Here is a 133,767-nt window from a genome sequence, read left to right as displayed (position 1 = left end):
ATTTGTGTTTCTTTGATCTAATTTTAGCCCAGGGTTTGGCAAATTTCCTATAAAGGGCAAACTTTTTCTGTAAAGGGCAAAATTTTAGGCTTTGCATGTCAACAGGCAAAATTAAGGATATCATATAGATACTTACTATATAAGAGACAAAACAAGTTTCCACAGAATTTTTATTAGTGAAATTCAATATAATAGGGAGGGAGTGAGAATGGGGTAGAGGAGGTCAATGGGGAGAAAATAATACATACTTTCAACAATAAAGATAAATTTAAAAAATTCAATATAATAATTGAGTACAATTTTTTTGTAATATATATCTACTAATGAGAAAAATTGAATTGTTTTTTATGAGACAACATATTTGTTATGTGGGGTTCAAAGTGTTCCCTATCATCAAAATTGATATTGTAAATATTGTAAATAGTCAACTCGTAATGCTGATCTGTAATGAAATTTTGTGTATTTGAAGATATGATATTGATTGAATACATTTATGGCTTGAAAAGCATTGATAGAATTCTGTTATATTCTTCTCCTTTATATTTGCCTTTTAATAAGTCATTACATTACAAATTAATCACATCCAATTGAAGGTTATGTGGAGGCTCCTCAATTGAACAATTAAATAGATTTTGAAATATGAAAATTTTCTTTGCACTTAAATCAAGGTCTGAAGACCATTACAAACTTTTGAACAATAATAGATACAGAGGCAGAGCTGCCTCAAACGGATTGTCAAACTGCAGCGGGAAGGCCAGGGAGGGTTGGGGGGCAGGAGGGAGGTGGGTAAGAGATCAACCGAAGGACTTGTATGCATGCATATAAGCATAACCAATGGACATAAGACACTGGGGGGTAGGGGAGGCCAGGGGATTGTCAAGGGCGGGGAGAAAAAAAGGACACACATGTAATACCCTTTGTAATACTTTAAGCAATAAAAAAAAATCAAGGTCTGAAAAAATGATGCTGGAACAATAGTTTGAGCTTGGAATATACATTTGCTCAAATTTGTGTGGGAATGAAGATTTCACTCCTTGTTTTATCTTTTGACAGCATGGGAGGTGCTTAATGCAGCTTGCTATTGCTTGTGAATTTAAACAACATTGGTTGTCATCAAAATGACTGTATCACAGTATGTTTCACAGATAAGCACTGTAAAAGCTAACTTCAAAAGCTATTCAATGTCCAGTAATAGTGGTTATGGGGAGTTCTTTCAACCATTAAAAGTTGTCAAAATCATTCTTAGTTTATAGGCTATAAAAAATTGGGTAGTGGATTTGGCGCATGGGTCAGTTTGCCTGCTTATGCTTCAGCAAGACCATATTGTCTTGATTAGTGTGGTTTTAGGAACTCTTGAAATGAGGGAATAGGAGTCCTCCAGTTTTGTTCCTTTTTCAAAATGATTTTGACTATTCCAGTTCCTTTGCCATTTCATATGGATTTTAGAGTCAGCTTGTTGATACCTACAAAAGATATTGCAGAGCTTCCAGCCAAGATGGCAGAGTAGGTAAGTGCTGTGCTCACCTCCTCCCACGACCACATCGAAGTTACAACGACATTATAGAGCAGCCATCAATGAGAAGCACCTGAGGAGTGGCTGAACAGAAGTCTTATGACTAAGAATATAAAGAAGAAGCCAAGACGAGACTAGAAGGAGCGGAGAAGACATGGATTGGTCAGGTTCTACACACAGGTGTGGTGAATAAGGATCAGGAGGGTATCTTGGCTGTGGTGGTACCCCTTGAAGAGTGAGGGTTCCTAGCCCCCCCGCCCCGCCCACCCAACTTCCCAGACTGGGAAGAGGAGTTCTCATAATATCTGGCTGTGAAAACCAGCAATCTAGGTGAGACAAAGAGCTGATGGAGTCCCACGCATTCCTCTCGAGAGGCCCACATAGGAACTCACTTGCTCACAAACTTACTCTCTGTAAGTTTCAGGGAAGGGGCAGCAGCTTGGAAGCACCACAAATATACAGGGAGGAACTGGATTGATTAGCTCCAGGGCAAGGGCTGGAGGTGCAGGGATCAGGACAGTCATCTCAAGGGATGGAAGCCCTGGCAGGTGCCACTGTTCCTTTGTTGACCCCTCTCTTCACCCAGCTTACATTTGCAGGCAGACATCAAGTAGGAGTTCTCCATTAACCTGAATAGTACTGTTGGACCCACCCTGGTGATTCCCTGAAACCCTGCCCGACCCAACTCATGTGCCCTGTCTGAGCTACTTCCAGTGGCTTTTCCATATGAGCAGCCTGCCTCGGCTCAAGCTGCAGTTTTTAAAAAATATATTTTTATTGATTTCAGAGAGGAAGGGAGGGAGGGAGAGATAGAAACATCAATGACGAGAGAGAATCATTGATTGGCTGCCTCCTGCATGCCCCTCACCCCCTGGGGATTGAGCCCGCAACTCAGGCATGTGCTCTTGACTGGAATCGAACCTGGGACCCTTCAGTCAGCAGGCTGACACTCTATCCACTGAGCAAAACCAGCTAGGGCATCAAGCTGCAGACTTTCTTAAAATCTCTCAAAAGTCCATAAACCCCAAACGAACAGCACCGGCCTCGGGTGTGCCCTCTACCTCTTGCTAAGCAGCCCCAAGCTCAGTACAAGTGGCAACTGGTCTCAACTTGCATTGTAAGTTTCACCAGGTGGCACCAAGCCTGGCATAACCTGTGGTCAGTGTTGGCTTGGAGCACAGCTATAGCTAAGTGACCACAAGCTTGGCACAAGGGCATCTGGCTTAGCTCACATTGTGGTGACCACCCAAGGATTCCAAGCCAAGTACTAGTGGTAGCTGCCCTCAGTTCATAGCATAGCCTCTCCTAAGCACCTCCAAGCCCAGCACAAGTGGCAACCAATCACAAATCACTTTGTAGCTCCTACCAAGAAACTAATGGTACAAATGGTGACTGACCTTGGCCTCCACCAGGATCCCTCCCAGAGGCTCCAGAACCAACGCATCTGGAGGCAAGATGCAGACCACACGAGAGCACCACCCAACCAGCTCCACAAACAATGCACCTGGAGGGTAGACTTGTCTGGATCAGCCCCTGCTCAACAGCTTGTCTGCTGTAGTCACTGCCAGCCCTCACAGCCTGACGGTCAATCCCACCAAACTGATGTGCCAACAGCTATTAAGGCTCAACTACAACAGAAGGGCACGCACAACCCACACAAAGGACACCCCTGGAACACCTGGGTCAGGTGATCAAGGAGACTGCACCAATGGGCCTCTCTACTGTATAAGACCACTCGGCCAAGACTGAGAGACAAAAGCAGGTCTACCCAGTACATAGAAACAAGCACACAGAGTCAGATAAAATGAGGAGACAAAGAACCATGTCCCAAATGAAAGAACAGAACAAAACTTAAGAAAAAGAACTACACAAAATGGAAACAAGCAATCTACCACATACAGAGTTTAAAATACTGGTTATAAAAATGCTCAAGTAGATGAAACAGTGAGAATTTTACTAGAAAGATAGAAACGATTTAAAAAAAGAACCAGTCAGAAGTGAAGAATATAATAACTGAAATAAAGAGTACATTAGAAGGCATCAATAGCAGAATTGATGAAGCAGAGGATTAAATCAACAATATGGAAGACAAGGTATGAGAGAACACCCAATTGGAACAGCAAAAAGAAAAAACGTTAAAAAAATGAGGCTAGTTTAAGAGACGTCTGGGACAAAACTAGTGTACCAACATTCTTTTTAAAAATATATGTATATTTTTATTGATTTCAGATAGGAAGGGAGAGGGAGAGAGATAGAAATGTCAATGATGAGAGAGAATCATTGATCGGCTGCACACCTCACACTGCGGATCGAGCCCGCAAACCCGGGCAAATGCCCTGACCAGGAATCGAACCGTGACCTCCTGGTTCATAGGACGACACTCAACCACTGAGTCACACTGGCTGGACATAGAATAGCACAGAAATTTGAATTCATTTTAAAAATATATATATATTTTTTTATTTCAGAGAGAGAGATAGGGAGAGAGAGGGAAAATAAAACCAATGATGAGAAAAAAAAATCAATCATTGGCTGCCTCCTGCCCACCCCACACACTGGGGATTGAGCCTGAAACCCAGGCATGTGCCTTGACCGGAATCAAACCCTGATCTCCTGATTCAACCACTGAGCCACCGGCTGGGCATAACACGGAAAATTGAGGAAATATTCTTCCAGTATTAAACAAGTATTACTCAATTCAACAAAAATGTTGCTCACCTCATGGACAAATGAAGTTCTGACATCCATCTCTGTTGTTTCACTTTTATCTCAATTATTGTTCATTAAACATCAACCAACATCCTTGTTAGAACTACACTCAGAGAGCTAGCTGTTAAACCAGCTAACACACCCCTGCCTCCAGCCCACAGCCATGTGAGGGCGCCACCTTGGTAGTACTTGCAGCCTTCTGCCCTAGTCAAGCCTTCAGAGGACTACAGCCCTGGCCAATAGCTAGCCGGCAGCCTGGCGAGAGACCTTGAGAAAGAACCAGTCAACCAAACCGCTCCCAAATTCCTGACCCACAGAAACTATGCAAGACAATAAATGTTTAGTATTGTTTTAAGCTGCTAAATTTTGGAATAGTAGCAGCAATAGATAACAAACACATCATCTTTGACAGAACTGTACTGAAGGAAAAAATGAGTCAAAATGGACTGGATTATTTTGTTGTGACAAATTCCCAGAAGTAGAATAACAGACCCAATGACTATGAATAAATATTTGTTTCTTGAGTTATTAACAGTTTGCTGCCAACAACAAATATATCTTTTTCTTAAAATAGATATTAAGTAATATTTCATTTCTGTTTTAATTTGCACATGGTGTTTTTTTAAGGAAAATAATGAATCTAATTCATGTTAATATTGCCTCAGTTCTTTGGAAAAGCCATTGGTCAGTTAATTCAATATTTAGTGCCCATATAAGAACTAGCTATACTTGCTAGCAGTATGTAATCTAGGTACAGCTCCTTTTTCCTTTATTATTGTTGTCCTAACTTATTTATTTTAAATATATTTTTATTGATTTCAAAGAGAAAGGGAGAAAGAGGGAAACATCAATGAAGAGAGAGAATCATTGATTAGCTGCTTCCTGCATGCCTCCTATTGGGGATCTAGCCCGCAACCCAGCCATGTGCCCTTGACCAGAATCGAACCAGGGATCCTTCGGTCTGCAGGCTGACACTCTATCCACTGAGCCAAACCAGCTAGGGCCTAACTTCTTATTTTTTTCAAACTTTACATGACTTTTATTTTTTAAATTAAAACAAAATGAAATGTGTTGCAATTTTGAGAATTTGATTTCTTTTTGTTTTGTGTTTGGTTTAGGGTAAGTTGGCAGATTCCAGTACAGAGTTCCAAGCCATCAAGCTTCCCTCTGTCTATTCTCACCTCCTGATTAGCAGAGTTTCTGTTAACAGAATTAAAAGTCTTTATTCAAGGATCTTCTCAATACAGTCTGTCCTGCCAATCCACCCAAACACTGGGGTGAGCAAATATTTCTGATGCATGCAATAAAGCAGTTTTGGTTTAATTCTTGGAATCATGCTATTATTCTGTCAAGAAGTATATATCAACCTTTAACAAAGGCTTAAGAAAAAATGTGCAGATTTAGGCATAAAGACCGGCTGTATTCCATTTCAGCAATACCATGCTCTCTGTTTTGGTTCAAAGGCAAAATTTGGTGTGTTTCTTTTTTACCAGGATTAACCCAGTGGAAGAAAGCATTGGAAAAGATCACAGTAAATGTCTTGGCCATTCCTCTTACCAGGAAGAAGAAACAATAAAAACACTAAAACTACTGGCCAAAAAGCATATTTAATCTTTCTTTTTCATCTTTCATTGTGAAACAGATCATGTACCGTACCACCTGGAATTTAAAATTTTTAAAAATATATGCTTATGAAATGTAGGGTCAACCTGTAATATTCTTTCAATGTCAACAAAAGAGTATGGTGAATTTTATAAGGTGGTCTTAATTTAGCTTTCTACAAGGTATTACTGTAAAATAATGAGACTGATTTCTATGGGTTAGTGAAGAGGTTAATTTCATTGTTTCATTATCTTGAGTCACACATTAAAGGGGAAGCTGTCATCTATGGAGCCTCTGAGTTGGAGAGGGCATTAGGGATCATCTCCAGTCTCAACCTTCCTAATGCCGCGACCCTTTAATACAGTTCCTCATGTTGTGGTGACCCCCGACCATAAAATTATTTTTGTTGCTACTTCATAACTGTAATTTTGCTACTGTTATGAATCATAATGTAAATATCTGATATGCAGGATGTGTTTTCATTGTTCGAGATCCACAGATTCTCAGCCCCCAGCAAGGCTCTATCCAGTCTCCACTTGGCCAAGCTTTGCTTTTAAAGGCAGTTCTGCAATCTTCCCAGGAAGTATTTCTGAGGGTGCAACTTCAGACAAGTCAATAGCAGTGCCCCCCCCTTTTTAAATATATTTTATTGATTTTTTACAGAGAGGAAGGGAGAGGGATAGAGAGTTAGAAACATCGATTAGAGAGAAACATTGATCAGCTACCTCCTGCACACCCCCTACTGGGGATGTGCCCGAAACCAAAGTACATGCCCTTGACCGGAATCGAACCTGGGACCCTTTAGTCCGCAGGCCGATGCTCTAGTCACTGAGCCAAACTAGCCATAAAAAAATAAAATAAATTTTTTTTTTTGGTAATTTCAAAGAGGAAGGGAGAGGGAGTGAAAGATAGAAACATCAATGATGAGAGAGAATCATTGATTGGCTGCCTCCTGCATGCCCCTGACTGGGGATCAAGCCCGAAACCCAGGCATGTGCTCTGACTGGGAACCGAACCCGTGACCTCCTGGTTCACTGAGCCACATCGGCCGGGCAATAGCAGTGCCTTTTGATGAACACTTAAGGCATTTGTAGCCTCCATCGTGTCAAATGTGGGAAACTTGGGGGCTGTTTGGTAGAAACTTTCAGGGATTCGTTGGTATTTGGGGCCAGAAACTTAGGAATGCCTCACTCAAACCCAACCACCACAAAGGCTTGCGGGTGGACAAGTCACGCACAAGGAACACTGGCACCTGAGGCTTAAAGGGCCCCCTTCCTGTCCCAGCTCAGACAGTGCCACAGAGAAGCTGAGTGGGAACATGTGGTGCTAACCTCTAGGGGTCTCCCACCCCCAGGCACGACTCTTGATCTTGGGATCTCGGTGCACACGACTACACACTTGACATTTACTGTTGGTGCAGTAGGGGCAGCCTGTGCATGGGTCTTGCACACTTATACAAGTGTACCTGTAGGATACGTTACTGGAAGTGGAATTTCTAGGTTGAAGACTGTGTGAATATTAAATTAAATTCTATTCATCCAGCTAATTTGTTTCCTTGGACCAAGTTATAACAGTGGTATTTTCTCCACATCCTAGTCAACTTAACATTTTTGCCAATCTGGTAGGTAAAAAAAAAAAAAAAAATTGTACCATGTTTACATTTGGTATCTGCTTAGACTACTCTTCTTCCAGACTCTTTCCAATTTTTCCCTTCTTTTTCTTTGTCATCAAATGTCAATCAAATCATTGGGTCAAAAAATTTTAACTTGAAGCCAATTATGAACAAAATAAAAATGTTAGACAATTATGAGAGGATACAGTTGGACATGAACCAGGGGCCACTTAACTTCCCGTCAGCTTCTATCTGTGACCCTGTTAATGGTATATCTCCCTCTTTTAAAAATTGTAGTCTTCTCTTGCCAACAGTTCTATGCCATGCTCCTGAAAAAGGTTACATATTCTTGGTGCAACTGGATAATGATGCTATTGATACAGATCCTGGTGCTTCTGGCGATCATTATAATTAGTCTCACGTCACTCAACTTCAGAACAAACATGGAAAGTGTCCCATTCAAACTAGCTCTAAAAACATACAGTCAAACTATTGTTCCATCTTTATTTCTCCAAATTCCAAGCTGGGTCCTCAGCTTTTAGAACATTTTACAGATATGCATGTGGCTGAGGAACAGATTCCTCTGGGTAAGTACCAGGCCCAGGAGAATGGGGCATGAAGCAGGCCCATGACTCCTTGTAGTCTAGCCATGTGGTTTCAGGGCATGCGCTACTCCCTGAAATCAAATTGAATAGCAAGAAGTCTCAGAAAAAAAACAAACATCTTTCAAACTCCAAATGACAGAAAAGGAAGGGTTCCTAGAAATGGGACCAGGTTGTGTCTTTGTAGGGACTAAAGCACGTCCAAAAATAAAACTGATAAATTTTCTGATATATTTGAGGGTATTGAGAGGAGATTTGTACTTCTATCAAGGGAGTGTATGAATGACTTGGTGATAAATGTAGAGAAAACTAAACAAATGAGAAAAAGAGGATATTAACCCTGGACAGAGAAGTGGGTATGACATTGCATATCATGTACATCATGATATACTACTTGGCTCAGCTGTGAATAATTTTGACTTAGTCATAATAATGTCAAAACTGACCATTGATTTAACCAAATTTGTGATATAACTCTAGAGGGGAGAGAGGAGAGAGAGGGGAGGGGAAGACCATAGGGGTAAGAATAGTCATGGAGAACAAAATCCTTGCTTCCATGAAAGGCTGTCACTAGATAAATATGCTAGCTAACTAGCAATCTGGAGAAACACCAGCTGAAAGATTGGAAAGTGGTTGCCTCTGGTGAGCAGGCACTGGGATGCTGAAGAGTAAGCCAGGGCACTACCATTTCTCATTATAAATCTTTTTTAAAAAATATATTTTATTGATTTTTTTACAGAGAGGAAGAGAGAGGGATAGAGAGTTAGAAACATCGATGAGAGAGAAACATCGATCAGCTGCCTCCTGCACACCCCCCACTGGGGATGTGCCCGCAACCAAGGTACATGCCCCTGACTGGAATCGAACCCGGGACCCTTCAGTCCGCAGGCCGACGGTCTATCCACTGAGCCAAACCGGTCAGGGCTCATTATAAATCTCGCATAATTATTTGATTTTTAACATGATGTAATTATGTTTTGTAATAAAGAAATCAAGTGCAGAACATGATGTAGTAAAATGGTACCAAAAAAGGGAACATCATAATATACTACTTGTTACATAGTGCTCTACCTCTCCAAGCTTTGGTTTCTTTATATGCAAATGAAGAGAATAATCGATAAACCACAAGGATTCCATGAGGGAGGGCCTGTCAGGGGCTTTGCTCAGGTGGCACTCAGTGAGGCTTCAGTCAGTGGTATGACTAGCATTACTGCCATTGCTATGATTGAAGGTCCCTCCCAGCACTACAGGTTCCAGAACGTCAGATGAGTCATGTATCTGACATGGCCCTGTGTGCTGGAAGTACAGTGATGAACAATATTATTACCAGCCGTGAATGAGCTTCTTGCCCAGAAGTCATATGGATAAGTGACCATAGCTACACTGTGACTTGACAATAACGCTGACGATTGAAGTGCTCTGATATCACATAGCACATCTCAGCCATGGAGAGTCAGAGGAGGCTTCAGAGTAAGAGCCCGAGACAGGAATGGAAATTGACCCATAGGAGGGGAAGAACATTCCAAGCCTCCAGAAGAGCATGTGTAGGCATGGGGAACATGAGTCCTTCAGCATGGCTAGAACTAAAAGACAGGAAGCTCAGTCTGGATAGCAATTGGGCGCTGTAGGATATGTGCAGGAGTCTGGCTTTATCTCAAGAACAGCGGGACTCATTTGAATGTATTCAGTGGGGTGCAATATGATCAGATGTATCTTCTCACAGAGACTAGGGCCTAGACAGAAGGCAAGGAGCTCCATTAGGGCCGCATAGTCCGTGGAGGAGAGTAGGCAAAGCTGAACAAAACTTAAAAGAGGTCTAGATGAGACCTTTTTGTTTTTGTTTTTATTGCTCCAGTCGAACTTTATTGTGGTCCCAGGGTCATGAGATTCAGGCAGGAGGCTGCCCTGCGGGTAAATGGGATCGCTGGAACTGAGGGCGAGGCCATGTCAGGAGGAGCCCACTTTGGGATGTGGGTGAGGATTGATGATGAGACACCCAAGGAGGAGCAGGGGTTGGGGGGTGGCAATGGCAAGTCCTCCCTGCCCCCCTGGGCCTGGGGGGAAGCTAGATAGATGTTCTGCTCTCTTTTAGGTTCAGTGGAGGTATTCCTACTGAAAAAGGCAGCAGAGGAGCCTGAGAGCTTTGATCAGAACTACCGAGCATCAGCTTCCTTTGAAGACGTGAGGAACCAAACCATAGTGACAGCGCTGCTCAACCACCAGGCGCACCATTCCCCTGCCCTGGCACTAGCACTGGTGGAGAATGTTCTCTTCAAGCTGCTTTCTGGTGCCAGGGCTTCAGTGATGGTGTTCAACCACCCCCAACCTCCGTCAACCATGGAGCCCTCCGAGAATATCCTGTCTGAGCCTGTGCAACTTCTCTCTCCAGTTATAGCTCTCCCACTGCAGTGTGGGAAAACTCCTCCCTTCCCTCCCCTCCCTTCACCACCTGTTCCTTCCTTTGTTGTAATTACAAATCGTTATTTTGGAAGGTGGTTGCTGAGAGCAGTTCTACTTAAACTGCTACCTCTCACCTCACGTGCTGTCCTTCCAGGGGCCCTAAAGGACTTACCAACTTGCTTTTCGGTGTAGCTTTCCTATCTGGCTCTTTTTCCATCTTGGCAATCAAAGAGAGATCCATGCAGGCCAGGCACATCCACTTCGTCGGTGGAGTTTATGTGGCCACTGTCTAGCTCTCGGCTGTACTGTGGGACCTCATCTCCTTCCGCGCCCCCACCTGCTGCTGCCGGTGAGGGGTGCGTGGTGCTGGGCCTCTTCCCCTGCACGGCACAGGGGACTTGCTTCGGGGAACTTGCAAGGAACCAGAACGAGACCAGAATTCTAGGCTGGCAGCTCAGCCCCTGATGGGTGACTCAGGATGTGAAAGCATCTTCACTGCTGACCTCCATAAAAGATAATTCCAGAAACAGCTCCCTAGGGCAGGGGTGGGCAACCCCTGGCACGCGTGCCAAACAGGGCACGCCAGTAACTTTGGCTGGCACACGAAACCCTCTCTTATAATCTTCCATTTACAATTTTTTTTCTTAATATCGACTTTTTTATTTTTCAGATAAATTCAGTGTAGGTGCATCTTAGATAAAGAAATAATTTTACATGACAAGTTATCTTAAAGACCATAGGCATGGATTGACGAGAGAGGGGAAGAGCAGTTTCTATGCCTCTGCCTTAACTCTCCCTGCCTTCCTAGATCCGGCCAGTGTTTTGGTTTCATCCACATACGCTTGTGAATCTTTGTTCTCAGTGATGAATTTTGTTAAGTCTCATAATAGGAGTAGCCTGACGGATGAAAGTAGTAGCTTGTGCATATCTCTGAAGGTCACTAAATATAAACCTGATGTAAATCTCTGTCATCAGTGATGCAGCAGCAAAAGTCCCACTGATAATATCAAACGGAGTCATAAAGTTTTCTGTCGGACTATCAGTGTACATGTATACATTAAAAAATAAATATATTTTTCATCATCATATACTGTTTTTATTTCTTAAAGGTTCTTCACATACCTTAAGAGATATCAAGTAGGCGTAACATGTTCTCAAAAAATTAGGGTTGGCACGCAGAACAATTTTGAGTCAGAGATTTTGCTGGTTTTGGCACGCACTCACAAAAAGGTTGCCCACCCCTGCCCTAGGGCATTGAGGGGTGCAAGTATTTGTGACAGAATTATGCAGCCTGCTGGCTCCCTGGTCATTTGTGTAGAATAGACCAATCCTCCTTTGCTCTGCCTATGTTCTTTGTAAACATCTACGAACTCGCGATTTCCAGAAGTGGAGCCTCCTGTCTCTGCACTGTTGGGTGAAGGGAGTTGCCTGAGCTGTGTTACTAACAACTCGTTTTTTAAAATTGAGATTATCATGTTCTTTCTCATGTGTTTAGGATTGACTCTTGGTGAACTTTTCAAATTCTTCCCCCCACCCTTCCCTAAGGTGGTGTTTTTATACTACAACGAAGAAGCTTTTACACACCGGGAAAACATCCTGGCTGTTATCTTGCTGCTCATGCTCTATGGCTGGGCTATCATCCCCTTTATCTACCTGACCAGCTTCTACTTTGACAATGGGGGTAGCGCTTGTGGTAAGCTCATCACAACGCTCAGGGAGTGAGCATTGGACCGGTTATTCTTGTCTCGGTCACAAGTGAAAAAGGTGAGGACCATCCTATCTACACATGACACAGAGCTTTGATACTTCCTCCAGCAGCCACAGATGCTGTGTCTGCCAGAGCCTAGGCCAGGCTCTTCTCAGCAGCTGTAGTCTGAAGAGCCCCAAACTGGCCATGTCCCAAACACACATCTGCAGGAGAATAGATGAACACAGTGGTTGTACTCCTCCAAGGGACTGTGCTCAGCAATAAAAAGGGAACAGCTGCTTACCACATGGGGCAGTGTGGATGACTACTACAACATGGTGTTGAGCAGAGGACAACATGGGTGATAATCAGAAAGTCGGTTGCCTTGGAGTTGACCGAATAGAGACCTTAGGGAGCTTTCTGGCGTTATCCCAAAAATAAAAGGCCAAAGTGAGAGGCAACAGGCATTTATTTGAGATAAAAGAATAGCTATTAGGAAGCATTGATTCAGGCAGAAGCCCAAATAGTGTTTCAGTTAGGAGACAAAGGCAAAGGGTATTTACGGGAAAGGGAAGGGAACAATGACATTAATAGAAGCAAGGCATTTCTTTCATTTTTTTAAAAAAAATTATTTATTAATTTTGGGGAGAAAGAGAGAGAAACAGCAAATTGCTGTTCCACTCGTTTATGCATTCACTGGTTGCTTCTTACATGTGCCCGGACCAGGGATCGAACCTGACATATCAGGACAACGCTCCAACCGACTGGGCTACTCAGCCAGGGCTAAGAAGGCATTTCTATTGGTGCAGATAAGCTAGCTTAGTGATGTTAATTCTAATAATATTTTTGGTTTTTAGTCTGATAGTCATCAGCCCAGGAGTCATAACATCTGCTTTCTTGTTATCCTTGCAAATAGTTATTTGGGACACAGTGTTGCTTGAGGCTCAGTCCAAAGATTATTTTGTCCTGTTTTAACATTCCAAAGGTTTGAGGCATAAGACATGCAAGGCAGTTTCTCTGAGATAGCAGTTCTAATTCCATTTAAAGGGGCTCCATGTTTTTTTTTTGTTGGTTTTTTTCTACGCTAGAGCAGTGATGGCGAACCTATGACATGCGTGTCAGAGGTGACACACGAACTCATTTTTTTGGTTGATTTTTCTTTGTTAAATGGCATTTAAATATATAAAATAAATATCAAAAATATAAGTCTTTGTTTTACTATGGTTGCAAATATCAAAAAATTTCTATATGTGACACGGTACCAGAGTTAAGTTAGGGTTTTTCAAAATGCTGACACGCCGAGCTCAAAAGGTTCGCCATCGCTGCACTAGAGTGATGGTAATGTTCTGTCTTTGTTACTGGTTGGGTCTGGGCCTGGAGCAGGTCTGCCTTGGGCCTGCCTGTAGTGAGTGGGTTCTTGACTTTGTGTAGGAAAGATGTCTCTGGTGATTTTGAAAGTATGATAATTAAAGCTGGGAACAATGAAACAAAGGAAGGGTTTACGGTAGAAGAAGCAACAAGAGAGAGAAAGTCATAGAAAAAGGGGGCCTTGGAGACAAGTTCAGGGGGTGAGCCTGGGATGAGCTGCTGCTGCCCATTGCTCCCCTGGATGCAAGTCTCATGAGGACCCTTAGACAAGAACAGAGATACAGGGTGTGGGTGTGCTCTATCGAGTACCAAGTGGCTCCTTTGTCTTGAGGCTTTTTATCTTTCTTTGGCTGGTGGGAATCCTAGGGCAGGTCTCAGGGGAGGATTTTAATAGTATATTCCTCAGTTTTTCAGGTGTGTCCTTCAATATGTTGCTTCATCAAAATGTGCATATAGCCCTGATCGGTGTGGCTCAGTGGTTGGAGCATTGGCCCACGCACCGAAGGGTCACAGGTTGCATTCCCAGTTAAGGGCACATACCTGGGTTTCGGGTTTACTCCTCACCCACAGTTCGGGGCACATGTGGGAGGCAACCATTGGATGTGTTTCTCTCAAGACACACGGATGTTTCTCTCTCTCAATCTCTCTCTCCCCCTCTCCTCAGCCCCCTCCCTTCCTTCTTTCCACTCTCTCTGAAAAGCAATGGAAAAGGGATCCTCAGGTGAGGATTAACAACAAAAAAACCCCCCCACACATGTGTGGATAGAGGGATCAGGGGTTATTTTCTGGTTAGTTTCATTTTTAAAGACTGTCATAAAGAACCTCACTGAAGAGGGACCCGGCCTGAGACCATTCTGTTCCTGGACGGTCTGGAATGTGTAAATAATTTCTTCCTATGTGTCCCTGGTTAAGGAAGATAAAACCCTTTGATTCATTAGCTGGCTGTAAATTGCTAAAATTGTTTGGCCTTGTTTAATTATTTTGTCTCAGTTTCCCTTATTCCAGTTGTCAAGGAATTCCTCTATCTTCTTACTATCTTGCCACATCTTTTTTTTTTTTCACCCGAAGATATTTTTTCATTGATTTTTAGAGAGAGTGGAAGAGAGAGGGAAAGACAGAGGGAAATATCGTTGTGAAAGAAAGACATCGATTGGTTGACCAGGGCCCAGGCCGGGGAGGAGCCTAAAACCAAGGTATGTGCCGGGGACTGGAATCAAACCCAGGACCCTTCGGTCCACAGGCCTATGCTCTATGCACAGAGCCAAACCGGCTAGGGCTATCCTGCCACATCTTGATTGAGGTGTTGGTTTCACGAGTGTAAATATTGGTCAAAATTCATCAAATTGTCCACTCATGGTCATGCATTTCACTGAAATAAATTATTCTTCAGTTTCAAAAAAGGTAATGAGTAAATAAATAAGCCAAGTTTGGGAGAATGCTGCTTGGTGAGTGTTTAAAAAGAAACTGAAGCCTGGCAGGTGTGGCTCAGTGGTTAAGCTTCAACCTGTGAACCAGGAGGTCACGGTTCAATGCCCAGTCAGGGTACATGCCCCAGTTGCCTGCTCAATCCCCAGTAGGAGGGTGTGCAGGAGGCAGCTGATCAATCATTCTCTCTCATCATTGATGTTCCTCTCTCCGTCTCCCTTCCTCTCTGAAATCAATAATCAATTTTAAAAAGAAACTGAAGAGGCAGCCATCATTCATACCACATACCTTAAAGTGAGCATTTTCTTGTTTTTGTTGCCAAATCTCTCTGGTTTAGAGTTGGATAAACATATTTTACCTCTGTAATGCTCTTTTTTGTTTACTTTCTTGCTGGTCACCTCCTTTAAATTGATGTTTGGGTTTTGTTGTTGTTGTTTTTTACTTAAAAATATGTGAACAGCTTCCTCTGCTTTCCTCTTGTGAATGATTATATCTCAAGGGCTTTACATGAATCTATTCTTATCTATTTTGAAATCATTTTAGTAGTCTAACTCCCAGAGTTTTGTGGTGCCCTTTCTAGTTCTCATACAAACCACCTGTGGAGTTTTAGAGGCGGAATGATTTTCATCTGAGAGGATCAGAGAAGCCATAGTGTTTTGAATTTGTAATTGAAATAGAACAGAAAGCAGTCTGCGGGCAGATGAAAGGGGATTAATAAAGTCACATTCTAGGGCAGTGGTTCTCAACCTTCCTAATGCCGAGACCCTTTAATACAGTTCCTCATTTTGTGGTGACCCCCAATTTCATTGTTACAAATTGAACATAAATAAAGCATAATGATTAATCACAAAAACAATATGTAATTATATATGTGTTTTCCAATGGTCTTAGGCTACCAAAGGGGTCGCAACCCACAGGTTGAGAACCGCTGTTCTAGGGGAACCCAGCGGTTCTCAACTGCAGTGAGCATTTGCAATTCACTGATCAGAACTAAAACACATATCCCAGGTGATTCTGACACAGGTGGTCCAGGGAATCACAGAGAAATGCTGCCCTGATCTCTGGGAAGAATCTAAGGATTTCTCCCTTTCTCCTCTCCTCTGTCACCGAACCTCACACCTGAGGGACAGGCACAGCACATCCAAGGAAACTTAGGGGCCCTGATGGGGACAGAGCTTTATAAGAAAACTAGAGGCCCAGTGCATGAAATTCGTGCACTGGTAGGGTCCCTAGCAGCTGCCAGCTGTCAGTCAGGACCTCCCTCCCTTCCCCCGGCTGGCCCCGCCCCCTGGCCCAGCTCCCAGACGAACTCCCAGTTGAGGGGACAATTTGCGTACTATGCTTTTATTATGTAGGATTACCAAGGTAGTGGGCGCCTGACTCTGGACATTCTCTCTGGATCCCTCGGCCTTTCTGGGATCCATTTCTTTTTAGATTGCTTCATGCTATTTCTCCGCTTCCCTCCTATGCAGCAGTAACAAGGACCAAGGCCCTTCTGCTGAGCAGGAGGCACCTTCCAACTTAAAAACTAGGTGGAAAGTGGGTGAGTCTTACAGGAGGGATGTTGAGATCGGCAGGAAGCTGCACCTCTGGTCTGGGGAAAAGCATGGCAATGCCTTCGTGGGCTCATCCCTACTTCCTGAGAAAGGAAACTAGTAGAGGCTGAACCTTGGCCTCTGTACACGTGCCTGGCCCCCTCATTAGCATGCTGCACTCTATGGCAGTAGACATAGAATCAAGAAAAGAAAGCTAGCCCTCTCCGGTTTTGCTCAGTGGGTAGAGCACCGGCCTGCAGACCAAAGGGTTGGGGGTTAGATTCCTGTCAAGGGCACGTATCTTGATTGCAGGCTCCTCCCCGGCCCGGCCCGGCCCTAGTTGGGGCGCGTGCAGGAGGCAACCAATCAATGTGTTTCTCTCACATTGATATTTCTGTCTTTCCCTCTCTCTTCCACTCTCTCTAAAAATCAAAGGGAAATTGTCCTTGGGTAAGGATTAAAAAAAAAAAAAAGAAGATATGAAAGCTAAATCTGAGCTCTCTTCTTCCTGAGACCCTACTAAAATAATAGCAAAGAAAATAAAAATTTATGACTTGGCAATAAAGAAGCATCTAAGAGAGCCACAGACACCGTGACCAGGACCGCTGCCGTCACTGCCACCGCCACCATGAGTGATCAGCAGCTAGATTGTGCCTTGGATGTAATAGGTACCTGCCCCCACAGCAAATCAGGGAAAACCTCAGCAACCTGATCGACCTGGTCCCCAGTCTATGTGAAGATCTCCTGTCTTCTGTTGACCACCCACTGAAAATCACCAGAGACAAGGTGGTGGGAAAGGATTACCGTTCGTATGACTATAACAGAGACAGGGACTCCTATAAGTCACCATGGAGTATGGCCCTCCCTTGGAAGATGGGGCCATGCCTTCTGCTCCACTGAGGAAGCTGGAGGTGGAAGCCAACAGTGCCTTTGACCAGTATGGAGACCTCGTATTTTGAAGGCGGCGTCTCATCTGTCTACCTCCCGGATCTGGACCCTGGCTTTGCTGGAGTGATCCTCACAAAGAAGGCTGGAGACTGATCAAAGCAGACCAAAGGCTCCTGGGATTCCGTCCACGTGGTGGAAGTGCAGGAGACATCCCGGGGCCGCACCACCCATCACAAGCTGACCTCCTCAGCGATGCTGTGGCTGCAAACCAACAAGTCAGGCTCTGGCACCATGAAGCTCAGAGGCGGCCGCACCAGACAGATGGAGAAGGCGACACTGTGAGCGACGCTTCGCCACACGTAGCCAATACCAGGCGCCTGGCAGAGGACATGGAAAACAAAGTCGCTGAATGAGATCTAATTTGAAAAAACAAAGACATTGTCAATGGGCTGAGGTCTTTGCAGACTTTTGCAGACAAATCAAAACAAGAAGCTCTTAAGAATGACCTGCTGGAGGCTTTTCTTTTTTTAATACACTTTTATTGATTTTAGAGAGGAAGGGGGAGAGAGAGAGAGAGAGAGAGAGAGAGAGAAGAGGGAGAGAAACATCAATGATGAGAGAGAATCATTGATCAGCTGCCTCCTGTATGCCCCCACACTGGGAATCAAGCCCACAACCCAGGCATGTGCCCTGACTGAATTAGAACTGTGACCTCCTGGTTCAACCACTGAGCCACACCGGCCAATCCCTAGTGTTGATGTTGTTTGTGAACAGAGACACTGAGGCAAGCTTGGCGTGTAGGATGAAGTAGAGCAGAGGGCTACCGCTCGCTCAGGCGTGTAGCAAAGCCCCCAAAGCTCTCATGGCTTTTATTTGGGGAGTACAGCAAATAACAATGGAGTACAGCAAGTGACAATGATTAACAGGCATGCCTATGAGATCATCTAAGCTAAGTTATACATTACACTATTAATTTCCTATGTTATACAAAGACCCTTTCCACCTGCAGCAGTGTACCCTCCCTTAAACTTTCCATGCCCTCATGGACTATTTATCACCTCAAGGAAAGTTTTGCCTCTGAACAGTAAGTCTTTCGTGCAAGAATTTGTTCTGACGTGGCCTGCTTGCAGGCCCCCGCCTTTTCCTGGCAGAGCGTCCTCTTCTGGTTAACTTTTCGTTCCAATTGTTCATCTACACCCTAGTGGAGGCTTTGAAGAGAAAGCAACAGTGTTAAAACCTCTGCTTCACGCTAACCAGACATGCCATACACTCATTAGGTTCTTTTTTTTTTTTTTTAGTGTCAGTCTTTTTTTTTTTCTCATTCTTTTTTTTTCTTTTTCTCTTTTTTTTATTGCTTAAAGTATTACAAAGAGTATTACATATGTCTCCTTTTTTTTCTTTTCCCCGCCCTTGACAATCCCCTGGCCTCCCCTACCCCCCAGTGTCTTATGTCCATTGGTTATGCTTATATGCATGCATACAAGTCCTTCAGTTGATCTCTTACCCCCCTCCCTCCTGCCCCCCAACCCTCCCTGGCCTTCCTGCTGTAGTTTGACAGTCTGTTCGAGGCAGCTCTGCCTCTGTATCTATTTTTGTTCAAAAGTTTATTATGGTCTTTATTATCCATAAATGGGTGAGATCATGTGGTATTTTTCCTTCATTGACTGGCTTATTTCACTTAGCATCATGCTCTCCAGTTCCATCCATGCTGTTGCAAATGGTAAGAGTTCCTTCTTTATTACAGCAGCATAGTATTCCATCGTGTAGATGTACCACAGTTTTCTAATCCATTCATCTACTGATGGGCGCTTAGGCTGTTTCCGGATCTTAGCTATGGTGAATTGTGCTGCTATGAACATATGGGTGCATATATCCTTTCTGATTGGTGTTTCTGGTTTCTTGGGATATATTCCTAGAAGTGGAATCACAGGGTCAAATGGGAGTTCCATTTCCAGCTTTTTGAGGAAACTCCATACTGTCTTCCAGAGTGGCTGCACCAGTCTGCATTCCCACCAGCAGTGCAGGAGTGTTCCTTTTTCTCCACATCCTCTCCAGCACTTTCTTTGTTGATTTGTTGATGATAGCCATTCTGACAGGTGTGAGATGGTACCTCATTGTTGTTTTGATTTGCATCTCTCAGATGATTAGTGACTTTGAGCATGTTTCATATGTCTCTTGGCTTTCTGCATGTCCTGTTTTGAAAGGTGTCTATTTAGATCCTTTGCCCATTTTTTGATTGGATTGTTTATCTTCCTTTTGTTGAGTTGTATGAGTTCCCTATAAATGTTGGAGATTAGATTCTTCTTAGAAAACTCGTTTTCTGCTCCCTTCCCTCCCTGACAGGTCACACAACTTGGGTCATCCACCTGCGCAGCATCATCACACCCTAAGAATAAAGCCGCTAAGCACCCTTCTCTGTCTCCTAGGCCTGCTTCCCACCATGTTTGAGAGACTGTGTGTGTTTTGTTTGCCCAGCAATTAGTCCCCTGGTGCCTCATTTGTTTCTGTGAATAGACAGCCAGCCAAGCGTCTCCAAACATTTGAGGACAGCAGCCACAGGACAAACCAACCAAATAAAACACAGGAGTAGGGAAATGCAGGAAACAAAACAAAAATCGTAGAAAAGACTAAACCTATTAAACCACAGAATTCTATGAAAAAAACGTTGACAACCAGAAAGAGGTGATTGCTAAAATAAAACTTAGCTGAAGGGATGGAATATAAAGTCAATTCCCAGGAAGTAGAGCACAAAGATAGGAGAAATAGAGGTGAGAGAAAAGGCAGGTGACAAGAGAGTGAGTCCAGGAAATACCACTTTATTCAATTGATAAGCATTCCAGAAAGAGAAAATAGAGGAAACGGAGTTGAGAAAATTACCAAAAAAATAAAACAAAATTTCCCAGAGTTGAGAAAAACCTCAAGATTGAAGGTATCCATCAAATGTCCAACACTAAATGCAAAGAGACCCACAGGGTTAAACCCAGACGCTTCCTGGAAGACGAGCCCCATACTTAATGTAATTGTTAATCAAGTGCAAAGGTAGGATAAAGATAATTTCAGGTGGGCAAACAGAAATTTTACCCACCACCTCTTTTTTCTTTTCTTTTTCTTTTTTTTTTAAAAATTAACCAGCAAAGTGAAGGAGTAAAGCAAGAAAGAAGACACAAAATCCAGAAAAGGGTGAATCCAACACAGCAGTGCGGCAAAGAAAAGTCACTTTTAGTTGGAAGGCTAGATACTGATGGTTTGTGACCTCTCTTCAGTCTTTTTTTTTTTTTAATATATATTTTTATTGATTTCAGAGAGGAAGGAAGAGGGAGAGAGGGAGAAACATCAATGATGAGAGAGAATCATTGATCGGCTGCCTCCTGCATGCCCCCTACTGGGGATCGAGCCCGCTATCCAGGCATGCGCCCTTGACTAGGGACCCTTCAGTCCACAGGCTGACCCTCTATCCACTGAGCCAAACCAGCCAGGGCATTTTTTTTTGTGGTCATAAATACATTTATTTCATTAAAAATGCTTAATTACAGTGCTGAGAGCATTTCCCCCTAGAAAAGTAGGTAAGCAATATTTCCATCAAAATGTTAGTTGTCTCTGCAAATACCTATTTTCATTTCACTGAACAGAGCACACAGCAAAAGGCTTCTGCTACTCCTTTTTTTTTTCATTTTCTTTTGTGTTATAAACACCATAGCAAATTTAAAAAGCTGTTTAAACAGAGAAAAAATTGTAGTTCTTGATTTTCTGCGTGAAGTTAACGCAATCCACCCTGTGCTTCCCACTCTTTCTCTAGGTTCCAACAGTGGGACTCAAACGAAGGGGTCTTCTGGAGGGTTGGCAGCTGTTGTCATCTGTTACTTACTGGGACACTTTCCTCTGTGGATGAGGCTCCAGATGCATTTTAACAGAACACGTGCAGTCACCTCCATTCAAAGCCATGTGGCCAGACGCCTGTAGAACTGGGTGGTTGGCTGGAGCCGGCGCTGAGAGCCTCGACGGCTCCACCTTGGGTCGTGTCATGGTCGGGCAGCCAGTCAGTCCTGCATCTATGGATCTGGATGGCTCCGTGCTCTAGCTGCATTTCGGGCTGCAGTGTGGGCTGCAGAGTCTCAGCCGTCTGAGCTGCCGTAGTGTGGTCAGTCACTGGCGCCAGCTGGACGTACTGGACCTGGATGTCACTGCCCTGGAGAGGTGACCCATCCATGCCTATGGCAGTGGGGTCTGAGGAGGTCACGGCTATCAGCTGGGCCCCGTGAACCACCTGCCCATCCTGTCCCACCTGGTGTATCTGTAGATTGCCCTCGCTGTCCTGTGTGATCTGCACCTGCTCCCCTTGAGGCACCTGAGCGATGTGGAGGTGACCCTGTGGGATTACTTGGACCTATCCATCCTCTCCAATCTGGTGGAAATGGACCTGTTGGGTGTTGGCCAGGGCATAGTGCAGGGCCTGCGGCTGGGGCTGTGGTATCTCACTGGCGGGCGGTGGCGTGCTCCTCAGGCTCTCGGATGCGCTGTAAGAGGAGGAGGAGGGCGTTCTCCCAGAGAAGCTCTTGACGGCCAGGCTCTGGCCTCGCTGTTTCCGCCGCCAGGCTGTCCGGCATTTGGAGTCGATGCTCTGTTTGATTCGGTACCAATCAGATTCCGTGATTCCAAATTTATAAAAGAGGTGACACCGGATCCCATAGATGGTGAGGGGGTCGAGCTGCTTCTTGCCATGCTTCCCCTGGCCCGAGAGGTTGGAGACGGCCTGCACCTCCCGGGGGAAGAGGTAGTCCAGCAGCGTCAGCGCCGTCTTCTCTGCCGTGTAGCAGGTGGTGCTGATACGCAGCATGTCGGAGGGGACGATGGCGCAGCGCACCCGCATCTCGGGGTTGCTCTCGTCCCCCAGCCAGGTGCCGTTGGGGTGGTCCTCTTCTGAGTTCAGGGTGATGAGGGTGACGTTGCTTCCGATGTTCTGACTTCCCGACTGTCCCCAGGTGGGAACGGAGTCACTGGCCTCAGACCCGCTCTCCCCGTCCTCACTGTGGCTGTCTTCTTGCCCGGGTACCTTCACCACAATGGTGTTCTGCCGGCGCCCGGGAACCGCGTTGCTAATGATATTTTCCAGGGAATCCGGTGCCCTGTTGCTCAAGGGGTCGTCCATCTTGGCTACAAGGGCGTTCTGCCCGTCACTGTTGAGTATCACCGTAGTCTGGGGGACGGCGCGCATCGCACTTTGTTGCACGTCTGTGTTGCGCCGAGAGGGGAGCCCGCCACCATGGGGACTTGGATGGAACTGTGCTGCTTGTTAATGACCAGATACAGCTTTTCTTCTAATGATTTACAAGCAGCCTCGAGAGCTCGCAGCTTGGCTTCAATTCTATCCATTCGCAAGCATATTGTCTGGTTAATGGAATACAGGAAGGACTTTATAGAGGGGTCCTGGCAATTGATCTCCAATCGTTGGCGTTTCGAAGCTGGTTCATCTTTGTCTGTCACTACATGATTCTCCAGTACAACTGGGTGATGGTGACTCGGGTCTTCTAGTGCAATCTGCACCACCTCCGCCAGATCCTGTTCTGACATCATCCAGACGGAGAGAAGAGGGGCCAGTCAACAAGCAAGAATCAAACTCACACAGGGCTAGGATTCTGTCACCTCAGTTGTATCCAGTAATATTCTCTGAACCTGGTGCCTGTGCTGAACACTGGGAGTTTCTTCCACCTTCATCCGCAGCAACTGCTCCAGAGCACCGTGTGGGCTGTGGAATTCTCGTGCTGTTTGTGGGGAGATGTGATAATGGTGCCCATCCTAGCGAGAGAAGCCGCCGATCTGCCGCATTTTCTTAAAAATATATTTTCTTGTTGATTTCAGAGAGAGGAAGGGAGAGGGAGAGAGAGACAGAAACATCAATGATGAGAGAGAATAATTGATTGGCTGCCACCTGCACACCCCACACTGGGATTGTTGGGATCCAGCCCCAGCAGGTCCAGGGGTTCCCAAAGGTGTGGACGGAGTCAGCGAAGAAGGAATGACACAGAGGCAGCGTTCAGTTGATCAGCGTAGAGAGGTTCTCTAGTCAGGTTCTGTCTTTATTGTCCTGTTACATCTGTATTTATACCAGTTGATTTTAATCCTATCCATTCTAGTCCAAAGGTTAGGGCGTTTCTTATCTCCATTCCAAGGTTACTCCATTGTTCTATTAAGCTTGTAGCTGAAGGAAGTAACTGAAGGAGATTATCCTAAGTAAAGATTATGTAGCTTAAGTGTGATTGTTCATAGTTAAAGTGATTAATTACCTGCCTGGCACTTAGTTAAGGGGTTTTATTCTCTCCCTAACTCCAGGGAAAAATACCCATCTGGGGAAACAACCTTTATCGAGAGGTGACCTTGGTTAAAACACATAGCGCTAAGAAGAGGAGCAAACATATTAAGAACAGTATGCCATATACGCCAGGTCCCTTGAAACATCTGCTGTGCAGATGTTTCTTCCCTGCAGCAACTGTGTCAAGCAGCAAGGATGGACCGGCTTCCAGCAGGGGATCAAGCCCACAACCCAGGCATATGCCCTGATGGGGAATTGAACCCTGACCTCCTGGTTCATAGGTCGACACTCAACCACTGAGCCACACTGGCTGAGCAAGTTATGTTTTCTATTCCCCTCAGAGATCTAGGCTACACAACAGACTCAGAGTCCTTGGATCACACATTCTTACTGCTTCCAGGCCACTGCCTAGGGATGGCTTTCTCTAACTTATATTGCAACTTTAAACTACAAAAATGTTGCAATGCCAAGAAGCTGAACCAGACTGGGTGCAATCAATGTTGTTAGTATTGCAAATATAATTTGTTAATTACATTTTTATTGACATATAATGCACATGAAATTCACACTTTTAAAATATACAATTCAGTGGTATATTTTTTTAAAAAAATATATATTTTATTGGTTTTTTACAGAGAGGAAGGGAGAGGGATAGAGAGTTAGAAACATCGGTGAGAGAGAAACATCATCCAGCTGCCTCCTGCACATCTCCTACTGCGGATGTGCCCGCAACCAACGTACGTGCCCTTGACTGGAATCGAACCCGGGACCTTTCAGTCCGCAGGCCGACGCTCTATCCACTGAGCCAAACCGGTTTCGGCTCAGTGGTATATTTACAAGGTTGTGCAACCACTACCACTAGCTAATTCCAGCACATTTTTATGGTCCCAAAAAGAAGCACTCTATCCTAACAGCCACTCTCAATTCCCTTCTCTCCCTATCCCTGGCAACCAATAATCTACTTTTGGTCTATAGATTTGCCTGTTCTGGACATTTCATAAAAGTGGAATCTCACAAGATATGGTCCTTTATGTCTGGCTTCTTTCACTTAGGATAATATTTTCAAGGTTCAACCATGTGGTAGCATGTGCTAGTACTTCATTCCTTTTTGTGGCTGAATAATATTCCATTGAATAGATATATCACAACTTGTTTATCTGCTCATCAGCTGATGGACATTTAGCTTGTTTTACATTTTGCCTATTGTGAATAATGCTGCTATGAGCACTCATGTGCAAGTTTTTGTGTGAACATGTTTTCAAATCTCTCAGGTGTACGCCAAAGAGAGGATTTGCTGGGTAATGCGGTAATTCTGGGTTTAGCTTTTTGAGGAACCACTAAACTGTTTTCCATAGTACCTACATCGTTTTACCAGTGATGTTTGAGGATTCCCATTTGTCCACATCCTCTCCAACACCTTTAAAAAATTTTAAGTTATGGTAAAATATACATACACTATAAAGTTTCCCATTTTTACCATTTTTTTAATTTTTTTTTTAATATTTTAATAATTTTTATTTCTTAAAGTATTACAAAGAGTATTACATATGTCTCCTTTTTTCCCCCCATTGACATTCCCCCGGCCCCTACCCCCCGCCCCCCCCGCCCCGTGTCTTGTGTCCATTGGTTAATCTTATACGCATGCATATAAGTCCTTCAGTTGGTCTCTTAATCCCGCCCCCCAACCCTCCCCAGGCTTCCCACTGTAGTTTAACATTCTGTTCAATGTTGCTCTGCTTCTGTATCTACCCCTGTTCATCAGTCCATACTGGTCCCCTTTATTTGTCCCAACCTCACTGGAGTAGTCTCAACCTCACCAGGGCCGTCTGAGCCTCACCAGGGCCGTTTCAACCTCACCGGGGCCGTCCCTACCTCACGGGGGCCGTTTCAACCTCACCGGGGTCGTCCCTACCACACCGGGGCCGTTTCAACCTGACCGGGGTTGTCCCTACCAGACCGGGGTCGTTCCTACCTCACGGGGGCTGTTTCAACCTCACCGGGGTCGTTCCTACCTCACCGGGGCCGTCCCGACTTCACCAGGGCCGTTTCAACCGCACCGGGGTTGTCCCTACCACACCGGGGCCGTTTCAACCTGACCGGGGTTGTCCCTACCACACCGGGGCCGTTTCGACCTGACCGGGGTCGTCCCTACCTCACGGGGGCCGTTTCAACCTCACCGGGGTTGTCCCTACCACACCAGGGCTGTTTCAACCTGACCGGGGTTGTCCCTACCACACCGGGGCCGTTTCGACCTGACTGGGGTCGTCCCTACCTCACGGGGGCCGTTTCAAACTCACCGGGGTCGTCCCTACCTCACGGGGGCCGTTTCAACCTGACTGGGGTTGTCCCTACCACACCGGGGCCGTTTCGACCTGACTGGGGTCGTCCCTACCTCACGGGGGCTGTTTCAACCTCACCGGGGTCGTCCCTACCACACCGGGGCTGTTTCGACCTGACTGGGGTCGTCCCTACCTCACGGGGGCCATTTCAAACTCACCGGAGCTGTTTCAACCTGACCGGGGTTGTCCCTACCACACCGGGGCCGTTTCGACCTGACTGGGGTCGTCCCTACCTCACGGGGGCTGTTTCAACCTCACCGGGGTCGTCCCTACCACACCGGGGCCGTTTCGACCTGACCAGGGTCGTCCCTACCTCACGGGGGCCGTTTCAACCTCACCGGGGTCGTCCCTACCTCACGGGGGCCGTTTCAACCTGACCGGGGTTGTCCCTACCACACCGGGGCCGTTTCGACCTGACCAGGGTCGTCCCTACCTCACGGGGGCCGTTTCAACCTCACCGGGGTCGTCCCTACCTCACGGGGGCCGTTTCAACCTCACCGGGGTTGTCCCTACCACACCGGGGCCGTTTCGACCTGACCAGGGTCGTCCCTACCTCACGGGGGCCGTTTCAACCTCACCGGGGTCGTCCCTACCACACCGGGGCTGTTTCGACCTGACTGGGGTCGTCCCTACCTCACGGGGGCTGTTTCAACCTCACCGGGGTCGTCCCTACCACACCGGGGCTGTTTCGACCTGACTGGGGTCGTCCCTACCTCACGGGGGCCGTTTCAACCTCACCGGGGCTGTTTCAACCTCACCGGGGTCGTCCCTACCACACCGGGGCTGTTTCGACCTGACTGGGGTCGTCCCTACCTCACGGGGGCCGTTTCAACCTCACCGGGGCTGTTTCAACCTCACCGGGGTCGTCCCTACCACACCGGGGCTGTTTCGACCTGACTGGGGTCGTCCCTACCTCACGGGGGCCGTTTCAACCTCACCGGGGTCGTCCCTACCTCACGGGGGCCGTTTCAACCTCACTGGGGTTGTCCCTACCACACCGGGGCTGTTTCAACCTGACTGGGGTTGTCCCTACCACACCGGGGCTGTTTCGACCTGACTGGGGTCGTCCCTACCTCACGGGGGCCGTTTCAACCTCACCGGGGTCGTCCCTACCTCACGGGGGCTGTTTCAACCTCACCGGGGTCGTCCCTACCACACCGGGGCCGTTTCGACCTGACCAGGGTCGTCCCTACCTCACGGGGGCCGTTTCAACCTCACCGGGGTCGTCCCTACCTCACGGGGGCCGTTTCAACCTGACCGGGGTTGTCCCTACCACACCGGGGCCATTTCGACCTGACCAGGGTCGTCCCTACCTCACGGGGGCCGTTTCAACCTCACCAGGGTCGTCCCTACCTCACGGGGGCCGTTTCAACCTCACCGAGGTTGTCCCTACCACACCGGGGCTGTTTCAACCTGACTGGGGTTGTCCCTACCACACCGGGGCCGTTTCGACCTGACCAGGGTCGTCCCTACCTCACGGGGGCTGTTTCAACCTCACCGGGGTTGTCCCTACCACACTGGGGTCGTTACAACCTCACCGGGGCCATCCCGACCTCACCGGGGCCATCCCAGCCTTACCGGGGAAACAGGAAGTTTGGCCCTCTGTCCCCTGCCGGCGGCTCCCCTCCTGACAAAATCTCCAGGCGTTCCTGGTGGTTGAACATCCAGCACTCCTGCCCTCCACCAAGTGCACAGACTGCCTGTCTGCTGTCCCCCAGCGCTCCACAAGAGACTGGGACCAGTGGGCATGTTTGTGCGCTTGCTGGTACAGCAGTTCCACAGTGCCGGCCGAGTCAGGCCCAGCCTTGGCCGGCCCCGGACCCGACTCTGCCCCCCGATTGCGTCCCTCCCAGATGCAAGGAGCTGAAATCTGCAGCCTGCTGGGATGGGCTCTGTACTTGGTGCCTCTGCACATCCTACTCAGTCTCAATGCGCTTCTTTCTATGCGAGGAGTTGAAATCTGCAGTTTGTTGGGTTGGGCTCTGTACTTGGTGTCACATCCTACTCAGTCTCAATGTTCTTTCTCTCCTTCCAGTTGTAGAGCTTCCACTGGGCCAACTTTCCCATGGTTCTGTATGATAGGTGTTTGTCTGATATTTGGTAGTTTCGATGTTGTTGTGTGAGGTAGCACGCACAGGTCTCTTCCTTATGCCGCCATCCTGGTTCTCCTGGGTCTGCTTCTTGAGTGTGTCTCCCATGGCTGCGAGCAGCTGAAGTCTGCAATTTGTTGGGATAGGCTGCAATAGCGCAGGTGGGTCTTTTTGTGCACCTGGCACAGCTTGGATGGGGATGTAAATTGATTAGGGCTGAGACTCAGGGAGCCGCCATGGCGGAGCAAATAGCACTGGCTGAGTCTCTGCGGCCCCTTGAATCTCTGCCAGGGCTTTGTGTCCCCCAGTGCCGGCGAGCAGCTGTGCAACAGAGTCTCCCTCGCTTTCTGATGGCTGCAAGGCCGTGCTGCCTCTCCCCGTAGGGTCTGGTGCCTCATGATCCCGCCTGAACCAGCTCAGTGGATTTGAAAGTTTGCAGAAGCGAAGGCGTTTCTACTTGTGAGTCTGGCACAGCCCAGATGGGATTGTAAATTGCATAGGGCAGGGTCACAGGGAGTCGCCGGGGCGGAGACTCAGCGGCCCCTTGCCTATCCAGGACACCAGGACTTCGTGTCCCCCAGTGCCGGCGAGCAGCCGAGCGCCAGAGCCTCTCTCGCTTTCTGACCGCTGGAAGGCCGCGCCGTCTCTCGCCTTGGGGCCTGGGGCCTCAGAGACCCGCCCGAACCAGCTCAGTGGATTTGAGAGTTTGTAAAAGCACAGTCATTCCCTCTTGTGCCTCTGGCACAGCCCTGAGGGTAGGGCGGGGTCACAGGGAGTCGCCAGCATGGAGGAAATAGCGATGGCGGCGTCTCCGCGCCCCTCGCCTCCCTGGGACACCAGGACTTCTTGTCCCTCAGTTCCGGCGAGCAGCCGCGTGTCAGAGCTTCCCTCGCTCTCCGACCACTGCAAGGCCGTGGCCGCCTCTCCCTGTGGGATCTGGGGCCTCAGAGACCCGTCCCGAGCAAGCCCAGAGGATTCGAGGGTTCGTAAAAAACCGAGAATCCATTTGCAGCCCGCGTGGCGTGTGACTGCGTACCTCTGGTTTTGGTGCCTCCGTAGCTCCCACTCAGTCTCACTGCACTTCTTTCTTTTCCTCCAGTTGTAGATCTCCCACTGGGCCAACTTCCCCATGGTTCTGAGTGGCGGTTGTTTACTTCATAGTTGATAGTTTCAATGATGCTGTGAGAGAGCAGCACACACAGGTCCGCTCCCTACGCCGCCATCTTGGTTCCTATATCCATTTTTTTAATTTTAAAAAAATATATTTTTATTGATTTCAGAGAGGAGGAAAGAGGGAGAGAGAGGTAGAAACATCAATGATGAGAGAGAATCATTGATGGGCTGCCTCCTGCATGCCCCACACTGGGGATGGAGTCTGAAACCCAGGCATGAGCCCTGACTGGGAATTGAACCATGACTTCCTGGTTCATGGACTGATGCTCTGAGCCATGCTGGCCGGCCCATTTTCACCATTCTTCAGTGCACAACTCAGTAGTATTAAGTACATTCACACTGTTGTGCGACCATCACCACCACCCATCTCCAGAACCTTTTTTTCCTTTTCAATCAATATTTCTTTTTTTTTTTTATTGTTTTTGTCAGTATTACAAATGTCTCCCATTTCCCTTTTAGACTTCTCCACCCAACCCCAGCCCCACCCCAGGCCTTCTACACACTATTATCTGTGTCCATGTACGGAACTTTTTTCATCTTGTAAAACTGAAACCTTGTATCCATGAATCAGAACTCCCTATTTCTCCAGCTCCTGGCAGCTGCCATTCCACTTCCTGTCTATATGAATTCGACTACTTTAGCTACATCATATGAAATGTTAAAATTCCTTTCTCATTTCCTTTTGTGTATATCCTATCACTATGTTCGTGGTGGTTTCCGTGGGGATTGTATATAATTAACATCCTAAAGTTATAACATTCTAATTTGAATTTATACCAGCTTAATTTCAATAACATACAAAAACTGCTTCTAGCCCTGGCCGGTTTGGCTCAGTGGATAGAGCGTCGGCCTGTGGACTCAAGGGTCCCAGGTTCGATTCCGGTCAAGGGCATGTACCTTGGTTGCGGGCACATCCCCAGTGGGGAGTGTGCAGGAGGCAGCTGGTCGATGTTTCTCTCTCATCGATGTTTCTAACTCTCTATACTCTCCCTTCCTCTCTGTAAAAAATCAATAAATTATATTTTTAAAAAAACTGGTTCTATACAGCCCCATCCCTTTCAATTATTGATGTCACAATATATCTTTATGTATTGGGTGTCCAGAAACATAGACTAATAATTTTTTACACATTAGTTTCTTAAATCGTGTAGAAAACAAACAGTGGAGTTACAAACCAAAGTTATAATGATACAACTTTTATAATTGTCCATGTATTTACCTTTATCAGAAATCTTTACTATTTTGATCTATATGTCCTGATATGGTTAATGTTCATTATATATATTTTTTCTTTACTTGTTATATCAGCTCTAATTTTTTAAATATATTTTTATTGATTTCAGAGAGGAAAGGAGAGGAAGAGAGATAGAAACATCAATGATGAGAGAGAATCATTGATCAGCTGCCTCCTATATGTTCCCTACTGAGGATCAAGCCCACAACCTGAGCATGTGCCCTTGACCAGAATTGAACCTGGGACCCTTCAGTTCGTAGGCTGACGCTCTATCCACTGAGCCACACCGGCTAGGGCCATTTTATATATGTGTATGTGTGTGTGTGTGTGTGTGTGTGTGTTTAATATTTTTGTTGATTTTAGAGAGAGAGGCAGGGAGAGGGAGAGAGCAACATTGATCAGCTGCCTCCTGCATGCTCCCTACCGGAATCAAACCAGCAACTTTCGGTGTACAGGTCGATGTCCAGCCAACTGAGCCACAGTGGCCAGGGCTATATATTATTAAATGAAACAAGCAAGTTGGTGAAGACAATGCATAGTATTGTCCCACTTGTATTTTTTAAAAATTTATCTAAAAAGTATGGAAGGTTTATACACAAAACTGTACCAATAATTTTGGGGAATGAGCAAGTTCCTTTACTTTCTACCTCATACATGTCTCTTTTTTTCCAGTGAGTATGTATTTATTGTATAATTTTTAAGTACATATATTTAAACCCTAGCCCAGCCGTGGGCAAACTATGGCCCGTGGGCTGGATCCGGCCCGTTTGAAATGAATAAAACTAAAAAAAAAAAAAAGACCGTACCCTTTTATGTAATGATGTTTACTTTGAATTTATATTAGTTCACACAAACACTCCATCCATGCTTTTCTTCTGGCCCTCCGGTCCAGTTTAAGAACTCATTGTGGCCCTCGAGTCAAAAAGTTTGCCCACCCATGCCCTAGCCGGTTTGGCTCAATGGATAGAGCATTGGCCTGCAGACTGAAGGGTCCCAGGTTCGATTCCAATCAAGGGCACATGCCCTGGTTGTGGGCTTGGTCCCCAGTGGGGGGCTTGCAGGAGGCAGCCGATCGATTATTCTCTCACATCATTGATGAATCCATCTCTCTCTCCCTCTCCCTTCCTCTCTGAAATCAATTAATATATATATATATATATATATATATATATATATATATATATATATATATACCAGAGACCTGGTGCATGAAAATTCATGCCCTGGAGGGGGGATCCCTCAGTCCGGCCTGCCCCCTCTCACAGTCCGGGAGCCCTCAGGGGCAGGAGGCCACCCAGCGATCAGGGGAAGGTGATGCCCATCACACCGCTGCTGCTGCCACTGCTGGCAGCGCAAGCCTTGGCCGGCCCTGGTTACCTGAGCCTCAGGCAGCCTAGGGTGGCTGAGAGGCTGAGGGGCTGAGGGGACTCCGGAGGCAGGCGCATGATGCAGTGTGACTAATGCCCTGGCGGGGCCAAGGGCACTGGGTGCTGCCATCTTTGAGGGCATGGCAATAAATTAGCATATTTCCTCCTTATTGGCTGTGGGCGCCTCCATCTTTGAGGGCATGGTAGTCAATTAGCATATTCCCTACTTATTGGCTGTGGGCACTGCCATCTTTGAGGGCATGGCAGTCAATTAGCATATTCCCTCCTTATTGGCTGTGGGCACCACCATCTTTGAGGGCATGGCAGTCAATTAGCATATTCCCTCTTTATTAGGTAGGAGATATATATATATATTTAAAAGAAAAAATTAAAGCAGGTCAGATTTTAAAAAGGAAAATAGAGTCTCCTGAGTGTTTTCACATGTGTGGCCAGTTAAAGTTGCAGGGTGATTAATGACTGATAGAAGAACCAACATATAATTTTTTTCATTTCAATGAACTGTCATAGACAGGGAGAAGTCTTTTACTTTACTGCATTATTTTTATAGGACATTAGTTACAGCCAGGAAAACAAAATATTATTCATGTTTACCATCTGCTAGGATGATGTAATAGCATTGATAACAAGTATGCTTCTTTTAAATGATAGGTACCTACTCTGTAAAAATGTACCTACTGGGAGAACCTTGCCATGATGATCACCTGAACACTGCCCCCATGTCCTTCCTTCATCGCTGACTCCGTCCACACCTATGGGAACCCTTGGACCAGCTGGGGCTGGACCCCAACAGATGGTGCCCGAACAGGATGGATAGGACTCCACCATAGGAAGAGGGTGTATAGTCTTCGCCAACTCCGTCCACACCTTTGGGAACCCCTGAAACAGGATTCCCCTAGATAAGCCCCCCCCCCGCACTCGGGACGGAAAGGACTTCACCGTAGGGTGCTGCAGACCCCCTATAGAGGATAAGTAGGGTAAGACAGTGGATAGTACAGAACTTAGATTGAGAAGATGTGCCATACTGAGTCTAGAAGATAGAAGACTCTGTATTGATCTTTAGAATGAGAAGATGTGCCATACTGAGTCTAGAAGAAAAAAGACTCCATATTGATCTTTTAACACATATGCTTGCTAGCAGAGGAGTTAAGGTTACTCCCAGTCAGATGGAATGTTGTTGTTTTTTTAAATATATTTTATTGATTTTTTACAGAGAGGAAGGGAGAGGGATAGAGAGTTAGAAACATCAATGAGAGAGAAACATCGATCAGCTGCTTCCTGCATACCCCCTACTGGGGATGTGCCCTAAACTGGAATCGAACCCGGGACCCTTGAGTCTGCAGGCTAACGCTCTATTCACTGAGCCAAACCGGTTAGGGCCAGACGGAATGTTTTATACAAGAAGTATGTTCATGCTTTTCTGAGGAAGGAAAGGTAAATGTAGAGGCATGAGAGAAGGTAGGCCCAAGGAGCCTTATCCTTAACCCCACTGCAGCCTTTCCACCCCGGGAAAGTGCAGGACTGGCAAGCTCTCCCTGGGGTGATAGATCAGGACTCAGGTAATAGCGGAAAGCGCCAATCTTACTCTTAAAATGGATACAAGAGAGCATTTGGGGTTTTTTCTTTTTTAATGCCTGCTTTGGATTGAGTAAATGCATTTTACTTAGTTTTAACACATCAAAGTTAGCTCTTGACACAAAAAGAAAAACTGACAATTCCATCAATATAAACCTTTTCTATAAAAAACAAAAAAAGGGGAGAATAATGTGCCTGTCTGCAGCAGATGTGCAGCCCTGAGCTGGAACCACCTGTCCATTGGGAGGATCACATGTGCCTCCTTTTTGTTTGTCCATATGTCCCAGCTTTGCCCCACATCTCCTTTCCTTTTTCTTTTCTTTTCTTTTCCTTTAATCTGACTACTTGTTTACTGGTTCTTTGGCCTTTCTCCTTCTCTCCTGAACACAGCCTTTTCTAGAATCTTCCTACCCTACTGTTCCAGGAAGGGCACCTCCCTTTTCTGCCGTGACTGGGGGTGTCTGGTATATGCCCCATATGTGGAGTTGTCTTGTGCCAAGAGCCTGACATCCTGGGCTGAGAAAGCCCTGTTCGGGGACTCTCCTGTGTCCTGTATTGGCCCCTCTTGCCCTTGTGTCAAGAGGGACCCTCTTCTCACAGTCCATTTGCCCACAGCTGTTGCCTAGGCTTTCTGTTCACACTGAGGTTGAGGCCTCATGGTGGCCAGTGCCATGGATCTGTCTCTCACCCAATGGTGTGAGCTGGGCCCTCCCTGGAGAAGAAACCTGGGTTCCCCAAGAGATGTGACCAGAGCCAGGGCCCCGCCAGCAGGCGAGGGGAGCCCAAGGCAGGTGCTGGGCGTGGAGGCCACGGGGGCATAGGCTACCAAGGAGAAAGAACTGAACCTCTTGCAGGGGGCCGCTACCCCTCCCTCATTCGCACACCTCACATCACCCTGCTTGGCCCCAGAGGATGGCTGGTTAGCTAGAGACGGGTAAGATTCCTCAGGGAAGGAACAATCTTAGATAGGCAGGTTATGGAGTGACATTCATGAGAATAAGACCACCGACTCCAAGTAGGTCTTAAACAGCAAGTGAGGATTTATTGAGCTGGCCAGCGACTACAGTTACAGCACCCTGCCGAAGCAGAGGCTGAACTGCAGTGACGACTGCAAGAGTTACATTTTATTATTAAATTCTGTGGAGGCCCAGAGAAAAATGTGTCTTTCAAATTCTGGGCCCCCCCTATATGGAGGAAACTCTCTTTATTTATACTTTTTCCAGTCCTTTGTCTCCCAAATTTGGAATGAGACTTCCGGGCCTTCGGAGAAAGAAGGCCTGCGTGCTGGGAAGGGGCCATGAGACCATATCTCAAGGCCTGGCCTGATGTCAGTACCTTCCTATCTATGTGTTTTAGGAACAGACAGCACAGCATGACCCGTCTGGCCAAAGCGCCAGATATGTAGCCCAGCACAAGGCACAGTCGCAGAGGGGGCCATCAGGAGACAACTTGGGGGTCAACAGAGGTGGGGCACAGATCCCCACCCCCCCCCAACTATGTAGGGGCTTGAACACTTGCCCCTTCTGAGGGAGGTCTCCTGCCCCCATGGCTGCTTTGCTTCCCACGCCCAGCTCAGATGGGGACCCAGGTAAAGACAGAGACTGGCTGACAGCAGCTGCCCTCTCACTGCAACAGGACTTGTTTCCCATTCTACCTTGGACCACAGGGAAAGGGGCAGCTGAAGGAAAGGGCTGTGTCAGGATGCTGCCTTCTTCCCTTTCTTCTCCCTCTTTTTTCTAAACACTTCCATGCCTTGTAGTTCTTTTGCTTTCTCTTCTTTTTCTTTCTACAACCCTCCATCTCCGCCTCATCCTCCTCCTCCTCGGTGTCATCCATATCGGCTGACACAGAGGGCACAGCTGACTCCTCCCCAGACACCAACACCACCATCAATCTAGGCCATGATGGACAATTTGATCCAGCCCTTCAATGTGCTGATGCTTTGGCAAGTCCAGCACTAATGACACCGCCTGCTAGCCAGATCAACAAGGACAACCGAACCATCGACTTGAGGACAGCTGAAATCACTTGACTGAAGAAGCCAGCATCATTCTTCAGGAACAAGGCTCCATGTGCACTCCATTCACTATGTTTATAGCTGTGCTCGCTATCATGGCTTGTCAGTCTTCTTCCAAGTCTTAAACAACCCAATCCCAGAGGTGGCCACTGATTTACACGCGCTATCATTTAAAAAATAAAAAAGGGAGAATTTGCCCGAAGCAGGTCCACCATTGCTGCTTGACACAGTCGCTGCAGGGAAGAAACATCTGCACAGCTTATGTTTCAAGGGACCTGGCGTATATGGCATATGTTTTCTCCCCCTCTTAACGCTATGTGTTTTAAACAGGACCACCTCCCCGAGAAAGGTTGTTTCCCCAGGTGAGGATTTCTTCCCTGGAGTTAGGGAGAGAATAAAACCCCTTAACTAAGTGCCAGGCGGGTAATTAATCACTTTAACTATGAATAATTATGATTAAGCTACATAGTCTTTACTTAGGATAATCTCCTTCAGTTACTTCCTTGTAGCTTAATAGAACAATAGAGTAACCTTGGAATGGAGATAAGAAACACCCTAACTTTTGGACTAGAATGGGTAGGATTAAAATCAACTGGTATAAATACAGATGTAATAGAACAATAAACACAGAACTTGGCTGGAGATCCTGGCAATAGAACCTGGCTGGAGAACCTCGCTATGCTGATCAACTGAATGCTGTCGCCGTGTCGTTCCTTCTTCGCCGACTCCGTCCACATCTTTGGGAACCCCTGGACCTGCTGGGGCTGGACCCCAACAATTGATAAATAAGCTGACAATCAAACGCGAGTTCCCTTGTAGATTTCAACACTGAACTTGCACAATGTCTTTGAAACCAAGAGTAGCAGATTTTGATGAAACATGGAACAAACTTTTAACGATAATCAAAGCTGTTGTCACGTTGGAATACGTCAAAAGAGCAACATGGAATGATCGCTTCTCAGATATCTATGCTTTATGTGTGGCCTATCCTGAACCCCTTGGCAAAAGACTTTATACAGAAACTAAGATTTTTTTGGAAAATCACGTAAGGCATTTGCACAAGAGAGTTCTGGAGTCTGAAGAGCAAGTACTTGTTATGTATCATAGGTATTGGGAGGAATACAGCAAGGGTGCAGACTACATGGACTGCTTGTATAGAAATCTCAACACCCAGTTTGTTAAAAGAAACAAATTGACAGAAGCTGACCTTCAGTATGGCTATGGTGGTGTCGATATGAATGAACCTCTTATGGAAATAGGAGAGCTAGCATTGGCTATGTGGAGGAAATTAATGGTTGAACCGCTTCAGACCATCCTTATCCGAATGCTGCTGCGAGAAATCAAAAATGATCGTGGTGGAGGAGACCCAAACCAGAAAGTAATCCATGGGGCTATTAACTCCTTTGTTCATGTTGAACAGTATAGGAAAAAATTCCCCTTAAAGTTTTATCAGGAAATCTTTGAGTCCCCCTTTCTGAGTGAAAAGGAGAGTATTACAAACAAGAAGCTTCAAATTTATTACAAGAATCAGACTGCTCACAATATATGGAAAAGGTTCTAGGTAGAATAAAAGATGAAGAAATTCGATGTCGAAAATACTTGCACCCAAGTTCATATACTAAAGTGGTTCATGAATGTCAGCAACGAATGGTAGCAGACCACTTACAGTTCTTGCATGACGAATGTCATAAGATCATTCGACAAGAGAAAAAAGATGGCATGGCAAATATGTATGTCTTTCTCCGGGCTGTGTCCTCTGGTTTACCTCCTATGATACAGGAGCTGCAAAATCATGTCCATGATGAGGGCCTTAGAGCAACCAGTAATCTTACTCAGGAAAATATGCCAACACTATTTGTGGAGTCAGTTTTGGAAGTACATGGTAAATTTGTTCAACTTATCAACACTGTTTTGAATGGTGACCAGCACTTCATGAGTGCATTGGATAAGGCTCTGACATCAGTTGTAAATTACAGAGAACCCAAGTCTGTTTGCAAAGCTCCTGAATTGCTTGCTAAGTACTGTGACAACTTACTAAAGAAATCAGCAAAGGGCATAACTGAGAATGAAGTGGAAGGCAAACTTACCAGCTTCATTACTGTTTTCAGATATATCAATGATAAAGATGTTTTTCACAAGTTCTATGCAAGAATGCTGGCGAAACGTTTACTTCACGGGTTATCTACGTCTATGGATTCTGAAGAAGCCATGATCAGTAAATTAAAGCAAGCATGTGGTTATGAGTTTACCAGCAAGCTACATCGGATGTACACAGATATGAGTGTCAGTGCTGATCTCAACAATAAGTTCAACGATTTTATCAAAAACCAAGACACAGTAATAGATTTGGGAATTAGTTTTCAAACATGTTCTACAGGCTGGCGCATGGCCTCTTACTCAGGCTCCTTCATCTAATTTGCGATTCCCCAGGAATTGGGCAAAAGTGTACAGATGTTTGAATTATTTCACAGCCAGCATTTCAGTGGAAGGAAACTTACATGGTTCCATTACCTCTGCACAGGTGAAGTGAAAATGAACTATTTGGGCAAACCATATGTAGCCATGGCTACCACATACCAAATGGCGGTTCTGCTAGCCTTCAACAACAGTGAAACTCTCAGTTATAAAGAGCTTCAAGACAGCACACAGATGAATGAAAAGGAACTGACAAAAACAGTCAAATCATTACTTGATGTGAAGATGATTAACCATGATTCGGAAAAGGAAGATGTTGACGCAGAATTTTCATTAAATATGAACTTCAGCAGTAAAAGAAAAAAATTTAGAATTACTACATCAATGCAGAGAGGGACCCTCTTCTCACAGTCCATTTGCAGGCGAGGGGAGCCCAAGGCAGGTGCTGGGCGTGGAGGCCATGGGGGCATAGGCTACCAAGGAGACAGAACTGAACCCCTTGCAGGGGGCCGCTACCCCTCCCTCATTCGCACACCTCACATCACCCTGTTTGGCCCTGGAGGATGGCTGGTGAGCCAGAGACGGGTAAGATTCCTCAGGGAAGGAACAACCTAAGACAGGCACAGTCGCAGAGGGGCCATCAGGAGACAACTTGGGGGTCAACAGAGGTGGGGCACAGACCCTCACCCCCTCAACTTTGCGGAGGCCTGAACCCTAACCCCTTCTGAGGGAGGTCTCCTGCCCCCATGGCTGCTTCCCGCTTCCCCCCAGCTCAGATCGGGATCCAGATAACAGAAAGAGACTAGGCCCAGCTCAGATTGGGACCCCAGTAAACACAGAGACTGGCTGACAGCAGCTGCCCTCTCACTGCAACAGGACTTGTTTCCCATTTCTACCTTCGACCACCAGGAAAGGGGCAGCTGAAGGAAAGGGCTGTGTCAAGATGCTGCCTTCTTCCCTTTCTTCTCCCTCTTTTTTCTAAACACTTTCATGCCTTGTAGTTCTTTTGCTTTCTCTTCTTTTTCTCTCTACTACCTTCCATCTCTGCCTCCTCCTCCTCCTCCTCCTCCCCGGTATCATCCATATCAGCCGACCCAGAGGACACAGCTGACTCCTCCCCTTATGCCAGACACCGACACCAGCATCAAGCGCGGCCCTGATGGACCCTTTGATCCAGCCGTTCAACACGATGACACTTCGGGGAGCCCATCGCCAGCAATGCCGCCCGCTAGCCAGATCAACGAGGACAACCGAACCACCGACTTGGGGTCAGCTGAGGAAGTTAACAACTGAGGCCCAGTAGATGGTAGAGAAGCAAGAAGTGGAAGCTACTCTCAGCCAAGTCCGAGGACTCTGAGTAAATGAGCAAAAGAAATGAAATTTCCATTTAGCAGAAACTCACTTACTGCTGTTTTGCATTGCCATTGTCTTATTATTCTTACTAGTTTTAAAAATATTATGTTTTGCCGAAACCGGTTTGGCTCAGTGGATGGAGCGTCGGCCTGCGGACTGAAAGGTCCCAGGTTCGATTCCGGTCAAGGGCATGTACCTGGGTTGCGGGCACATCCCCAGTGGGAGATGTGCAGGAGGCAGCTAATCAATGTTTCTCTCTCATCAATGTTTCTAACTCTCTATCTCTCTCCCTTCCTCTCTGTAAAAAAATCAATAAAATATATTTTTTAAAAAATATTATGTTTAAGTTTTAAAATGTTTTGGGTTTTGCATTGGCATTGTCTTGTTATTGTTTTAATAGCCAGAGTTTTGTTCTTGATGCTTAAGTTTTACTTTCATTATGGTAGCTTTTTGTTCTTGATGCTTAAAAACTTTCATTATAGTAGCTTAAAATATAGGGTGAGATGTGGGGAGCCGATATAGGGTTAAGCCTCGGACTGACCTGTCAGCAAAATCACAAACAAGTCTTCTGAGTCTTAAACAACCCAATCTGAGAGGTGGCCGCTGATTTACACACGCTGTCATTTAAAAAATAAAAATGGGGGAATTTGCTGGAAGCCGATCCACCCTTGCTGCTTGACGCAATCGCTGCAGGGAAGAAACATCTACACAGCTTATGTTTCAAGGGACCTGGCGTATATGACATATGTTTGCTCCCTCTCTTAAACGCTATGTATTTTAACCAGGACCACCTCCCGAGAAAGGTTGTTTCCCCAGGTTAGGCGTTAACAGGACTAAGGAAGAGAATAAATCAGTAAATCCCCCTAGTGTTACAGAAATACCATGTACTACTTATGAAGAACTTGGACTAAGACTGTTGGCAATAACTTTGGGACTTGTTGGGCCCGTATCCCTAGGGGTCTGCCCACCAGGGAAAGCACCAAAGCCTATACCCCTGGAGACCCACTGACACAGGGCAGACCCAGGAAAGGCAAGCAGCAGGGCTGGGAGGACATAACCTTTACTGGGTAGGATAAACTCCTTCAGTCACTTCCTTGTAGCTTATCAGTAGAGCAGTGACCTTGGAATAGCCCTTATAATGGAACACAGAGATCAACCTAAGCAGGATTAAAATCAACCGAACTAGATAGAGACAGGATTTTTGGCTAAGGTCAGATAAGGAACAAGGAACTGTAGAACGTTACCCAAAACATACCATGATGTGATTATAGAGGCATGCTTATAGAATCAAATAGTATAAATATAGATGTAACAGGACAATAAAGAGAGAACCTAGCCATGATGATCACCTGGGGAAAAAAATGTACCTATTATATGTAAAAGGTGAGGAAAAGCTTGGAAAAATCACCCCAAGTTTGACAAGATCTGTTTATGCGATTTTAGCGAGGGGCATACAATTCAAAAGGAAGGGAGCCTCTAGGGATGGGGAGCATCTGGCAGCACTTGCCATCTGGGGACCAGTGCACATCATCCTGCTTTTCCTCACTGACACCAGTGTCTGGTGGCAACTGAAAGCCAGATGTTCTGGCTTCTCCTGGAAGCGAAACTGGTGAGTGGGTCAGAGTGTAATTCATTAAAGACATGGCTTCGTAGCATCCTTCCTGTGGTCTGTAATGGCCTTGACTCTCCGCCTCCGAGGGAGCCTACGGACCATTTAATCCACCCTCAGGGCATCGAGATGATAGCCTGTATCTGTGACCGCTGAGGACCTGGCAGAAGAAGGAGGAAGAGGGCTGGCTTGGCCCCTGTGACCCTGGTCAGCTGAGTAGAAACAAGACCCTGTGCTTCCTGACCCAGTCACCTTTCGGGAACACCTGTTCCCCAGGAGCCAGGTAGGAAGAAGGTCTGTTCTGTCAGCTCTTGGTCTGCATCTCTTCCAGAGGCAAAGCCTCCCTTCCCCCAAGGAAACTGTAGAAAATGGGATTTGTGATACCTGACATCCCCGGACCTCAAGTCTTACAATTTTCCTCAAAAGCCAGCGCCACGTTACGTGTCCATGTCCACCACGTCGTGGTCATGTCAGTATGTGTTCAGTCTTGAATATTTGTGGTTGCCCTTGAGAAAGGTGTGTGTATGAGAACCAAGATCAGCCGGGGCACCTTCAGGGCCTTCCCGGGGAAAACCCAGTGCCTCTGGTTCCCTCGATCCTACCTCCTAACCTCACAAAAGCAGTTATACCCTCCATCCTTGTCTCAGGAAAGCAGGTCGTGTCACAAAGCGTAGCGTCCGTGCCTGGAGCTCAAGTTGTGGAAGAGGAGGCGAAAAGGATCGAGACGAATTTGGAAAAGGTGTGTGAGGAAAACCCACTGGTTCTTAAAGAGGTTTGGAAGGTAAAGTCAGATGCAGCTTAAAAAGCAAAGAGCAGTACTCATGTGGGCCTTCTGCTTACCGAAGCAGCCCCTGAGGGCTGCAGGCTCGGCCTGCTGGCTGGGAAATTTGGCAAAAGACTCAAGTGGGTTTCGGTGGAGACAGACTCAGAGGGAGATTCATCTGTGCACCCAAAGACAGAGGTTAGTGCCTCAGCCCTCTTATCTCTTTTGGGGTCCCCCTATAAGGCAGGAGAGCCTGGGATGAGAGGGGCACCAGAGCCATGAACCCTAAGGAGCAAGGGAGCCTTGAAAGTTGGCCACGACTGTGTCAATCGCTCCTGGATCTTGAAGACAGCTTGTGGAGGCGTGAAGGTGGGGGAAAGGCTCAGAAAGCTCAAAGCAGCCTGGTTCGTCTCCTGAAGGCCCCAGCCAGAATCTTGTTGAGAGACCTTCAAACATCCAGGAACTGTGTGACCTTTTCCTTAAGTCTGTTAGCCTTCGTTTCTCTATAATTACCAGTGGCTAAAACATCAAAGGAGTTTTGTTTGTTTCAAGGACAGAAGGAAAGAGGCCTGGCCCAGAACCAAGTGTGACGAGCACAGGGGGCTTTGGACTGCTGGCCTCAGGCCTCCTCGCTGGGATCTTCTGTCTTGGGTGTCTCAGGTCTATGCCAAGAAGGTGGCCCCGCTGGCTGTGAACAAGACAAGACCTCCTTCACTCAGGATGAGGAATGTGTTGCCCTTCTTGGCCTCAGTGGAGCTGGAAATGTTCCATTTTTTAATTAGTGACTGAGGAAGACCCTGTCACCTCTGGTGATGACTTTGTCGAGGGCCTCAGCCTCAGCTCTCACTTAGGGAAGCTAGGTTGTGAGCTGGGAGGAGGGAGGCACCCCTCTGGGGATGGGGTGGCTGTGTTGAGAAGAGGGGAGCACTGAAATACACAGGGCTGGGGGACAGTCCATATATCAGGTTTGTCTGTGACTCCCATCCTAGACCTCATCTCAGAGTCCAGATCATGTATTTGACCTGCTTACTCAACTTTGCCTCTTGAATGTCTCACAGGCACTTGCAACTCAATGGACCCCCAAAGCCATTGGCTGTCCACACACACCCAACCTCTCCTCTCTCCTCCCCCGATACTTCCTGGGGGAGTGGGTGGCAAACTTCTATGGACACGCAGGATGTCCAGTGGGCAGCTGAGTTCATGGATGCTCCCTCCCTGTAGCCTGGAGTCTGCTCACCTGAGCCCCTTCCCACTGCACTCACCTTGGTTGAGGCTACTCCTGATTTTTAGTCCTGCCTTCTTTGCTTTCCTGCAGCATTTCATAATGCTGACCCTTCCTTCTGTCAAACTCCAGCCTTCCTGGATTTATTCTATGGTGTCCCCTGTCCTCTGCCTCGTCTCTGTCACTAGCACTTCTTTTCAGGCTCCTGTGGTGAATCTTCATCTAGCTCATTAAATTTTGTTGCTCCTCAAGATTGAAACATCATCTCTCTGTCCTTTTTTAAAAAATATATTTTATTGATTTTTTTACAGAGAGGAAGGGAGAGGGATAGAGAGTTAGAAACATCGATGAGAGAGAAACATCAATCAGCTGCCTCCTGCACATTCCCTACTGGGGATGTGCCTGCAACCCAGGTACATGCCCTTGACCGGAATCAAACGTGGAACCTTTGAGTCTGCAGGCCGACGCACTATCCACTGAGCCAAACCGGTTAGGGCTGTCCTTCTCATTCTTCACACATTGTCCCCGCCTGATCTCATTCGTTTCTCTGAATCCCATTATCTTGTTTACTGATGTCTCCTAAGTAGCCACATCCCCAGTCCTGTGCTTCAGACGTGCATGTATGCATACCTATTAGGCAGCCTCACTCAGACATCTTCTAGTTGTTTTTTTAATTTTAATATTTTTATGTTTTTAAAATATTTTTTATTGATTTCAGAGAGGAAGCGAGAGGGACCGAGAGATAGGAACATCAATGATGAGAGAGAATCATTGATTGGCTGCCTCCTGCACACCCCACACTGAGGATCAAGCCCGCAACCCAGGCATGTGCCCTGACCAGGAATTGAACCGGGACCTCCTGGTTCATAGGTCAACGCCCAACCACTGAGCCACGACAGCAGGGCTAATGGAATGTTGTTTAAAAGAATGAAGTACAGATAATGTTACATACAACATGGACCTCAAAAACATTAAGTGAAAGAAGCTAGTCACAAAAGGCCACATGTTATGTGATTCTGTTTATGTGAAATGTCCAGGATAGGCGAATCTATAGAGACAGTTAGTAGATTAGTGGTTGCCAGGGCCTGGGGCATTGGAGGAAATGAGGAGTGGCTGCCAATGGATACAGGGTTTCTTTGGGGGGTGATGAAATGTCCTAAAATTGATTGTGATGATGGACCCACTCTGAATATGCTAAAAAAACATTCATCAGTGGGTGAATGTGGTGAATGGGTGAACTGTATGGTATGTGAATTATGCATCAATAAAGCTGTTACAAATAGAAAGGAAGGAAGGTGGAAGGAAGGAAGGAAAAGAAAATATGGGACAAGGTTACATGGTCCTGGGCAGACCCTCAATCTAGCCTAATTGTCATCACTCATCCATCAACATACATTTACTGAAGCTCACATAGAAGAAAGTATGAACTTATTCCATAAACTTGGGTGAAAGGCAATGTGACATTTCTTTGTATTATTTAAAATCAAATGACATCTGCTGCAAGGCCCTCATCCTGCCCAGCTGGCAAGAAATCAGATTTCTATTTTCCTGGAACTTATCTGCATTTTGTAAAGATTCATAGTTGGAAATACCGAATTTAAATCATGTTAAACTTGCTCCTCTGTTTCTCTATTTCCTCCTAGAAGTTGCACTTGAATTAATCCTATCTAATAATAGACAAACATGGTAATTGACTGTACCTTTGCTACGCCTCCCATTGGCTAATCATTGTGATATGCAAATTAACTGCCAACAAAGATGGCAGCTAATTTGCATACTGCAGGCAGGGCGGGACAGCGTGAGCCGCCAGCGTGAGCTGCCAGTGCGCTGCCATCCAGGGCAGGCCAGCCCCAGAAGCCCCAGAAGCCGCCTGATATGGCAGTAACTCTATCAGTAAGCACTCTGAAATTCAATGGCATAAATGCACCAATTAAAAGACAGATTATGAGGGTGAATCAAAAACAAAACCCACTTTAAATATAAAGACACATATAGATTAAAAGTAAATGAATTAAGCTGCAGCCTGTTTTGCTCAGTGGATAGAGCATTAGCCCATGGACTGAAGGGTCCCAGGTTCGATTCCAGTCAAGGGCATGTACCTCAGTTGCTGGCTTGAACCCCAGCCCCTATCAAAGCATGTGCAGGAGGCAACCAATCAATGTGTCTCTCCCTTTCCCTTCACTCTCTCTAAAATTCAATGGAAAAATATCCTTGGGTGAAGGTTAACAAAAACAAAGTAAATGGATTAAGTAACATTAAAGAGATTATAAGAAAAATATATTCCAAATTTTGTTAGTTGTATAATGGTTATGTTTAAATTATTAACACCTAAGAAATTGGGTGAAGGGTACATATAATATGCTGAAGTATTTTATCGTTTTTTTACATGTATGAGATTATTTCAAATTAAAATATTAAAAAATTAAAAATTAATAAAATATTAATTGAAATGTATCTGCATTACATGAAAAATCTCCTAATTGCTTCTAGCATAATTTATTGTGCTATAATTTACAAGGGTTCAATTAAGAAATATCTTAATTCTAAATTATATACAGTGGGGCCTTGACTTACGAGTCTGAGACAGAGCTCATTAAGGAGCTCGTTAAGGAGCTCGTTAACTCAAATTACTCTATCAACTCAATGCAAGAAATCGGCTGAGAGACAGCTGGTATCTCAAAAAACTCGTTAGTCGGGACACTCGTAAGTCAAGGCCCCACTGTAATAGAAAATATATAATAGTGCAGTTATAAGCACTTACCTGAAAGTAAAAATTTAAAGAAGTGAATTTAAAGAAGGGATTAGCCAAAGAAAATATATGCACAACCCATGGACACAGACAACAGTATGGTGATGGCCAGAGAGAAGTGGGGGGCAAGAGCTGGGTAGAGGGGGCAAAAGGGCGGAAATAGGGACATCCTATATAATAATAATAAAAGGCTAATATGCACATTGACTGAACGGCAGAATGACCGGTTGCTATGATGCGCACTGGCCACCAGGGAGCAGACACTCAATGCAGGAACTGCCCCTTGATGGTCAGTGCACTTCCATATGGGGAGTGCCACTCAGCCAGAAGCTGGCTCATGGCTGGCCAGCACAGTGGTGGTGGCAGGAGCCTCTCCCACCTCCGTGGCAGCACTAAGAATGTCCAACTAACGGTTTAGACCTGATCCCTTGGGGGCCTAAGCCTTTAGTCGGACATCCCCTGAGGGCTCCCTGGCTGCCAGAAGGATGTCTGACTGCAAGCTTAGGCCTGATCCCCCGGGGAGTGGGCCTAAGTCAACAGGTGGACATCCCCCAAGGGGCCTGGACTATGAATGGGCGCAGGCCAGGCTGAGGGACCCCCCACCCCCGAGTGCACAAATTTTTGTGCACGGGCCTCTAGTATAATTAGAAAACCCTAACAAAACTGTGTCCTTGGTCTCTCCCTTTGTGAGCCTTCTGCTCACCATCCTTTATCTGTACAAGTATTTTTAAGCATTCTTTCACATCTTCTAAAATACAGTCTTACCAGTATCTGCTGCTATTCTAAAAATCAGCAGTGACTTCTGAGAGTCCACATGAATTTCCTTCTGAGTCACTCACTGTCTCAGAATTATTTAGCTCCTCTGCGAAGTTGTCATTGGTCCATGGTGCCGCTGTGTGCTGATCAGGGCTCCTTGGCCATCCCAGATGAGCCACCATGGCAAAAGGTTTACGCCAACCTCAGCTGTGTAAGAAAAGTCACCTTTTTTTAATTTTCTTTAAATCAAATTATATTTTCAAGACTTATATCCCAAAATTGGTTCAAGAAATAGAAAACCTGCCCATATAGACCAAAACTGAAACAAAATTAAAATAATGGTCAAAGGCCCTGGCCAGATAGCTCAGTAGGTTGTAACATTGTCCTATACACCAAAAAGGTTGCAGGTTCAATTCCTGGTTGGGGGAGACAACCAATCAATGTTCCTCTCTTTCTAAAATCAATTTTTAAACAACCGGTGAGGATTTTAAAAATAATAATAATTAAAAATAAAATAATGGTCAAAGACCTACCCCTTCTTTAAAAAGTCTAGGCTAAGCCCTAGCTAGTTTGTCTCAGTGGATAGAGTGTTGGCCTGTGGACTGAAGGATTTGATTCTGGTCAAGGGCACATGCCCAGGTTGCGGGCTCAATCCCCAGTGTGGGGCATGCAGGAGGCAGCCAATCAATGATTCTCTCTCATCATTGATGTTTCTGTCTCTCTCTCCCTCTCTGAAAGCAATAAAAAACTATATTTTAAAAAATCTAGGCTGGCCGTAACCGGTTTGGCTCAGTGGATAAAGCGTCCGCCTGTGGACTGAAAGGTCCCAGGTTCAATTCCGGTCAAGGGCATGTACCTTGGTTGCAGGCACATCTCCAGTAGGGAGTGTGCAGGAGGCAGCTGATTGATGTTTCTCTCTCATCGATGTTTCTAACTATCTCTCTCCCTTCCTCTCTGTAAAAAAAAATCAATAAAATATTTTTTAAAAATCTAGGCTGAAAGGGATTAATGGGCAAGTCTACCAACAACCACCAAACAGATCATTTCCTTCTTGAAGGAACCTTCAGAATCATGGGAGAGAAGATGGGGTTCTACCAACTCATAAATGATGATAAAACCAGATAGGGATCCAAAATGAACTATAGGCCCTACCCGGTTTGGCTTAGTGCAGCGGTTCTCAACCTGTGGGTCGCGACCCCTTTGGGGGTCGAACGATCCTTTCACAGAGGTCGCCTAAGATCATCGGAAAACACATATATAATTACATATGGTTTTTGTGATTAATCACTATGCTTTAATTATGTTCAATTTGTAACAATGAAATTGGGGCGTCACCACAACATGAGGAACTGTATTAAAGGGTCTTGGCATTAGGAAGGTTGAGAACCACTGGCTTAGTGGATAGAGCCTCAGCCCACAGACTGAAGGGTCCTGGGTTCAATCCCAGTCAAGGGCACATCCCTCAGTTGCAGGCTTGATCTACGGCCCTGGTTGGGGCACGTGCTAGAGGCAACCAATCGATGTGTCTCTCTCACATCAATGTTTTTCTCTCTCTGTCTCTCCCCTCCCTTCCACTCTCTCTAAAAATCAATGGGATGGGTTTCTTTGGAAGTGTTGCTAAAGTCCTACAATTGGCTCCTCTCTGAGGGGGCGTGGCTAGGCCCTGGGGGGCGTGGCTGGACTCTCGGGCGGGATGAGCTAGTTTAAAGCCCGGCTGAGGCTCAGCGGCCCACGTGGCTGTTACGCGTGGAGGCATGGAGGAGTGCGCTGGCCTCTGCAGCGGCGTGGGCTCTTCGCGGAGATGTTGGTGTCGTCAGCAGTGCCAGGGCCCAGCTGAGATGGCAGCGGCCGATGGCAAGCCGGCCCCGGCCCTGGCCCCTGCAGAAAAGCACGTCGAGGCGGACGCGGCAGCGGGGTGCTGTGCCGGGAGTGGAGGAATCGCGAGCCCCATGCCGCCCCCGCCGCCCCCGCGCTGCTCGCTGCAGGACCTGCCGGTGGAGATGCTGGTGGAGATCTTGGCCTTGCTCCCCGGCACCGACCTGCTCAGCCTGGCCCAGGTCTGCACCAAATTCCACCGCATCCTGCACACCGACAGCATCTGGAGACGGCGCTGCCGCGAGGAGTATGGCGTTGGTGAAAACTTGCAGAACGTGGAGACGATAGGTATGTCTTATCGAGAAGTCTATGCGAAGCTGCTCCACCCATACAGACACATTTTGGGACTGTGGCAGCTAGATACTGAGCACTATAGAACACTGCTGAATGTCGTGGTGGACGGCTTATGCATTACTGGTTGGACGTACGGGCCTTCCCTGAACACCCACGTGGATGGCCCGCTGCAATTCGAGCCCTCGTTCAGAATTCGCCTGACGGAGAGGAAATCAGCCACGGTGGAGTGCCTGGAAGGCTGCATCAGCAGGCCCCACAACCGCCACGTGCAGATTCAGAAGGACAGGCTCACCCTCCAGTGCAACAAGACAGACCACCGAAAGGATTTAACAATGAGCCTTAGGGAGGAACGGGGGCTGGTGCTGGTGTACGTGCAGGAGGACAGATATCAGTTTGACTGCCTGGCCTACCGCCGCCTCTACCTCCCGCCGAGCCACCCGGACGACCTCATCAGGCCAGGCCTCTTCCAAGGCAACTACGATGCCTTCGGCCTAAAGATTGCCATGCTCAGCTTCCATGGGAAGTATGCCAGGGTCACCAAGATCACGGGAGACTCCATTGGGATGTTAGAGATCCACCTCATGCGCCGCATCCAGCTGCCAGATGGCGAGTTCTTCCGCAACTTCAACGAGCTCGCCCGTGTGGTCCAGGAGATTGATGAGCAGGTGATCCGGGAGCAGCAGCAGCAGCAGCAGCAGCAGCAAGAAGACGGGACTGAGGAAAGCGAGGGCCATGGCTGGCAGAGCCCTGCCCAGCCCAGCGTCGGGGAGTCCGGGGCTCCAGCTTCAGAGGAGCAGCCTGTCCCGTTTGTTCTGCCTCTGGGCATGCGCACAAGAGACCAGAACTATCCCCGAACCTGCAGGATGTGTTTCTATGCCGTGGACACTGTTACCTTAACTGGCTTAGCCTACCACGGGCGCTTCCCTGGAGTCTTCATCCTGTTCGATGAGAACCACTTGGGGTTCATCTGGCTGGAGCTGAAATACTTCATCCTGTTCGGCAGAGTCCAGAACACCTTCCAGACTGTGGAGGCACCATCCGCGCAGGCCTTCCTGGAGATGCTCAAGGACATTCATTCCGGACCCCCTGGGAGGAGCAGCTTGCAGATTTGACCTTCTGATCAGGTTACCCACCTTATTTGTTTTCTTAATCCTCACCCGAGGATATTTTCCCGTTGATGTTTAGAAAGAGTGGGAGAGAGAGGGAAAGACAGAAATATCGATGTGAGAGAAACATATCAGTTGGTTGCCTCCGGACCAGGGCCAGGCTGGGTAGGAGCCAGAAACTGAGGTAGAAATAAACCTTAGACAGTGGTCTCAACCTTCTTAAAAAAAGAAAAAAAAGAAAGAAAAATATCCTTGGGTGAGGGTTAACAAAACAAAAAACAATATAAATGAACCATTAGACAGTTTCATATAGGAACATAAATATCCTAAATAAATAGTAACAATACAAATTTAGTAATATATTGAAAGAATATAAATTATGATCAAGTCAGGCTTATCCCAGAAATATAAATAAGGTTCAATAGTAGAAAAATCCTGCCTGGCCTGTGTGGTTCAGTGGTTGAGCATTGACTCATGAACTAAGAGATCAATGGATGTTTCTAACTCTATCCCTCTCCCTTCCTCTCTCTCTAAAAATCAATAAAAACATTTTTTAAATTAAACCTTTATTGTTCAGATTATTACATTGGTTCCTCTTTTTTCTCACCATAACTCCCCTCCACCCAGTTCCCACCCCACCGTCGGCCCTCACTCCCCACCCATAGGTGCACGATTATTGTCCAATCTCTTCCCGCACCCCCCACACCCCTTTTCCCCCCAAAAAATAGTCAGTCCATTCCCTTTCTATGTCCCTGATTCTATTACAATCACCAGTTCATACTGTTCATCAGATTATTTATTCACTTGATTTTTATTTTATTTATTTTTTTTATTAAATCTTTATTGTTCAGATTATTACATTAGTTACTCTTTTTTCCCACCATGACTCCCCCCCACCCAGTTCCCACCCCACCCACAGCCCTCACTCCCCACCCACTGTCCTCATCCATAGGTGCACGATTATTGTCCAATCTCTTCCCTCACCCCCCACATCCCGTCCCCCGCCCCAAGAATAGTCAGTCCATTCCCATTCTATGTCCCTGATTCTATTACAATCACCAGTTCATACTGTTCATCAGATTATTTATTCACTTGATTTTTAGATTCACTTGTTGATAGGTGTGTATTTGTTGTTCGTAATTTGTATCTTTACCTTTTTCTTCTTCCTCTTCTTAAAGGATACCTTTCAGCATTTCATATAATACTGGTTTGGTGGTGATGAACTCCTTTAGCTTTTTCTTATCTGTGAAGCTCTTTATCTGACCTTCAATTCTGAATGATAGCTTTGCTGGATAAAGTACTCTTGGTTGTAGGTTCTTGGTATTCATCACTTTGAATATTTCTTGCCACTCCCTTCTGGCCTGCAAAGTTTCTGTTGAGAAATCAGCTGACAGTCGTATGGGTACTCCCTTGTAGGTAACTGACTGTCTTTCTCTTGCTGCTTTTAGGATTCTCTCTTTGTCTTTTGCTCTTGGCATTTTAATTATGATGTGTCTTGGTGTGGTCCTCTTTGGATTCCTTTTGTTTGGGTTTCTCTGTGCTTCCTGGACTTGTAAGTCTATTTCTTTCACCAGATAGGGAAAGTTTTCTGTCATTATTTCTTCAAATAGGTTTTCAATATCTTGCTCTCTCTCTTCTTCTGGCACCCCTATAATTCGGATGTTAGTACACTTGAAGCTGTCCCAGAGGCTCCTTACGCTATCTTCGTATTTTTGGATTCTTTTTTCATTTTGCTTTTCCGGTTAGGTGTTTTTGCTTCTTCGTATTTCAAATCTTTGACTTGATTCTTGTGATCCTCTGGTCTGCTGTTGGGAGTCTGTATAATATTATTTATTTCCATCAGTGTATGCTTAATTTCTAGTTGGTTCTTTATCACATCAAGGGTCTCACTAGATTTCCTGAAGATCTCACTACATTTATCGGCGGTCTCACCAGTCTTTTCGAGGGCCTCACTAAATTTATCGGCGGCTTCCAGACAGTTCTTTAAAGACCTTAAAAGTGTGGTTTTGAACTCTATATCCAGCAGTTTGCTTTCCTCCATTTCTGTCATTTGTGTCCTGTTTCTTTGTCTCGGCATTTTTTATGCTTCGCTGTGTCGATAGAGTGCCTTTGTGTGCTAAGTGTCCCAATTACCTGAGGTAGACACTCTTGGTGCACCCCCTTGTGGGCTTTGTGCACAGTCTTGTTGTAATTAAGCTTTGATTGTTGTAGTTATCACTGGGGGAAATTGACCTCCAGGCCAATTGGCTGTGAGAATCAGCTGTGTCTGCAGTGGGAGAACTTCTGTGCTGAAGACACCCCTCTGGGGCAAGACTTGCTTCAATGGGGCTTTGGTGCTCACTGAGTCTGCCCCCTGAGTGTGTTTTTTATGGTTCCACGGAGCTGCAAACTGGATGGTCCACTCTGACCTCTGGACTTCCTGGCTCCTGGATCTCTAGGGAGGTGCTAATCTAGCCTTTGCCTGAGGCTATCCAGCAAAAGCCTCCCTGCAGGGCTTGAGCGGGGCAGGTTCCATGGGATCAACAGGGTGGGGCTAGCAGTTATGGCTGCTCTCAGTCTTGCCCTCAGAGGCTCTGCTTCTCAGTGTCCTGGTATTCACTGCAAGCCCCTCGGAGAGAAAGCTTCCCTCGGGTTCCGACCGATGCCAGACAGTCCCACTTCTCCTGTATGAGTCTGGGTCCCTAGAGACTCGCCGGGAACTGGAGCTCAGAGCCTGAGACCCCCTCCCGATTGAAAACGACAACCGCACCCTCAGCCGCCAGCTGCTCCGCATGCACTCCGCACCTTAGTATTTTACTTCTGCACTGTGCCTCCTCTGAGTCTCGGTATGCTTTTCTCTTTCCTTCTAGTTGTAGAATTTCCACTCAGCCAGCCTTCCTGTGGTTCTGGATGATGTCCTTTCCGTCTTTTAGTTGTATTTTTGAGGTGGTTGTTTGAGGCAGCAATTTCCGGTGTTTACCTATGCTGCCATCTTGGTTCCTCCATATACCTTTTTCTTCTTCCTCTTTTTTTTTTTTTTTTTAATATATTTTATTGATTTTTTACAGAGAGGAAGGGAGAGAGACAGAGAGTCAGAAACATCGATGAGAGAGAAACATCGATCAGCCGCCTCCTGCACATCCCCCACTGAGGATGTGCCCGAAACCCAGGTACATGCCTTTGACCGGAATCGAACCCGGGACCTTTCAGTCCGCAGGCCGACGCTCTATCCACTGAGCCAAACCGGTTTCGGCTTCTTCCTCTTCTTAAAGAATACCTTCAGCATTTCATATAATGCTGGTTTGGGGGAGATGAACTCCTTTAGCTTTTTCTTTTTTTTTTTAAATATACTTTATTGATTTTTTACAGAGAGAAAGGGAGAGGGATAGAGAGCTAGAAACATCGATGAGAGAGAAACATTGATCAGCTGCCTCCTGCACACCCTCCACTGGGGATGTGCCCGAAACCAAGGCACATGCCCTTGACCGGAATCGAAGCTGGGACCCTTCAGTCCGCAGGCCAACGCTCTATCCACTGAGCCAAATCGGTTAGGGCCTTTAGCTTTTTCTTATCTGTGAAGCTCTTTATCTGACCTTCAATTCTGAATGATAGCTTTTATCAGATTACTCATAAAGTAATCTTGGTTGTAGGTTCTTGGTATTCATCACTTTGATATTTTTTGCCACTCTCTTCTGGCCTGCATAGTTTCTGTTGAGAAATCAGCTGACAGTCGTATGGGTACTCCCTTGTAGACAACTGACTGTTTTTCTCTTGCTACTTTTAAGAGTCTCTCTTTGTCTTTTGCCCTTGGCATTTTAATTATGATGTGTCTTGGTGTGGTCCTCTTTGGATTCCTTTTGTTTGGGGTTCTCTGCACTTCCTGGACCTGTAAGTCTATTTCTTTCACCAGGTAGGGAAAGTTTTCTGTCATTATTTCTTCAAATAGGTTTTCAATATCTTGCCCTCTCTCTTCTTCTGGCACCCCTATAATTCGGATGTTGGTATGCTTGAAGCTGTCCCAGAAGCTCCTTACACTATCTTCATATTTTTGGATTCTTTTTTTTTTTTTTTTTTTTTTTTTGCTTTTCCAGTTGGGTATTTTTTGTTTCTTCGTATTTCAAATCTTTGACTTGATTCTTGGGGTCCTCTTGTCTGCTGTTAGATCTCTGTATATTATTCTTTATTTCAGTCAGTGTATGCTTAATTTCTAGTTGGTCTTTTTTCATATCCTCCAACATCTCACTAAATTTATTGGCGGTTTCCAGAAAATTCTTGAGTAACCTTATAACCGTGGTTTTGAACTCTATATCCAGTCATTTGCTTTCCTCCATTTCTGTCATTTGTGACCTGTTTCTTTGTCTCTGCATTTTTTAATGCTTCCCTGTGTTGGTAGAGTGGCTTTTTGTGCTAGGTGTCCTATAGGGCCCAGTGGCTTAGCCTACCCAATTACCTGAGGTGGACACTTTTGGTGAACCCCTTTGTGGGCTTTGTGCACAGTCTCGTTGTAGTTAAGCCTTGATTGTTGTAGGTATCACTGGGAGGAATTGACCTCTAGGCCAATTGGCTGTGAGAACCAGCTGTGTCTACGGTGGGAGAACTTCTGTGCTAAAGACACCCTTCTGGGGCAAGACTTGCTTCAGTGGGGCTTTGGTGCTCACTGAGTCTGCCCCCTGAGTGTGTCCCTTATGGATCTGAGGAGTTGTAATTGGATGGTCCCACTCTGACCACTGGGTACACTGGCTCTTGGTTCTAAGGAGGTGCTAATTTAGCCTCTGCCTGAGGCTACCCAGCAGGAGCTATGGAGAGATCTTCAGATTCCCCTTCCTTGTTTGGGGTTTAGAGGTGCCCAGATGAGGCCCAGCTGTGAAGCAATGCAAGCTGCTGTGGGGCCTTGGGCCTTCTCTTGAAAGTTCTGGGTCTTTCTGGCCCAGCTGCAGTTTGTTAGGTAATTTTCATATTGCAAAGGGCCAGGGCATTCGTATGCAAAAGCCTTTGCTGCAGCTTGGGTGGGGCAGGGTCTCAGGGGATCAACAGGGCAGAGAAAACAGCTATGGCTGATCCTCAGCCCTGCCCTAAGGGGCCCCGTGTCTCAGTGTCCCGGTAATCGCTGCAAGCACCTCTGAGAGAAAGCTGCCCTCGAGTTCCGAGTTCTGCCCGCTGCCAGACAGTCCAGTTTCTCCCCATATGAGTCTGGGTCCCCAGAGACTTCCCGGAACTCAGAGCAGTAGGGGGCTTGTGACTCCCTCCCGATTCAAAAAGACAGCCGCGTCCTCAGTTGCCAGCCCTTGCCGCGTGCGCCTCCGTACCTCTGCACTTTACTTCCGAACCGCACCTCCTCTGAGTCTCAGTGTGCTTTTCTCTTTCCTTCTAGTTGTAGAATTTCCACTCAGCCAGCCTTCCTGTGGTTCTGGATGATGTCCGTTTTGTCTTTTAGTTGTATTTTTGAAGTTGTTGTGGGAGGCAGCAATTTCCGGTGTTTACCTATGCCGCCATCTTGGTTTCTCCAAAACTTGTTTTTCTAAAAACATATTTTTAAAAAATAGTAGAAAAACCCAACAATATAAATCACGACCTTAATAGATGAAAGGAGAAAAATATTTTTCAATAGATGCTGAAAAGACATTTTTAAAAAACACAGTATCCACTCATGATTTAGAAAAAAAATTAGCAAACTAGAAATAGAAGTATTTGTGTTAAAATCACCAGATTTATTTGCAATCTACCAGAAATCTTTGTATTTAATAGTGAAATATTTGAAGCATCTTCATTCAAGTCATCATTCTTCTCAGCAGTCTCCCCACCCCACCCAGAGCTCAGAACTATCCAGCTGGTTAAAGTGAGGAGAAGATGGGGAAAAGAAATTTGGTTATCTTTCAAGAATGGCATTCTGTTTTCATCATCTACTCCTGAGGAATGTTTGAACCATGGGCACAAACCAGGGTAGTTCGCTGCAAGTTCATAACGGCAAAAAACTGGAAACAACTCAAATGTGCCTGAATTGTTTATAAACAACTAAGTAAAATCTGGAAGCCTTCCCTGGATGACTAAGTAGCAGTTAAACCGAGTCAGAATAGGTCTGTGTTTATTGACCAAGGAAGATCTTTAAGATATAATGTTGAGCTGGAAAAGCAAGTTACAGACCGGTAGATACGAGATGATGCTGTTTGGCAACAATAACACAAAACAGTCCTCTGTGGGGAGCACACCTCATGCAAGAGTCTGGACTGGCTATCATCAACAAATCCACAAACGACAAGTGCTGGAGAGGATGTGGAGAAAAAGGAACACTTGTGCACTGCTGGTGGGAACGCAGACTGGTGCAGCCACTATGGAAGACAGTATGGAGTTTCCTCAAAAAACCGGAAATGGAACTCCCATTTGGCCCTGTGATTCCACTCCTAGGAATATATCCCAAGAAACCAGAAACACCAATCAGAAAGGATCTGTGCACCCATATGTTCATAGCAGCACAATTCACCATAGCTAAGATCTGGAAACAGCCTAAGTGCCCATCAGTAGATGAATGGATTAGAAAACTGTGGTACATCTACACAATGGAATACTATGCTGCTGTAAAAAAGAAGGAACTCTTACCATTTGCAACAGCATGGATGGAACTGGAGAGCATTATGCTAAGTGAAATAAGCCAGTCAATGAAGGAAAAATACCACATGATCTCACTCATTCATGGATAATAAAGACCATTACAAACTTTTGAACAATAATAGATACAGAGGCAGAGCTGCCTCAAACTGATTGTCAAACTGCAGGGGGAAGGCCTGGGAGAGTTGGGGTGCAGGAGGGAGGGGGGTAAGAGATCAACCGAAGGACTTGTATGCAGGCATATAAGCATAACTAATGGACATAAGACACTGGGGGGTAAGGGAGGCCAGGGCATTGTCAGGGGGGGGGGGGGGTGGAGGGGGAGAGAAAGGACACATATGTAATACCCTTTGTAATACTTTTAGCAATAAAAAAAAAGAGTCTGGAGGTGCACACCAGGCCTGGGGCAGGGACCAACAAGAGAGTCCAGTAGCCTTTGTATAAATATTTGAGAAAAAAAAAAAATCTATTCCTGTCTATACATGTCTAACAGAAAATACTTTTAAAGAGGAAAAAATAAAGTGTCTTCTATTGACTGGACATTTGAAAAGTGACTAGAAGTAGGCTTGGTGGGCAGAAGGTAGGGTGCCAAGTAAGTGCTCCAGCCCCATGTGCCCCAGTGTACAGACACCAACAGTGAGCACTGCATCTCAGCCTCCCTACATCACTGCTGTCCCAGGAACCCCCGAGGCACATGTCTGCTCAGGTGGTAAATGCGGGTATGCATAGGGCAGAGGCAGGAGCCTGGGGTGGGGCAAGGCCAGGGCAGGTGTCCATCCGATATGCCTTCCCCTTGGGTCTGTTCCAACTTCAGATAGGGAAGGGGGTTGGCCACTCCCCCCAGTTTGATGTCCTGCTGGACCACATGACAGGCCGAGAGACGCTGGTGATGGACAGCAGGCTCCGGGGCATCCCCGAGCGCACATCAGTGCCTGCGTGGACCAAATTATTATTTAAAAAAAAAATTTTTTTTTTTATTGATTTCAGAGAGGAAGGGAGAGGGAGAGGGAGAGATAGAAACATCAATGATGAGAGAGAATCATTGATCAGCTGCCTCCTGCACACTCCCTGCTGGGGGTCGAGCCCACAACCCAGGCATGTGCCCTTGACTGGAATCGAACCCAGGATCCTTTGGTCTGCAGGCTGATGCTCTATCCACTGAGCCAAACCAGGTAGGGCGCAAATTATTGATGACTTACTCGTGAACGCAAATTCAGACCACCTGGTGAGGACCTACAGGTAAGATTTGGAGCTCCCTCGGCCCTACCACCTCCAATAATATTTGTTCTGGCTCTTCTCACTGCTGGGGTGTAGGGCAAGGCCCATTAGCCCTCAGCTTGGGGTAGCTGTGCAGTTCATGTCACTTTTGGATTTACAGGGAGGTGGCCTTCCTGTAAGATTGGGTCAGTGACCTTTGCTGTCCTGAGGCACTGCTTCCTCTTGGCCCGGGCAGTAATGGGGCTGAGGTCAGGTAGTAGCACTACAGATGTTATCGTCCAGACGGGATGAGGACAGACCTTTCTCCCTGCCACTAAACACAGTTCTGATCTGGGTAGGCTGGCATTTCAAGCACACATTACCTTATGCCCGTGTCTGAGGCATCCGAGATGTTGATATTCCGATGAAAAGCCTAGAGGTATTCCTCAATTTTCTGTTGCCAGTGACATCAACCCAACTCCAGCTAGTTTAAACCAAGTGGCCACACGTCTCCGGACTCCCAGAACTCCCCTAGAGCAACCCCTGAGCATTCGCAGCAGCACCCTACCCCCTGGACTGGGAAGTCAGAGACACCCATGGGTCAGGGATGTCGTCCTTGGTTCTTCTCTCTCTCTCTCTCTCTCTCTCTCTCTCTCTCTCTCGGCTTCAGTTTCAAGCAGGTTTTTGTGTTTCCTGGTGTCTTTTGAAGATTACATTATTTAACTTTGCCAAGTTTAGAACAGCGCCTTGCATATTGTAAATGCTATGTGTTCATTTTTTAAAAGTTCAATAAAATGGCCCTCCGGCCCTGGAGCTGGAGGAGGAGAGGAAGCACAGGGGACGAGGCCCAGTGCCTGGAGGCTGACCCCTGGCTGCACTGTGGCCAAGGAGGAGCTGAAGAGGCAGGCGGTGGATCAGATAAGAAGACAGGAGCAGCTGGCTGCATAGAACACCACCAAGATCCCCCTCGTGGAAGAGACAGACAATGTAGGAGGAGGTGGAGGAGGGGCAGCACAGGGCCAAAGAAGCCCAGGCTGACCTGGAGAAGGTCAAGGAGGAGCTGCATCTGGTTGATGACAACCCTCCCCCCCTCCCTGCCCCCAACCACACACACACTTCAGTGTAGGAGTTGGTGGGCTGTCAGGCCCAAGAGAATCTGTAGGAGGAGGACACGAAGTGCATGGACTACAGTGCTGAGCTGTCCGGGAGGGCATCCTGGATGCCTGCTAGGAGAAGCAGATCACGAGGCCAAGGAGGAGCAGTGCATGCAGCAGCAGCTTATGACCACGGCCAGTGAACTGTCCCGGGACAGAGACAAGAACAAGAGGACCCACAGCATCATCCACAATGAGAACATGAGGCAAGGCTGGGACAAGTAAACACCAAGCAGTGAATTATGAGAGCAAGGCCATGTGAAGGCCAGGACTGGGCAGGGCGAGGCCTCTCGCTTGGGTTCTCGGACAGTCACAGGCAAATTCTAAAATTTGTATTTGTATTAGACCCCCCCCCCCCCATACTCCAGTTCCTTTAAAAAGAGAATAGTTGTGTCAGTGGGAATATTCTGGTCTGGGACAATGGAAGTGTCCCTGGTTTATTTTTCCCATTTGTATCATAATGCCAAACAGACCTGATGATGGTGATGGTGATGGTGATGATGATGGTGATGGTGATGGTGATGGTGATGATGACTGAATCACTTTCTCTCTTATGCTTGGAACAGGGCTGATTGAGCTAAGGGAAGATACCTGTAAGTTCGAATAACAAACTCCATGCTGGACTGTGTGCTATGATATTTTATATAATTTGAGAAAGCCACATTGTGGCTTCTGTTCTGTGCCATACTTTTTTCTGTATTTGAAAATAGCTCAAATTGATTTGTACTTGATTTCTATGAAGGATGCATCTTTGTGTATTTGTGTTTTTTGAGGGTGAAAATTATTTTGAAAACCGTATCTAAAACACTCTTTTACTCAGACTTGCACACACAGTGATTCCTCCCATAGCTGACAAAATCCTGTGATCATTCAGGATAAACACACAGAAGGGCAATCCATTCTTTTCTTTTTTAAAAAATATATTTTATTGATTTTTTTTCACAGAGAGGAAGGGAAAGGGATAGAGAGTTAGAAACATCGATGAGAAAGAAACATCGATCAGCTGCCTCCTGCACACCCCCTACTGGGGATGTGCCCGCAACCAAGGTACATGCCCTTGATCGGAATCGAACCTGGGACCCTTTAGTCCGCAGGCCGACGCTCTATCCACTGAGCCAAACCGAGTAGGGCACAATCCATTTTTGGATAAACTTTTCTTGTGCGTTTTTTTAACCGTTAGAGGGCTACATTGTTGGACTTACGCACCAAATGAATGGTCAGCTATAGAGTAGTATTTATATATAAGCCATTATATGGGTTTGTAACATTAGTTTTAAAAAGGGGAAATTTTGTTTTGTATATTTTATTACCTTTTACATAGTAATAAAATAATAACACATTTAAAATAAATAAATAAACTGGCCTTTTGCCCTTATCCCCAGCACCCACTGAGATCATCAAAGAAGGCTCATTGACCATGTACTTACCTGGACTGATCCCTGTGTCAGGGGAATGGTTTATACTCAGCGTGGACAGTTACTAAAAGCCCCACTAGGGGTTGTGAGCACTTTCTGGACAGAGAAGAAAAAGCGGGGAGGGTTGGACTACTGGAGGTTGACAACTGCCGTTCACCCAAACCTTCCTCCTCTCTGCTCCTAGAGGTGGCAGCAAGCAGAAGCTGAGCACTGGCATTGCCCTGCTGGGAGAGCCTGTGGTCACCTTTCTGGATGAGCCATCCACTGGCATGAACCCTGTGGCCCGATGCCTGCTCTGGGGAACTGTGGCGAGGGTCCGTAAGTCCCGCAAGGCCATCGTCATCACCTCCCATAGGTAGAACTCAGGGCTCTGTGGGTGGATGGATCAGCTGGGATGATGGCTATGGGAGGAATAGGCTGGGAGGGACTGGGTATGCAGAGACCTGACATCAGTTGGAACAGAATCTGCGAGGAGAATCCCCAGGCTCTAGCATGTGGGCCACACTCTGAGCATGGGACTCAGGAACAGCCTGATCTGGGTGTTGACATCCAGCGTTTGACACAGAGGGTAGATGTCAGCATACCCATCCCTCCCCCAGGGAGTGCTCATACAGGTGAGAGTGCCCTGGGGGCAGCTGAAAGGATGCCAGGCCCCCACCCCCTCTCCCCAGCATGGAGGACTGTGAGGCCTTGTGCACCCGGCTGGCATCAAGTGCCTGGGCAGCCCGCAGCACGTCAAGAGCTAGTTTGGCCGCGGCTACTCCCTGCGGGCCAAGGTCAGGACCAACAGGCAGCAGGAGGCGCTGCAGGAGTTCAAGGCGTTTGTGGACCTGACCTTCCCAGGTGTGCGACACTACACAGAGGGCATCTGTGCCTCACCCCTGCCAAGTCTCACATTCCTGGCCCCTAGGATGAAGACTGAAATTCTGTGGGCCCAGGCCACCCTGCCGTGGCCCTCCAGCCCAGCCCTCATGGGGACACGGTCTCTCCTTTGTGCAGGCAGTGTCCTGGAAGATGAGCACCAAGGGATGGCCTGTTATCACCTGCCTGGCAATGCTCTCAGCTGGGTGAAGGTGAGCATATACCTGGGCATTGGAGGGAGCGCAGCTCTGATGTCACCTGCTTTCCGGTGTTTTCTCTTTCGGGTGGAAATCAGGTTCAGTGCTGCTGCAGTTCCTCTCGGATGCCTCCTTGGCAATGTTCATATGGATTTCATAGAACATTAGATGTCTGCGCGGGAAGGGACCTTGGAGATCAGCTCCTCCTCCTTTCACAGAGAGGGTAGCAGGCCCAGACAGAGAACGCCACATACCCAGCATCGTACAGCAAGCCAGGGGCTCGCTGGGACCTCTGCTTCCTGGCACCATTCCCAGCCAGGGTCCCCGAGATGGCAGACAGCTGAATTCTGTAGGACTGACGTGCTGGGAGTGCTCTGGGGACAGCTGAAAGAGGGATGGCCTTTTGGGGGCCTTATCTCAACTCCAAGGACCCTCCTTCTTTCCACCCTCTGCTGTCTCCTCTCCCCTCCCCTGTGCCTACCATCCACTGTAGGTATTTGGCACTCGGGAGCAAGCCAAGAAGTACATGCTGGATGACTACTCAGTCAGCCAGGTCTCCCTGGAGGGCATCTTCCTGAGCTTCACCTGCCCTGGGCCCCCCACCCAAGGGGAAAACCAGGAGAAGCAGAGCCAGCAGGCCCCTCATCACCACCACCTCCCTCCCCGCTTCCCTCACAGTCTTGCTACAATAAAAAAATTCCCACCCTGGTAGGTGTGGCTCAGTTGGTTGTCATCCCATGCACCGAAAGGTTGTCCGTTCCATTCTAGGTCAGGGCATATACCCAGGTTGCGGATTTGATCCCTGGTCAGGGTGCAGACGAGAGGCAACCAATTGATGTTTCTCTCTCACATTGATGTTTTTTTGTGTTGTTTTTTCTCTCTCTCTCCTTTCCCTTTCCCTTCTTCTCAAAAAAAAAAAAAATCAATAAAAACATATATTTTTTAAAAATAAACTTCCCAGTGCCAGGTTAGCCCAGGTGTGCATACCCTGCCATAGGTTGCAAGGATTACACAGGCAGCTGGTGGTCCCAGTGAGCTCAGCTCAGGGGCGGAAGGCTAGGGTGGCTCTCTGCCAGACTGAGGCCATTTGCCTTGAAGGCCTAGTGGAGAATCCAGGTGTATGTCAATAGAAAACCATTCCCTTGAGTCCCAGCTGGTCGCCTGCGGCCTCACTGAGACCTGTCTGTGGAAGCAGCCTTGGAGAAACACCTGCCGTGTCCTCTCAAGGAGCAGTAGCTGAGGGTGACCATGGCTGTAAAGATGTCATAGTTCTGAAGGTAGGAGAAGAGATAGATTGACGAGTTTGCAGCCTAAGTCACAAATTTTCAGCATGTACATATCTGGATTTGCTTTCTGCCCAGCCGCCACAAAGGTTAGGGTAAGCCTACCTGTGACCCCACACCAACCCCTGAAGTGGTTGTGATCATTATACCATTGCCCCAATGAGTGAGCTGAGATTTAGACTTCAGTAACTTTCCACGGTCAGCAGGTATAGAGCCAACATTTGACTGAGGCAGACAGAGGTTCTCATAGTGGCGTTCCTGACCACAGCATTAGCAGCATCAGAAACTTGTTAGAAATGCAGGTTCAAGGGCCCCACCCCAGACTTGTTGGGTCAGAAATTTTGGGATGAGCCCCAGCAATCTGCATTAAAATGAGCCCCATGTCAACAAGTGTTTCTGATGCAGCTCGGGTGTGAGAACCACTGAACGCAAGATCCGTGTGCTCCAGCCCATTGCCCTGTCTAGCCTGAGGGTGGACGGATGTGTCTTTGCACCTCTGTCATGAGGATGCTCCATCAAGCAGCCTTTCTCTCTCCAGCAGGGTCATCTGCCCCCTCTAAAAAGCCCCCTCAGCAGGTTGTTCGCTCCCTCCCTTCTCAGTCTTCTCTGGGAAAGTGGTATCTACTGTCCCTGCCCACTCATCCTACCTCCCATCACTACTTACCCAACATTACAGCATTATCACACTCCTTGCTATCACACCCACTGGTTTCTGCCTTATTTTTCCATGTAACTTCTCTAGGGCATTTCACAATGTCCCCTGCAGCCTTCTGATGAAAACCCCTCCTGTGGCCTCTCTCCACTTCCTCTGCTTCTCTGCGTCCTCAGAAGACTCCTGTTCTTTTCTCTCTGAATGGTGGGATCTTTGAGTTCCCAGTCTACTTCAGTTTCCTTACTCTCCCCTCTACACCCTGCCACCCTGAATTCCTTTCTCATTGATCCAGTCCTTCAATTGCCATCTTATTCCAAGCAGAAACTTCCCTGAGCGCCCCACAGTTTGACATTCCCAATGAGTTCTCTCACCCTGAAGCCCAGTGGGAAATGGGCTCTTCTCACACCTTTCTGGAACTGTCTCTCACCCCACCGGGCCCTAGGGGCTCTTACTGCTAAGGCAGTGGGTGGGGGCTAGGGAAGGTATGGCTACAGCATAGCCAAGAAGAGGACACCTGTTTCCTGAAAAATAAGAAAACTTTACTTCTGAATGACGGAGAGCGATAAGGTCAGAAAGAATGAGACAGAAGCCATCTGAGGAACTTTGAGTGACCAGGGATGATGTTTTGGACTCAGTGACGTCGTATGACAGGGGAGTTAGGGCGGTGAATGACAGCTGACTCCATCATCGATGGGTCCAGTTTATTAGTGCCTTGTGGGTGCTTCCAAAAGCTAACACTGAAAGAAGGTACCTCTGTCTGGGGAAAAACCGGTGAACAAAGTAACAGTGCAGGGGAGGAGGGCGACAAAGTAACAAACCGGGAAAGAGTAACCAATGGGGGGAAAGGTATGAGGAAGGATGAGAACTCTGGGACATCTGGGGAGCAGGCCCCAAGCATGTTCAGCTCTATCCATTCTACTTCCCGTGCACATCACCCCGCCCGCTCCCCCCTCACCAAATTCCAGGGCCTCAGCCCCTTGTCATTTTGGGACCACTGAGACTTTCATATTCTTTGTTGAGATCATCTGTCTCCTCACTTCTCCATCTCCTGCTCCAGGCTGGCATGGAGCCTGGGCACCATGAGGTTCAGGGAGCATGAGGAATGGGGTTGCAGAGGGGACATGACAGCTGGTTGAGGCTGTGGGAGGAGGGGTTTGAGCCATGACACAGATTCCTTAGCTCCTCCAGGCCCGGAGATTGCAGTTCTTCCCTTGTTAGAATGTCTCCTGGAAGAGGTGGACCGTTAGCTGATTCCTGAAAGACGGGCCACGTAGGCACTGCCTGATAACCTCTGAATGATCAGAATGCCCAGCTGTGGCTGCAATAGCGAGTAAAGCAAGCAGGTGTGTGCTTCCCTTTCGGGAAGGGCTCCCAGGGTGGCAGTGAGGAGATACTGGAGACAGAGTTGGGGAGATGCCTGGTCAAGGTGAGAGAGAGGGTTAGTGCTTGTCCTGGGACAGGTACGGACGAAGGGTCCAGGGGGAGCCTTGTTACTGGGAAGAAGGGGCCAAACGTGCTTGCTGAGTGGATGCTTTCGAGCCCAGATCTCCAGTTCCACTTCCTGCCATGACAATCGATGCAGTCAGTGGCTTGGTCCCCAACCTGAGGTCTCCTTGCCTGCAGCACGAACGGGCGTACGGCCTCGGGGAAGGTGAAGGTCGGGGGTCAGGGGCCACCTGGACGCAATGTCCGGGCGCTGGCTCTTCTGCGTCCACAGGTAGACCACCCCGTCTGGGGCCCAGCTGCGCGCGGCCTTCGCAAGACCCCGCGCCCGCAGGGTCCGCAGACCTTCACCGACAACCTACTGCGCACGGTGGGTTCCGGCGGCCGGGAACTCTGACGCCGAGTCAGCAGGGAGGGCCAAGCACCGACCAGCCCGGAACCACGCGGGCCAAGTCGGACTGAAGAAGCCCCTGCCCGCTGAGTCTGAACCGCGCTCCTCCCAGACCCCCGCCAGGACCAGGGAGCCGGGAGGCTTCACGGGCTCCGCCAATCAACGGCCGGCGTTCGAATTCGCGTCCTGGGGCGGCCAATCGAGGGCGCCCGGAGCCTGCGAGAGGGGCGTGGCCGGGGCGGAGCCCTGTAGCCCTGAGGCGCGCGCCCCCCCAGACGGGCCAATGGAAGCGCTGGGTGCGTTTGAAAACTAGAGCGGGCGGCGGGGCGGGTCTGCGCGTGCGTGGGGCGGTGCGCGCAGGGCTGGCCGGCGGCTGGTGCTGCTTAGACGGAGGCGACGGAGGTGACTGAGGCGACGGAGGTGGCGGCGCAGGAGGCGATGGGGAGCGGCAGTGGTGAGCGCGGGGCGCAGGGGGGCGGGCGGCGGCGGCGGCGGGCGGGCGGCCCGAGACTGCGCAGCCCGGCTCGAGCCCTTTAGCCCGGGGTCCCGGCGGCACTTGCCCGGCGCGCAGTTTAAATGCCAGGCGGCGCCCAGGTCCGCGTGAAAGCCCTGCGCGGGTCCCATTCCCTGTAGAGGCTGTGAGCGCTGCCGCAGTTTGGGAAGTTATCGCCGTGGCGGTTAAGCGTTTCTGTGTCTGTCCTACATCAAGGGAATGAGGACAGTGTGGTAAAGTCCAGGTAACCTGTGGGAACCGGTCCCCCTGAGTGTAGGTCGGGCTTTCGAGGCACGTTACCTGGCGGATGGGAAGACCCCGGTTAAGAGCGGGGCGGGGGGCGGGGGGCGGAGTGCTGTATGGAAAACCAGGTAAATTGTGGGTGAGGGGTTCCTGCCCGGGAGTGTCTAAGTCCTCTACTTAGAATGAGGAAGGAGCTGCTGGAGTTGGAATGATCCCACCCCCGACCCCCCTATCCCTATGGGGAGAGAGGACACTGGGCAGAGGGGGGACCAAGCTGTCCTGCAAGTTCAGCCTTTGAGTCCGTGTGGAACTGACCCTCTTGGTTTGGACTCGAAAACCAGGTGGTTCAAGTCCACGGAGCCTAATGGAACATTATGCATTTTAGTCAGGTATGCAAATGGAGCAGAGAGATCAGCAGGGGTCCCGGGGGCTCCATTGAGAGGCCTCATCCCATTGGCTGCTTGGTTCCCCTTCCTGGTTATCCTCTGGGCTCCCGGTCAGAAGGTTTCCCGATAGCCAAGCTACATGATTGTCGGCTGTTCACCGTCCATACTTACTGAATATTTGAATAAATGACGATGTCGTCTGTTATCCTTATAATACTGCTCCTTTATTAATTCTCTGTTGGGGACTAGAAATCCGGTTGACTCCTTTCGTGGGGCAGGGGACAGTAACTGTTAAGTCATCAGCGGATATAACTTCATCTCCGTATAGCTCCTTTCCAGCGCATCACTGAGACCATTCTGATTCTTTTTTCTTAAGTGATCCACTGTAGGTGTGCCAAGTGTTTCTGTTATCCTACAAAGCGGAGAATAAGAAGAAGGCCCAGAAACTTAACCCTCTTGAGTCTCCCAGAAGACGTGCTCTTTCACATCCTGAAATGGCTCTCTGTTGGGGACATCCTTGCCGTTCGATCTGTAAGTTGCCCGATGAAGATAGTGTCAGCCCTAGCAGTGTTGGTCATTCCATCAAGGTTTCAGGTTCTTAAATGTCAGAACAGAACTTTGGCTACAAAAAGAACAGAGGAACAAGGATGGTAATTGTTAATAGATGCTTGAGTTTGTTCTGATCATGGGAAACCTAAAAGTAGTACGTTCACTATAATGTTTAACAGAGAAGCCACTTTTTTTTACGGCAGTAAAATTTGTATCCCTTAAGACATAAGACATTACATCTGAAACTAACACTGTATCTCAATTGTACTTGACAAATAAATTTTAAAAAATTTTTTGAGCCCTAGCCAGTTTGGCTCAGTGGATAGAGCGTTGGCCTGTGGACTGAAGGGTCCTGGGTTTGATTCCGGTCAAGGGCACATGCCCAGGTTGCAGACTCAATCCCCAGTAGGGGGCGTGCAGGAGGCAGCCAATCAATGATTCTATCTCTGATTCAATCATTGATGTTTCTATCTCTCTCTCCCTTCCTCTCTGAAATTAATAAAAATATATTTTTAGCCCTAACCGGTTTAGCTCAGTGGATAGAGCATCGGCCTGTGGAGTGAAAGGTCCCAGGTTCGATTCCGGTCAAGGGCATGTACCTTGGTTGCAGGCACATACCCAGTGGGAGGTGTGCAGGAGGCAGCTGATTGATGTTTCTCTCTCATGGATGTTTCTAGCTCTCTATCCCTCTCCCTTCCTCTCTGTAAAAAATCAATAAAATATATTTTTTTAAATATATATATATATATTTTTTTAAAGTTTTTTGAAAAAAATTAAGATATTAAAAAGAATAAAAGTATATCCTTGAGAACAAATCCCATGTAATATTCAGTACTGAAAGGGACTCGGAGTTATTTTACAGACATTGGAACTGCAGCCTCATTTTGAACGACTTAACCCAAGGCATATAGTGAATTCGTAGGAAAACAAGAACCCACTTCTCCAACTCCCAAAGCCGCCTCCATTTGGGTTATAATATCCATGAGTGCTGAGTTTCCAATGGCGGTGGGAACATTAGCGCTTAGATTGCTAACCAGTGATCAGGGCTCCCGCCCAGAGCAGAGGCTCCAGGTCCTACCTGAGGCTGCTGTCAGTCTTTTCCAAGAGTCCCTGTTGACCTCTAGGCTCCATTCATGCTCCCACTGCAAGACTCCAGGCAGAACAATACAAAACAGATCTTTGGCCCTTCCAGGTTTGGCTCAGTGGATAGAGCGTCAGCCTGCGGACTGAAGGAACCCGGGAGGGTTCGATTCTGGGGAAGGGCACATGCCCAGGTTGTGGGCTCGATCCCTGGTAGGTAGGGGGTGTACAGGAGGCAGCTGATCAATGATTCTCATCATTGATGTTTCTATCTCTCCTTCTCCATTTCTCTCTGAAATCAATAAAAATTTTAAAACAACAACAAAACAAATTTTTGTCCTAGCTGCTCTTGTTAGACTTGGTTCCTCTGTTCCTTGTAGCTATATATCGTACAGAGGTGTCATTCCCTCTTTCTCAGTCTAGATGATTATTCCCCCTTCCAGGACCACTGTCTCCACCTTTTTTTTTTTTTTTTTTTAATTTTTAAAATATATTTTATTGATTTTTTACAGAGAGGAAGGGAGAGGGATAGAGAGTTAGAAACATCGATGAGAGAGAAACCTCAGTCAGCTGCCTCCTGCACACCACCTGCTGGGGATGTGCCCGAAACCAAGGTACATGCCCTTGATCGGAATCGAACCTGGGACCCTTGAGTCCACAGGCCGGCGCCCTATCCACTGAGCCAAACCGGTTAGGACCACTGTCTCCACCTTTAGAGCCACAGAGAAACTTATTTCTGGGCTCTTTTTTCTATTCAAAACCACTGTTACTTTAAGACACAGAGTGGGGGCCTTTACTACTGGGGTAGGGAAGAGGACAGGAGGCCCTACATTCTGTCTTCAAGAGCTCCAGAGGCATGGCTTCTGGGAAGGTCCCTTAATTCCCACCTACCCTGCTTCCGTTGCTCTGCAGGTGCACTCCCACCTGAAGTACCTGGTGGACAACCATGCCAGCGTGTGGGCATGTGCCAGCTTTCAAGAGCTATGGCCTTCTCCAAGGAACCTGAAGCTCTTTGAAAGGTATCTCTGCACCCTGGGAATAGCTTGGTTTTCTCCCATCTTGGGGCTTCCCTGATATTTCAGCGTGTGTCCCAAGGCCTGACCTGGGAATGATTTTCTTCCTGTAGCCTCTGCCAATTCCTTATCCCCCCAAGGAAGCAACTAAGGGCAGTCAACCTCACCCACTGAGTCACATGACTTCCAGCACAGTCATCAGTCATCCATACCACCAGCACAGGCCTGATTCTCATTAGTCAGAGTGGTGCTTCTGAAGAGTCCCTCTTGGGCTGTGACCCATCCCTTGTGACTCAAACCCAGGTCACCTGTGTGTGGAAACTTTATTCAGCTCTCTTTTCTTTTGGCCAAAACCATATGATTTAAATCCTATTGCCTTTCGTTCACTGGCTGATCCCATCCCCCTGCTAGAGATGGGACCCAGAGGCAGGACCAAAGTGGGTGTGAGCCTTAAGGCCTGTGAATCGCTAGTGTGACAATGACTAAACACACCGTCCAAGTGTGCCAGTAGTTTCAGGCCGGCCACCCGAGACATAACCCACAAACTGTACAATTTACCCTTTTTAAATGTGCAACTTGATGATTTTTAATATAGTCACAGTTATGCAACCATCAACACTATCTAACTTTATAACATTCTCATTACCCCAAAATGAGACCCTGTACCCATTAGCAGTCATTCCCTATTTTACCTGCAATCCCCCAAACCCTAGCATCTGTTTCCTCTCTCTGGATATGCCCATTATGAACATTTCATATAAGGAATCATACAACTCGTTGGCTTCTTTCACTTTAAGGTTCATCCATGTTGTATAATATATAACTGCATTAGCTAAAAAAAAAAGTTGCTATTCAGAAAATAAGTACTCTAGCTTCAATTGCTGTGATGGAACATAACCTTGATGGAATATAATTCTGTGATATTTTCTGTTCTTAATGTTGTAGGGCTGCTGAAAAGGGAAATTTTGAAGCTGCTGTGAAGCTAGGCATTGCGTACCTCTACAATGAAGGCTGTAAGTCCTTGCAGGGCTGGAGCTGGCATTGCCCCTCTTGGTATTGATGTTTTAGAACATGCATAAGCTCTTCTCAGTGTTTGCAATTTAGTTGCTCTTCTTACTGTATCTGGAGGCCTGCCTTACTATCTTCTCCAAGGAGCTTGTGCCAGAGGTGCCCTACTGAGGGACCCATTGATGAAGTTTGATTTTTGTACATTGGAAGACTCACCTCTCATTTTAATAAATCTTTTCATTTCAGTCAGCAAAGAATGACTGAGCAGAGACTTAGAATGAGGGCTACTCAGGCAGCAGCCTTCCCCTGGCTGCCTGCCCTCTCTCCAGTTAACACCGAAACCCGTGTGTAGACTCTGGCTCCTTGCCTTAGCCACAGTTCCTCCGTGGAACTCTGGAGCAGTGGTCAAAGTGTGCCTAATTCCGTAGGATATCAAGAACACAGGTAGCCAAGGCTCTAAGCCGGAGGCAGGTACAAGCAGGTCAAAGCCAGCGTAGGGACTGAATTTCTTTACCCCCAAAGGTCAGGTGCTCTTTGAAAGAATCTTATGTGGCTTTCCACCAATTCCTGCATGTTTGCTTAGCACACTAAGGACTAGCCTAGGGTACATCCTGTCTGGTTCCCAAAACACATAAAGATTTGAGTATAACATCTGTTTTTCTGTTTCTAAAAGATTTGGCATCTTATTGAGAAATACTCCCTGCATGTGGTCAGTTGACAAGACTGTTGTGACTAATAGAAACAATGAGCATTCCTCCAGGCTGAGAAAAGCTGCAGTCCTGCCCCAAACCTCCCATCAGATAGCAGTTCCCAGACAAAATTCTCATACCATACAACTCACCCATCCAAAGTATACAACCTAGTGATTTTTGGTATATTCACAGAGTTGTGCAGCCATCACCACTGTCTGATTTTGGAAATTCTCATTACCCCCAAAATAAACTTGTTAGCCGGGGGGTTGCCAGCAGTACCCAACAGGAGGGAGGGTGGGCATCTGACACCTTCACAGAGAGCACCTTCCCACCTTCAAAATCCAGGCTATTGGGAAGACCCTGGCAGAGGTACATGAGTCACAAAGTAGGGGGGGGAGGGGAAGGAGCCCCCCATTCTGGAGGGCTTTTATCTCCTCAAACACCAGCAGCTCTGCACTGCAGTGGACTTGGGGTTTTAGACTCTCTCAAAAGATCATGGAGAACTCTCACATTTGTCCTTGAGACATCCCTGGGTCATGTTCTGTCCGCCTCTACAGTGTCTGTGTCTGATGAGGCCCGCGCAGAAGTGAATGGCCTGAAAGCCTCTCGCTACTTTAGTCTCGCTGAGCGACTGAATGTCAGTGCCGCGCCTTTCATCTGGCTCTTCATCCGCCCTCCGTGGTCAGTGTCTGGAAGCTGCTGCAAGGCCGTGGTTCACGAGAGCCTCAGGGCAGAGTGCCAGCTACAAAGAGTGAGTCCTGGCCAGGGGCGCATGTAGGGTGGGCAGCGCTGGGCAGTTCAAGCCCCACAGGATCCCGGGAGGTGAGAAACCTTGAGGAGAGATGCTGTGGACCATATAAAGTCAGGGACCTGAGGGCAGTGGAGGCACAGAAAACCAATAGTCTGGATGTGGGAGCGTCTGGAAATGCCCAAGCAGGAGAGGAGGCCTCGGAGCCGGGGTTCAGGGGAATCTGATGAGCTGGACTGCAGGCACAGTGACAGCTGGAAAGGCAAGAGGTTCCATGAAGCAGGCGGTCCTCTGCAAACCCCACAGACTGGTAGGGGCAGCCCTGGATGTTCTCTCCTCTGGTGATCATACTTCTTTCTCCTCCTCCTCTTAGACTCACAGAGCGTCCATACTGCACTGCTTGGGGAGAGTACTGAATCTTTTTGAGGTGAGTTGAGTTATCCATCCCACTTGGATTCTGAGTTTTATGTGTGCCTGGCCTGGGTGAGCACACAGAATACAGCAGCGTCACATGTCCATGGTGCTCACCTTTCTGCCAGCCACAAACACCAAGGATGAGGAAGTAAGTGAAAGTCAGCAAAAGGGGCTGTCCAGGGTTCAAAGCAAGAGTCCTGACTGTGAGAGGCTGTGTGGAGCCAGGCAGAGCGTCTGAGTGTGCTTATTTGTTCCATGGTTCTGCTATTGGTGAGCCTCTCCCACTGCTCACCCAGACCTCTCCACATTTGACAAGAAAGCTTTAACAAGCTTTGTTATTAAGGAATTCCCTCTGCAGCAAGTCAGGGAAGGTGGTGGCTTCTGGTGACAGGTGTGCATTGACAGTAACAGGGAGGGACACTGAGCATGAGGGAGGGGGTGGAGGAGCCCCAAGATAGCCTCCAACATCACCATCTGGGGGGTTCAGTGTGGAGGGCTTGCCCTCCAGTAGGCCTAGGGCCAAGCTAAACACAAACCTGGTCAAGGAGAAAGCAGAACCTGTGAGGGCAGAACTCGTGAATTCACTTTCCCCGTTGATTGTCAAATGTATGTCTTTAGAGAAATCATTTCTACTCTGATTTAGTTGACTCATTCTTATTAAAGAGCAATGCATGGGGACACTTAGAGATATGGAGAAAGATGAAGATGGTTACCAGAATGGGTTAGCAGAAAGAGAAGAAGAAAAGAATAACTGCTTGGACTTTTCCAGGATGAAGAGAAAAAGAAGCAGGCTCGTGAACTGTTTGAAGAGTCTGCTAATCAGGGATGTTTGACCAGCTCATACCTCCTCTGGGAAAGTGACAGAATGACGGATGTGAGTGGACCAGGGTCTGGGGAGGAGGAATTATGTTGGCCAAAGGCACAGTCTCCAAACTAGCCCTTGGATGAGGTTGTCAGCGCAGGAAGGATCCTCATACATCTAGTAGGCCCCTGGGAACCGCTGCTTAGTGGGCCACTCTCAGCACTGTCCCAAAATGACCACTGTCACTTGGAGAATAAAAGGCTTGGAAGAAAGTGCAGCCAGAGACCCTCTGGGGATGTTGGGGGAAACATTTAAAGATCCCGTAGGTCAGTTCTGAGTTTTTCCAGAGACACAACAGTATAAAGTCATGGTGACTTTCTTCCATTGATAGATGTCTGATCCTGGACGGTGCCTCCACAACTTCCGGAAACTCAGGGACTATGCTGCCAAAGGCTGCTGGGAAGCCCAGGTGAGGAGGGAGCTGGCCTTTACCTCCTGGACTCTCACTCAGGCCATAATACTGGAGTTGTGTCTTAAAGGAGTTTAGCTCTGGGGTGTGTGGGAAGAGAGCCTGGAACTGCTGCTTTCTTCTCTGTCCATTACCACCCTATTGTCTCAAAGCCCATCGCCTCTAAGCCAGTCTCTTAATTTCTAAGTGCCTGGGACTGCATCTGCTGTCAAAATTCATACTGGTCCCTAAAGTTGTCTTGCAGGTAAAGCTTACCTCAGCAACAGATCTTGAAGCTCCTTAGAGCAGGTGGGCATGTGGAGTGCTGTCTTATTCTCATTATTTGACCTGCTCACCAGGTTGTCCAGTGTTAGAACCAGAACCCTTAAGGATTCGTAGTTGGTGTTCTTTAAGCACTCTCCCCTTGTAGCTGTAAAGTCGTGATTTCAAGACAAAGAAAGCCAAGCAGGTAGAAGCTCAACCAATCAAGTGGATGGTTGAGAGTCACCTACCCTCAGAAGCTAAGAAAGAAATCACAAAGCGGCAGGTGGCTCAGCCTGACATGTCACAGAGCTCTGTAATGTTTATGTCCAAAAGGGCAGGCGGCAAATTTATAAGACATGACAATCACAATGTGGTTCTACTTGAAGCTCAAACTCATCAATAAGAGTAATAAGGTCCTGATAAAGTCCACAGGGCCTCAGTGCCCTCTGAGAAAAGAGGAAATAAACACAACTGAGGAAGCAGAGCAGCAGCATTCCCATCACTGCTGGCTGAAAGGGCAATGCATTTCTTCCTTCTGGAATATCTAGCTTTCACAATTAGGAGTTGAACAGAAATATACTTTTTTTTAAGTTACCAAACACTTATTGGCTGAACTGCTGTACCAGGTTAGGAAGGGGACTGACATTTCGTTACATACCTTTTATCCTTTTTAAAATTCTTTATCATGTGCTATATTACTTATTTCAAAAGGAATCATTAAAATCTTAGTCATAACGGTTACAGAAGGCTTGAGGCATAAGGAGGGCAAATGTGTATACACATGTCTTCTCTCTCAAAAGCTCTTCACATTTGGAAATGGAAAACCTCAAAAGTCACTGCTTTGTGCTCATTCTGCATGTCTTTACTTCTCAGCTGTCTTTAGCCAAAGCCTGTGCAAATGGAAACCAGCTTGGCCTAGAAGTGAAAGCATCCAATGAGATAGTCTGCCAGCTCTTTCAGGCTTCTCGCGCTGCTAATAAGCAGAAGGTCTTTTCCGTGCAGAAGGGACTCAACGACACGATGAGGTGAGGGGTTCAGGCCAGAGCGTCTGATTGGAAGGCAGAGTGACCACTGGTCTCTGGTGCAAAGGGAGCTATTCATTCTGTTTCACCTGAACCACCTGTCACAGAGCACTCTGTTGTCAACCCCACTAGGATCACCCCATTTGAGTGTGTGTGTGTGTTTTCTAAGTTATCCAGGGCTTTTAAGAGAAAATATTCGTCCTAAAAAGTGTTTCTCTCTCCAGTTTTCCTTTTTAAGCCTCAGAACAAGTTAAACCATTTTAAACATCTTTCTGAAGACCCCAAACCACCTTTTCTTTATAAGCTATCATTACGATCATCAACTTGGTGTGTGAAACTCCATGGCTGTCGGAGCCAGCCTGAACCAGGAGCTATGCCCTCTGGTTCTAAAACCCCAGCAATACCCACCTCTTCCTGCAGGCCCATTTTCCTCCAAGGTTTAGAGATAAGGCACTTCTTACGTTCAATCACAGAACATGTTAGTAAAATGGAAAATGTGAATAATTTTATGAGCTTATGTAAGAGATTTCTAATACATTTGGATTTATAATGGGCAGGCTCTGGCTATACTCTAGTAGACAATGCCCAGCACATAGTAAGTTCTCAGTAAACATTTATTTTTAGAAGGATCTAGCGTTTCCTGGAGAGGCTTAATGTCTAACACACACAGTCAGGGATGCAGCATCCTTAGATCCCACATTAAATGTCACAATCCCTTCCCCCCTCCTCTCAGCTCTTCCCTTTTTCTGTTGGAAGAAATTCGATAATAACACCTTGTGCCCCTCTCAGTCTGCCTCTTTTTTTTTTTTTTTTTGGACTGTTGCTATTTTGGGAGCAGCAGTGTGTAATAAATTTCACTTTTTTTTTCCTTGTTAAGAACTAAAATAATTTTATTGCGATACTATCATTTCAGCCCTTGCGTTGAGCATCTTTCCATTTTCCTCTGTGCCTCGCAACTGCCAACTTTTTTCTTTTTTTACTGAGGTATAATTGACATGTAACATATTAGTTTCAGATTTAACCATTTTAAAGTATATACATTGGTTATTCTGTTTTTATAAGCCAGATTAAGCTTGTTAATCTGTTTGTGTAGGGGAACTTCCTCTTCTGTTCCAGTAGTGGCTGGTTTAAACCTCAAATACCTGATACTCATGCTGTCTTCCTCCTTCTGGGAGAAACTAGAGGCTTGTCTTTCTCCTTCATCCTTTCCTCCTTCCATTCCACCTCCATTGCTTCCCTCCTTCCATTCCACCACTTTGACCCAATCTTTCCCTCCTTCCCTCTGAGATGCTTCTGTCCTGCCTGACACCAGGATCCCATCTACCCTGTCTGTGCAGAATCACAATTTTGCTCTCTCTTACTTCTTTTCTTTGCGTCCCCTCTCTTTTGTTCAGAAAGGCATTTCCCGTACTCTAGTATCCTTCCCATTGCACGCAGCATTCCTTTGTGATGTCTGTGTCCCTGACCCCAGGCTATAGCCCTCTCGAGGAAGGACCCCATGTGTGTTGTCTCTGTGCTCCATCAGGCTTGGTGGGTGACTAAGAAAGTCCAGTTTATGGGCTCGGTGCATTCTGCTTTAGTTATGTTCTTGGCTCTTTGCTCCACTGCAAAAGGTTTTGGTAAATGACCCCATAGGTGACTTGCAGGAAGGCCAAAGCTCTCGCACCTTTGAGTGTCTTTTCTCTGGTCCTGGGGTCTGTGATCTGTTCCACCTCTACCTTGCCCCTTACCTGTGAGTATCAGGTCTTTCCAGTGCCTGGGGGACCCTGTGGGGAAGGCAGAGACACAGATATATGAGCCACCTACCTCCCAGAAACAATGTCAGGAGATGTGGGGCCTCCCCAACCCCCTTGAATGTGGCATCTCAGCCTGGGATGGTTCCTGGGTAAACCAATAGTGCAGATGACCAGCTCTCTCACTCGAGACAGATGGACCATCTGGATTGGGAGACAGGACACTCATGAGTGCTCACTCTAGTGTTCAGGGGTGGTTCTCTTCCCAAAGGTACATTCTAATCGACTGGCTGGTAGAAGTTGCTACCATGAAGGACTTCACAAGCCTATGCCTTCACCTGACAGTGGAGTGTGTGGACCGATACCTACGGAGGAGGCTGGTGCCCCGGTACAGGCTCCAGTTGCTGGGCATTGCCTGCATGGTCATCTGCACTCGGTGAGAAGCTCCCCACAGCTATTGCCCTAGTCCAGTGGTTTTCAACCTTCTGGCCCTTTAAATACAGTTCCTCGTGTTGTGACCCAACCATAAAATTATTTTCGTTGCTACTTCATAACTGTAATGTTGCTACTGTTATGAATCTTAATGTAAATATCTGATATGCAGGATGGTCTTAGGCAACCCCTGTGAAAGGGTCACTCAACCGCCAAAGGGGTTGCGACCCACAGGTTGAGAACCGCTGCCCTAGTCCATGGGCTGGCTTTTCAGTGAAATAAAACTTCAGCGCCCCACTTGGTTAGATGGGGGTTTGAATTTTAGGGAGTGCTCAAGCCACGTAGTCCTCCCCACAGGGACAGCTGAGCTTGGAGTGTGGACAGCCACTCATCCCAGCACATGGTCTCAGGACCCAGAGTGTGGCCTTACTTGGTGAGGCTCAGGTTGGACCCCACTTCTGGCCCCTGAGGTGACTCAACAAGGAGGGAAAGTCAGAGTCCTCCACCCAAGATCATGGAAGATTGCTTGTTGGCAGTCACGTTCCCAATAATGTGTTTCTCAATCTTATTTATTACCTAAATCTGCTGTCCTTTAACAAATACCTGTCCACCCAGTTTTAGAAATAATATGAACAGTGATTCCCACCATACATTTTGTATTTTCTAGTTTTTCTAAACCAGATGGTCTGCCATTTCCCCTGGGCAGTACTTTCCAGACCAACCGTCCTTGTCTGCAAGGCTTGGGGGAAATAAGGAACAGGCTCATTGCACACAGTGGTGTGAATTACGGGGAGATTGATTTCTTTTGCACAATAACCCAGAGGCATAAGATCCAGGCTCATCATGTCATTGGGATGGATTTTCTGTTTCATGGAGGTCACAGAGGAGCCCTAGTTTCTGTCTTATTCTCTGCCACCACCATTCCATGGCCCCTAAGGTCACCATGTCCACCTTAGCAGCAAGCTCGGTCACATGGCCACATGTAACTAGAAAGCATGGTCTCTGGGTAGTCATGGAAGCATGGTCGTATGACCACAGGTGGAGGAAGCATGATGGACTCAGGGCCAGCAAGCAGACTGCCGCACACTGTTTGGGCCCCTTAGTATTTCAAGTCTCCTCACCAGAGAGGGCTGAATAGACAGGGCCCCTGCCTCCTGTACCTAGGTGGCATACTTACATCCTTGCCATCAGAAACCAAGTTATTGGATCACAAACTGACTAGCGGTGAGATGCTAATTGCTTTAAAATTTTTTAGAGGCTGAGATACCCCCACCTCTGCTCTCAAAGCAGCACTTGCCATGACTCCAAGCACAGGGCTCTCATCAGCACCTGTGGTCCCCATGCCTCAGCAAATGTGGGAGCTGCAGAGTCTTAGAACAAAGCGATCACAGGCCTGGCCCCAGTCCACCCTACCAGGCGAGGCACCCTCAGCAGGCCACTGGACCAGTGTGTTCACTGATAGTTGGCTCTCGTGGAGAATAGAAAACAGGGTGACCACCTGCCTAATGGACAATCAAATTTCCAGTGGCCAGACTCTGTGCTACGTACAAACCTTCAAACAACCTCTAGCTCAGTTCTGTTGGCTCACCTGCCTCCCGGGTTTAAGCCATTTATACTCACTGTAGAATCTGGCACAAAGCAGGGCAAATCCCCCTCACTCACTAAGAGGATTGACCAGTCGCGTCATTCATGAGTGCCTTTGGCAGAAACATCTGTGTGCCTGGCGGTCCAGCCACTCAGAATGGTCTGTGGCACTAATCCCTCCTCCTTTCCAGCCCCTTATGACAGGGTTATGTGACCTCTTCAGTTCCTGTCTGTAGTCACAAGCATCCAGGTCTATTCCTTGACCTCCCCACCCCCAGCCTCTTTTACTGAAGCCTAAAGTGATTGCCTCACTGAGGGAATTGAGCTCAACTCTCAGACCCCATCTCATATTCCAGGTTCATCAACAAAGAGATCTTGACAATCCGGGAAGCGGTGTGGCTCACAGACAATACGTACAAGTATGAGGACCTCGTGAGGATGATGGGAGAGATCATTTCTGCCCTGGAAGGGAAGATTCGAGTAAGTGGCCTTTTTCTTTTTTCTTTTTTTAAATCAAAGTGGAGGTCACATGAGGGAGTGGCAGGATCTGAGGGCAACCTCATAGCATTGAACTTTCCTGCTCTGGGAAGTTCTCTTGGACACTGAGGTCATCTTATCACCACATGCCCTGGCAACCATCTTGAACATCAGTCATGCCAGACTCTGTGCTGGGCCAGCCTCCCTGTTGAGTGGGTAGATGAGCTCTCTGTGTGCTAAGACCCCACCCCACGTCTGCCTTCCGGTTCTCTCTAGGTCCCTACTGTGGTCGATTACAAGGACATCTTGCTGACGCTGATCCCTATGCCACCAAGAACCCAGCACCTGTGCAGCTTCCTCTGTGAGCTCTCCCTACTGCACACCAGCCTGGCCGCCTACTCCCCAGCACGCCTGGCCGCAGCCGCCCTGCTGCTAGCAAGGTTGACACATGGGCAAAGTAAGGATCCTGCCCTTCAGGTTGAGCCAGGGGCCTGGGCAATTCCTGGAGTCAGAAAATGATGCTCAGATATAAGTGGGGAGAGGGGAGAAAAAGAAGCAGGCCCATCTCTCCTGGAGAAGAAAACACTAGAATGGACTAAAAGCCATTCTCTGGGGGGGTGAGGTTAGGGATGGTTCTAGCTTAAGTACAGGAGTGGACAAAAGTAGATTTATAATTATAGTACACCAAACACAGCATTTATTCTTGTATTATTATTTATTTATTTTTAAAATATGTTACTGATTTCAGAGAGAGGAAGGGAGAGAGATAGACGGATAGAAGCATCAATGATGAGAGAGAATCATCGATCGGCTGCCTCCAACACACCCCGCTCCTGGGGATTGAGCCTGCAACCCGGGCATGTACCCTGACCAGGAATCGAACCTTGACCACACCAGCCAGGCTTGTATTATTACTTACTAATTATTATATTACTAGAGGCCCTACGCACTAAATTTGTGCAGGAGTAGGCCTTCGCAGCCCTGGCTTCATCCGGACAGTCATTCGCTGTTCTGCCGTTTGGTTGATTTGCATATTAGCTTTTATTATTATAGATTTTCCATATGAACAACTTAAGCCTACCTTTGCCCACCCCTGTATTTCCCACACTGTTGACAGTGAGGAGGCATGCTTTGTATGTGGGGGTCTTTGTAACACTGAGCTCCAGGAAATCCCACAACAGAACCATCTGGGTTGTATGTGTGAGTGGGTGTCAGAACAGCCCCACCATTCCTGCTTTTCTCCCCAGCACAGCCCTGGAGCACTCGACTGTGGGACCTCACCGGCTTCTCCTGTGAAGACCTCATACCCTGTGTCTTGAGTCTTCACCAAAAGTGGTGAGTCTGTAAAAGGAAATGGATTCTCCCACCCTACTTCTGCCACAGAGGCTGGGTCCTCAAGTATAGAGAAAAGGAGGGGGCTCTCATGGGAGGACCATCAATGCACACAGACCTTTCCTGCAGTAAGTTGTGAGTATCAGGTGGGTGGTCATAGCCAGTCCTTGCAGCTGATTGGCCTGGGGGTAAATCCCTCCCATTAATGTGCCAACAGCAATCAAGGCTCAACTACAAGAGGACAGTGTACACAGCCCACACAGGAGGCACACCTCAAGTGCCCAGCTTGGGTGATTGGGTAGGCTGTGCCACTGGACCCTATAGAACACATACTAAGTTAGTCCACTCTACCAAGGCTGGGAGATGTAGCAGCTCTACCTAATACATAGAAACAAACACAGGGAGGCTGCTCAAATGAGGAGACAAAGAAACATGCCCCAAATGAAAGAACAGAACAAAACTCCAGAGAAAGAACTAAATAAAATGGGGATAAGCATTCTAGATGCAGAGTTCAAAACACTGGTTATAAGGATACTCAGTGAACTTAGTGAGAACCTCAATAGCATGAAAAAGGACCAGTCAGATATGAAGAATACACGAACTGAAATGAAGGATAATTTATAGGGAAACAACAGTACAGTAGATAAAGCTAAGAACCAAATCAGCAATTTGGAATAAAAGGAAGCAAAAAAACACCAACTCAAAACAGCAAAAAGAAAAAGGAATCCAAAACATGAGGATAGTGTAAGGAGTCTCTGGGACAACTTCAAGCTCACTAACATTTGCATCATGGGGTTGCCAGAAGGAGAACAGGCTGGTCCCACATGTGGTGGATAAAAATTGGGAGAGCTATCTCAGCTGCAGAGATCAAGAAATTGAAAGCCTATTTAAAAAAATAATGAGCCAAGACCGGTTTGGCTCAGTGGATAGAGCGTCGGCCTGCGGACTGAAAGGTCCCAGGTTCGATTTCGGTCAAGGGCATGTGCCTTGGTTGCGGGCACATCCCCAGTGGGAGGTGTGCAGGAGGCAGCTGGTCGATGTTTCTCTCTCATCAATGTTTCTGATTCTCTGTCTCTCTCCTTTCCTTTCTGTAAAAAAATCAATAAAAATATATTTTTTAAAAATAAATAAATAAATAAAAATAATGACAGAATACTTCCCTAACCTGCTGAAGGGAATAGATATGGAAGTGCAGAGAGTCCTAAATAAGATGAACCCAAAGAGGCCCATACCAAGGCACATCATAATTAAAATGCAAAAGGTAAAGGCAGAGAGGATCTTAAAAGCAAGAGAAAAGCAGTTACCTTCAAGGGAGCTCAATAGAAACTTTGAAGGCCCAGAAGGGATTGGCAAGACATATTCAAAGTGATGAAAAGCAAGGACCTACAACCAAGATTATCCAGCAAAGCCATCATTTAAAATCAAAGGGCAGACCAAAAAAAAAAAAAAAAGCTAAAGGGTCTTCTTTAAGAAGAAGAAGAGCCAAAACCGGTTTGGCTCAGTGGATGGAGTGTCGGCCTGCGGACTGAAAGGTCCCAGGTTCGATTCCAGTCAAGGGCATGTACCTGGGTTGCAGGCCCATCCCCAGTAGGAGATGTGCAGGAGGCAGCTAATAGATGTTTCTCTCTCATCGATGTTTCTGACTCTCTATCTCTCTCCCTTCCTCTCTGTAAAAAATCAATAAAACATATAAAAGAAGAAGAAGAAGAAAAGACAAGATAAAAAAATATGAACAGCCGGAACCGGTTTGGCTCAGTGGATGGAGCGTCGGCCTGCGGACTGAAAGGTCCCGGGTTCGATTCCGGTCAGGGGCATGTACCTGGGTTGCGGGCACGTCCCCAGTGGGAGATGTGCAGGAGGCAGCTGGTCTATGTTTCTCTCTCATCGATGTTTCTGACTCTCTATCTCTCTCCCTTCCTCTCTGTAAAAAATCAATGAAATATATATTTAAAAAAAAAAAAAAATATGAACAATAAAATGGCAATAAATACATATCTATCAACAACTGAATCTAAAAAACAAAATAACAGATACAGAGAACATTTGCCAGATGGAAGGTTGTTGAGGGGATGGGTGAAAAAGGTGAAGGGATTAAGAAATACAAATTGTTCATACATAATAGTCATGGGATATAAAGTATAGCATAGGGAACATAGTGAATAATCTATTAACTATGTATGGTGTCAGATGGGTGCAAGATTTAGCAGGATGATCACTTAGTAAGTTATGTAATGTCTAATCACTAGAGTGTACGCCTGAAACTAGTATAATAATGTATGTCAACTATAATTGAAAAATAAAAGTGGTTTTAAAATGGGGGTGCGGGGGGCTGTACTTCTTACATATATTACCCATATTCCCTCGCCCTTCCAGCCCTAGGCAAACATTCATCTACTGTCAGTCTCTATGGACTTACCTGTTCTGGACATTTCATAGAAACGGAGTCATACAATATGTGACCTTTTGTGGCCGAGCTTTTCCACCCTCATATTTTCCACTGTAATATTCTACTGTGTGGATATTGTGTTTATAATTTGTGCACTGATGGATGTTTGGATTGTTTCATGCTGCTGTGAACATCCACGGACAAGTTTCTGTGTGAACATGTGTTCACATGTCTGTTGGGGATACACCTGGGACTGGAATGGCTGGGTCATGGGTGACTCCAGGTTTAACTGTTAGGAACAGCTAGACTTTTCCACAGTAGCACCTGCTTTACCTCCCGTCACTGAGCTGTTTTTGAAAGTATGTTGTCCCCTCTCATTTCAGTGAGGGAGGCTAAAAATGGGAGTCTCTTGGGCTGGGTGTGCTGATAATGCCTGCCCCGGATACCCACCTGCCCCCCACTGTCCCTCATGTGTCCCTCTGTTTGCAGCTTCCATGATGACGTCCCCAAGGACTATAGACAAGTCTCTCTGACTGCCGTGAAACAGCGATTTGAGGACAAGCGTTACCAAGAGATCAGCCAGGAAGAGGTGTCACCCCCCTACCCTGTCTCCTGGTCTGGGTGGGAACAAACCCCTCCCTACCCCTTGGGGCCTATTCTCTCCCTCTGACCCTGGCTTCCTCTCAGGTGCTGAGCTACAGCCAGGTGTGCGCAGCTCTAGGAGTGAAACAAGAGAGCCCGGAACCCACGTCTTTCCTCAGCTCAGGGGACATTCACACCTTCCTTAGCTCTCCTTCCGCAAGGAAAACCAAGAGGTTAGTAAGCCCAGTATCTTAAGGGTGTGATGCAGTGTTGGCTCCTGTGTGCTTGGGCCTGGGTTCCCTTGTGACCCCTGCAACTGCCTGAGGGCCTCCATACACAGACGGTTCCTATGGCATAACGGAGAAGGAACAGATCCTGTGAAACTGAAGCTGGGTTGAATTCAGGCCTCAGGCCCCCGGGCCTGAGCTGCACTTCACAGGGCTATCCTCCTTCCTCCAACGTGCTGACTCTTGCTTTGACTGGTACCCTTTGAGGGAAAATAGGCTTGAGCATAGGTTGAGCCCAGCTCAGGCTCTGGCCCTGCCATGCACCTGTCACATGTCACCCTCCCTGGGCCCCCTACTCCATGGTGTTACTGGCATTCCCTGAACTCCAGCTATAACCTAATTAGTGTCCTCAGCGCCTCCCGTGCACCCTCATCTCTATCCTAATCTTCTGTGTGTGTCCCACTTACTTCTGTCTCTCCTATCTCAAAGTCCTGGCTGTACCACCTGCAATAACTTTTCTTCCCCACCTCATTCACCTGAAGAATTCGCACTGATCCTGCAAAGTTCAGATGAGCCAGTGCTTTCACTGCACCTCTGGCCTTGCCTCTGGGACTCCAAGGGCAGGCACTGGGTGGCTGTGTTATCTCTATCACAGCACACGGGGCAGGGCATGCAGGTGCCAGGGACCTAATGCTGCTGCCTATGACTGAGTTCCTGGCCTCCACATCTTAGGAAGCGAGAGAACAGCCTCCAGGAGGACAGGGGCAGCTTCGTCACCACCCCCACCGCAGAGCTGTCCAGCCAGGAAGAGACGCTACTGGGCAGCTTCCTGGACTGGAACCTGGACTACTGCTCTGGCTACGAGGGCGACCAGGAGAGCGAGGGCGAGAAGGAAGGTGATGGTAAGTCCTGTGGCCACGAAGCTACCCAGGGGCTATGCCAAAGGGGGCAACGAGAAAAAGGGCAGCTCTCATCGAGGGCCCCTGGCTTTACCTGCAAGAGAACATGTCCAGACACAGGTAGACGTGAGAGAACAGAGTCCCTAGGACACCAAAGCAGCGTTTGGGGAGAGAGGATTTAAGCCAAATGTGTGTCCAGTTTCAGGCAGGCCTGTGTTGATGGAAGGGACTCACTGGGGCAGGGAAGAGGAAGAAGTCCTGTCTGGAGTTTACAATAAGATCTTTCTAGAACATGGTGTGAGATGTGTCCCCCACTGCCCTGTGCAGCTTTGTGGTTCTGTGCCTCACACTCCTCCAGGATTCAGGAGAGGCTGCAGAGGGCTCTATTCTCGTGTTTTCAGGTACTTGTCTGCATAGAAAACCCAATTCAAGCAGTTTCTGTCAATCTCCCGATTGCTTGCAAGCTTTTGTGTCCAGGGAATTAAGTAAATTATTAGATGACCATTTCGTTGTCACTTCCTACTATCCCCCAAGTCCTATTGGGTTCCCCAAGCATGAAGGAGGCATTTCATCCTCCATTCTTTAACTCAAAGGAGATCGGTAGAGGGGACTGTCTAGTGAGGTCCAGTACATGTACCAAGAGAACTGGGTGAGAGTTGGTTGGACCCTAGGCGACCAGGGTCCCAACTGGGTAGGGTGTCACCCTGATGCTCAGTCTATGGCCTGACCTCTCCTCTGATTCCTCCTTCTCCCATAGTGACGGCTCCCAGCGGCGTCCTTGATGTCACTGTGGTGTACCTCAATCCAGAAGAGCACTGCGGCCAGGAATCTAGCGATGAGGAGGCCTGCCTGGAGGACAAGGGATGCCAGGACCTGCACACCATGGTGCCAAGCACCCAGACACCTCTGGCCCTAGGGCCCAAGCCCCCTCTCTGTGGCAGCAGGGAAATGGGCAAGGACATTACAACCTCAGGGTACTCCTCCGTCAGCAGCGTGAGTCCTACAAACTCCGTGAATGGCGGCCCTCCCCAATCTACCTCAGCACATTCCCCAGGCAGTGACTTGAACACACTGCATTGCCACCATCATGCCAGGAAGTCGTGTTTACAGTGTCGTCCCTCAAGTTCCCCAGAGAGCAGTGTTCCCCGGCAAGAGGTGAAAAGGAAAAACCTATCTGCCCCCAGCAAGGAGGAGCAGGACACGAACTTGGGCTTCCTGGAGCTGTGAGTGTGTTAGTGTTTGCTGCAGTGAATGTTTGCAGAGAGAGAGCTGCTGCTGCACTAGAAGTGGGAGCACTGGAGATGAATGATGTGTAGACCCCAGTGGCCTCAAATGGGGAACAGAGAACTTAGGAAGGGCACTGAGTGTCTTTCACCGGGCGAGTCTCATTCCAGCTATCAGAATGTCTAAATCAGAACAAAAACTCAGATCCTTCTCTTTGAAAAGTTTAACCTCAAAGCAACACTGTGTGAAGCCTATTTCTCTGTGCTCCCCTGTGTCCATCCTGCTTTCTCTTTGGGAAGCTTAAGCCCATGGCCTGACAACCCCAGCCCCACTGAACCCTCATCACAGTAGTGACAGCTTTCACAATTGAGAACACGTGATCCAGGTAGCCTGGCACAGCTTCTCCACTCCCTCCATCTATCTGGTTTTAGGTTCTAGGGGGAGCTGAGAGCTTTGAGTACAGGTCTGTTGCCGTGCCCACCTCACCCTGCCCAGATTATCTACTCCCTCACAGGGCAGTGGGCCCCGTGGTGAGGGAGCCCTGCCCTTTTCATTGTCGGACTACATGTGATGACCAGACATGAAGGCCCTGACTTTTTGCAGGACAGGACCTTGATGTCTTGGTCATAGGCTCCCTCCCAGCTCATTTTAGAAATCTGTCCCTCCTCCCAGAGTGATTTGTCTGTGTCCCCAACAGATAGTCTCCATATGAATATCTCTTGCTGTGCTGAATTTCTGGGCCATTTCTTTTTAAATAGAAGGTATTAAATTTTTAAAAACAAGGGATTCTTAACATTATTTAGACGCAGCTAAAGATAATCTGATTCAAACCCCTCAAAGCTATCCTGATACTGTTTATGCAAAAAGAATTTTCCTAAAGAGGTTAGCCAGGGGGAAAAAAACCCCCACAAAAAACATCATTTGTAACATCTGAAGTGACCCAGATGCAGAAGAGCAAGATTGAGAAGAACTGTCCCTGCCTACTGGGCGAGGATGGGTCTGCTGTGGGCTTCTGAGAATAACTAGCCGAGACACTTGGGGCAACAGCCAAAACACCTGAGAGATCTGCCCAAGAGCAGTGACCCTGACCTCTCCGCAGTTGGGTTGACCACTGACACTCGCCATGCTGTGATAACTTCTGTTTCCTCTCCAAATGTCAGAAAGAACCACTTGACTGGGAGTGTCCCCCAAATGCTCTTGAACCAGAATTACAATGCTTGTGTGTGTGTGTGTGTGTGTGTGTGTGTGGTGTGTATCTATGTCTTTTCTACTGTAAGAGAATTTTGCAACTGTGTGCCCCTGCGCATGTGTGAGCCTGTTTCTTCGCCTGTAAGATGGGGCAATATCTACCTCACAGGCCTGTTGTGAGGATTAAACGTGATGATGATAGTGGAAGCTGAGTGATGTGCATATCTGTACTGCCTTCTTGTCACTTCCTACTGTCAACAAAGTCACATTGTGGCATTTGTCCATGGCCCCTTACCAAAATCCCAACTCTGGGTGAACCCAGTTCTTTGCCTTCTCCCAGCCTGCACCTGGAGGGGAAACTACTCCTGTGGAACCTAACACTCCATGACCACAGTGTGGGGTCTCCTAAGTGCTGATGGGAAGCGTTTTCCCCTCCCCTCCTACCTCACAGAGAATCTCATTTTGGTAGAATGGCATCAGCCTCCCCACATTAGGCATGAAAACAGGCCACAGCAGATGGAGGGGCCACGGTAACAGCAGCCTCAGGGCTGCCTGGGTCCCAACCCCTTTGTGTCTGGCCCCCTCAACTCCCCTCTTTCATGTCTCTACCCTATGCTGCACCACCTTTCTATTAGTGACTATAAAATGGACAGCTCTCCATCTGTAAACATGCCCCCCCCCCCCCAAGATTTGTGGTCGTAACCCAAGATTTTTGTTTATTCTTTTCTCCAATTACATTGGGGCTTGCCGCCTGCATCCCTGCCCCCACCTAGGTGTTCCCTTAGTCACTGAAGACCCCACCCCCATCCCTTGGACAGCGTCCTAGTATAGTCTCCCAGTGCTTCTTTGACACCGGGGTCTGCTGTCACTCCACCTCTCTGGGCTCTAGCTCTCCTTCTAACACCCATTCCTCACCTGTCCCTGTCCATGCACACCTGCCTCACCTTGAACCCTCTTGCTTCATCTCTACCCACGTGCCTACCTGATGTCTCCCCTGAATGTCATCACCGCACCTGTATGTCCAAAAGTAAACACTCCCTTCTTCCTCACCCCCGCTCCCAACACACACTTCATCCTCATCTCTAGCAACTGTTGCCAGTAAATAGCGATTGGGCCCATCCCGGCGTCAGCAAGACCGGCCGGCCCCACTTCCGAGTGCCTTCAGTAAGAACAGAGACGCCAACTGTGAGCGATCACAGATGCTACCATCTACCAGTTAGCCGCACCGGAAGCCTGCGCGGCACCCGAGGTCCGCTCCTCCAAGCCTCGGGGCCTGGCTCCTGGAAGAGGGGCCCGAGCGGCCAGGCGCGGGGTGGCAGGTGGGCTGGGTGTAGGGGAGGAGGAAGGTCCTGAGCTCTGGTCTCCGGATTGGATAGTCCGCCGGAAATGGGCGGTCTTATAGCCCGGAAGGGGTGGGACTTTCCGCCGGCGGCAAATCCTGAAGACTGACTATCGTCTCCATGCTACCGTTCGGTTGCTCACGCCGGTGAGGCCGGCGCGGGGGCGAGGGCGGGATCGGGGGCGGGAGCGAGCACGGCCCGATGGGGGCCGCCCGGGTGCTGAGCTACCGGCGTGTCCTCCCCAGGCTGGTGGCCGAGCTGCGGGACGCCCTGGACACCTGTGCCGAGCGGCAGCGGCAGCTGGAGGACAGCCTGCGGGTCTCCCGGAGGCTGCTGCGGGCCTGGTACGCGGGCCCCGGGACCCCCGACTCGGCCTTCCCCGGGCCCTCAGAACCCCTCTCAGAGACCGGGCCAGGAGGGCGGGCCCAGCGCCCACTTCCCAGGTGCCGGTTGTCGGTGTCATCTCCCTCCCCGCTTTCCCTGAAGGCTCTGAGGAGGCTGGGGTTTAGCTTCCTGTGTCTTCGCAGGGAACCAGCTGAGACCCCGACTCCGGAGCCAACCCCAGGTCCAGAAACGAATGAAGAGGCCCCGTCTCCAGGTAAACCTCAGCCACCCAGCTCCAAGTGCTGCCCCTGGCCTGCCTTCTGCATGCAGCGGTAAGAGGGACAGTGGTGACCGACTGCTGTATTGGCTTCTGCAGCATGCACACCCAGCCCCCAAGACCTCAAGGAGCTGGAGCTTCTAACCCAGGCACTGCAGAAGGCTGTACACGTGCGAAAAGGCATATCTAAGGCTGGAGAAAGAGACAAGGCCTCCAGCCTGAAGTCTGGGTCCATTGCCACTTCGGCTACCACAGCCGCTGCCCCACGCCGGGCTTCTCAAACAAAACTCCCCAGGGCCACCCACCAGGCCACCAGGCCTGCCAAGGGCCTCCCTAAGCCTAGGCTTCTGTCGGCGGCGGATCAGACCTGTACAGGGAGAGGGCCCCTAGCTGCCAAGCCTGGACCCGGCCTCAGGGACCCACAGATAGCTCCATCGGCTGCTCCTCAGACCCCCGAAGCTTTCACACTCAAGGAGAAGGGGTAGGTTTCTCAGAACCTCACTGGAGGAACTGCTAGCACTCTACCTGACCAGACCCTAGCCAGCAGCTGGAGTCTGGAATTTGGGGTGACAGGGAGGGCAGGGCATTGAAGTGCATGTGGGTTCTGGAGTACCACCCATGAGGCCCATGCCCTGAAGCTGGCAGAATGGAACAGCTGGCTGTGAATTGGCTGGGTTTGATGGGCCAGGGCCTGTCCCACTCTCCTCCCTGGCCGTCCGGTGCCCTTTTATCTACCCAGCCCAGGGGCTCAGATGGTCTCTGCTTGTGGTACCCTCTCCTCTCCCTGACAGGGCAGACCTGGACTGGGTTGGCTCCCATGGTCACTCTGGAAGCCCTGTTTTGGGGGGGGAGGGGGGAGTGTTAGCCTCACCCTTATCTGGGCTCTGAGCAGGGAATGGGGTCTGCAGTCCCAGAATGAGGCGAGGCTCCTTTGAACACTGGCTTTCCTGACAGGACGCTGCTGCAGCTGCCCATGGCCTTCAGGAAGGCGGCTTCTCAGAACTCCTGGTGAGGCTGATTCTTGCAACTGGGTGGGGGTGGAGGGGAGAGCAGGGAAGCCAAGGCTTCCCACCAGCTCGGGGCCCTGTTGGTAAGACTTTTTCAGCAGATCCCTTTGCTTTCTTTGCTAGGAGGGAACACTATATATTAAGAGAGTCTGCCCAGCTCCTACTGCCGTAGTCACCTTAGACTCAGTAGGCTTTGAGAACCCCAGCTCAGCTGCTTGGTTATAAGCTGCAAGACTTTGAGCAAAACACTTGGTGTCTTTTAGTCCCAATTTGTCTTGCATGTGCAGGTGATGATAGTAGTACTAGCTTTCTAGAGATGTTAACCGAGGTGGTTCCTTTCAGGTTATGCACTGTGCCTGGTACATAGCCAACACCCACAGTTCTTACCAGTCATCCTAGTTACCAGTCACTGCCAGCCCCCCTCCCCTTCTTCCTCAGATTCTCTCCTAGTATTTCTCAGAATGGGTCAGCTCTCTGGACAGTGTCCTCTTAGTTCCCCTGAGACATCCCAAGGCCTCTCCTAGCTCTCAGCAGAGTCAGACACCCTAGGGCCTAGGCTGAGGCCCCTACTCTGGCCCTTGCCTACTTCCTGAGATCCAGTCCAGCTAGCTAGAATAATGATCTCTCTCTGGGGTGCCCATGTGTACATCCAGCCTGTGGGCCCAGCTCAGCTCTACACAGACCAGCGACTCCATGGATGCCACTACGTCCTCTAAAACCCAGTTCCTCCAGAAAATGCAGGTGACTGTATCCTTGCTGGATTTGCTGGGGGGTAGGGAAAGAGTGTCTGGTTCTACACTTGGTGAATTTGAGGAGCAACTCCAGGAAGGCCCAGAGCCACTCCCAGGCCCCATCTTTAGGGGAGGTGAGCGGTGTCGCTGAACATGGGAGTTTCCCTGACCTGTGTCCAGTCAGGCTGGCCTACCTCCGGGCTCAGTGCTGCAGAGGTGGAGGCAGAGGTAGGGCGCCTGCAGAAGGCTTGCTCGCTGCTAAGACTGAGAATGGAGGAAGAGCTCACAAGAGGTCAGTGGGCCCTGATACAGGTTTTTGTATGGGGTTGGGGGTGGGGGTGCTGCAGGACCAGCATGGACCCAGCCTGCCCTCCATAACTCTTTCGTAGACCCCACGGACTGGATGCAGGAGTACCGTGGCCTGCTCACCTTGGAGGGGCTACAGGCCATTGTGGGGCAGTGCCTCCACAGGCTACGGGAACTGCAGGCAGGTGAGACCCCACTGCCATCTGTGCTGAAGTCTGGTAGGGGAGGTCAAGGTTCTCTAGCCACAGGACACCCCAAGAGTAGAGGCAGGCAGGCCCTTCCCCAAGTCACTCCATTGCATTCTGAGTTCTCCCCAGTTGTCCTGTGGGACCAGTCGGAACAGCTCCTCCACCCCCATTCCTTCTCCCAACACACAGAGCCCTACCACTTTAAGTAGTTTACTTATTTGTCCAATCATTGAAAAGGTAGCATGTGAGAATCAGAGGTACTGGTAGGTGACTGGCCTAGCCTTGTAAGAGATGATTGTGAACAATAGGGCTTTGTCTCGGAGGCAAATGGAGACTTTGCAACTTTGCTCCCCCTTAGAGGAGAGTGGCAAAGAGGTGCCTGGCTGTCACCCCAGGAGGCCACATTCCCCCGTCCTCACAGAAGTGGTGGAACAGCAGCTGGGGCCGTGGCCTGAGGAGAGGCTCCCCATGGCCTCATTGCCTTGTGGAGGAGGAGCAGATCCCACCTGGAGCCCCCAGCTGCTTCTCTACTCCAGCACCCAAGAGCTGCAGACCCTGGCAGCCCTCAGGCTTCGGGTGGACATGCTGGACCAGCAAATCCACTTAGAAAAGGTACTTCCAGAGTGAGGATTAGGGAGTAGGTGTCTGGGTGCCAGGGGAGCCTGAGTCATGGGGAGGATTCCAGATCTGAAGCCTTGTGAGGGCTCAACAGCCTATCAGTGCTCTTGACGAGAGCCTCTACACCTGTGCATTTGCCAGCACCGGGGCAGCAGGAGAGAGAATGGAGCGTTTGGAGGAGGAAGGGGCTGGATCATGGTGCCTCAAAGCCTGTCCTGGAATTACTCTATCCCCGGAGGGCCTGGACTGCTGTCTGGGATAAGGCCTCCCTGCAACCTTGACCCTACATCTCCCCCCAGGTCCTGATGGCAGAACTTCTCCCCTTGGTGCGCATGCAGGAGCCACTGGGAGCGCCCCAGCTGGCGCTATGCCGGGCTGTGCACAGCCTTCTCTGTGAGGGAGGCCAGCGCTTCCTCACCATCCTGCGAGATGAACCTGCTGACTGAACCCTTCCTGTGACTGGGCAAGCTGGTTCTGGGTCTACTGGGAGAGCACCCCTTCTCTGGTCAGAGTTAAATGAACAGGAATTGAGGGGATTCACCGGTGCAGTGGCCTGGCTCGAGACGCCTGTACTCTCCTGGGAAGCCAGGCTTCCAAGGGGAAGGAATGGACCTCTGGCTCTTCCTGAGGAACTAGGTCCCTTCTCATAGCTGCTAATCCTGGTCAGGGCTCAGCTGGGCCCTCCACAGGCTTGGGGGAAACAGGCCAGTGGGGGTTTTTCTTAGCTACCTCTATTTTCTCTCACTTTAGACTTAAAAAGCTGCTTGTGTGACATTAAAACTACTTTAGAAATTATATAACAAGGTGCGATTTGATGTGTATTTATTTTTGTTTGCCAAGAATATATCAAGTATACTTACTAAGAACACTCATTTCCCTTCTGTACTATAGGAAGGGGGTAAGGCCACTCAGGATGGGGGACTCACCTCATGCATTGGCCTTAGCACGGGTGCCTAGATCTGTACTGGCTCATTGGAAGACACAAAAGCCACAGGCCTCTATCAGAGTAGGCAGGCACTATGTGCCCACAGCCATCAATCCTGGTACCCGTGCCTACCACCTCCTGGGCCATTGCTATAGTCCAGCCATGGGCAAACTACGGCCCATGGGCCGGATCCGGCCTGTTTGAAATGAATAAAACTAAAAAAAAAAAAAAAAAAAGACCGTACCCTTTTATGTAATGATGTTTACTTTGAATTTATATTAGTTCACACAAACACTCCATCCATGCTTTTGTTCCGGCCCTCCGGTCCAGTTTAAGAACCCATTGTGGCCCTCGAGTCAAAAAGTTTGCCCACCCCTGCTATAGTCAGTGTGGGCCCCCCACACTGAGCCACCACCAGGGAACAAGCCCTTTACCCAACACCCCTCATCTGTTCCTGTTCTGGGGCTCCTGCCCTTCCTGTTGAAGGAATCATTGCTTTGGAAGCCAAGAAAGTAGAGGTCAAGGTCACGGCCTCTAGTTTTAAATCAGTCAGATTTGGGTTTACACTGTGATTTGTTTGCTACTATAGGATTTCCAGCAAGATTCTTAAGGATTCTGAGCTTCAATTCCCAGTGTTGTCCACACTGGGAATAGTCATACTGGGGGTAGTGGTTATTAGCCCTGGGGCAAGGGTGAAGATGTGAGATGCTTCACAGAGCTGGGTGCTGGTGAGGTGTGGGAGGCTGTGGCCTTCTTTAAATGAACCTTTACTGAGCACCTACAAGGACCAAGCACAATGCTCAGAGCTGGGGCACTGGCCCTTAGTGTGGACAGTGATTTTGAGACGGGGTAACACCAGCCTCTGTCCTGGGGCACCACTGCCCAGGAGGCAGGTAACTGAGAGCCAGGTGAAGTATGGCAGATATAAGGGATGAACTTGGTGATGTTGAACCAGCCTCAGGGTGGCTCCAGGTAAACCGCAGGAGGCTCTACCTGTAAAAGGCCTATCATCAAGCAGGCTAGGTACTTCGGACATAGAGTCATGAATCTTGAGGGCTGCTGGGGACCTGATGACAAAGTAGGGAAGGAAAACCAGGGGCCTAATTGCAATGAGGGGCCTCCAGGGAATGGAACAGCTCCATCCACTGCCCAGGACAGGAACTGTGGGGAAGGGGAAACAGGAGACTGAGGGACAGCTGGCCACTCCGTTACTGCTTCCAGAGCTGCCTATGTGCTAGGATCTTGAGGAACCCTTAATCCTCAGGGTGGATTCCACCACCACCCTGTTACTGGCCACCCCACAATCTTTTTTTTTTTAATCCTCACCTGGGGATACTTTTTCTACTGATTTGTAGAGAGAGGGAAAGACAGAAATGTGGAAGTAACACATCTATTGGTTGCCTCCTGCACATGCCCTTGGGAGGAGCCTGCAACTGAGGTATGTGCCCTTGACCAGAATCAAACCCAGGATCCTTTGGTCTGCAGGCCGACGCTCTATCCACTGAGCCAAACTGGCTAGGGCCCAGAATCAGTTTCTATAGCAGGTGGTTTCCACCAGAATTATTGTATCCATTGGTTACTTACGCACCTTCCATACTGGACCTTTGCAGGCCCGAATGGGTGCCCAAAGACCCACCTGTCCCGGTCAGTTCTGGGCACTGGTGGTGTCCTGCCAACAACTGGGCATTCTTGGGCAGGGAGGTGCCACGGATGTATGAGGGGGGAAGCCTGGGTAGGCCCCAACACAGGCACCCAGAGTGGGGGAGGTAGGAGGGAAGGAGACCTGTCCTCTAGCGCCTGCCCCAAGTCAGGAGGCAGTAGGGAATTCTCATCTGCATTCCCGGCCAGTCTGCTCTGACTTGGCCAGCTGGAATGGGGAACTGCGCTGGTGCTCACATCCACCCGAGTGTGGGCAGCGTGAATGCACCGGACTCCCAGCCCAAGGAGCCTGCTGATTCCCACCCACCACCCCAGCTTCTCAGCCCCCCCCCCCCCCCCCCCCCCCCGCCCGCAGTGCTGTGGCCATGCTGACAGGCTCCACCGCAAGACCGTGGCCATCAGCTTCTCTCAGCGAGGACCCTATCTGGACCTGGCCCAGGGTGAATTGCTGGCTACATTAGGTGCGGGCAGCAGGGCTTGGGCTCCTGGCTGCAGCCTTCCAATGCTGGCATGCTCGGTTGGCAACAGCAGGTGAGGGGCGGGAGCTGGGAACTCCCTGAGCCCACGCAAGAGGCTTGGTTCCCAGAGAGGTCTGGATGAGCCAGGAGCCTCCTCTCTCCAGACCTCGCCCAGGCCGGGTAGATGTGCCACATGTGGGTCCCAGAAGCCCCCTCCCCAAACCATTCCTTTCTCAAACCTTGCGTGGCCGTACTGAGGGGGTTACTGAGCCATTTTCCTTCCCATCCCCCATGGGCTCCCCATCTTGCCCCACTCTCTGCAACGCAGCGTTTTGCTGGGCTCGCAGAGCTGATCACAGCAACAGAGTGGGCCTGGCTTGAGCGCAGAGCAGGTGAGCAGGCACTGGGACCCTGCCTGGCGGGTGTGCGTGGTGCAGGGCAGCAGTAGCTATGGACTCTGCGTGACTGCCCTTTTCAGGGCAAGGAACAGCATGCTGTGCTCGTGTTCCCAGCTGTCTGTTTCCCCCCTTGGGTTGGAAGCTCCTGGCTCCTCGAGGCATAACAGGTGCTTAATAAATACATGTTTGTGTGATACGTGAACAAGAGGTGGCTTGAATGCATCTTGTGGAAATAGCAAGTCCTGGGCTAGGCTGGGGGTCAGTTGGCCTTTTATTTTTGGTGTGTGTGTGTCTGTGTGTGTGGTTTTTGGTTTTTTGTTTTTGGGGGGTCTTTTTGGTGTTAATCCTCATCCAGCCGTTGTTTTTTGTTTGTTTGTTTGTCTGTTTAAAGAGAGAGTGGAAGGGAGGCGTAGAGACACAGAGAGGGTAACATTGATGTGATCGATTGGTTGCCTCCCGCACGCACCTCAACAGAGGCTAGGGATTGAGCCTACAACTGAGGTTGATGGATGTGCCCTTGACCAGAATCAAACCCAGGAATCAAGTCCACAGGCCAACACTACCCACTGAGCAAAACCGGCTAGGGCCAGTCTGCCTTTTAAAGGAATGATTCCAGCCCCCTGAGGTCTCAGACTGTCAGGCCCACTCTGTCCCTTCCCCAGATAGGTTCCCTGCATCCCCCCAAACCAGCAGCTGTCACCCCTAGCTGGGGAGGGGGAGCAGAGCCTCTTCTAAGGTGCCAGAAGGGGACAGGGCCATTGAGGAGATAGGTGTAAGAAGCCCCCATCAGGGACTGGGGACAAGTGGCAGAGTCCACAAGGAGCAATGAGCCTGGGCTGGGGGCTGGGGGGAAGGCCCCCTACTTCCCATCACATCATCTATCAGGGCTGCCCCATGGGGGTGAGCAGAAAAGAATGTGTGCAGGTGGCCATTCCAGGGAAGAGGCTCAGCTGACTGCAGCCTCCTCCCTGGGGAGCTGGTGATGCAGCAGGTCCAGGCCTGAACCCCATGAATATACAGCAGTCTGGGTCCCAGAGGCCTCCTTCCACCCACATTAGAAGCTGCCAGATGCTCTGCAGACCCCATCGAGGAGGCTGGGCTGAAGACAAAGCCTCCAAGGCTGACAACTAGGGGAGAGGCTGTTCCCCTGATCTCTGCTTCCTCCCTCCTGGCAGGAGTCCTGAATGCAGACCTCCAGGTTCTCCCTGGAGGCTTGTTTCAAGCCCCGTGGGGCCTGGGCATTTCTCCCCACCGTGGCCATTGCATCACCTCCTTTCTTCTAACGGTCCCCAGAGGATCTATTGAAGCACCCAGTCTCTCACCAAGCTCTTCCCATCCCAGGGAGCAACCAGAGGGCCTTGAAGAGGGTGGTTGGGAAGGTGCTTTTTCTGAACTGGAGCAGAATGTGCATGCACCCTGTCAAGTCCCTCATTCGTGCAGAGCTCTTTGTTGGAAGGGGCGCACTCTCTTTATTGGGCAGTTGAGGGGCAGGGTCCCGTAGCACCTGCTCTGTGAGGCAGGGGGTACCCATAGCCTTCCTGCTGCTGCCAGAAGTGAAGGGAGAGACCAGCAGCCCCTGGGACTCTTCTGGGTGAGTCCTTCCAGAGTCTCCCATCACCTCATTAGTCCCTACACATACACATCCCTGTGTTTGTGCGAGTCAGGCCTGGAAAGGGGCCTGTCTTCTGTTTCTTCAAGCCCTCCTGCTCTCACCTCTTCTCCTCCAGTGTCCTCCTATCCTCTTCTCCTAAACAGCACAAGGATTCTGCTCCTCTCCATCCTCTTCCTGTGGGTCCTTGCAGCATCTCAGGCACAGCATAGGATGGCAGTTTCACCAACACAGACACTCCCGTGGCATCCTACACTGGCTGTAGGGCTTGGCCTGGACTCAGCCCCCCGTCTGAAACGTCAGGCCTCAGAGCTGTCCCAAACTGGATGTGCTCCTGTGTGGCCTTCCCTTTCCCTATGGGGTCAGCCCCTCCTGGGATGCTTGGCCCCCCTCCAACAAGGACCTCGAGGTGGTTGGGAAGGGGTCTCTTTGTTCAGAGCGATTCTGGGCCCCTCTTGGCTGGGGCCACTCTCAGCTGCAGCTACCCCATCCCTAGCTGGTGTCCAGGCTACCCAGCTGGGCTTCTGCCTCAGTTTCCCTGCCCAAATCTGCTGGTATATAGGTCAGGCTCAGGGGTACTGCCATCTGTGACCAGGTGAACCCCATGGATCAAACCCCACTCCCTACCTCTCCATAGGTGACCCATGAACCCCAAGGAGACCTGCCACCTAGTTGGCTGTACCTTCCCCTGATCTCCCCCCCCCCCACCCCACCCCCACCCCCACACACACACACAGCTTTCACTTCCTCCCTGCCAGCTCCAAGGACTGGGCCCATCATGGTGTTGCAAGTAGACACTCAAGAGAACCAGGGACAAGAGTTTGGACTGATCTGGGTGGAGGACGCTAGATAACATCCCGCCAACATCCTTGCTGCCTCATCCCTTAGATAAGCTCAGGCCAATCCCAGGGATCAGGGATACAGTCCTTCCCCAGCATAAGGCAGGAGGGACTCAAGTCTGTTGAGCATTGGTCTCATCAAATTCCCCATCCCCACCCCAGGTTAGCAATGTTAAATAACAGGCATGTGGCCAAAGAGGAAACTGAGGCAAGACCAGGTTAAGGAATCTGAACCACACAGCGGGAAATTACAGCAGCTTTGGTTTAAAATAAGACCTGGTCCCAATTCTGGGTTAGAGCAAACTGCTGCCTTGGGGACACCCACACTCACCAATACGACTTGGCTTCTCATGCCCTATGTCCTGCATGGACATCAGGGGGCATCCCGGACCCAGACTTCAGACCCAGGGCCCAGCCTGCCTGTTGGGCCTGAGGGAGGAGCCTGCCAGACCCCCGCCCAGCATGTGACACAGCCCCAGGAGCAGTCAAAACCTGGCTGCGGACCAACGACCCTGCTGGGTGGTCCCCCACGAGCTGCGTGGCTGAGTTTTCCCCTCCAGACCCCTCCCGACAGCGAATTCCAGGCTCCCCGGCCCCTCCCCCGATGGCCCAGCCAGTGTCTGAATCTGCTTCTGATTCCCGCTATGCCGACCAGGCCCCTTCTCCTCCCCTCCCTCCTTCTCGGCCCCAGCAGCCCCGCCCCTGGCTGGGCCCAGGCTTGAGCCTGCTGCGCCCCCCGCCCCCACCTGGCACAGCTCCGCGGCCCTTGCTGCAGCCCGGAGGAGGCAGCGGCCCCGGCGCCCCAGGGCCCGCCCGCCCTCAGCCATTCCCGGAGGCCCGGAGACCTGCTCCACCCGGCCCTCCGCGGGTGAGTGTGAGCAGCGGGCAGCGGGAGGGGCCTCCGAGGGCGGAGGAGCCCGGAGCCGGGGCGAAGGCTGTCATCGCTCCAGGCCCTGCAGGGGGACCCGCCAACATCCTTGCTGCTGCGCTGGGCCGGGGCGTGCCCGCGGCTGCACCCTCATCTGGGCCCCGGCTGGGGCCGCCCGGGGCCTGCGGTTGCTCAACTTTGCCGGCCAGCCGGCAGAGCCTCAGACCCGGGTTCTACCCCCACGAGGACAGCGGCGTGGGGCCACGGCCAGCTGGCTGACCCACGGAGGCTCCGGCCATGCCCATCTGGCCCTGGGGGCTGCTGGTGACCGCGGGCACGCTCTTGGCCGCGCTGAGCCCGGGGCCGCCAGCGCCCGCCGATCCCTGTCATGAGGAGGGGGGCGCCCCGCGAGCCTGCGTGCCTGGCCTGGTGAATGCTGCCTTGGGCCGCGAGGTGCTGGCGTCCAGCACGTGCGGGCAGCCCCCCACGCAGGCCTGCGATTCCTCCGACCCGCGGCGGGCACACCCCGCCGCCCTCCTGACCTTGGCAGGGGGCACCGCCAGCCCCGTGTGCTGGCTTTCCGACTGGCTGACGCAGGCGCCCCTCAACGTGAGCCTCACGGTACCCCTGGGCAAAACTTTCGAGCTGGTGTTTGTGAGCTTGCGCTTCTGCTCCACGCCCCCCACTTCAGTGGCCCTGCTCAAGTCGCAGGACCATGGCCGCAGCTGGGTCCCGCTGGGCTTCTTCTCCTCCTGCTGTGGCCTGGACTATGGCCGCCTGCCTGCCCCTGCCAATGGCCCAGCTGGTCCCGGGCCTGAAGCTTTGTGCTTTCCTGAGCTCCAGACCCAGCCTGATGGTGGCGGCCTTCTGGCCTTCAGCGTGCAGGACAGCAGCCCACCAGGCCTGGATCTGGACAGCAGCCCGGTGCTCCAAGACTGGGTGACCGCCACAGACATTCGAATAGTGCTCACAAGGCCTGCCATGCTGGGGGACACCAGCGACTCCGAGGCCGTGGTCCCTTACTCTTACTCAGCCGCTGAGCTCCAGGTGGGCGGGCGCTGCAAGTGCAATGGGCATGCTTCAAGGTGCTTGCTGGACACCCAGGGCCACCTGATCTGCGACTGCCGGCATGGCACCGAGGGCCCCGACTGTGGCCGCTGCAAGCCCTTCTACTGCGACAGGCCCTGGCAGCGGGCCACAGCCCGGGAAGCCCACGCTTGCCTTGGTGAGGCCTTAGAGGGTGGCCTGGGGATCTTGGATCCAGCCAGCCTGCCCCTGACCCATCCCTCTCTGCAGCTTGCTCCTGCAATGGCCATGCCCGCCGCTGCCGCTTCAACATGGAGCTGTACCGATTGTCCGGCCGTCGCAGTGGTGGTGTCTGCCTCAACTGCCGGCACAACACTGCCGGCCGCCACTGCCATTACTGCCGGGAGGGCTTCTATCGGGACCCAGGCCGGGCGCCGAATGACCGCCGCGCTTGCAGGGGTGAGCCTGCATACCCCCACCCTCTGGTTTCACATCTTCCCAGACGGGTTTCTGACCATTTCACCTCTGTCCTCAGCCTGTGACTGTCACCCTGTTGGTGCTGCTGGCAAAACCTGCAACCAGACCACAGGCCAGTGTCCCTGCAAGGATGGTGTCACTGGCCTCACCTGCAATCGCTGCGCCCCTGGCTTCCAGCAGAGTCGTTCTCCAGTGGCACCCTGTGTTAGTGAGTGACCCCGCCCTGCTTAGGTCACCCCAGCTCCCTGCTGCTGCCTACAGATCCCCTGAGAGTTCCAGAAACCCCAGGCCCCCTTGAATACAGGCCATTCTTCCACCCTCTCTGCAGAGACCCCTGTCCCTGGACCCACTGAGGAGAGCAGCCCTGTGGAGTCGCAGGGTGAGTGGGCACATATCAGGTCCTAGACTGGCATGTCCATGAGAGGAGGGGTGCTATGGGTTCAAGGAGGGTAGGAGGAGAGGTTGGGGGAAGGAGGTGGGGATCTGTGCCAGCCTGCCCACTCCCTTGTCTCCCCTCCCCAGACTGCGATTTGCACTGCAAACCCACCCGGGGCAGCTACCGCATCAGCCTGAAAAAGTTCTGCAGGAAAGACTATGGTAGGCAGCCCTCAGGCCTCCCGCCCTCACCTTCCCACCTTGCCCTCCCCACGTTCCCGTTGGATACCCTGACCATTGCTGGACCCCATCCCTCAGGTGCCCCACTGCCACTGGCTCTGCCCCGTCAGCCCCTTGGTGATCTCTCTGCTCCCTCCTCTGCGGTGTCCTCTCTGTGCGCTCCCTCTCCAGTGGTTGTCCTCTGTTTCCCTCTCTGCCCTCCCTCCTGGCCACTGTCGCCCGGTTCTCCTCTGAGCAGCCTGCCGCTTCCCAGCCTAACCCCGCCCCCTCTCGTCCTCTCCGCAGCGGTGCAGGTGGCGGTGGGTGCGCGCGGCGAGGCGCGTGGCTTGTGGACGCGCTTCCCGGTGGCCGTGCTAGCAGTGTTCCGGAGCGGAGAGGAGCGCGCACGGCGCGGGAGCAGCGCACTGTGGGTGCCCGCACGGGATGCTGCCTGCGGCTGCCCACACCTGCTACCTGGTCGCCGCTACCTGCTGCTGGGTGGCGGGCCAGGGGCCGCGGTCGGGGATCCAGGGGACCGAGGGCCCGGGCTCATCGCCGCTCGCGGGAGCCTCGTGCTGCCCTGGCGCGACGCGTGGACGCGGCGCCTTCGGAGACTGCAGCGCCGCGAGCGGCGGGGGCGTTGCGGTGCGGCCTGAGCCCGCGGGCCAGGCTGGGGCTGGGCGGGGCGCTACTCCCACATCAAGGCGCACGTTCGACCAGTGCATCTGTCTGTGGAGGAGTCTTTGCTCACATCGCGCGCGTGGCCATCTGAGTCCCCACCCAACCCTGCCTGGCGCCTCCCTCTGCGCCTCGCGCCCGTGCCCAGAATGGGTGTGACCAACGCAGCGACTCAGAGGGATATGATAGCCCCAATGAGCTGCCTCGAACCTTCCTTTGGCAGTTGTTGATGATTCCTTGGACCTTGGATCCCCGACACTCGCGCTATCTGCCCCCTCCCAGGGGCACCGTGATACCTACAGAAGGCTGTGAGCCTTCTGGTGGGGTCCTCTGCTAACACCCGGAGGGCCGCCGCCTCGTGATGCCGTAGCCCATCAGAGAGCGCTCTTACCTTTCTACAAGGCACTGTGTATCCCCCAAATGGTTACGAATCCCCTTGTGAATCCAGGAGCCACTGTTGGTCTGAGAACACACCGAGGGCCGCTGTGACTCCACTCCCCAGGGGCTCCTATCATCCGCCAGAGAGCGCTATGGCTCACCGAGAGGCACTGTGGCCACCGCAGAGGTCCACAGACCCGCTCGGGGCTCGGCGACACTGTTTCCCCGCCCCTGCCAGCACCCGCAGAGGGTGCTGTGACTCCTCCCCCGGCGAGGACGGGGGCCTCTGCGCCCCGTCTGTCCCCTATGCCTGACCTTTCTCTACCGGTTGGGCCTCTGTGTCCCTGTCTCCACTGCGTCTCTGCCTCTGTTCGGCCTCTTTCTTCGCCTGCCTTGTCCCTGTCTCTTATCTCTGTCCCGCTGTCTCTCTCGGATTCGGCCTTAGGACCCCTCCCGTAAAGTCCAGCTCCTAGGATCCCCTGCGTCCCTTCTCCCAATCGGAACCGGACGTCGTGCCCACCGCGTTCCTGGGTCTACGCGTAACCCGGCGGAGCGGCACCTCCCGCGGACAGCCCTCGGGTCTCCTGATGCCCCCAGCCCTGCGCTCCGCAGGGCCCGGTAGCCGGCCGCTCACTCGATTCCTGCCAGGAGTCACCGCCCGCGAACCCCTGACGCTCCGCGCGGGGACCGTCCTGGGCTGGCGCGGGCTCCAGCCGCCCGGCCGAGGGGCGTCGGTGCGCATGCCCAGAGTCCGCTGAGCTGAGACCCGCGGCACCCGGGGTGGGCAGCCCTTGGCGCGTGCTCGGCGGGGGCGGGGCGGCGCGGCGCGCGCGCATGCGTAGAGAAGCCCGCGCTCAGTTGCGCTGCGAGCTGAGAAGAAAGCGGTACGCGGCGCGGCACGGAGCGGCGCGGCGGCAGAGGTGGGTACGCGGCGGGCCTGGCACGGGGCGTGGCGGCCTGCCACGGAGCCTCGGGGGCTGCGGAGCCAGGTCGCCGGCTGTCACCGCAGCGGGGGCGTGCAGAGGGAGGGGGCGTGGGGGTCCGACTTTGGGGCCTGGGTCTGAGGTGGGGCGCGGGGGCTGGCCGCGGCACGGAGGTCTGGGGCCCGGGCCGTCCGCCTGTCACTGTCCATCGCCCCGGCGGACCTCGGCTTCGCGGGACACTCACCCCGGGGGCAGGATCGGCGCCCCCTACCAGCCGCCGTCTGCGTGCTGGCTGGCCGGCCCCAGGCGAGGCGTCAGACAGAAGGAGTTGTCTCTGTGTCACCTCTTCCTTGGGCTGCTGTCTGTCTGTGGGGGTAGGAAATCCTCTTCTGGACTCGAAATTGCAACAGAATCTCTGATAACGTTCTGCCATCGAAGACTTGAAACTACTCCCTTTCCTGCCCTCTCCTTGCCTCAGGATGACGTGCCCGCCCACCTGTCGCCTGGCCTCTGAGCCCTGTCCGGTGGGTGCCCCCTTGGCATGGCCACTGGGCCGAGCGGCAGAAGCACTTCCACAGGGTCCCTGGGCGCTGTGCCACCTGAGCCTGGAGGAACACAGCTGGAGGTCGGGGATGGGCCACCTCTGGGCATGGTTTTCTCCACGCACGCAGGGGTGCTGGTGGCCTGGGCACAGGTGTTCATCTGCGACCTTAGGATGGAGACAGGTGTGCTGTGGCCTCCTGGGTTACCACCCTCCGGGCCGACATTAAAGGCCAGAGGTTGTTTAAGGACCAGCGGGCTGTGCGGAGGCAGAGATTGACTGTTAGCCTAGAGGTGTGCTGGGAGGACCGGCCTGTGGCTGGTGTGGCTGTGCTTGGGATGCTGGTGTTGTGGTCTTTCCGAGTTTCTTATTCCAAGTCATTAGTTTGTCTTTCTGGGACCAGTAGAAGCTCTCAAAGGTGGTTTTCCTTTTTTTTTTTTTTTTTCATTGTATGTTTGCTGGGGACTCAGCAAGGACTTCCAGGCCATTACATTTAAAAAGGACCATCCCATTATTGGACAGATTTTTCCTCCGCTTGAGGGTAAGGGCTCCATCTTCCCATTCTACCCCCATCACATAGTAGGCATCTGTAAATGTTTGCTTGATTGTCTCAAAGACAAGGATGCAGGTTCTTGTCAAGGGATATAGACCGGGAGAAATGAGACCAGAGGAGAAAAGATAAAGAAATCTCACAAAGGTGTCTCAATATATAAAGGTTACGGCCAGTGGAATGACCCCCAACGTGCACTTCCTTTTATTCTGAAAGTTGGGTCCTCAGCTAATCTTCTCAGCCCTGGGATAAAGCCTTTAAGCGAAGTGCTTAACTGGTAGTGAGTGCCCTGTTTAGAAGCTTGTCTTTCCCTGTCAACAGGGCTGGAGTCACATTGCATTCATCTTTGGTCCCCTATTGCCTGGCATGGAATGGGGGCCGCTATCTCTTGAAGTGAACCAAGATGCTAAATAAAACTAGTGTGGTGGTTTTCATCTGATAGTAAGGGTGACCTTCCGGGGGATGTAGAAGTAATCTAGTCATCTAAGCAGGCTTTCTTTTTATTTTAATTTTTTTTTAATATACTTTTATTGATTTCAGAGAGGAAGGGAAAGGGAGAGAGAGAGATAGAAGCATCAATGGTGAGAGAGAATCATCAACCCGACTGCCTCCTGTACGCCCCACACTGGGGATTAAGCTTGCACCCTGGGTTTGTGCTCTGACCAGGAATCGAACTGTGACCTTCTGGTTCACAGGTCGACACTCAACCACTGAACCATGCCGCTGGGCTAAGCTGGCTTTTCATAACAATAATAAAATTCACCCCCTGGATCTGTAAGTTCGCCGGCAGGTGGGTCTCACCAGCTCTTGCTGACCACACCTGCCAGGACAATCCAGAAGGCCAAGTGACCTTGGGCACGCATTGTTGCTCCTAATTCTCATTACACTCTAAGCCAACCTCAGATGACATATTTAAGTGTTTGCTTTTAGATGGTTTCTGGTTTAAAGTACATAAAGACAATGAAGCAGGTTATAAAAAAGCACTTAACATTTACCCTGTTCAATGTTTTACCTGTTTGAGCATACCTTTTCTGTTATGACAACTCTGTACATAAAAGAAAGCAGCCCTTTTTAACTTGAAACAGCAATTTCAGTGACTGTTTCAAGTGTCACTTTCCAAATGGAGATAATATCCAGGAAACAAAGCCTCAGGCTTTTTACTAAGAATCAACTTCGATTCATTATTTGATGATTTTTTAAAATTCTTTCCACACAAGTGTATTGAAATCATCATTCACATGAGGAGGGCCTGTACCCTGTGTTCTGTGGCTACAAAGTTGAGTGAGTCTCTGCCCTTAAGGAGCTGACAGTGGAGTCAGGAGATGGGCCGGTGAACTGCGGCACTGTGGGAGGCATGCCCATGGAGGAGATCAGAGTTTGCTTTGGGCATAGAGTGGCATTCCGCTGGCCTTTGGTGGGGGCTCCTGAGAAATGCTTGAGCCAAATTTTGAAGGTTGAATAGGAGTGGCAAGACCATATGAGGAAAAGAGCCTCCCGGGCAGAGACTGTGTATGTGAAGTAAAGGGCATGATCTACCCACCACCTGTTGGGAGAAGGGCAGGGAGTGCTCTGGTGGTTGGAGTAAAGAAAGAGAGATGAAATTAAAGAGCTAGACTGGCAGCAGATTGGGAGAGGCCTTGAGTACCAGGCCCGAGTTTGAACTTTACCCTGAGAGTGCTAGGAAGTCACCAAGGGATCTTGGGCCTTGTGAGTGACCGATCAGATTGTGTTCTCCACTGGTAACCTGGCAGTGGTTACTGGGATGCATTGGTGAAGGGTTGCACTGAGCCCCGGGGTGGTTGAGGGACCACCATGGCACATCTAGGGAGACATAAGGCCCAGTGCCAATGAAGGGCTGTGGAGGATACAGAAAGGAGAGTAATGAAATGGGACAAAGGAGGGGAAATGGGGGACATCTGTAATACTCTCAACAATAAAAATAAATTATAATAATAAAAATAAAAAAGGAGAGCAAAACCATGAGGCAAGTGGCTGAAGGGATGGGGGAAGGGCCAGGAAGAAAGGAAGACTTAGGGAACAGCCCAAGATTGAGTGACTAGCAGCTGGGTCCAAGCCACACACAGTGTGTAGGAAGGGGGCGGACTTGGGAGCAGGTGCTAACTTTCAGTTTGGAGATGTTGAGCTGAGGGTCGGTAAGACTTCCCAGCAGTAGGTGGATATATGTTGGTCTGGAGCCAAGGAGAGTGTAGTGGGCTTGAGAGCATTTTGGGGACTCCTTTCTGTGTAACAGTAGAGCCAGGGAGTAGTGGAGTGGGCCTTTGCAGGAGAGTATAAGGAGTGAGAAAAAAAAAAGACTGAACCCTGGAGGCACCTAATGTTTTATGTCTATAAAACACAGAGTATGCCCTTACCGGTTTGGCTCAGTGGATAGAGCATCGGCCTGCAGTCTTAAGGGTCCCAGGTTTGATTCCAGCCAAGGGCATGTACCTTGGTTTCGGGCACATACCCAGTAGGGAGTGTGCAGGAGGCAGCTGATCAATGTTTCTCTCTCATCGGTGCTCTAACTCTTTATCCCTCTCCCTTCCTCTCTGTAAAAAATCAATAAAATATATTTTTTAAAAAACACAAAACAACAACAACAAAAAACACAGAGTAGATAAGCTAACAGAGTTTTCATTAATAACCCCTTGCCTTTTTGGATTGTGGGGGCAGGATAGTGGACTTTTTATTTCTGTGACAAAGGCCCAATTTGTTGGTTAGAGTAAATAGCAAGATGTAAAATGCTCAAGGTACAAAAATCACACAATCAATTCCGGGGGCTTTCCTGTCTCATGTGTTTATTTGCCTTTTGGGACACTTCCAGGTTGTCACTCATCTCAAAGGACCACTTTTCCCTCCAGACTGAGGATTGGTCCTCTCAGAACATTCTCACCATTTGATCTCTGAAAAAGGTCTTCTCAGACCCAGAGATAGATCCAAGGTTGCAGAATTTTTGGGGTCTCCTCGCTCTCCTTCCAGGACCCCAGTTTCTGTGTGGTACCTCAGCATTCGCAGCAGGTGGGACTTTGGAAAGACTCTATTAAGGATAAAGAGGCCAAGTGTGTGGTGGCTCCTCCCTAGTCTTTCTCCCACACTGAGGGGCAAGGAGAGAGGGCAAGGAAAGGCTAACATTTCTTTTCTTTTTAAGGTTGCCACACTTTTTTTAAAAAGTTATTTTTATTGATTTCAGAGAGGAAGGGAGAGGGAGAGAGAGATAGAAACATCAGTGATGAAAGAGAATCATTGATCAGCTGCCTCCTGCATGCCCCATACTGGGGATTGAGCCTACAATCTGGGCATGTGCCCTTGAACAGAATCAAACCCGGGACCCTTCAGTCCACAGGCCGGTGTTCTATCCACTGAGCCAAACCAGCTAGGGCAAAGGCTGATACTTTTAAAGGAGCCCCTGTCTGCCTACAGGACTGGCCCAGCCCCTGCATAATTGCACAGGCCCAGTAGCAGTTATTTTTGTCTCTGGTACCTGCTCACTTAGAAGATGTGAGATAAGATCTCTTTCTGTTCTGTATAGTTATGTCTGCGGGCCTGGTTGGGTACTGCACAGAGATATGCTGTCAGGGGTCACATGTCAGCAGTCATGGTTTCTCCTTCCATCCCACTCAGGCATGCTCTCTTCTTTTACAGGTGATTGAGAACACACTACACATGGCTTAGCCTGTGTCTCATAATCTGAAACTGTGTGTCTGCTAATTGTTACGCTTTTAATGGGATACCACGCACATTGAGGGTTGTTTACCAATGGGTGATTCTGTTACCAATAAAAGCCCCTCCCTGTATAGTGTTCTAAATGTAGGTCACTACCTGCTTCCCACCAAAAGCTCCCCTCACCTCTGTCCCTTCAGCCTTTCCTTGAATCATTTTGTCCTTGTTCCCTAATTCTCCTTTAATTCCTTTTTTGGCAAGGGCCATTCTAACCTTCATGTCTTGGTAAACCTGTGGCCTTAGAAGGACCTGGGAGTATATATGAACTCCTCCTGCCTCTGGCATGTCTCCTGTCTTCCTGGGCTGAACCTTCCCCACCTCCTTGGACACAGGAGCACTTGGCTTCCTCGACAGCACTCTGAACCCCAGGCCTCTGTCTCAGGTCTTTTGGCATCTTGGAGTCCATGAGGCTAGATATAGAATTGTCTTAATTGAGCCACAAATGACACTCACCAGCCTGCCCCCTTAAAGAGCTGAAGGGCTTGCCAGCCCAAGTAGCTGAGGCCCTGTCCTATGCCCATGCTGTTTCTGCTGCTTCCGGGACAAAGGCCACCTCATCTTTCAGGACTGGCTCCCAACCCCTCTTTCCTCATGGACTGGGGCCCCAGACACCCTGTGCTTTCCTGTCATAGCACCTGTACCTGAGTTGGCATGGCCAGTACACCCATACCCCCACAGCCAGAGCTCATGGAGAGCTAGAACTGGGCCTTGCATCTTTGTATTCCAGTGCTCAGTACACTGGCATTCAGGAAGTGTCTCGAGTGCCTATTGAAATGATTAAACCTGCAAGATTCCCTCCTGGCCTGGCTTTGTTGTCAGATCTAAAAATACTTGCGGAGAACCTACTATGAGTCCGGCCTTCTGAGGCACACCTGTTGAAGGCACCCTGCGTGGAATTTTAACCAGTCAAAATTCTAATGCTGCTGACAGCCGGGTTCTCTTTCTCTGATTATCATTCTGTGCAGCTAGCTGGTTTATCTTGTGCCTGAGGGGTGTTTTCCCCGGACATGTTGGTGGGAGGACCTTTGAGCTCAGAAGACAAAGGTCCTAAATTAACAGGGCCCCATTCCAACCCTAGCCCCTGCCTGTGGGTGAACCAGACCAGGCTGGGAAAGAAGTTTTCCGCTTGAGAAAGGGATGCAAGGAACTGTTTTGAGTGGCTAATGAGGTTGGGACTCTTTCCTGCTTGGGGCCCCACATCATAGGCTCAGGTGCCACGGGTAAGACCTGCATTTGAACTTCTGACAGGTGGCAGGCAGATGGGCCAGCCAACTGGCCTGCGGTGCTGTGACTAATACCTAATGGTTAATGGTTACACCCTTTGTAGCTGGCACGTGCCCTCCATTGTGTGCTACTAGCAAAGGGCCCACTATCAAGTTCCCCGGTAACTGGCTGCCTGATATAGTCACTGTGGAATGCCAGTTGCCATTAATATTTGAGAAATTCTTGTGCTCTGCTTCAAGGCTGAGGCAGAGCATGGCCTGCCTTCCCATCATGTGAAGATGCCTGCTCGGAGGGTCACATGCCTAAACAAGTTGGTGAATGTTCCCTGTTATTGTTTAGAATTAAATTTTCCTCTTGGGCCCGAGTGGTTTGGGAATTTTCTGAGTCTCCATGTGTTTCCTTCTCTCGTTTCCTCTTTCCTGGCTACACTAGATATAGTGTGAAACACCTGGCTCAAAAATCACAGTATCGTAGAAGAGCTGGACTCATAAGCAGGTCATCACAGTAAAACAGATTTGGATAAGGAGGGGTAGAGGGAAGCCAGGGTCCCCTCAGCCCTGCCTGGGAAGTCGGGAAGGGCTGGAGAAGGAGGGGGCATTTGGGCTGAGGCTTGAAGTAGATTGGACCGAAAGAACGGCTGTGTCCCGTCTTTCTTCCCGGCTGTGGCCATGCCCTGTTCGTGTGTCCCTGGGGCTGCAGTTGGTGCAGTGGGCCAGGCTCCTGAACCTGCCGTTGGAGGGCAGGTAGGGCCAGATCCTGAAGGGATGGTTGGGGAGAACGTGATTTCAGGTAGAGAGTGGGGCAGAGCACATTGGGAGTCAGAGCTGAACGTTTTGAAGTCACATAGAGTGTGTGAAGAATGGGAGACATTCAGGAAAACAATTGGAAGTACAGGACTTGAGTTCACAAGAGGATTCTAGGTTGAGAAAAGGAAGGACTCTTATAAAAGGGACATTTAAGAGGCAGGCAGAGGAACAGGAACAGCTACAGCCAAAGAGGTGAGGAGACACACATGAGGGAAGGGTTTCAGGAGGCCCAGGGAGCGGAGACCTGAGAGCACTGGGGTCAGCTGTGTGTGCTTCGGGGAGATAAGGGACCAAAGGTGCCCGTTAAGTGATCTGGCAGCTAGGCAGTGAAGGTGGAAGGGGTGGGAGAGGGTGGGAGACAGATGTAGCCTTCTCTCACCAGAAGTTTGACAGGGAAGGAAAGGAGGACAGACATAGCTGGAATGGAGAGGTTCTGTGAGTGCCGTTTTGGGGTCTCTATAGCAGCAAAGAGGGGGCATTAAAGATGCAGGAGAGTTGGGGTCCCCAGGAGGTGAGATCCAGGACCAAGATCAAGAGCAGGGTCAGAGAGGAGAAGAAGCTCCTGCCTGGCACCCCATTCTCAGGAGAGAGGGAGGGTGAGGGTTGCGGGTGGATATGAAGCTGTAAGTTAGTGGGGGGAGTAGGAGAGGGTGCCTCTGAGGCATGCCAAGAAGGGCTGGCTGCCAGGTCATGAGCAGGGCAGCGTGATGTTTCCTCTACAGTTGGGGTTCGAGCATGGAGAAGCACTCTCTCAGTCTGGCTTCTCCCGAGGATTTTGCCCACGGCTGAGACAGGAGCACAGAAGGGGCTTGATAGAACAGGTGTAGGCTGAGCAGGCAAAGACATAAAGCCACAGGGGACTGGTAGGTGAGGGAGATGGAGTCACGTGAGTGGGAAGAGGGCAATGGAGAGCTCTAGGAAAAGGTTAGAAGAGAGTGGGATTGTGATATGCTACCTCTGGGTGGAGCAGTTTCTGGGGCTGACCAGGTTGTGGATAAAATGCTAGCAATATAAAGGCTTTCAAAGGTGAGGAGCTTCACACCAGGGCTGCCTACTCAACCCTCAAGCTCTGTGATGGCAGCCAAGGAATGGAGGCCATGAGCTAGAATGAGAGGAGGCTGGTCCTGAGGACATTCTGGAGAGAGAGCAGCAGAGTCCTGGGGAAGTCCTAGGGGAGGGGCCAGCAGGGTCCTGGGGAGGTCCTGGAGAGAGGGGGCAGGGACTGGGGAGAGCTGGCTGCTGTCTGACCAGGAGGGAGAAGGGTGCATTCTGGGAGAGGATGAGGTAATGGGTTTCCCACAGACATGTTCCAGAGAAAGATGGGAGGTGGGAGTGAGGTAGGTAAAAGAGGGCACCAAGGCAAGGGGACGTGGAGGATCAATGACAGTGGTCACCTCAGTCAGTGACAATGTCACCAGCAGCCATTGTAGAATTGGGACTTATCCTACAGCTGGGGCCTGGGGTGGGGAGATGAGTGTCCTCCACCTGGGGGTCTAGACACAGTCCTGAAGCTGTGTCTCTGGGGGCTACAGCAGATTCCTGGGTTAGGATTGGGCATTTCCCTGGCCTCTCCCCATGGCTGGGTGGGAGAACTGGGCCTCTTGTGAGGAAATTAAACTTGACTCAGGCTTGAGAGGAAGGTTCCTGCATAACATACTAGGAGAGGGTCCACGCCACCTGAAGTGCATTTTGCTCCAGGCCTGTCCCCACCCCCTGGCTGTCCAAGGTGGACGGCTTCAGGAATATCTCCTGACTCCTTATCTCCCTCCACCTTCTCCTGCACAGAAACCTTTCCAGCTGTCCCATGGTCCCTGCCGCCCCTACTGTAATGCCCTGCAAGCTAAGTTACACTCAGCCATCCAGATGTGCATTCCCCTCCTACACACAGGTTGTTTTCCCTTCCCTGTCCTGCTGCTACATTCCCCACCTGCCCCATCACTGGCACTCTGAGCATCTCCTTAGCAGGCAGTGAACATGCCCTGTAATTGCTGTGTCTTTCCTATCCTCAGACCTCGCACACCTGAGGGCTGGAGTGAGGTGCTGTCATTTTTGCATGCCTGTCCCCTGATGCCAAGTTGGTGTCGAGGGACTCAGTCATTCTGCTCTGTCCTGGCTTGCTCTGCCTCTATAAGCTCCACCTCACTGGGGATTGATGGTTTCTAAAATAGAGGGACTACCCTCTGGCCAGCATGGCTCAGTGGTTGAGCATCGACCTATGAACCAAGAGGTCACAGTTCGATTCCCGGTCAGGGCACATGCCCAGTTTGTGGGCTCAATCCACAGTGGGGGGCATGCAGGAGGCAGCCGATAGATGATTCTCTCTCATCATTGATGTTTCTATCTCTCTCTTCCTCTCTGAAAAAAAATTTTTTTTTAAGATAGATAGAGGGACTACCCAGAGAACAAATGTTCCGAATCCTGCTCTGGGGATACAGAGAAGTGTGCATTTTTCACATGGAACTCTTCAGGCCAGAACAGAGCACCTTATTGCCCCTCCTTTCTGTCCTTGCCCAGTCATCTGTCAGGCTGGAGCTGCAGCCTCCTTCCTCTTAGTTCTTTGTTTTCTGGTTCCACTCTTGGGAAACGGATATAAGATTGCTCAGACTTAGAGAGGAAGAACTGAGACACAGCAGCTGACACCCACAGAGCGTCCACCCTGTCCTGTGGTACAGTGACTAAGGCCCAAACAGGCCGAGCCCTGGGTCCTTCTACTGTGAGCTGTTCTGGCAGCCAAGGTGAGGTGGTGATTAGGCCCGGGCTGGGTAGGGGGCAGTAGGAGTGGGTAGGAGTCCTGGGAGTGCCAACCTCACTCTGCACAAGGGTGCCTCTTGCCCAGTGGCACCACATTTGGCACTTGGGAAGAGTCCTGGTGTGTGTGTGGGGGGCTGTCTTTGAGGTCAACTGGGTGAGAAGTTCACGAGCCAGCGTGGGCCTCTGGGCTGAGGGCTGGGTGTCTGGGCAGGACCTTGGCACAGCAGCCCAGGGTTCTGCCTCCAAACTGAGCTGCTCTGGCATTTGCTTGAGAGGTACTTTCAACTTCAAAATGGAGTGCTACCTCCTTTCCACCAAAACCCTACCCCTGGGCCAAAATTCTCTGTTCAGTGCTTGGGTGCTGCCCCCCACCATTGGTCACCTCGTCTGGTAGAATCCAACCCCTGGGCAGTCTCTTGGGTCCACCCCATCTTCTCCATTTTCCCCGGCCAGGCTTGACTCAGCCTTCCTCATACAACCTCTTCTGGACTCTGCCCTCCTTCCTCCTGAACCACCAGGGGGATTTTTCTAAAATGCACTGTTGCTTAGGCTCTCCTCTGGCTCCTTAATGTGGAGGATGACATCCAATATTCTAGTGCAGCTGGCTGGAAAGACCACCAGGCCCCCTCTTATCCCATCTTCAGCCACTGCCTGCCTTAGGCTCCCCAACTTGCTGTGCCCTCCCTCATGCACCCATTCTCTACCTTCGCATTGAATGGTATACTCCCCATCTTTATGGTACACTTGGGATACCATTGCTCCTTCTTCAGTGCTCACGTGGAGTCAGTGTCCTGCCTTGGTGGTCTTCCAGGGCCCTGCCTGGCCTCACAGCACTTCCTGCTTGGGCTGTGATCATTACTCTCCTGGAGAGCCATCTTTTACTCTCTTGTCCCCAGTGTCCTGCTCAGGACCCAGCACAGAAAAGGCAAGTCAATATGTTTGTCAAATCAATAAAAATTTGGGACAAGGGGAGTCATAATGAGGTACTGGGCCCCCCAGGAAAGGTGGTGTGAATGGAAGGTGTAGTGCCCATGTTGGTTGGTGGTTAAGATGGAACGCCCAGGCTTAATGTGAGGGTCTCTATTTGTCACATGAAAGTAAATTTGTTTTCAAATCCAATTGTTTGGGAAAATCATGTTCCCCACTTAAGAGTTGATAAACATAGAGGTCTTATGACTCATCAGACCTGGACAGCAGGTGGTATTGAGAAGCCAACCCTGAGCTTGCTGAAGAGGGAGCATGGATGGGGCTGACTGTCCCACATGGGAGAGGGGTCTTAGGCACTGTGGGTTTACTGTGAGTGTTCTGGAGACTGACACATCAGGGATAGTTCTCTCTGTACTTGGGGACCGCACAGGTACCTCTCTATATCCCAGTTTCCTCCTCTATAAGGTGGAGCAAATCCCCATGCCGTGGGGTTGTCCTTAGAATTAGAGATAGAAATGCAAAGCTAAATCGCCTGACAACCAGCAGCTGTGGGATTTGTGTTCGGCAGTCCCTGAAGATAGGGTGGGAGAGTCCTGCTAAACCCCAACTGCTTGGTCCTGATGTCTCCCACCCCACTGTCCACAATAAGGTCTTGCCCTTCCTTCTGTGTCCACTTTTCCTCCTGCCCTGGTCCTGATCAGAAATCTTGGAGGGCTGCATGCATAGCAAGCAGGTTCAGGGAGGCCTGGCTCCTCCCACCCCAGATGGCCCCTTACCTCCTTCTGTGAGCACAGATTGGGGAGTTCTCTGTTGGGGCTGTGGGCCTGCAACCGCTGAAGGGAGCCCCTAATACATCGTGTCTCATCAGAGTCTGATGTGAACTTGCCCTTGGCAGACCCAGGACAGTGTACTTTGGACAGAGGTGGTCATCATGACAGGATGGGGAGCTGGACAGAAGTGTCCCCGACATAACAAGATAATATTTTGGGGAAATAGAGGTCACTCATTTCCATGTATGTTTTTGTTTTTTCTTTTTAAGAAATATTTGCTTTCCATCAGGTAGCCTGAATTCTCAAAAACAGACACAGTGATTGTGAGGAAAAGGGGTGTGAGAGTCACTGGAAGGGGCTTTCTGGGTGGGAAGCAGCAGCACAGCACAGAAGGGGAAGAAGGTCTCTCAGAGTAGCCACAGTGAGAGACTTGTGTGGGTCTGTGGGAGAGCCTCAGTGGGGGCCTCCCGTGGCTGCACCTCTCTCGTGGGAGGGGGTACTCCGGCCCCTTTGCAGGACTGGTCAAGCATTGACCCACCCTGTCACTCTCCAGATACCTCAGAGCCAGTGCCAGGTCAGGGGACCCCAAGGAGCACTAACTGAGATGCCCTTGGGACATCTGAGCTGCCCTGGCATGTCAGGCTAGGCTGAGTGCTTTCTATAAACAGTCTCAGTTAATCCTGGCAATTGGCTTTTAAACGTATCCATCGAATCACATCCCTTCGCTGCTTCCCACTCTGAGTCCCTCTATGCTGATAATAAAATTCAAATCTCTCCCTGTGCATGATCCATGCTGTGGGTATCTCTGCTGCTCGTGTTCTTGCTCGCTGTGCTCTGCCATACTGGTGCCCTTATTTCCCCAGAGCACACTAGGCCTGTTCCTGCCTCAGGGCCTTTGCACTTGCTCTTCTCATTGTCCAGAGTGACTTTTTCTCAGCTCTTCTGGCTGCTTCCTTCTCACACTTAAGCTCGGGTTGGGAGAGGTTTGCCCTAACGACCCTAGCTAAAGTAGCCGCCACCCTGCAGACAGGCTATGTGGTTGGTGTCCCCATTATCTGAAATGATCATTGTCTGCAGTTCTTGGAGTCTAACGGGATGAGTTGAATTTTTCCTCTTTTCCCAGAATTGTAGGCTAGGCCTAAAGCTGAGGATAAAAGACACAAAATACAGGTGACTTTTGGACAACATGGGGATTAGGGGGCCCTCTTGAAGAGAGATCAGGGGACCCGTCGTGCAGTTGAAAATTCATATATAACTTTTGACTCCCCCAAAACTCTACTAATAGCCTACTGTTGACTAAAAGCCTTACCAATAACATAATTGATTGACATTATGTTATATAACATTGTATGTTATATATATTTATATACTGTATTCTTACAATTAAGTAAGCTAGAGAAAAGAAAATAGTATTAAGAAAATACATTTACATATGTAATACCCTTTGTAATACTTTAAGCAATAAAAAAAAATTTTTTTTAAAAAGAAAAGAAAATACATTTAGCTTTAGCTGGTTTGGTTCAGTGGATAGAGCATCGGCTGATGGACTGAAGGGTTGGTCCCAGGTTTGATTCATGTCAAGGGCACATGCCCGGGTTGTGGGCTCGGTCCCCATTAGAGGGCAACTGATTCGATAGTTCTCTCTCATAATTGATGTTTCATTCTCTCCCTCTCCCTTCCACTCTGAAATCAATAAAAAATAAATAAATTTGGGATCTTCCTGCAATTTATTTAAAGAAAGAAAAGAAAAAGAAAATACATTTACAGTACTGAAAAGAAAAAATCCTTGTATAAGTGGACCTGTGCAGTTCATACCTATGTTGTTCAAGGGTCAGCGGTACTTCCCTACATTCCAGGCAGCTGGGGCCAGCCCCCTACCACTTCAGAGAACTAGCCCTTCCCCCACCCCCATTCCTGTGCAGTGAACTTGGGGGGGTGGCCTTTAGGTGAGTGCAGTGTTTATGGTGAGAAGCCATTCCCTCCCTTCCTCCCACTCTGAGTCTGAGGGAAAGTGCAGCTGCTGGCCGGGCCCTGCTGGCTGCCTGCCCTGGACTGCCTGGGCAGGGGTGAGTGGAAATGAGAGAGAGTGGCATGTCACCCACACCCCAGCCAGTGAGCCCTAAGTAAGAGCTGAGCCCTTAGGTGTTGCATGGGACTAATGATGGTGAGGCAGATTGTGTTGGCAGCTCTGTTTTACAGACAGGCACCTGCCTTTCAGGAAAGAGCCATGGCTTGTTTGAGGTTCAGGCAAACAAGTGGCAGAGCAGGACTTTGAAGCCAGACTTGTCTGACTTGAAACTGGATCATTTCCAACTTTTGCTCCTGCCTCCCTTCTCTCCCTTGACCTTTGTCAGGAGCTGGGGGACTGTGGAGAACAGGTGAAGCCATATTTTGTGTTGGGGAGGTGTAGACAGTGTTGTGTGACTGCTGCATGCTGCAGGTGGAATAACAGGGAGAGAGCATCACTTCAACCCTAAAACTTACGTAAGCTCCCGAGTGTGAGTATCTAACGGAATGGTTTTGTTTTTTATCTGTTTCCCGCCTCATGAGTTCTCCGTCTCAGTAGCCAGTCTTTAAAATCTAACTCAGCTGTGAATGTGTGTAAATATAAGAAAAGGCTTTGTAGGATATAATACGTGAGCAATGAATGATTATCTTAGGTGGAAGAGGGAGTAAGAATGAAGGGAAAACATAAACAGGATTTTACGTTTTTACTCTGTAATTGTGTATTCTTTGACTTCTTTATGATTATGCATTTGTGTAAAGAGAAACCTAAGGAAACCATCCTGGACCTGGTTTTATAGATGCCTGAGAAGGTCACTGCAAGCCTGTTTGCCCGGCCCCAGAAACAGCATGCCCTCTTTTTGGATGGAGGCTTGGGGAGGAGGCCTACGGGGGTCCTGGGAGCTCCTTCAGGGTCTCCTGGGTGTGGCCTTTCCTCAGAGTCCCTCTGAATCCGGTGTGTCTCTGGGCAACTTGCAGCAACAAACAAAACTGTGGGTCCTGTCTGAAGGAACTTTGCAAGGTGCGATAATCACTTTTGGAGTTTCCAGTTTAATATTCAACCTGAATCTGAGGCCAGTTGAGTGAGGGTTGGTGCTGTCCTGCCCTGCTCTTGTTCTGTTTATAAACATGTTTATTGCCCCGATAAGGAGCTGGTTCTTTTCACACAAACAGGATGGGCCTGGGGTCCCTCCAAAGGTTAGTGGGCTCAGAGCCTAGAATGAAGGATTTAAAAGCTATAGGTAATTTGCACATGGAAGATTGTGGAGTGCAGCCTGGGCATGGTCGTAGGTGTGGTGAGTGGGCCTGTTTCCCTGGTCTTCAGAACCTGGGAAGAAGGAAATCCTCACTGCCTTTTCTCCCAGAACAGAGCAAACAAATCAGTCCCAATTTGGGTTTCTTTTCTTCTGAGGAAGAAGGTCCCAGCATTGGCAGCAGGCCTGGTTCTACTGTGGGTGAAGCTTTTCCAGTGAGATATATTAAATGGATGTTGTCAGAAAAACTTATTTTAATTAATGTTTTTTCTTTTTTAAATATATTTTATTGATTTTTTACAGAGAGGAAGGGAGAAGGATAGAGAGTTAGAAACATCGATGAGAGAGAAACATCGATCAGCTGCCTCCTGCACACTCCCCACTGGGTATGTGCCCGCAACCAAGGTACATGCCCTTGACCAGAATCGAACCTGGGACCCTTGAGTACGTAGGCTGACGCTCTATCCACTGAACCAAACCAGTCAGGGCTAATTAATGTTTTCTATGGGAAAGCACAGTATCAATGGATATACTGTATATCCAAAGGAATTGAAAACAGGGACTTGAACAGATACTTATACACCCATGTTCACAACAGCATTATTTATATTGCCAAAATGTAAAAAGGACCCAAATGTCTAGCAGCAGATGAATGGATAAGCAAATTGTGCTCTATTCACATAATGGAATGTTTTTTAGCCATAAAAAGGAATGAAAATCTGATAAATGGGGGCAGGGACAGGGATGAACCGGTAGAGCACAGAGGACTTGGGGGGCAGTGAAAATACTCCATATGATACAGTAATGAGAATACTAGTATATGTCATTTTACATGTGTCCAAACATATAGAATGTATAACACCAGGAGTGAGCCTTCATTAATCTGTAGATTTGGGGTGATTATGATGTGTCAATGTAGGTTCATCAGTTATAACAAATGTACTACTCATGGTGGGGGATTTTTATTGTTGTTAATCCTGACCTGAGTATATTTTTTCATTAATTTTTAGAGTGGATGGGAAGAGGAGAGAAAGAGACAGAGAAACATTGATGTGAGAGAGACACATAGATTGGTTGTCTCCCGCACACACTCTGACCAGGGCTGGGGATTGAGCCTGCACCAAAGTACCTGCCTTTGACCAGAATCAAACCCGGGCCCTTCAGTTCATGGGCTAACGTTCCATTCACTGAGCCAAATGGGCCTGGGCATGGAGGGGGATATTGATAATGGAGGAGGCTAGACATGTGTGGGGGAAGGAGGTATATGGGAAGTCTCTGTATCTTCCTCTCAATTTTGCTGTGACCCTAAAACTGCTTTAAAAAACAAAGTGTTGCCCTAGCCAATTTTGCTCAGTGGATAGAGCCTGTGGACTGAAGGGTCCTGGATTCGATTCTGGTCAAGGGTACATGCCCGGGTTGTGGGCTCGATCCCCAGTAGAGGGTGTGCAGGAGGCAGCCAATCAATGAGTCTCTCACCATAGATGTTTCTAGCTCTCTCTCCCTCTCCCTTCCTCTCTGAAATCAATAAAAATATATTGAAAAAAAATTTTTGAAGCATGCTATAAATATAGATGAACTTTAAGGACATTATGATCAGTGAAATAAGCCAGACACAAAGGACAAATATTGTATGATTCCACTAATATGAGGTATTTAGAATAGTCAGATTCTTAGAGACAGAGGTTACAATGGTGGTTGCCAAGTGAAGGGGGAACTAGGAGTTAGCATTTAGTGGGCACAGAGTTTCAGTTTGGGAAGATGAAAAAGTTCTGGAGATGGATGGTGGTGATGTTGCACAAACAACAGTGTGAATGTACTTAATGCTACTGAACTATACACTTGTAAATGGTAAATTTTTTATGTATATTTTACTACAAAAAAAGTATCAAGGTGCTTTCTTAAGATATCTTCTCACAATACAGGTGTTAAACTATAATTCTTTACTTTCCACTCAATGTTCTTAAGATATTTTTTGCTTTTTATATTTTCAGATGAATGTTCTAGATTCAAGAGAAACTGGAATGATCTGGTCATTTACCAAAACTCACTGAAGCAAACCCTTGTGACATCTCCAGACACTTCCACCATCACAGGCAGAAAGGTTAGTTTGATGTACATGGGCAGACTGTTGTAAAGGCCAAGGACAGTAGCCTTTAGCAAAAACTGTTAAATTGTGGTATCCTCAACATAGATTTCTGTCTTGCTGTTCACCTGCAGTGACCTATCGCCAGAGTCTCACATAGCACATTTCACCCATTTTTAAATGTCTGCCTGAATTTCAATAGTTGCCTCAAATGGAGAGATAGTGTCAAATCCCCCAATACTTCTGGTTCATTTGGATATAAAAATGTCTCATTTTGCCTTGGCCGGTGTGACTCAGTTGGAGCATTGGCCCACACACTGAGGGGTCTCGGGTTCAATTCCCAGTCAAGGTCATGTACCTGAGTTGCAGGTTTGATCCCCAGCCCCAGTCGGGAGGCAACCAATCAATGTGTCTTTCTCACGTAGATGCTTTCCTTCCCCCTCTCTTCCCCCACTCCTCCCGCTTCCCTTCCCCTCTCTAAAAATCAATGGAAAAAATATCCTTGGGACCTAGCTGGTTTGGCTCAGTGGATAGTGCATCAGCCTGCAGACTGAAGGGTCCCGGGTTCAATTCCAGTTGAGGGTACATGCCCAGGTTTCAGGCTCGATTCCCAGTAGGGGGCATGCAGGAGGCAGTTGATCATTGATTCTCTCTCATCATTGATGTTTCTATCTCACCCTCTCCCTTCCACTCTGAAGTCAATAGAAAATACAAAAATAGTGATATTAAAAAAATATATATCCTTGGGTTTGGATTAACAATCAATCAAAAAGTCTAATTTTGAAGCTGTAACAGCTTTATTTATTTCTCAGCCCTCATGTCTACTCCTCACTAATATTTCTTCTCTAGTCTGCCTAAAGCCTAGCTAGCATGTTTAGAAGGTTAAGAGCTGGCCTCTGAATTCTAGCCCAGGGACAGTGGGGCAGAGTAGGGTGTGTCTTCCTCATGATACACAGCTGGTTAAAGGCCTGAAACCTTGGAGAACTGAAACAAAGCATATCTTGACTTAAATAGGTCCCCTTAACCAGTGGATCCTTTCATAAGGCCCACAGGCCCCAGGATGGTAGTGTGTGGGAGCCTGATAGGCCTTCCATCCCTAACTGAGAGTTGTTGTCAGGCTCTTTTTTGAAGCCCTTCCAGGAACTTGTTTCTAGCTTCTTGATATTCATAATCTGTGTGACCTATTACAGTAACTTGATAAGCTCCATGAAAAGAAGTTACACTCCAGAGTTCATAGTGACCTCTCAGAATATCCGCCTATCTTAAATGGAGCCCTTATAATACTTTATATAAAGAGTCAAACAAAAACATATTCTCTAAAATGAGAACCTTTATACACATGTATTAAGCGTGGTTTTTAATCCTACAGGGCATGGGGTGGCAAACAGGTTAGCAGAAAAGCCTCCAGAGGTGGCTGGAAGATTTAGCTGCTCTTTGCCCCTTCCTGGCAGCCCAGGGCCCTCCTCCCGGGTACAGCCTGCACTATGGACTCCCAGGGGTACAACTGCTTTGTGGACAGAGACAAGATGGACACTGCCATCCAGGACCTGGGACCCAAGGAACTGAGCTGCACCGAGCTGCAAGAACTGAAGCAGCTGGCCCGCCAGGGTTACTGGGCCCACAGCCATGCTCTGCGGGGGAAGGTGTACCAGCGCCTGATCCGGGACATTCCCTGCCGCACAGTCACTCCCGATGCCAGCGTGTACAGTGACATTGTGGGCAAGATCGTGGGCAAGCACAGCAGCAGCACCCTGCCCTTGCCTGAGTTTGTGGACAACACGCAGGTGCCCAGCTACTGCCTGAACACACGGGGTGAGGGTGCTGTTCGGAAGATTCTGCTGTGCATTGCCAACCAGTTCCCTGACATCTCCTTCTGCCCCGCCCTGCCTGCCGTCGTAGCCCTGCTGCTGCACTACAGCATCGATGAAGCTGAGTGCTTCGAGAAGGCCTGCCGCATCTTGGCCTGCAATGACCCCAGCAAGAAGCTGATCGATCAGAGCTTTCTGGCCTTTGAGTCTTCCTGCATGACATTTGGGGACCTGGTGAACAAGTACTGTCAGGCAGCCCATAAGCTGATGGTGGCCGTGTCAGAGGACGTCCTGCAGGTCTATGCGGACTGGCAGCGCTGGCTGTTTGGGGAGCTTCCCCTCAGCTACTTCGCTCGTGTCTTTGATGTCTTTCTGGTGGAAGGTTACAAGGTGCTGTACCGCGTGGCATTGGCAATCCTCAAGTTCTTTCACAAGGTGAGAGCTGGACAGCCGCTTGAGTCAGATAACGTGAAGCAGGACATCCGCACCTTCGTCAAGGACATCGCCAAGACCGTGTCTCCTGAGAAGCTGCTGGAGAAAGCATTCGCCATCCGCCTCTTCTCTCGGAAGGAGATTCAGCTTCTGCAGATGGCCAATGAGAAAGCTCTGAAGCAGAGGGGTATCACCGTCAAGCAGAAGAGGTAGGCTGGCCTCTGGGCAGGCTGCTAGGGGCCCACTTAGGGTGGGGCTTTGGTGGAATACATTCTGGGGACTTAGGCATGAGCTTGTCCTGCCAGCCTCTTGGTCTGCCTGCTGCCAGCCAGCCTCCTGTTCATGGATAGGAAATTACAGGAAAAGAGAGAGGACTTTCCTGGTTACAGCCATAGGCTGCTGAGGCAGCTGTGGGAATGCAAGACACGGTTACTGTCCTCAGGCCTGAGGCCTAAGGCGGAGATGAAAGCTGGGTGTTGACCATGTGGTCAGAAGACCAAAGAGTGGGCCAGACTGGCTGCCTTTGGTCATTTCTTTTCTTTTTTCTTTTCTTTTCTTTTTTTGTGTGGCCCCTCTTCTACCCCTCCAGCTCTGGGCTCACTTGCTGCTGGACATGCCCCCTGCCCTGAACTCAGACCCGTGGGGAGCAGGGATGGGAAAGGCCCACGGTGTCTTGATACTGTCTTGGTGGCAGATGACATGACTGTAGGTGTGAAGGCCTTTCTTCCAGGCCAAAGGCAGACATGTCCTAGACATCAGTACTTACTACTAACCTCTCCTTGTCTGTTTTATTTTTCTTCTTCTTCTCCATGTCCGTTGCTTCCTCCTGTTTTTCAGTGTTTCACTTTCTAAAAGGTAGGTCTGGAAACAACATCTCCATGCCTGGATTCTCTGTCTTCTGGCCTGGCTATCCCAGGGTCTGGCTGCTTGTGCTGGCTCTCAGGGCTTGCTTCTGCAGTGCTGCCTTGGAGCCTGGCTGATGTTCAGGAACCATCTGTTTGTTCTTCTGTCTGTCTGTCTGTCTGTTTGCTTAGTTTCCTCAGCTGTGCTCTCTGTTCGTGCTTGGCTGGCCTTGAGCATTGTCTTGCCAGAGCTGACTCACTTTCTGTCCCCATTTCTTAGAGAAAAGGTGCTTTTGTCCTTGTCTGGGCTGGGCGATCTCCCCTCTTAGTAAGGAGGGGATGGGAGTGGGACTCCAGGGGACAGCTCCACCCTGTTTCTTCCTGAGGGTACCTTGGACCAGGCTTTAACCCGGCTGAACAGGTGAGAAGTTCCCTCCAGGCTTAGCTTTCAGGAGATCCAATGCACACCCCCAGGGTAGGGGGTATGGTCAGGCCTGGGGTTGCAGGTGTGCACTGAGTCTCTCCTGGCTCTCCCCAGGCAGTTTGTGCACCTGGCTGTTCATGCGGAGAACTTTCACTCGGAGATTGTCAGTGTGAAGGAGATGAGAGATATCTGGTCCTGGATCCCTGAGCGATTCGCCCTCTGTCAGCCCCTCCTGCTCTTCTCCTCACTGCAGCATGGGTACAGCTTGACTAGGTAATGCTGGGAGACTGGGGAGGCTAGGCCTGCCCTCTGAGGCCCTGAGGCATGGACTCTAAGGGTCAGGTGGTGCTGGAGGGGCAGAGGGAGTGGTGAAGTTGTCCAGCTTCTGGTTCTGTCTGTGCTTCCAGGAAGTCACACTGAAAATGGGCCTGTGAACCTTGGCACCTGGGTGAGGCCTTGCCTCTTCTTGGGGCCCTAGAATTGGGAAGCCCTTTTCTGGGCTTCTCTCATTCCCAAGTCACCCAAATTCAGGGGTCGGTCATTACCATACACGCCACAGCTCCATGTCCTCATGTAGGCATGGTGATGACATGGGAACTTAACAGAACTATAAGAGAGGACTACTCAAGGCAACAGGCTGTGTGGTTCAGTACTCCCCACCCCCACTCTGTCAGTCCACAAGCCAGGAACAGGTTGGCCCTATGGGGCTGGGGCTGTGCTGGACTCCCCCGGGCACACTGCCTCCCTGGCAGCTCTGTCAGGTTCAGCACCCCTTTGAGACTCAGACGCTCTGGCTTGGGTCACAGGTGACCCAGCAGAGGCAACACAGGCAGAGTTGGCCCAGCCCACGTGGCGGGGACTGTCTGTAGCCCCATGAGCATTATGGCACAGCCAGAGCTACATTCGCCCAGCCCCAACCTCTGTGTGACTGAGGGACAGCTAAATGGAGCTGCCAGGGCTGCCAGCCAAGCACTGGGCACCTGGAGCCACCACAGTGGCAACCTCAGGCTTCCTCACATGCTTCCCAGTGCCAACAGCTCCCACATGCTTGGTCTCTGAGCTTTCCTAGAGCAGGGACCTGTTCCTCTTGTTTTTGCTTCTCCGAAGCACCTGGCACACAGCTCTGCCTGCTGGGAGCGATTTGCCATGCTTCACACCAGGGCAGACAGTCCTGGGGCAGCTGACTGCTCACCCTGCAGACCCTGGGGGAGCTCCCCCTTGGCTTAGAAGAGTGCCCAGTCCAGAGTGTTGCTAGGTCCTTGGCCACAGTGCCTGGTCCCCAGGAGATAAGGAAATGCAGTCCTGGGCCCGTCTGCCCCTAGCAGTCCAGGTTTCCCAGGCGCTGTGAGTGCTGTCAGCAAAGCTGGCTAGAGGTGGTGTGGGAAGGAGTTCAGGAGAACTGCTTCCCATCAGGACTGGCACGTGTGGTCTCTTCCCCCAGGTTCTATTTCCAGTGTGAAGGACACGAGCCCACCCTCCTGCTCATTAAGACCACACAAAAGGAGGTGAGCAGGGACCAGAGGGAGCCTGGGGTTCTGGCCTCTGAGTTTGGGGTACTCTGCTGCTCCTGTGCCCCTGCAGCCTCCACCCAGCATTCCCGCACTTAGGGGCACAGAGCAGAGCCACCCTCCACAATGAAGTGAATCTAGCCTCCCTATTGACCCCAAGTACCCAGGGCCTCCTTGTTTCCCCTGAGGGCCCAGGCCCTGCTGACACAGCCTGGCTGCTTAGGAGGACCATTGCAGAAATGCTCAGTGAGCGAGGTCCAGCCCCCTCCCACCACAGGGGGCCAGCACCAGGTGTGTCAGCTGCCTTCACCTGCCTTCACCCCCTAACAGGTAGTTCTCAGGGCCCTTTCTGCTACAGTTTCTGTCCCCTGGAAAGTCACCAAGACTAGGGAGGTCAGCGCTCTTGTGCCCCCATCCTGGGGGTGTCCGCCAGTGGTAGAGGCTTTTTTTTTTAAACATTTCACTTGAGTTTCTTCTTTTTTTAAATATATATTTTTATTAATTTCAGAGAAGAAGAGAGAGGGAGAGAGAGATAGAAACATTAATGATGACAGAGAATCATTGATTGACTGCCTCCTGCACACCCCCTACTGGGGATTGAGCCTGCAACCCAGGCATATGTCCTTGACCGGAATTGAACCTGGGACCCTTTGGTCCGCAGGCTGATGCTCTATCCACTGAGCCAAACCAGCTAGGGTGGTAGAAGCTTCTGGTTCAAGTGGCTCCCAAACCTGCACCCATGGGAGTTTTAGGTTCCTCATCTCATTCCAGACTCTGTCTGGGTTTCCAGGAGGAACCTGGGCATCTGTATCATAGAAGGTGACTGATTGTCAGACACTTGGGGAAAACCCTGACTTTAATGGTGAAATCAAGCGCTTTGCCGGCTGACAGGGGGTTGGAGAATGTTGTTGAGCAGGCGTACCTCCTGGAAGCTCTCATCTGAGGGGCCTCCTTGGGGCTGATGCCCAACAACAGAATGTGGACATGGGGCTATTCCCATGCTTGAGGGCCAAGGAGGGAAGCAAAATGAAAATATCCCAAACGAGCTGATGGCAGCCACCCCTCCACTCCCACCCTCACTGCTAACCCCACGCCCTCCAAACTCTGACTTCCCACACCTCTCTTCACCTTCGGCTCTTGCCCTCAAGTGGGAGTGAGGGTTCAGTGACAAAGCTGTGATGGTACCGTGGCCCCGAGGAGGCCTTAAGCAAAGGGATGCTCTTACAGGCCAGCACGGTACAGCCTCACCTTGGGCCTTTCTCCCCAGGTGTGTGGAGCTTACCTGTCAACAGACTGGAGCGAGAGAAATAAGTTTGGAGGCAAACTGGGCTTCTTTGGGACCGGAGAATGCTTTGTGTTTAGGGTAAGTGGGTTTCCCCACAGGTGCTCTAAGATCAACAGGCCCAGCACCCCTATCAACCCTGCTCACGTGGCCCTGTTTACTTTTGTTATAGCCGTTACCCTGCAGGAGAACCTCCCATGTTCTTCTGGTTTGTGATCATTAGACCGTGAGATCCATGAGAGCAGGCAGGCCCTTACCTGCCTTGTGTGGCACCGTCTCCTCAGCCCTGGCAGGAGGCCTCATACACAGAGCTCTTCAATGAAGATTTGTGGGAGGAAAGTAGCCAGAAGGGCCCTGTAGGGCATAGTGTGCCAGCTCCTCATACTGCCCTTTCATCTTCAGTTGCAGCCGGAGGTCCAGCGCTATGAGTGGGTGGTCATCAAACACCCAGAGCTGACTAAGCCAGTCTCCTTGGAGACCTCTGCCACTCCGTCCCGGCACTGCCACTCCGTGTCCTTGTCCACATCCACATCCTCAGACCCTGCTGACCGCCTCTCACCGTTCCTGGCCACTCGGCACTTCAATCTGCCCTCCAAGACTGAGTCCATGTTCATGGCTGGGGGCAGTGACTGCCTCATCATAGGTGGGTGTCTCACTTAGCCTTGGAGAAGGGTACAGGGTCATGGGTGGCCAAAGCCCCTGGGTCAGTCATTGCTGACTCAGATGCAGGTGCCTTACCTGAAGGATAGGCAGAGCCCCTGTGATGGCAGAGGAAGAAAGCAGGCATGAGGAGCGGGAGTAGGGGCAGGTATTCTGGGTAAACCAGCTGGGAAGTGGACTCTAGCCTAGAATTTGGACCCCGGCTGAGGGCTGGCAGGCTTTGGAGGGTTGAAGGTCGGCCCTGTGGTTTTAGGCCTCTAGCAAGGCTGGGGCAGAGACAAGTGGAGATGCTCAGGGGCAGGAGGAGAGCACCTCCAGGGCAGTACCAGACAGAGGGGCAGCCACTGACTGAGCATCCTGCAGGTGGAGGGGGCGGCCAGGCTCTCTACATCGATGGGGACCTGAATCGGGGCCGCACGGGCCACTGCGACACTTTCAACAACCAGCCCCTCTGCTCTGAGAACTTCCTCATCGCTGCTGTGGAGGCCTGGGGCTTCCAGGACCCCGACACCTGCTGACAGGCCTGTGCTGATGGTGACCGAGCTGCCACTGTGGGATGGGGGGCAGTGGGGTAGGGCGGGCTCTCTAGGGAAGAGGCAGTGAGTGAAGGTCCCCTCACCACATGCACAGGCAGCATTGGGATACAGCTGGGGCCCTGATGCTGGGCGGGGCAGGGGCACCGACTCTGCTAGGACCTGCTCAGACTTTCTACTGCCTCCACCTTGGTCTCAGGTCCTGGCTCTCCTCTGTGGGGCCATCCCCCACTTGCAGCCCCTGATCCTTAATCCCTTCATGGTGGAGACAACTAGAAAGGCAAAAGGAACTGGCTGCCAAGCGTGGGTCTGTGCCACCCCCTGCTGGTGCCTCTTTGCATGGCTTCTGTGCAAGGCTCTGCAGCCTCCTGCCTGCCCTGCTGCTCTGGCTCTCCAGAGGTGTGTTGGTCCTGAGAGGACACAGGTGCCCTGGGGACTTTCTTGGCAGGAGCATCTGCCTGGGGCTTCTAACCCAGTTTCCTCCCTCCCATGCTGGCCTCCTGGGGCTGCCTCTTGGACAGTTAGCCATAAGGTGAAAGAGGTTGGGGAAGGCAGGATCTATGCTGAGCTCTGGGCTCCTCCCAAGGGAGGGCTAAGGGCCAGTGGGATGAAGAACCAGAATGGACATCATATATTCTTATGTTTCTGCAGAGTCTGAAGCTTCTTCTGGGCCTCACTATGTACTCACACTTGGAGAGGCCTCCCAAGATGGCTAGGGGAGGGCCCTCTGACCTCAAACCAGCCAGCCCCATTTCCAGGGGCTTGCCTGGAGAAGCCTCCCACATGCAACCCACGGAGCCTTCTCCAGTTCTCTTCCTCACAGTCAGAACCTCCTAAGCTCTCCTGCAGTCTCTGTGGTGGCCCCATATCTCCTCTATGTCACTGCAGTGACCTGGTTCCCAGGATCCCATCCAGACTCCTCAGCATGTCGTGCTTGTCTCATGCATTCCTCCCCACAAGTCCGTGTGCCAGGTCTGCACCCTCCCTAACTCCCTGCCCTCATGGCACCTTCAATGCAAGCCCCTTTGCATGGCATGTGTGTTCCCTCTGCATCCCTCTCACAGCACTGTGATCGGCTACATAGTGTGACTTCCTTGTGCTGCCACCTTTCCTCTTCCACCCTGCCCTGCCTGGTTCTGCACTGGACTCATGCACAGTAGGTGCCAAGTGAAGCTTGACCAATGAACACTGCAAGGAGCAGCCCTCTTGCCCTATGACCTCCCTCAGCTGGTCCTGAGGGCCTGGGCACCCAGGAGGGAAGAGGGGAGAAGCAGACACCCAAGTGACTGTGCTGCAGCAGCCTGGGCTGCAGGTGCCAAGGATTACTGTCCTCCAGCCAGCCCCACCCCACCCCTCAGTGTTCCTACATACCACATCCCTGCCCATCTGTACACTGTGCTTGCTCTTCTTGTGGTGTCCACCTACTCAAACTCCTCTGAGCCAGACCACAGTGGGACTGAAGAAAGGACCAGGAACCCCGTGTGGCTTTGGACAAGCCAATGAACTTATTTGGAACTCAGTTTCCCCAACTGTAAAATGGGACCAATCCTGCTCTGCTGTCCCTCCAGGACTGTTGAAAGGCTGTGAGGGGAAAGGTGCTGGGAAGCGGTGTCACTGCTGACCCAACCACCCCAGATCACTGCAGCCCTCGCTACTCCCCCTTCCTCTGAGCCCCTACAGCCCTCGCTTGTATTTTGGTGTTATTAAACACGGTCTCATTACATAGTCCAAGTTTGGTCTCTTCAACCGGAGGAACCTCCGGGGGCTCTTCCCTCCAGGCTTAGCACCAAATGGGACTCTGGAGGCTGCACCCCACTATGCTTGTCAGTGCTTTATCACCAGAATGTTGAAGGCCTTTTAAAAACATAGCTTTTCAGAAGCAGCTAAAAGTTTTTGTTGTTGTTTTGTTAATCCTCACCTGAGGATTTTTTTTTCCTGGATTTTTAGAGAGAGTGGAAGGGAAGGGGAGAGACAGAGAAAGATTGATGTGAGAGAAATACATCAATTGGTTGTCTCCCACATGCACCCCAATGAGGGCCGGGGATTGAGCCTACAACCGACCTACCTGCCCTTGACGGCAATAGAACCCAGGACCCTTCAGTCCACAGGCTGAGGCTCTACCCACTGAGCATCCCGGCTAGGGTGCTAACGGTATTTTTTAGTACTATTTACATAGCTCCCTCCACAAACTTTCTGAACTTGGGGATTCTTTTTCTGGTAAGCCTGGAAGATTCTCTGTGGCTATCCCGAGGGCCCCTGTCAGGCCTTCCCAGACATCCAGCCCAGGGAGATCAATTGCTACTTAGTCATGATTTCTATATCCTGACATTTGTGTGTGCACACAAAATAGTTTCTTTGAATTTCTTCTTCCTAATTTTTCTGCTAAACTAAAAGGTATGTTATTATTATCTTTATTTTTCTTATTATTGTCCTTATATGATATTAGATGTTCCCAAATAGCACATAATTTATTTTGTTAATATTCTCTATTATTTCTTCTTGATTATTTATATTAGTTTTTTATGTTAAAAATTAGCCAGTTTTTTGAAATTGCATAATGAATTATTTGTTTTTCTGGAAATGTTTAAAAGTTTATTTTAAAAACAAAAATTCAATATAGTTTAAACCACTTCATTCAGTGATTTATTAAAATAGACTGTAGCCCTAACTGGTTTGGCTCAATGGGTAAGAGCATCAGCCTGAGGACTGAAGGGTCCCAGGTTCGATTCCAGCCAAGGGCACATGCCAGTTGCAGGCTCAATCCCCAGTAGGGGGCGTGCAGGAGGCAGCCAATCAATGATTCTCTCTCATTGTTGATGTTTCTATCTCTCCTTCTCCCTTCCTCTCTGAAATCAATAAAAATATTTTTTTAAAAATAAAAATAAAACAAAATGTACTGTATACCTTTAGGGCTTCAGAAAATCAGTTTTTCAAAAATAATTTATTTTTATTTTTTGTTAATCCTCACTCGATATATTTTTCTCATTGATTTTTAGGGAGCATGGAAGGGCGGAGAGAGACAGAAACATTGATGTGAGATAGACACAACGATTGGTTGCCTTCCACACGTGCCCCAACCAGGGCGGGATGGAGCCTGCAACCAAGGTATGTGCCCTTGACCAGAACTGAACTCACGACCCTTCAGGCCAAGGGCCAATGCTCTAACCATTGAGAAAGCAGCTAGGGCTCAAATATATATATTTTTAATATATTTTTATTTATTTCAGAGGAAGAGAGAGATAGAAACATCAACGATGAGAGGGAATTGTTGATTGGCTTCCTCCTGCAGGCCCCCCTCTGGGGACTGAGCCAGCAACCCAGGCATGTGCCCTTGACTGGAATCGAACCCTGGGCCCTTCAGTCTGCAGGCCACTAAGCCAAACCAGCTAGGGCTCAAAAATAGATTTTAATATAAGACTAAGCCATTTCATTATTCAGAGTTTTAATTATTGAATTAAAATTAGTATTTCAAATTTTTTCTATTTTTATAAACTACACTAGAGGCCCGGTACACAAAAATTGGTGCACTCGGGGGGGGGCCCTTAGCCCGGCCTATGCCCTCTTGCAGTCTGGGACCCCTCAGAGGATGTCCACCTGCTGGCTTACGCCCATTCCCTGGGGGATCGGGCCCAAGCTGGCAGTCAGACATCCCTCTCGCAGCCTGGCAGCCCTCGGGGGATGTCCACTTGCCAGCAGGGAGGAGACCTAAGCTGCAGTTGGACATCCTTAGTGCTGCTGAGGAGGCAGGAGAGGCTCCTGCCACCACTGCTGTGCTGGCAGCCATCAGCCTGGCTTGTGGCTGAGCAGAGCTCCCCCTGTGGGAGTGCACTGACCACCAGGGGACAGCTCTTGCATTGAGCATCTGCCCCCTGGTGGTCAGTGTGTGTCATAGTGACCAGTCATTCTCAGTCATTCTGCTGTTAGGGTCAATTTGCATATTACCCTTCTATTATATAGAATAGAGGCCTGGTGCACAGGTGGGGGCCGACTGGTTTGCCCTGAAGGGTGTCCTGGATCAGGATGGGGGTCCCGCTGGGATGCCTGGCCAGCCTGGGTGAGGGGCTGATGGCTGTTGGCAGGCTGGTCAAGCCCCCCAGTGGGGACCCTCACCCCATGGGGGTTTGGCCAGCCTGGGTGAGGGGCTGAGGGCCGTTTTCAGGCTTCCCACACCCCCTTCAGGGTGGGGGTCCCCACTGGGGTGCCTGGCCAGCCTGGGTGAGGGGCTGATGGCTGTTTTCAAACTGACCAAGCCCCCTGGCAACAGAAGCTCCCAGCCTTTCCTTTTTTTTTTTTTTTTTATTCGCTCCAGCTCCGTGGCCATGGCGGCTGGAAGCAGGTATCTGGGGTTTATTTACCTTCTATAATTGAAACTTTGTTGCCTTGAGAGCAAGCAGCAGCGGCTGGGAAGCTTGGCTTCCTCCATCATTGGGGCAACCAAGCCTCCTGCTTGCTACAGCTCCGTGTCTGCCGGCCGCCATCTTGGTTGGGTTAATTTGCATATAGTCACTCTGATTGGCTGGTGGGCGTGGCTTGGGGCATAGCAAAGGTATGGTCAATTTGCATGTTTGTCTATTATTAGGTAAGGTGCTTAATTTTTTTAGTTTTTCAGGACAATTTGTTTTAGAAATTTTAGATTTCAGAAGACCTTCAAATTTCTCTTATCCATTTCATGAAGCCATAAAGTGTTAGTTTCCTTAAATATTTTATATTTAAGCCCTAGCCGGTTTGGCTCAGTGGATAGAGCGTCGGCCTATGAACTGAAAGTTCCCAAGTTCGATTCCAATCAAGGGCACATGCCCGGGTTGTGGGCTCGATCCCCAGTGGGGGACTTGCAGGAGGCAGCCAATCCATGATTCTCTCTCATCATGGATGTTTCTATCTCTCTCTCTCTCTTCCTTCCTCTCTGAAATCAATAAAAATAAAATATTTTTTAAATATTTAATAGATTAAGTTTTTTAACTTTTTTTGCTTTGAAATTTAGAAACAAATTTTATTTAAGATCTGAAATACATACCTTGGTTGCAGGCACATCCCCAGTAGGGGCTTGCAGGAGGCAGCTGATCGATCTCTCTCATCGATGTTTCTAACTCTCTGTCCCTCTTCCTTCTTCTCTGTGAAAAATCAATAAAATATATTTAAAAAAAAAAAAAAAAAAAAAAAAGATCTGAAATACAGTTCCTTAAATATCAACTTCTCCAGAAAACCGCGGCTACACAATAAAGCATTGCCTCTATCATGTTAGAACGTACATTAGACTCAAATACAAAAACCATGAGACAAACCACCATCCTTCAGCAATCTGAGCAAAGATAGAATGCCTAAGGAACAACATGGATGGACTTGCAGAGAATGGGCTGTTTTACTTCAAGCACCATTTTAAAAAGAGCACAGATGCATGGGTTTTCAGGTATATACATTGCGTAGAACCTTTGGCACTAGGAATCAGGGCATTTTTATCATATAGCATTAACACATAATGAGAAAATTGTGTAGTGTCAAAGGGAGAGAACCACCAGCATTCAAGCAATGTTGTCAACTATACAAGAAAATGTTCTACTGAATGTTTCTTTTTTTTGTCTAATTACTGCATACACTGGTAGCAACTTTGAAATAAAAGGAGCTTGTACTCCTTTTATTTTCTGTTTAAAACAAAACAGAAAAACTGAAATATAAGCCCTGTTATACATTAACAATTTTAAGGGACATCAATTATACAAGAAAAAGACTAAGGACAAAATGAGTGTTTACGGATACCAGACATAATAGCGAGTGCTCAGTAGACCCTCACAAGGCTTTGCGGTGGTGCTCAGCCGAAGCTACTTTGTAATCACTAGCAGTTAACAGAGATGCAGCATTCTTTGCCAGATATTTTAGGAAATCACACAAATAGTCCAACAATAATGTAAGGCTCTTCTCATCAAGGGGCATATATGCCGGAATTGCTCCAATTCTTACAAATAATCTCACTGTGGTGCTCCATAAACTTGGGACATGGGCGCATCAGGGTGAGCCAAGAGGATTTCGGCTCTTAAATTTGTAACGCAGCTGAGTGCCTAACATTACGTTGAAGTATTCTTTAATTTCTGCAACAACTTCATTCACTGCATATTCCTTATTGTTGACATTTCTCTGCGATTTCTTGCAGCTTACATACTCTTCTAGAATGGCATCTACATTTTTCTTATCAGGGAATTGAAATAGCTTCTTCTGCCTGGTAACTAAGTCCCAATCCTCAACAAGCCATGGTTTTAATTCTTCAGGAATCTTCCCTGTAACGTCCATTCTATTCTTTTTTTTTTTTTTTTACATAATAAATGGCAGCAGCTGATATTTTAATAAAGATACAAACAATATAAAGTCTCTGTGCTCAGCTTTGAGGCAGAAGGTAGCCCCAGCCCAGACATTTCAACAAATATACACACTCACCCATTCTGCTCTGAATGGATGGGAGGTTAGCACTTATTTTTGATGTCACACCTGCCCTGACAACATGAATAAGAAGTGCAGTTATTACCACCCCCTCCCCCAATATGGTTTTATCTTTTGAATAATGTTTTTCCCCACATTTTAGACCCTTACATTAAAAATTTAATCTAAAAGATATAATTTTAATTTTTTTTTGGCTTTAATTTTGTTTGTTTGTTTGTTTGTTTGTTTTATTGCTTAAAGTATTACAAAAAGTATTACATATGTCTCCTTTTTTTCCCCCGCCCTTGACAATCCATTCTATTCTTAAATGCATCCTCACTTTCAACAGTGGGGTCAGCCGGGCCCTTTTCTTCCGAGGTGGCTGAGGGGCTTTGCTGGTACTGCCACCATCCCTGTTTCCAGGAGTCTTCTGCTTGTTCTTTCTTGTCTTCCCCACCAATCCAGAAGGGGGGTTCTCTACAGAGCAACCCGCTCCCCCGCCATCTGCCTGGGAGGGCTGGTTCCAGATTCTGCTGTGGACCAGCTGTCATCTTACTTCTCTGCATATTGCTTTTTTGAGGTTGTCTTCTTCTGCAGATTGTTGTCCACGAGTTTGCGAACTCTGCTTTCTGGAACTCATTCAACCCTGTTTTTATTTCAACCAATAATCCTCTTTCTTCTCGCTCTTCCAAGAACTCCTAGTGTTTTCCCAGTGAATCTTATAGATCTTCTGGGATTGTTTGAAAGGATGAGGTGGGAGACAACCCAAGATTCTGTAATCAGGATAGGATCTTCTGATCCTTACTATGCAGCACACTTAGCTTTTCTGATAATGGCCTGAAATAGGAATCCACTTCTTCCCAGCACCGGGCATGTGATCACTGCTGTCCCTCCAATAGCCATTAACCTTTTATTTTGAAATAATTTTAGATTTAGATTTACAGAAGAGTTACAAGATGGTACAGAGTTCCTTATATTCTTTCTCCAGCTTCCCCACTGTTAATATCATACATTTATCACAACAAAGAAAATAACATTATTATAATGCTATTAAATTAAATTATGGCCTTCTCCCCCCACCCCCCCTGAGTTTTTCTGTAGTCCTTTTTCTGTTCCAGGAATAGATTTAATTTTTATAGGTATCTACTTTCCCACATTTTTATTAAATCCAGAATATCATCAAATTCACAAGACTGACACTGATTTTTTTTTAATCCCATTTTTTAATGCCTACTGTTTCAAACATGTATTCATATGTCCTGTTTTTGTCTTTGCTTAAATATCTTTTTTTTTTTCCTGCCTAAATGTCTTGTTTGCACGGAGAAGTTACCAAATGGCATGGGGTACCAAGCATACCTCATGGTGCTTCCCTCAACAACACTAAGGCAGAGAAGCATGGGGATTTTAAAAAATAATAATAATAATCCGCTGTAAAAACTCTATGGTCTTTGTTATGTTAGTGTCAGATTGTACTTGAGAAGTTAGGTACATGTGACTTGTCGCTAAAGATGAAATGCCCCCCACACTGGCAGACAGGCTCCTTTTGCCCAACCATGTGGAATTTGTCAACACTACGCTTGGGACTGAGGAAGCAAAGTCAGTGGACACATTGAC

The 133,767-nt window shown here is 49.2% G+C and overlaps 4 protein-coding genes, 1 long non-coding RNA gene and 5 pseudogenes across 8 annotated transcripts; 7 read left to right on the top strand and 3 right to left on the bottom strand.

The window, feature by feature from the left end:
* Positions 1 to 17,081: 17,081 nt before the first annotated feature.
* LOC139009166 (F-actin-capping protein subunit beta-like) lies at positions 17,082 to 17,840 on the top strand (annotated as a pseudogene).
* Positions 17,841 to 21,263: 3,423 nt separating this feature from the next.
* Positions 21,264 to 22,912, bottom strand: LOC139009498 (protein BANP pseudogene; annotated as a pseudogene).
* Positions 22,913 to 36,284: 13,372 nt separating this feature from the next.
* Positions 36,285 to 39,169, top strand: LOC139009497 (cullin-2 pseudogene; annotated as a pseudogene).
* Positions 39,170 to 48,067: 8,898 nt separating this feature from the next.
* LOC139009496 (F-box only protein 31 pseudogene) lies at positions 48,068 to 49,609 on the top strand (annotated as a pseudogene).
* Positions 49,610 to 65,166: 15,557 nt separating this feature from the next.
* CCNF (cyclin F) lies at positions 65,167 to 87,641 on the top strand. Of its 2 annotated transcripts, XR_011471281.1 has the most exons (18): positions 65,167 to 65,232; positions 66,277 to 66,431; positions 68,442 to 68,548; positions 69,488 to 69,555; positions 70,800 to 70,993; positions 71,364 to 71,417; positions 72,174 to 72,278; positions 72,598 to 72,675; positions 73,792 to 73,943; positions 75,945 to 76,109; positions 78,046 to 78,169; positions 78,443 to 78,623; positions 79,414 to 79,501; positions 82,374 to 82,473; positions 82,572 to 82,699; positions 83,426 to 83,595; positions 84,350 to 85,201; positions 87,590 to 87,641. XR_011471281.1 is itself a non-coding variant. In XM_070413218.1 (17 exons), the coding sequence occupies exons 1-17, from the start codon at positions 65,217 to 65,219 to the stop codon at positions 84,817 to 84,819; spliced, it is 2,355 nt and encodes a 784-aa protein (XP_070269319.1). In that variant the 5' UTR covers positions 65,167 to 65,216; the 3' UTR covers positions 84,820 to 86,211. The 2 variants fall into 2 exon arrangements, 1 of the variants encoding a protein (XP_070269319.1); XM_070413218.1 differs by lacking the exon at positions 87,590 to 87,641 and having other exon boundaries at positions 84,350 to 86,211.
* On the bottom strand, positions 66,063 to 100,891 carry LOC139009167 (uncharacterized). Its single transcript, XR_011471282.1, has 3 exons — positions 100,718 to 100,891; positions 75,671 to 75,706; positions 66,063 to 66,522 (listed from the first exon to the last, which is right to left on the bottom strand). It is a non-coding gene; the product is annotated as an uncharacterized lncRNA (long non-coding RNA).
* Positions 87,454 to 91,560, top strand: TEDC2 (tubulin epsilon and delta complex 2). Its single transcript, XM_070413223.1, has 10 exons — positions 87,454 to 87,490; positions 87,590 to 87,688; positions 87,872 to 87,942; positions 88,045 to 88,426; positions 88,900 to 88,953; positions 89,606 to 89,699; positions 89,864 to 89,975; positions 90,073 to 90,174; positions 90,536 to 90,789; positions 91,095 to 91,560. Exons 1-10 carry the CDS (start codon positions 87,465 to 87,467, stop codon positions 91,239 to 91,241), a joined length of 1,341 nt encoding a protein of 446 aa, XP_070269324.1. The 5' UTR covers positions 87,454 to 87,464; the 3' UTR covers positions 91,242 to 91,560.
* On the top strand, positions 97,849 to 100,304 carry NTN3 (netrin 3). Its single transcript, XM_070411597.1, has 6 exons — positions 97,849 to 98,776; positions 98,848 to 99,036; positions 99,113 to 99,262; positions 99,383 to 99,433; positions 99,577 to 99,651; positions 99,955 to 100,304. Exons 1-6 carry the CDS (start codon positions 97,849 to 97,851, stop codon positions 100,302 to 100,304), a joined length of 1,743 nt encoding a protein of 580 aa, XP_070267698.1.
* A 653-nt stretch (positions 100,892 to 101,544) lies between the features above and the next one.
* TBC1D24 (TBC1 domain family member 24) lies at positions 101,545 to 127,470 on the top strand. 3 transcript variants are annotated; one of them, XM_070413214.1, is made up of 10 exons: positions 101,545 to 101,624; positions 118,165 to 118,274; positions 119,708 to 120,705; positions 121,334 to 121,351; positions 121,877 to 122,035; positions 123,204 to 123,267; positions 124,538 to 124,633; positions 124,955 to 125,195; positions 125,576 to 125,746; positions 126,397 to 127,470. In XM_070413214.1, exons 3-9 carry the CDS (start codon positions 119,741 to 119,743, stop codon positions 125,728 to 125,730), a joined length of 1,698 nt encoding a protein of 565 aa, XP_070269315.1. In that variant the 5' UTR covers positions 101,545 to 101,624; positions 118,165 to 118,274; positions 119,708 to 119,740; the 3' UTR covers positions 125,731 to 125,746; positions 126,397 to 127,470. The 3 variants fall into 3 exon arrangements, with proteins under 3 accessions (XP_070269315.1, XP_070269314.1, XP_070269316.1); XM_070413213.1 differs by having other exon boundaries at positions 119,626 to 120,705; XM_070413215.1 differs by lacking the exon at positions 121,334 to 121,351 and having other exon boundaries at positions 119,626 to 120,705.
* A 4,048-nt stretch (positions 127,471 to 131,518) lies between these two features.
* On the bottom strand, positions 131,519 to 132,844 carry LOC139008286 (mortality factor 4-like protein 2; annotated as a pseudogene).
* Between the last annotated feature and the right edge of the window lie 923 nt (positions 132,845 to 133,767).

Source organism: Myotis yumanensis, unplaced genomic scaffold (assembly GCF_028538775.1).
Source record: "Myotis yumanensis isolate MYYU_CA2020_CCGP unplaced genomic scaffold, mMyoYum1.0.hap1 SCAF_4, whole genome shotgun sequence".
Lineage (NCBI taxonomy): Eukaryota > Metazoa > Chordata > Mammalia > Chiroptera > Vespertilionidae > Myotis > Myotis yumanensis.
The sequence above is the reverse complement of the archived record's forward strand: the minus strand, read 5'-3'. Positions and strand labels throughout refer to the sequence as shown.

Excerpts from the sequence above, each read along its gene's own strand:
- CCNF (XM_070413218.1), top strand. Across the intron at positions 66,432-68,441 it reads ACATCCTTGCCGTTCGATCT|GTGCACTCCCACCTGAAGTA; the intron begins GTAAGTTGCCCG and ends GTTGCTCTGCAG. Across the intron at positions 78,624-79,413 it reads AAGGTTGACACATGGGCAAA|CACAGCCCTGGAGCACTCGA; the intron begins GTAAGGATCCTG and ends TTTTCTCCCCAG.
- TEDC2 (XM_070413223.1), top strand. The coding sequence starts at position 87,465 with ATGCTACCGTTCGGTTGCTCACGCCG. Across the intron at positions 88,954-89,605 it reads GCGGCTTCTCAGAACTCCTG|CCTGTGGGCCCAGCTCAGCT; the intron begins GTGAGGCTGATT and ends GTGTACATCCAG. Across the intron at positions 89,700-89,863 it reads TCCAGAAAATGCAGGTGACT|TCAGGCTGGCCTACCTCCGG; the intron begins GTATCCTTGCTG and ends ACCTGTGTCCAG.
- NTN3 (XM_070411597.1), top strand. The coding sequence starts at position 97,849 with ATGCCCATCTGGCCCTGGGGGCTGCTGGTGACCGCGGGCACGCTCTTG. Across the intron at positions 98,777-98,847 it reads GGAAGCCCACGCTTGCCTTG|CTTGCTCCTGCAATGGCCAT; the intron begins GTGAGGCCTTAG and ends CCCTCTCTGCAG. Across the intron at positions 99,263-99,382 it reads TCCAGTGGCACCCTGTGTTA|AGACCCCTGTCCCTGGACCC; the intron begins GTGAGTGACCCC and ends CCCTCTCTGCAG.
- TBC1D24 (XM_070413214.1), top strand. The coding sequence starts at position 119,741 with ATGGACTCCCAGGGGTACAACTGCTTTGTGGACAGAGACAAGATGGAC. Across the intron at positions 122,036-123,203 it reads CATGGGTACAGCTTGACTAG|GTTCTATTTCCAGTGTGAAG; the intron begins GTAATGCTGGGA and ends CTCTTCCCCCAG. Across the intron at positions 125,196-125,575 it reads CAGTGACTGCCTCATCATAG|GTGGAGGGGGCGGCCAGGCT; the intron begins GTGGGTGTCTCA and ends AGCATCCTGCAG.